Here is a 144179-nt window from a genome sequence, read left to right on the forward strand (position 1 = left end):
AGAGAGATGCTCCAGTCCCCTAATCATCTTTGCAGCCCTCCGCTGGATTTGCTCCAATAGTGCCCCATCCCTCTTGTGCCGGGGAGCCCAGAACTGGACGCAGTACTCCAGATGTGGCTTCATCAGGGCTGAGAAGAGGGGGAGGATCACCTCCCTCAACCTGCTGGCAACACTCCTCCTAATGCACCCCAGGATACCACTGGCCTTCCTGGCCACAAGGGCACATTGCTGCCTCATGGTCACCTTGTTGTCCACCAGCACTCCCAGGTCCTTCTCCGCAGAGCTGCTTTCCAGCAGGTCAACCCCCAGCCTGTCCTGGTGCATGGGGTTATTCCTCCCCAGGTGCAGGACCCTGCACTTGCCTTTGTTGAACTTCATGAGGTTCCTCTCCACCCACCTCTCCAGCCTGTCCAGGTCTCTGTGTGGCAGCACAGCCCTCTGGTGTATCGGCCACTCCTCCCACTTTTGTATCATCAGCAAACTTGCTGAGGGTGCACTCTGTCCCTTCATCCAGGTCACTGATGAAGAAGTTGAACAAGACTGGACCCAGTCCTGACCCCTGGGGGACACCGCTAGCTACAGGCCTCCAACTAGGCTTTGCCCCACTGATCACAAGCCTCGGAGCTCTGCCATTCAGCCAGTTCTCAATCCACCTCACTGTCCACTCATCTAACCCACACTTCCTGAGATTACCTATGAGGATGTTATGGGAGGCAGTGTCAAAAGCCTTGCTGAAGTCAAGGTAGACAACATCCACTGCTCTCCCCTCATCTACCCAGCCAGTCATTCCATCATAGAAGGCTATCAGGTTGGCTAAGCATGATTACCCCTTGGGGAAGCCATGCTGACTACTCCTGATCACCTTCATTTCCTCCACATGCTTAGAGATGGCCTCCAGGATGAGCTGTTCCATCACCTTTCCAGGGATGCAGGTGAGGCTGACTGGCCTGTAGTTTCCTGGGTCCTCTTGCTTCCCCTTTTTGAAGACCAGGGTGACATTGGCTTTCTTCCAGTGTTCAGGCACCTCTCGTGTTCTCCATGACCTTTCCAAGATGTTGGAGAGTGGCCTAGCAATAACATCTGCCAGCTCCCGCAGCACAGTGCCTCCCATCAGGGCCCACAGATCTGTGCGTGTCAAGTTTGCCTAAATGATCTCTAACCCAATCCTCCTTGACCAAGGGAAAGTCTTCCTTTCTCCAGACTTTCTCTCTTGCCTCCAGGATCTGGGATTCCTGAGGGCTGGCCTGAGCAGTAAAGACTGAAGCAAAGAAGGCATTCAGTAACTCTGCCTTCTCTGCATCCTTCGTCACCAGGGCACCCAACCCCATTCAGCAATGGGCCCACATTCTCTCTAGTCTTCCTCTTGCTACTGATGTATTTGAAGAAGCCCTTCTTGTTGTCCTTGACATCTCTCACCAGATTTAATTCCAAACAGGCCTTAGCCTTCCCTGTCGCATCCCTGCATACTCAGACGATGTCCCTAGATTCCTCCCAAGCGGCCCATCCCCCATTCCACATTCTGTGCACTTCCTCCTTCTGTTTGAGTTTTGCCAGGAGTTCCTTACTCATCCATACAGGTCTCCTACCTCCTTTGCTTGACTTCTTACTCATAGGGATGCACCGATCTAGAGCTTGGAGGAAGTGATGTTTGAATATTAACCAGCTCTCTTGAACACCCATTCCTTCTAGGGCCCTAATACATGGGATTCCTCCAAGTAGGTCCCTGGAGAGGCCAAAGTTTGCTCTCCTGAAGTCCAGGGTTGCGATCCTACTTAGTGCCCTGCTTCCTCCTCGCGGGATCCTCAACTCCACCATCTCATGGTCACTGCAGCCAAGGCTGCCCCCAACCTTCACATCTCCAACCAGTCCTTCTTTGTTTGTTAGTACGAGGTCCAGCAGCACACCTCTCCTCATTGGCTCCTCCACCACCTGTATCAAAAAGTTGTGCTCTGCAGGAACCTCCAGGACTGTTTGTGCCTAGCTGTGTTGTGTTTCCAGCAGATATCAGGGTGGCTGAAGTCCCCCATGAGAACCAGGGCCTGGGATCATGAGGCTACTTCCAGCTGTCTGTAGAAGGCCTCATCTATTTCTTCTTCCTAATCAAGTGGCCTGTAGTAAACACCCACAACAGCGTCACCCATGCTAGCCTGCCCTTTGATCCTTACCCAGAAGCTCTCGACTCGCTCTTCATCCACCCCTAGGCACAGCTCCATACATTCCAGTTGCTCTCTCACATAAAGAGCAACTCCACCACCTCGCTTTCCTGGCCTGTCTTTCCTAAAAAGCATGTAGCCATCCATGACAGCACTCCAGTCATGCGAGCTATCCCACCATGTCTCTGTAATGGCAATGAGATCATGGCCCTGCGATCGCACACAGATCTCTAGTTCTTCCTGTTTATTCCCCATGCTGCGTGCATTGGTGCACAGGCATTTCAGAGAGGCGATTGAGCATGCAGGTTTCCCAGGAGGAATACAAGAGGATCCTCTATAGTCATGTCCCATATGCACTTCCCCAGCTGCATGCATCCACTGGAGGCATCCCGACTTGAGTCGCCTTTTCCCATCTACCCTGTCTCTATAACTCTCCCCTTCCCCCACCTTTCCTAGTTTAAAGCCCTCCTTAGCAGGTTGGCCAACCTGTTGGCAAGACACACGCGCCCCGCTTAGTGAGGTGGATCCCATCTCTCCCCAGCAGCTGTCGATCTTCAAACAGGGTCCCATGGTTGTAGAAACCAAAACCCTGTTGCCAACACCAGTGGTGCAGCCAGTCATTAACTTGGAAAGTCTGTCTCCACCTCCTCCCATCCGTCCCCCTCCCTCGCAGGATTGAGGATAAATTGACCTGGGCTCCCAGACCCTTGACCACCATCCCCAGAGCTCTGAAATCCTGTTTGATGGTTTACCATTTGCTCTTGGTATCATTAGTGCCCACATGGAAGAGAAGCAGAGGGTAACAGTCTGATGAGTGGACAAGCCTTGGCAGTCTTCCTATGACATCTCATATGCGAGCCCCCGGCAGGCCACAAACCTCTCTAGACAAGAGGTCAGGTCGGCAGATAGGTGCCTCCGTCCCCTGCAGCAGGGAGTCCCCCACAACAATCACCTGCTGCCTCTTCCAGGTGTTCCCGCAAGGCACAGGGTCTGTTGTCCCAGTTGCTTCCCTTGCAGCCATGCCCAGCTCCTCCTCATCCTGGAGGACACTAAACCTGTTCTTCAGCTTCAGATCTTCAGGAGGAGTAGGAGCCTTTCTCCTCCTACAAGAAGTGACCAGTTTCCAGCCGCCTTCTACAGTGTTATGTACCATTTCACACGGCCCAGAGCCTTCTGGCAACTCCACTGCTGTGGGGGGTTGGGACTCTTGGAGCTGTACGATCTCCAAGAATACCCTGTCTATCTCCATCTCATCCTCTCAGATGCTACGCAGCCTACTGACTTCCTCCCGTAACGCCCTTACCTGACGACACAACTCATCAGCACCACAGCTCCTGCAGGAGAGCTGACTGCCAGCTCAGGCCTCCCGGAGAGGCCCCAAGCACTCCCTGCAGCCCGAGACCTGGAGAGCTGCATCAGCTGTCAGAGGGTCTGTCTGGGTCCAAGCCTCTGACACAGCCGATGCAGAGACTCCAACAGCTGCTGGGGAATGTGCTCTGCGGCGTCATGACCATACCTGAGGAAGCGTACACTGCTGGGATTGGAAACGAAGGTGCCTTCTTGCACCCTTCTGCGTGAACTGCTGTATCTGTTTGCTGCGCTCTAGGCCTGGCTCTTCTATAGGCCTGGCTCTTCTATAGGCCTCTCCCCAGCACTGACTCCCAGGGTGCTTGACCCGCCCTAATCAAGGGTCAGCTGGAACAAAGGCCCCAACTCCCCCTGGTCAGGGGCAACCAGGAGAGCTCATCAGCTACTCCTAGCTAGAGCTTTTCCCAGAAGAAGTCAAGGCCTCCTGCAGTTGTCCTTGCCTAGCTTCCCCTTTCCTGTTCACAGCAATCACCTTCTAGTTCCTTGGTGGTCCCCAGAAAGCCCCCACAACTTCCAATAAGGTCCTCAAAAGTTCTAGGCAGAGCACAGACACTGCTGTGCAAACTGCTGCATCTGTTCACTGCCTCTGTTAGCTGCGCTCTGTAACTAAACAGACTGTACAGTCTTACTGTGAAACTGATGCTGTGCGTGCTTGGAGAAAAAAAAAGTAGAAAAAAAGAGGAGTTTGATTTATAGTCACCAGGGAGCAACCTCTTCCACTGTGGGAACCTGGTGTTTCAGGAGGCAACAGGAGCTTCTGCTGTAATTCATGGTATATCTGACATAAGAAATATAAGAACACATTTTATTTTCTTTCAACAGTGTTGTTCACTGTTGTGACTGCACTGGTGAAAAATAAGCAAACTCACCTTTACGAGGTGAGCATGCACATTTACATGAAAAAGATAAGGTCTTACTGGCAACCTTTCAGTCAGCAAAAGAGTTTATCTGAAAATGCAGTTGATGGTGTGCTCCATGTGGAAACACACAGCTGGATTTTTAGAGCATTAGTGTAATAATGTTTTAGTAAATAATTTTTATGTAGTTCTTTCTTTGCAGTAGTATTGAATCAGCATAATATATTGCAACATCAACCTGAATAGCTGACTGAATAGCTTTTGCTATCACAATTTTCACTTGTTTTACAAGCAAAGAAGTCTATGTGGGCTATCTTTACAAGTGTCTGTGCTACAAAGTTTATCCCATACTCTTTTTACAAGCAGCACCTTATGCTGTCCCATACAACACTATAAAATATCTTTTGAGCAAGTGTGAAAGCAAGAATGACAGTTAAATCTGAGAAAATTAGATTTCTGCTGAAAAAAAGATTCACTTTTATCACTTAGAACTTTTGCAAGCTATCTGTTTTTTAAAGTCAAATGATTTTTCCAGCTTTCTATTCTGAAGTCACAGGATGTAAAAAATGTCAGCATTTATACAGATGCTAATTACTCCTAAAAGTATTCAAAAGTATCTATAACAATTATGATTTTAAAAGCTTGTGCTATTAAGGACATTTAAATTGCATAATTGCATTTTCAGCTATGCTAGCGTCTGTGAAAGGACTGAATCAAAAATAAATCAATCTCTGGGTGGTTAATTTCTGGTGCAAGTTTAGCACCACAGGATCAACAGAACCTTTGGCAGAAACTTCAGTGATTCTGCAGGGAAGTAAAGGGAGCTTCATATGGTAAGAACTGGGATTCTCTATTAAATAATTCTGCCTTCAGGTCTGTTAATTACGCACAGAAATGAGAACTGGGCATTTAACCTAAGGGGTGAAACAATGCAAAGTTCAGCACTGAATACAAAAGATAGTGCATGAAATATAGCCTTAGTCTAACAGAGTCAAAATAAGAACTAGACTATACCCCATGAATTTTCTTAGCCACTCTGTGATCCTAAACTATAGCCAAGAAGCATTAAGCCTAAAAAAAATACAGGAAAATATGCATGGTTTTTAACTATCCAGATTTTACTTTCTGGTTGTGTGAGCTAAGGATAAAAATCCTAAGAAACTGTTCTCTCTACAGAAGCTTTATTTTCCATATATTTGTGTCCAGTATTCATCCTGCCAGGTTAATCTCTTTCCTTGGTATCACTGCAATGCCCAGTGCCTCCCATGACACCAGCCTCTTCTGGCTAGAATGGGGGGCAGTGGGTCAAGAGGCAGCGTGTGCCTTGGCCAACTTGGCAGTGGACCTGCTGTGCTGACTGCCCAGCTTGTCATCAGCTCTGAGCTTTCAGCGAGCCAGTCAGAACAGGTAGTAGCTGAGCTCCCTGTGCCTTCACTTACTCACAGTACGGGTAGTTTCTCTCCTCCTAGAAGTCAAGTTTCAGAAAATTTACAAGACATCAAGTCATTGGGATTTCTAGCTTTCCATCCAGTGTGACTGAAGCTGGCCAGAAGATACAGCAGTTATCAGAGGAGGGACTGAGAAAATATGGATAAATACAGATAACATGAATGCATTAATGCTTCTTCCATAGTAAACTGTTTTAAAAAGGCTCAGGACATCCTCTCATGAAAGAAAATCAAACCACTGAAGAGACAGTTTCTTTAGCAAGAAAAAAAAAAGTCAGGGAGCATTCTACAGTAAAATCTTACATGACAGAAAACCATAACAAAGGGACAGTCCCTGCTCAGAATCATGGAATGCTAAAGCATCCAGTTCCCAGGTATTTACAACTATAGCTCCTTGTGCATTACAGTCAGACTGAAAAAAAACATGTGACTGAAGGGGAAAAAAAATGAAAAAGAAGAGGAAGACTTTGAATCCTTGAAAAGGACATCCTTGAATGATTGAACTGAATAATTAAAACCTTGAAAGAACCCTTGAATAACCTTAAATTATATTAAGGAAAAATTAAATACATAATAGGAAATTTTGATGCAACACAAGCCTTTAGCTTTGTAAAATGAAGTGCAACTTTTTCTCCCAAAATTGACTGTATTTCCTCCATAAAGAATGTTTTACAATTCTTCAAGGAAAAAATATAAACTGAGTTTAATTTCATTCTGAAATGTAGTACCTTAACTGGTAGATCTATGTCCCGGATGCCCCATTTGCCACTTCTCTGCACAACACTGGTCCTAGAGGTGCACTTTGGTACAGTGTCAGTTAATGGACACTGAGTTTTTCCCAGAGATCACAGATTTTCCCTTGGCAGAGTCTTCTGGCACATTAAAGATACTCTGCTGCTTTCTCAAATGCCTGCTAGCTCTTATTTTCACTGACATTGAGGCTATCCCTGACAAAGATGGTCACTGCTCCATTCCCCCTGCTTCCGCAATCATTCCCTGCCTCCTTCAGTGCAGGGGCCTGGCTTCAGGCCTTACTGGCCATTTCTGGTCTACAGCTCTTACCCACTGGAAACAGAAGAAAGACAGAGGCCACTCTGAAATAAGGCAATTATTTGTGAACTTCTCTGAAGTTTTCACATGCCACTTCCTGCAGCCAGTATTTGACAAAGATCTTTAATTGCTCTTTGCACCCAAGGATTAAGAAGTGCCATGCAGGACATCTCAGGCATGCACAGAAATAGAGGCAAAACAGAAGAGATGGAGATGTGCTTCAAATCCTTTCACTGACCTGTTTAAAATTTTGTATTAGCAGTATCAACTGGCTCTCTCTACTTCTGTACAGCAACATGAAGCAGCAAGGACACACCAGTGAATCTGGCTACTGAAAGAGAAGAAAGAGTTCGAGCGCTTGTTTCTTACCATTAGCAATCACACACAGCAACATTCTCTTTGGTGTTTTAAATGATACTTAGAAAGGGAATTCCATTTGTTAAATTAAATGTCCAGCTATAAACTACACTCAGCTGAAACAGTGTACACATCAGTCAGATGGTAAATTGCACTGAAGAGGAATTGAAATTATTGTTTTTTTAAAAAAAAAAAAGTCTTCCAAACACTAGAAACTGAGCTAGGACAATCAAACATGGCAAGAGAGGCACAGATAAATCATCTGAAAGTTGTTAGTTTTGTCTTGCAGAAATAACGGAAAGGGAAGAGAAGGGGGAAAGAGAAACAGAGAAGCAGAACTGGGAGACGCTATCCACAGAAATCACTTCTTTCTGGAAATATGAACAATGATATGCTGATATATATATCACAGCATATAATTGTAAACATCCAGCCCTGGCACAGCAGATTTAACAAAGTCCCTTCTGTGCTCTACCTGGTCAGCTCACTTCCAGCATTGTGTATCTCTTTTCAGCTTCAACTTCGGTATAAATTACCTGAGGTTATAACAGTTGATTTTTGAGACTATCAGAGCATCCAATCCTACTTATGATATGTATATCATTGATACACCAATTATACTTCCTTTAGCTCCAGTGTAACACATTTCTGTGTGCAGAGAACATAGGATAAATCTGAGGATGTTTTCGGGAAAAGGTTGTCTTTGCTTGTCTCATTAGCACCATACCTATGATACAGCAGCAGCTGTCTGTGTGATGAGGACACCTCTGATGACTCTGGAATGGGACACCACCCATACATTAGGGATCAAACAAGGTGACTTGCTGCTCTTCTGTGTGGCTGTGCTCCAGAACAGCAAGTAAAAAAATGAGCCAAAACTGTGAAAATGTGGTAAGCAGAGTCCTGATTGCTAATAAGTTTTAGAAGTTTACAAGTTTAAAATAGGGACGGGGGGAGGGGGGGAAGAACAGAAAGGAGAAAGCTAGAAAAGCTTTGTCATTAGAATGGGAACAGCTAACAACAGAGGTCCACGATACAGTATTAAAGCAAGGCAAAATGTGGTTTAAGAGAAGAAGGTGCTCCACCAGTGCTCATTGCTGTCTGGGCTGTATCAGTCTTTCATGCCTTTTGGTAGCTAAAACCTGTGTGTGTGGATTGCTCTAGCATGGGGGGAGCACGGACCAGGATGGGGAAGCAATTTTAAACAAATGCTCTAATACTTTTAAAACTCATCGATTTACTAATAGCTCCCTCTGCTGGGTGCTGGATGGCAAGCTGTGCCAGGTCTCCAAACCAGGTAGAGGAACCTGCAGCAGAGGAGGAAAAAGAATTAATTCAGGAATGCAGTTCCTCTCCTGTGATGCAGCTGTGCCTAGGTAGTGCACCTCTTGGCAAAGCAGCCAGTCCATCCTTTCAAAAGACAGAACTTTGCTACTTCACTTTGGCCTGATACGCCAGAGTAAGTTTAACTCTTGTCTCTACCCTTCCTGTGGTCTGCATACCCCATGCCAGCAGCAGAGAAGAGCTAACCTGTGCTGTCCTAAGGGGAGGAGTCCCAAGCTGCCACTTGGTGAAAGGGAGAAGAGAGTCGAGAGCTCAGGTGCTCACCCCCATGCCAACAGGGCTGAAGAGACAACAAGAGCACCACGTCAGGGAGCTACTAAGGAGAGCACAGGCAGCAGGTCTGAAGTGAGCAGAGAGGAAAAAACAGGCACAGCAGAGGTGGCAATCTCATAAAAGATCAGGTTCTTACCAGCAATTAGTCACTTTGCAACAGGACCTAAAGGCTGCAGCTAAGGTAAGGAGCCCATCACACGGATAGCTGAAAATATTCTGCTGTCCCTCTGCCAGCAGTGACAGGTTGCAAAGCACTGCAGGTGAGAGGCAGCATTAAGCCCAGGCTTTCCCCTGGGGTTCAGCTCCATCTTCATGCTGAGTGATCTAAGTACTTGCTGCTCCAAAAAGTGGAGGCCCAGTCTCTCCCTTTCCCTGCTTAGCACTAGCTCCTCCAACCAGCTAACCCAACAGAAAACTAACCTCAGCCTTACTTACCCTCAAACATGCATGCTTGAACCTTTTCCTGTTTCATCCAAGATAGTTTTTCGGTCTAAGAAGATAGGAACACTCCACACAAATGACGCCTCATATATTGTTGGAGCATCACAGCTACCACTACCATGGTGGTATATTGTGGAATTAAACAAAACAACAAAAAAAAACAAAAAAAAAAATATCAAGGCTTGCTAATGTAAACATTAAAACATTAGGAAATGCCAGAATAAAAACTGTCTGAGCAATCCTAATTCTTCCCCCTATGCACACACACTCTGCTCCTAATGAGTGTGCATGAAAAGGTCACTAATTACATATTCAGGTACCATTTTAACCTAGTTTTTTCAGAAAGTGAGGAATGCACAATGCTAGTAGGTCTGCCTGTTCCCTCCACTGTGCCTCTTACCTTTATATCTATTAGCCAGTTTTAACAAAATTTGACAGAAGGGCAGCCTCCTCAAAAACAGCGAATGTCCTACAGTTTTCATGAAAACCTATGGCTGAAGAGAAAGCAAGAACTTATTAGCATCCAAGTAGGCAAAAGCTGCGGTATCAGCAGAAAGCAGATAATCCATGCAGCAGGGGGTATTACAAATGCCCCAACTGTGAGGAGGGGTTGCAACTTACTCAATACCAGTCCAACTAACCCCAAGGTGCACCCATAGGATATGTGGGTTCTGTAGCTCAGAACAGCTTATTCCCTGTGTCCTTCCGTGCACAGCATGGAAACAGCAGCCTTTCACTCCATGACTGTCTCCAGCAGTAAAAAGACCTCTACAGCCTCAACCAAGTGCAAGAACAGGCCACCTCAGTGTTCAGAAAAAAAGTAGACATATCAGGAGATATATCTAAGCTGGGAACTCATGACAGAACTCCAATGCAAAAGGGCAGCATACAGGAGGTGGAAGTGGGGACAGGCTGCAAAGGAGGAATTTAGAAACATTGTTTGGGCATGCAGGCATGGTGTTAGGAAAGCCAAAGCTCAACTGGAGCACGCTGAGCATAACAAAAGCTTCTCCTGCTATGTTAGTAGTAAATGGCTGAATTAGGAAAATGTGGGACTGTTACTGAATGGAGTGGGTGATTTAGCAACAGTGGACACAGATAAGGCTGAGGAACTCAGTGACTTCTTTGTCTTAGTCTTCACCAACATGGTCTCCCGGGCCTCAGTGCCTCAGTTCAAAGAGGAGAAGGATCACCATCAGTGGATGAAGACTGAGTCAGGAATCACAGACAGGCTATGTCCAAGGATGCCAAGAGAACTGGGCAATGCCATAGCAAGGCCACTTTCTATCATCTTTGAAAAACCATGCAGATTGGAGGAGATCCCTGACAACTGGAGGCAAGCATTGCATACCTATTTAAAAGTGCCTCAAAGACAGCCCAGGGAACTGCAGGCTGGCCAGCTTGACGTCAATACCTTGGAAAATCATGGAGCAAGTCCTCTTGGATCGCATTTCTGGGCACATGAAGGAGAAAAAGGCAACTGGGAATAGTCAGCATGATTCACAAATCATGCCTGACAAACCTGATTGCCTCCTTTGATAAAATGACAGAACTTGTGGATGGGGGGAGAGCAGTGGACATTATTTACCATGAGTTTATCAAGGCTTTCAACACTCTCCAACAGTACTCTTGTATCCAAGTTAGGACATCATAATTTTGATGGGTGGACAACTGGACAGGTAAAATACTGGTTGGATCGGCTCAGAGAGTCATAGTTAATGGGTCATACTCTACATGGAGGCCACTAACAAGAACAGTACCATGGGATCTACCCCAGGACCTGTCCTGTTTAGCATCTTTATCAATGACCTGGAGGAGAGAAGGGAGTACTTGCTCATCAAGTGTGCAAGTGACATCAAAGTGAGGGGAACAGCTGATATACCTGAGGGCAGGGCTACCATTCAGAGGGACCTTGATAAGATGGAGAAATGGGTCAACAGGAACCTCACGAAATTCAGCAAAGACAAATGCAAAGGCCTGCACCTGAAAAGGAAGAACCTCTTGCAATGGTACAGGCTGAGGACCAGCTCTGCTCTAAAGGCCACAGCAGGGTCTTGGTAGACAGCAAGACATGCTTGGTAGCCATGAGGCAGCAGAGTGCTCTGGCAGCAGAGAAGGCCAGCAGCATCCTGGGCTGTATGAACAGGAGCACAGACAGTAGCTGAGGGAAGGGATTATCCCTCTCTACTCATTAGACTACATCTAGAGTACTCCATCCAGCTTTGCACCCCTCTCAGTCCAGAAAGACACTGAAAAATTGGAGTGAGTTCAGCAGAGGGCCACCAGGATTGTCAGGAGCCAGAGCATTTGCCCAAGAGGAGAGGCTGAGGGAACAGAGCTTGTTCAGCCTGGAAAGAGGAGGACATAAGAGGACGTTTCAAAGCCTACAAGGTCATCAAGATGGAGTCACACTCCTCACACTGGTGCACAGTGGGAAGCAAGGGGAACAAGAGGAAATAAGAGTGGCTCAGACCAGATATAAAGAGAAACTTTTCCCCATGGGAAAGGTCTAGCAATAGAACTGGTTGCTTAGAGAGACTGTGCAGTCTCCATCCTTGGAAGTTTTCAAGACTAGACTGAGCACTGAGCAACTTGGCCTGACCTCACAGCTGACCCTGCTTCAAGCAGGAGGTTGGACTAGAGACCTCCTGAGGTCTGAATTTCAGATTGAAATACCAATCTGAATTATTCTGCAATTCCTACCATAAGTGTGCACTGCTGGAAAGCTGCTTTGGCTGCAGCATCCACTCCCAACACCTGTCAGTCATCTCACACCCACTTTTCAAGCAAGGTACAGAGGCTTTAACAGCAAGCATTCTCCATTTTCGAGAACCTGCTTTCACATACCCACTGTGTCCATGTTTCCCTCTGACAGAAAACAAAAGTTTTTGTCTGGTTCAGTGCACATCAGATATGCTCACACATACACAAAACAAGAAACTGCTTAACTGAGAAGCACCTATGACAACTGTTTTAAACTGCCAGTTCCTGAAAACAAAGGCCAGGATTACAAAGGGTACAAGATGTGCTGGGATGGGGGAAGAAGGGTGACACTGGGAAGCAGGAAGCTGATGGGGATGTACCAAGCAGGGGATGTCAAGCACCAAGAAGGGCTGAGAAAGTGCAGGCAGATGGGGCAGTTGTTCAACATTGATCCTACCACTGTCCTTGCCGTGCTGCCAGTGACATCCAGCAGCACCCTCCTCACAAGAGAGGTGAAGCAGAGCAGAGAAAAAGAGTGGCACAGAACTGTCAAGTGCTCTCAGCTCCCCTGCAGCCCCTGCCTAGGAGAGAGGGAAGAACAAGCACAATATATCTAGGAGAAGGATGAGGGGAAAAAACCCACAAGTTTCCTCCTAAATTTAAGCGACTTGCACAGATCCATCCAGTTATTCTGACTGAAACAGCAGACCAGTTCTCTCCTGCAGCAGTCATATCTTTCCTTTTGCAGCCTCATTTGCCACATACTTTCTGAGGTCTGCACCCAGACATCACCTGAGGTGACAGAGGCCTCACAAACAGCATCTATTTCACTTCCCAGCTCCAGCTCACTGCTGGACCTATTCTCCCTATTTCCATGCACTGATTAAGGTGGAAAACAGTGCATGATGTGATCTTGACATTAAAGATAATGCAGAAAGGGACTGATTCTTGTGCAGCCTTGATTCTGGCCTGTCCTATAAATACGTGCATTTCCAGCTTGCAGGCTTTTCATATATTTTTCTAACAAAATGGATGGTGGTGAGCAGGAACAGTAAAAGCATTCCACATGGGATCCTGGTTTCTGTCAGCAGTATTCAGACTTCTGTGATAATAACACAGACATCTGAGCTGAAAAAGGAACAGAGCCGTGGGTAGATCAGGTGGTTCAAGTCTTAGAGAAATTCGTTTTCACACAAAGCCTGCCTGCCTGCCCATAGGATAAGAATGGGGAGAGGAGGGAATTCTGGTTTTCCTGCTGAGCTCTGAGTCTTTCTGCTGTCCCTTAAGCCTGGACCTGCCTCTCGGAATTGATGTACAGTTTTCCCCCATATGCCAGTCTTGGTACTAAGAGAACAGGGCAGTTACTCGTGCTCACAACCCAGATGCAGCTGTGCACCAACATACATCATACACATGGCCGTTTTGTTTTGCATGCAGCTCATAAGCCAGGCAAACCTGCTCAAGCATTTGTAGGGATGGCAACAGACCAATCATTAATACCAGCTTGACAGTCCCCTCCCCATTATCAAGTTTCAAGCCCCAATTCCAATTGATGAAGGCTGAAAGATACAACCTAACAACTAGGCAAGCTTGAGCACTAGCATGAACAAACCCATGTTTCTCTCCAGCCTACTTCTGAGCAGCAACAAGCTCCATTTTTGGAGCTTTGAAGCTGTTTCCTCTTCACACACACATAAGAACTATGTTGAGGCATGGAAAACATCAGCCAAAATCATTCACGAGAGAACACTTCCATGCAGGATAACCCTCCCAATCTATTCCCTCTCCCCAGGGCCTTTCTTAATGACCACCGTGCTCTGCTTTTGGTTGACTGTGGTGAGGAAAGGGGCAGGGACAAGGATCAGAGGGGTTGAGTGAGGGGTGACATGGGGAGCAGAGCCATCTGTGATCCCTTGCCCCCAGGCCTGGCTGTCCTGGGGCTGAGCAGCACTCGTGTGGGAGGGTGACCGAGGTTGGTGAGGGGCAGACATCCAGGCAGTCTCAATGTCAAACCAAATTAATGTCAAACCAACCTGAAGTCACAGGCCCTGTTTAGGAGTGGAGGACTTTCACTTTGCACTCTTGCAAAATGCGCAGCCTTTTCCCCTTGGTGAGTTGTGGACGAGGAGATGATTACTGCTAGCATGGGTGCCTCTGTATTATGGGGAGAGGATACCGCTATCTGCAGCATAATCAGTATAAACACATGATCAAACAGTACCACGCATGGCTGACAGAGCCCTATGGGTCCTACGTCCTCCTTTTCTCCTCCCCTAGTCCTGTTTCTGCTCAGCAAGCAATCCCCATCCGACCCGACAGGTCCCACGGGGCTCTGCCCCCCGCAGCACAGCACCCCAAACCACCACGGCTGCTGCCACCAGCACGGGCCTGAAGGCGACTCTTAAGGTGGAGCTATAGACGAGCGTTACTATGACCGTCGCTTTTCTTCACGACGCACGGGGCGAGCGAGGCGCTGCCGTCCCGGGGCCGCGGGCCGCTCGCTGCCGTCGCGCGGAACGGGGCGGGGGCGGCTCCCGGGCCGGGCTGTGCCGTGCCGGGGTGGCGGGGCCGGACCGGGGCGGGCGGGAGGCGGTGGCTCGGCCGGGGCCGCCCCGGGGAGGGCGCAGCGAGGCCGGGCCGAGCCGAGCCGAGCCGCGGCGGGATGGAGGGGGGCGAGGCGGCCAGCCTGCTGGGGGAACGCAGCCTGGGCCGGCTGCCCCAGTTCAAGACCTACCGGCGGCGCTGGTTCCTGCTGGCCGTGGTGTGCCTGCTCAACTGCTCCAACGCCATGGTGAGTGCGGACGCCCCGCGCTGCCGGGGGGTGGCGGGCGGCGGCGTCCCCCTGCCCGGGCGCTGCTGTCCGGGCGGCCCCGCTGACCGCCCCGCTTTGCGAGCCCGGAGAAGCGCCGCCGCCGCCGCGGGCGCGCGGGGTGCCGGGGCTGCCGCGAGCAAACCCCGCTCCAGCTCCTGCCGGAGGCAGCCGGGCCGCCCTCGGCGCTCTGCCCCGGCGCCCCGACCCTCAGCCGCATGCGCCCCCTCCTCCGCGGCGCCCCGGCGCCGCAGCCTCCCCCGCGGCCCCGGGCACACGGCGTGCGGGGACGGGAAGGGAGGGATCCGTGCCTTATCCCGGAAGCGAACGGAGAAGAGCGCAGCGGGAAGTACTGGAGCCCGGGGGAAATCGCTGCGGAGACCCGCATGCAGTCCCCGGGAAGCACAGGGAGTGCTCTGCGCCCGCGAGGGTCATGTCGCCCGCTCCTAACAACGGGAACGTGCTGCTGAAACTCTGCTCGGGCAGAGGAGCAGGCGTCAGCTCTTCGATACTGCTGAGCCGTGCCAGCAAATCTGCCCGTCCGGAAAGAGAAGCAAGCAGATCACCTGATAGGGTCTGCTGCAGGTGCAGGATAGCGCAGGCGTGGTTTCACACTAAACCTGCTGGGGTGTGAACTTGCAATTGCTTACAGGTACTTTATTCTGAAAGCCCTGAAAAGCAGGTACAGGAGACCAGACCCCACCTGTTGAAGAGACTGAAAACAAGCTCAATAATTAAACAAAGTAAACACATGGAATTTCTCTTTACCAAGTGCTATCGAGCAAGATGCAAGCCCAAATCTTTGCTCCTCAAATCACTGAGAGCACTGTTGATAATTATCAGGCTGATTCAGAATTATTCATGTGCTTGAGGATTACCATGTTGTGAATGCAGGCAGTCTGACAGCCAAGATCAGGCATTGGAACATGCAAACATGTATATGCTGGGAAAGAAGACTAGGTATTCCTTGAAGCAAGGGATGCTGGAACAGAGAAATGGATAATACAGTGAGAAGCAGATAATACACTGAAATGCCAAAAAAACTAATGTGCCATCTCTTGTGGTAAATCTGTGTATCCTTTAAGACCGTAATATGGTATCACCCAGAAAAGTAACGTGAAACCCGATTGCTTACTTAGAGTTAAACTAGCACAGCACAAGAATATGTTTAACAGGAAAAATACACCACAGTTAGTTTAAATCCATATCCATTCTAGGAGAAGTCTACAATGATAGCATGGGTGAAGGAAGCTGTATAGTGTTTTTCCAGGCTGTTTTGACAGACTTGGACTTCACTCAAAACTTAGCAGTGAAACTGGATAGTTATTTTAAAAGGTCCTTTCCACATATCTGCAAGTGTCCTGGATCTTTTTGCTGATAACTTTGTAACCCTGAAAGATTGTAGTGTTGTCTGGTTGGTCTCTTGCCAACTTCCTGACTCCATCCACAGTGCAAGAGAAATATTCTCCCGTGATAAGAACTTATGCCAGAACTTCAGCACTTCAAAACTGGGTATTTAATGTCCTAGGGCGTTTCAAAGACCAGTGCAAATGACTAGAACTGCAAGTATGTTGACATATAAAGTTATCCTCAAATGTGTCCTGACGTTAGTGCTTTTCCTAAGTGCTCCTGATGAAAACTACATCAAAATGGAGGGAGCTGTTGAAAGGCCCTGAAATCAATAGAGCTTGCAGACATGGTTGCTCTTAAGAGTCCTAGATGGAAAGACTGATTTACCACTTCTGTGGTATGAAAAGTGCTTTGCAAGTAAAGATGTGCCCTCAGTTCCTGTGCAGATGTTGCAGGCAATACTTTATGTTCTCTGTGTTGTGTGCCGAGATACCTGCAAAATTCAGCTTGCCAAGGACATGTGATTTTTGAGTTGTCTTACTTGGAGGAAACAGGTCACCTCCTTAGCCTCATGTGGTAGACCAAACTTCCAGGACTATGCCTGGTCCAAGAATTTGTTCATATTCCCCAATTTTACCCATGCAGTTTTCTGTATAGTGGCCTTCAGTGTCACAAAAAGTGGCAGATAACAATACTACCTTGCCCTGAGAGAGAAAGAGGGACTGTCACTGTGAGAAAGACAACATAGGAGCAACTTACCTGTAAGGAAGGACACTCAGTCATGCAGCAAGGGCAGGCTAAGAAATGTTTCCTCAACCTGTCTTGGAGCTGTGATTGAGCCAAACCAGCCCAGACCATGTGGTGGCAAAAGAGGCACTCTTCCCTGCTTCCTTCTGCTCCACATCTTATGTGGAATCCTCTCGTTAACCAGTAAGCACAGCAGAGTGGATAAGGTACAAAGAAGGCTTTTACAGTAAAGATAAATAGTGCCTTGCCTAAATCTCTGTTAATGACCTGAGCTTAGAAGCCTCTGTATCTCTCATCTATACAAAGCAGGTACTAGCTTGCCAGGTATTGGCTGTCATTTCCTAGGTACTGCTATTCTGGAAGTTCCTAGCTCCAATGTAGTGCAAGAAATCCTTGCATTAACTTAAAAAGGCCTTGAGCAGGCGCCAGTATGCACATGCACTTTGCTTCCAGCCTGGAGCCCTGGGCTGGGAGGCTGCTCTGACCACAGCTGAGCTGAGTTAGATGATTGCTCCCCAGCTGTCTCTTGCCACCACTCCCTGTGAGGGGTGACATAATGATACATGTAGCTGCTCCCCAGGTCTGTTTTGTTCAAGCTGATGCTGTCGGTTTTGTCAAACTGGTCCTGTGGGATTTTCTAACCTGAAGACTTAATGTTTAGGAGCATTCAGGGTGTGCTGACAGCTGGAAACAACTGCATTCCCTGTTAGTTTGGATCAGCCATAGTGGTGAACTGCTGAGGCAAGTACCTCCTTCCTCTTTACCTCTTCCTGGCTAAGCTCAAAGGGTGGAAACTCTGCATGTTACAGAGGGAACTTTGTCTTGCCCAAGCACTGGGGATATAGAGATGCACTGGAGAGTGAATCACAAAGTGTTTCCTGCTCTGATCTGTGCTTGTCATTGTGAGCAAGCAGGAGAGGAGGAGGGGAGCAGAGGGTTGGAACTGGTTCCACACTTGGCCAGGCGGTTCCTGGACCTGGGTGCTGACTCACCCAGCGTGGAGGACTTCCACCACCACTTAGTATACCTGGGAGAGGAAGGGAAGCCTGCACAAGTGGAGACTGGCATGCTCCAAGGCAGGGTGTGCACGCTTCTTGCCCACATGTGTCTGCTTCAGCAGTGTCCCTGGAGATATGCATGGATGCACAGCTGTGCCTGGCTGCTGGATCCTCCTGGTCTTCCAGAGAGCTGTAGAAGTTAAAAGTGACATCCAGGCATGGATCTGACTTTTCTGGAGATCTTGCCTCTGTCCTTCCTTGCTGGGCTGCTTCATCAGCATGGGGGCCTCCCGTTGAGGCAGGATGCTGTTTGCTTCCAATGTGTATGGCCCTTTGGTGATCAATGAACTTGGACATGGGAAATTTGATGTAGGAGAGATTGTCCTCCCACTTCACAGCCTGCTCTTAGGGGAAGAGAAGTCCTGTGTGTCTCAGAGAAACATCTCACATCACCTTCAACCCTGCCACATCCCTGTGTCCCAGTGCAGGGGAGAGAGCAAGGTGGGATTGGGAGAGCTGCTGCAGGCAGTGCCTAACTGGGAACAGCTGAGCTGTGCCTGTGCCTATTGTAAAGCAGAAGGTCCCGTTTTGTACAAGTCATCCTTTTGACTTCTCCTTTCCAAGTTTGTACTGAAAAGGTATCACAGAGGCATTACCACATTGTGCATGACAATACAGTATGCCAGGCCATAGACACCACTCCATATGGCAGCCTGTGCTGGCTGTCACCACTATTAACTTGACAAAATGGCTTAATTTCCACCCTAATTATGTGTGTTTGCCCTTCTGCAAATCATTTTGTTTTTCACTTCTAAAATCCTGATTTGTTGATGAGGAGCACAGAAGTCGGTTCACAGTTTGCCAGGCATGAGAGAGAACATTTTTGCACTGCTTCTGACAGGGCTGTGCCTGCCTATGCATTTGAAGGATCAACATACCTTTACTGCTCCTTGAGCTCTGGAAATCCCAGGGCTGTGTTTATTAATGCTGCTTTCTGCAGCTCACACCTGTTGCCTCCAAGGGGCAGTCTACATGTCCTTTTTGCTACCACAACAGGAAGAGAAATGGTGTCTCATAGCCAAGCAGTGACCTGCTGCAGAAATGGGACGGAGAGCAAAATTTGGGCTCCCTTGGATTGGGTGGAGAGAAACTGGATCCTGCAGGTGAGCTGGTACCTGGGAAGTCTGTGTGTGAATGAAGATGGCAATAGGGAAGAAGAACTGAACCTGGAGAAGCATTACGTGCTGCACAGGCACGTGACAAGAAGATGGAGGGGAAATGAATGAGAGCAGGAGGAAAAATAGAAGATTTGGGAAAATACTGGGCTGAAGATGGCTGGATCCATGTCTGAAAATCACTTGAGGGGTTAGAAGAGGATTGGGAAGAGCAGCAGAGAGAAGCTTAAAAGTGGGGACAGAATGAGAATATCTGTAAAGTACAAGCTATAAGCATAGGAGTTACTTCTGCCTGAGTGCACCTGCAATTAGTGGTGAAGGAACCATGCCGGAGAGGAAAGATCAAAATACCAACTAGAAGAATGTCAAAACAAAGGGAAGGAGAACTCAAAGTGGAGCCAGTGCCCATCCAACATTGGTAGTAGTCAGATGGTTTGAGTTTCAGTTGACTTTCTTTCCACAGTGGTCCCATGTACTCCATTGACAATGGAGTGGTGGAAAACACTTCTGTCCCTTTCCTCTAGTGATGGGACACAGCTATGCAGGCAGCCAGCCATGTGCTGAAAGCAACGGGAGCTGCAGGTCTGCTCCAGTGCTAGCCAGAACAGGATCTCATATTTCCAGGGGAATTTGTGTACTCTTTGTCTCTTGCTGTTACCTGTGTGTAGAGCACAAGGTTTTGTAGTGAAGACTGCTGAGGTGTGACTTGCTGCCCAAACTGGCATGCAGTGTCAGGACAGTCACATCGATCGCAGTGCAACTGTGCCTGGTAGTGCTGCAGTGATGTTCACTGCTGTGTGTGGTAGTCTCCCTCCCCTCTTTGTAGAAAAGGCAAAGGCCTTTGCTGTGAACTGCATACCAAAACCTGTGCACAGTAGAGCCCTGGAGCACTGTCCCTTCTTGCAGGGACAGTGGTGCCTCTGGGGCGTTCATAGGTGAGATAGATCAGATCTCATGCTGCCCAGGAAGAGCTGCCTTGGTGCTTGTGCTCTCTCAGACACACCTGAGCCTCAGAAATCACAGCGAGATGAAGATACTTTGAAGGTTTAGCTGGGGAGAGGAGAAAGGTGTAGGAACTACTATTCCTGCATTTGGATAAGAGATGGTTTATGTTATTACAGCTATTTCAACATTGTGCTAGATGCATATCTGAAGGGAGGGGAAAATCTGTCACAAGTGCTGGAGGATCGAATGCTATGGACTCCAAATGAGTGACAGTGACAAATGATGTTGGATTGTACCACAGCTGAAGTTGTAATTTTGGAACAAATCATGCAAAAACTGAGAGTTGGTGCTGGGAAGTGAATTTTGCCAATCAGAGTATTCTAGGGTTGGGCTCCCAACCCCATTGATTTTGATGTTTAAAGACATGAGTCCCTGTGCTTGTTTGGCCATGCTCAGGCTTCTCTGTAAATGACTTGATCTAACTATGCCAAAGCCCAGGGAGTGGACTCCTCCTATCTTTCAGCCTCATCCACGCCAACTCATTAAGTGGCCCCAGCTGTGTTCTGCCATTTGGGACTGCTCAGACGGTTGCTGAGCCATCAAGATGTGGGGCTGTGAGCTGGATGCCTTAGAAGCCACAGGGACAAGGCATTTCTGATCTGCAGGGTGCCAAACTAGGAATTTCAGTAAGGTTTGATAACATAGTCTGGCTAATTGCAGGGACAGCTGTCTGGTAAGGCTTAGAAGGGGCAGAAATCATAGTCAGTGAGTGGAAATTTCTTGTCACCACTACCAGGCAGGAAGAGACATTGGCAAGGGGAGAACTTTCTCACGTCTGCTTGCTGGGAGATCTGTTGAGCTGGCTTCAAAGGACCTGCTTAAGCACCACCTTGATGCTTTCTGCACTGCACACTGAGGCTCTAGGTCTGTGTGCCTAGGCAGCAATGGAGCTGAGTGCAGCTTGAACGGAACGAAGAGGCACCTTCCCACAAAGTGAAGGGGGCTTCAGAAGGGACTGAACAAGTGTGTAGACACCCCTACAAGGGCAGAGGTGTCTGTCTCTTCCTCCTTCTTTTATCTGCCCCAAGGGCAACCAACTCTTGGGTACTAGTACCCTGTAACTCAAGACATCATCTCTCCTCCAGCATCTGTCAGAGTGGTCCACGGTGGAGAGACTGAACACTGTTTTTTGGTGTGGCAGAGTTGACTTAAGGCAATGGCCTGTGGGGAATGGAGGAGAGAGAAACCTCTCTCAGTCTTCATTCTGCATCTTTAAAGTCACAGGCCTCAGGCTTCACCAGGAGGGAATCTTCACACTGTTCCACGTGAGGGGACATGTAGCAGAGCAGTGCCGTGTGAGTACCAGCCTCAGCAGTGCGGGATTTCAGAAGCAACGTGAAGGATAAAGGCTCTGCCACCCAGCAGAAGAGCTTGCACACTGCTGTGGATGGAGCCATTTTGCCTGTGGAAACCAAAAGCAGAAGGTGGCAGACTTACTTGCTTAGCCTGGCAATTTCCCTCTTTTGACGAAAACACCACAATGCCATATCTCTGTTGCAGGGACATTTGGTGGCCGCTTCCACCGCATGGTGAGTCAGCTGCACCCTGAGCTCCATTGCCCAGTTCTTTCTTACACAGTTAGAGCAAAACATTGCAAACAGCCTCTGCCTGCATGGAGGTAGAAACACACTTTTTCTCTCCAGACACTCAGAAACTCAGACTGCTATTCTGAAGAAAAGTCTTGAGCGTCAAAAGGCTGAAACTTCCCACCATCTACGCTCACAAACACACACACACACACACACACACACACACACACACACACACTAGAATTGGACAGAGATATAAGGCCACCCAGATACTTGATTTTTAGCAAGTAATGGTTTTACTAGTTCTAATGCTGAAGCACTTGATTCCAGCTCATCTTGATATATACAGCCACTGAATATAAAATGCTGTACTCTGACTTGTGGAAACATTCTCTCAGTGTTTGTTCTAGCAGTACTACATAGCTAAGCATCTTTTATGGAGGAAGAGGATAAGACAGATGTTTGCTGTGTTTACAGGGGACAGAAATGTATCAAGTTCTGAAGCTGGCTTATCAAATGCATCACTTTAATTACACTGTTTCCTGGTACAGTGTTTCTTCACACTCACGTGTTGGGGAAGCAGTGAGGAACTGCAAATGACTGTGGTTGGAAACACACAGCAGAGTTCTGTCTAGCAGCAGTTTAGCATCCAATAATCAAAGCAATGCTCATGCCTTAGTGGCAATTGTGACATTTAAATTCCCATCACAGTTTGATGGAACTCAGTCCTGAAAAGAAAAAAGAGTTGGCAAAATTGCTTCCTGAGACAAGATGGTAGCACCACACCAGTAGCATATATAATTTCAAGTATTTTTTTACTAGTTCATTTCATTAGGAGTCTGCTGCTTGTTTCCCAGTGATCTGGAGTATCCTCCTTGTTGTCTAACTCTGAGAGCACAATTGCTGTCAGCCCCCAGAGTCTTCATCTACCTGATTGCCAAAGCTGCGTAAACACCAAACCACCCCTCGCCAGAGCTTTGCCCAGTCCCGCAGAGGTGTGTCCGAGCCCAGCACAACAATGGCAGGCGAACTTCTGTGGTGAATAAAGAGGATCTGGCATCTCAGTGCCTTGCAGAAATGCAGGCAGGGCTGATGCTAGGGGGCTGTACTGAATTCTCACGTGTAGATCATTCCCTGTACACAGCAAAGGTGCTATTTCCATCTCTTTTGCCTGTGTGTATGTGTGTGCATGCACACACTGATACTACATTCAGAGCATGTCTGCCACTCCCATTCATTTCCTTATCACATCCCCAATAAGAGAAAAGCTTAGACAGTGATTTGCATGTAGTACTGTCAGACAGTGATGCTAACACGGGAGAAAGCCCCAATTCTCCTTGTGCTTCTATTTAATTTGGTAGCTTTTATGGTCTCTGGCATATAAGAAATAAATAAGAACATTGGAAATAACCAGTAGCAGAGTGTGGGGACTCACCTTCCCCTGAGGCTACTCTAGTTCTTTCTGTTTTTCATTAATGCTGCAGCTGATGTCCTCTGCAAAATGCAGTGAACAGGAAGCTTGTGTTGGCTGAGAGGGGTGCTAGAAAGGAGACAGCTGCCGGACTTCTATCCACAAAATTTATCATCTCAAGCTTTCAGCACCTGCAAGATCACCTTACAAGAGTGGAGAAGTTTATGTCAAGTGAAATATTTTTTGTTCATGATTAACTGAATGCAGCTTGTAAATTGAGTTAACTTTGAAGAATTTATAATTTGGTTGTTGCCAAATTCTGGTTAAAATGGCTTAATTTTTGAATTTTAACATTATTGAAATCAGTTCTCAAGTTAGACCAGTCTTTTTGAAAAGCATCAAAGAGGGCATATTTACAAAGAATGCACAGAAGCCTCCCTAAATCTGGGGTAACACCCTCATTTCTTTCTTGTGGGCATGATCTCAGGACATGATTTCAGCATCAAAGCAGGCCTTATCTGTCCCAGAAGGAACCAGAAGCAGAGAGTAACTCTGAAACCAGTGCCTGAAACAACATTTAGGGAAATAATTTCAGATATAGAACTGGAACAGATGGACATTATTAATGTACCTCTTGTGTTTCCCTATCACATGTTCTGAAGAGGGTATTGAATAATGCAAATCTGTAGGCCCTCTCCTAACTGTTGAGTGTGCGTAGGACAGCACTGAATCAATATGGTGTGTGGCAAATGTGAATATCTGTCTTGGTTGACACATGGCAAAATCGTTCTTACAAGGCCACATCTGGGGTTACTAACATAGCCATGAACACCAGACTGAGTTTAAGGGACTACTACCTGCAGACAGGAAATGGTGGCCTCTGTATTGTTTATGCTAACATAGAAGGATTGCTTGGGGTTTGCAACAGGTAAGTAAGTGCATCTGGGGCCTGTGCATCCAGGTGGGGGACAGAGAAAGGCGCTGACCTCTACTTTGCGCAGCTCCTAGCAGCAGGAGATTGGGGATGAGGCTGTGAAATGGATGGAGGGCTCAGGGTCAAGGCAATGATGAGATCAGGGGTAAAATAGCACTATCATGAGTAACGGCAGATACCAAATGTTTGAGTTTTGATTGCCATCCTTAACATCCTAATTTCAAGAAGAGACTAAAACAGTGCTACTATTTTGAGCCCCTTCACAATGCAATTGAACAGTCTGAGGGGATGCTGAATTTCTGCTTTGGTGGAGGTGTTCATGCTTACCCTCTTCGCTTTCTGTTCTGCAGCTGTGGCTGACATTTGCTCCTGTGGCTGATAAGACAGCTTCCTACTTCCACATTTCCCTGGAGACAGTCAACTGGCTCTCACTCGTGTACCTTCTCATCTCAATCCCATTTGGGTTGGTGGCAACGTGGGTCCTCGACAGCGTGGGCCTCAGATGGGCTGTGAGTTGAACTGATTTGTTACCCTAATGGCCTTTCACCCAGAGACAGCAGTGGTGATGTCTCCACATATTTAGCTGCACAAAGCACTAATATGCATACTGTGAGTGGGAGTCTTGCCAGACGCTGCAGAGTGGGTTGAAAGCTGTGCTCTGATTTGGCAATAACTGTAACCTCAACTGTGAGATGGGGGAATAGTGGGAAAAGATAGAATACACATTGAAAGACATAATTAAGGTTTTCTCAAGGCAGCATAAGACTTTTGCTTATGACAATGCATGATGAGAATCCCACTGCCTTGCCTCACTTCTAGGCTGACTTACTGTGTCAGAGCCCTTTGAAAGGGCATGCCAGAGCAGATAGTCAGCACACTCACACTGCTTTTAGTAACACTTCATGTATACTCTATTATGGCTCAGTATTTTCAAAGCAGTTGACTCCTCAATGAAAGATTTTATGGATTTATTCCCTGTGTGACTTCTGTGACTCACAAGTCTTTAAATTTCTCACCACTGTAGTTCAGCTGCCCCTGGCACCAAAGACCTCTCTGCCACTGTTGAACTTTTAAGATAGTTGCCTACCAGTGGTAAAAATAAGTGTTGCTTTTTTCTGTGGTACTAAGATAATGAACCTTTTTGACCTTAAAGGAGGTAGCCTTCTAGTGGGATAGAAGAACATTAACAGCATCTGTGCACTAAAGGACTCATTTCCGTGATCTTTGGATGGTCACAGCAAGATATGGATGATGGTGCAAACTTGAAAACAGAGTGAAACACATGGACTTTGAATTTCTCAAAGATTCCACGACAGTATCTGCTGTCTCACATAAGCTCTATCCTGGTGGAGTTGTCTAAGAATGTCCCTGAACTTTTAAAGTTATGACAGTGGCTTGCAGTACCTGCAGAAGTTCTGTCTGTTGAGTTTTATGATAAGATCATCTTTTTTTTTTTTTTTCCAGTGAGGCCGCAACTTGTTGAGCTTAGCCAGACCCCAAGCTCACTCACAGTGTGATTAACAGAGCTTCTGCTCTCTGATCTGCTGATCAGAGAGCGTACTTCACCTGTGTAAAAGCCAAACACATCAGACAGGAGTCCTGAAAAGACTATGTAAGGTGAAAGATAACAGCAGAAGCAAACAAGTATTTCAGGAAAGGCAAAAAAAGGTTTAGGTAACAGGATGAACCAGCTGCCCAAGCCAAGTTTCCCCACACTCACCATCTCTTGCTGCTTCCTTGGAGCCTTTAGGAGGCTCGTGTTACCCTTCCTCCCTGATGGGCATGTGGCTTAACCAGGGCTGGGGCGGGATGTACATGTGGGAGAGACCCAGAAGGATGGTGGGAGAGCTGAGCCCAGCTTGGGATTCACCTGACTGTGACCAAATGCCAGAGTGCCTCAAGCTGCCAGCTGGAATGAAATATGCTGGGAGAAGTCAAAGCCACTTAAAACAGGGTAGCTCTACAGTCAGGGTGGGTTCATAAGCTTGCTTGAGAGGTGCCTGTCACAGCCTTCCTATTACTCTGCAGAGCGGACCAAATATCCTCTGGTGCTGCCTCTGCCCCTTTCCACACCGAGGTCCTGAGACAGGCACAGCCAGGCTGCAGGCTGGTCAGGGTCAGGGCACCAGGGACAGCCTTCTTGCTTGGGGAGCGGGGGGAGAAAGCACACACAGCCCACAGCCCAAAGAGGTGGGGACAGTCTGCAGGGAACTTTCCATGCTGCAATTACCAACACTCCAGTGTCTCCCATAGTGCATCTGAGATCCTGCTCATGCTACCCTATTGCATTAAGCTTTGCCCTTCAGACTGCAGCACAAAACCTCTGGCTGTTTCTGCTTGCTCCAGGTGACCCTGAGTGCATGGCTGAACATGACAGGTAGCATCATCCGGATGTTCAGCGTCCTGAAGTTCCTGAGTCTGGGCTTTCAGAGTTACTGGTACCTGTTTGTTGGACAATGCCTCTGTGCACTGGCACAGCCCCTTGTCATCTTTTCACCAACAAAACTGGCAGCACTATGGTTCCCGGATCACCAGAGAGCAACAGCAAACATGGTCGCGTCGATGTGTAAGTTATAGCTGCAAAGTAATGTCTCTGCCTCCCAGAACCTGATATCATTTGTTTCCTTTTGGGGACAGCAGGCAGAGGAAACGCTCTGTACCACAGCCAACTCACCCTGCAAGTATAGCTCTGCCCAAGAGCCTCAGAGCTGCATACAATAAATGGGTGCCTTTATGGCCCCACAAGAAAAGCAGAGATTTTCATGTTGGGAAGCAAGAAGGAGGACTTGGCCACATCCAGTTGCAAAGTTCAGTGGGCACCACTGAAAATAGTCTGGCCCAATCCTCTTGACACCCCCTATTTAGATATTTGTATACCCTAGTAAGATCCCCTCCCAGTCTTCTCTTTTCCAGGCTAAACAGGCCCAGCTCTCTCAGCCTTTTCTCATAAGAGGCATGCTCCAGTCCCCTAATCATCTTAGGAGCCCTTTGCTGGGCTCTCCCCAGGAGCTCCATGTCTCTCTTGTATTGGGGAGCCCAGAAGTGCCCACAGTATGCCAGATGCGGCCTCACCAGGGCAGAGGAGAAGGGGAGGATTAGATCCCTCGACCTGCTGGCAATGCTTCTCCTGACGCAACCCAGGATACCACTGGCCACCTTGGCCACAAGGGCACATTGCTGGCTCACAGCCAACTTGGTGTCCCCCAGCACTCCTAGGTCCTTCTCTGCAGAGCTGCTTTCCAGCAGGTCAACCCCCAGCCTGCACTGGTGCCTGGGGTTATTCCTCCCTAGGTGCAGGACCCTGCCCTTCCCTCTGTTGAATTTGATGAGGTTCCCCTCTGCCCATCTCTCCAGCCTGAGAAAGAGGTCCATCAGAATGACAGCACAGCCTGCTGGTGTATCAGACACTCCTCCCACTTTTGTAGCATCAGCAAACTGGCTGAGGGTGCACTCTCTGCCTTCATCCAGGTCACTGATGACTAAGTTGAACAATACCGCACCCAACATTGGCCCCTTGGGGACACCGCTAGCTACAGGCCTCCAACTAGTCTCTGCGCCGATGATCACAGCCCTCTGAGCTCTGCCATTCAGCCAGTTCTCAATCCACCTCACTGTCCACTCATCCAGCCCACACTTCCTGAGCTAGTCTATGAGGATGTTATGGGAGTCAGTGTCAAAAGCCTTGCTGAAGTCAAGGGAGAGAACATCCACTGCTCTCCCCTCATCTACCCAGCCAGTCATTCCATCATAGAAGGCTATCAGATTGGTTAAGCATGATTTCCCCTTGGGGAAGCCATGCTGACTACTCCTGATCACCTTCTTTTCCTCCACATGCTTAGAGATGGCCTCCAGAATGAGCTGTTCCATCACCTTTCCAGGGATGGAGGTGAGGCTGACTGACCTGTAGTTCCCTGGGTCCTCCTTCTGGCCCTTTTTGAAGACTGGAGTGACATTTGATTTCTTCCAGTCCTCAGGCTCCTCTCCTGTTCTCCATGACCTTTCAAAGAAGATGGAGAGTGGCCTAGCAGTGACGTCTGCCAGCTCCCTCAGCACTCGTGGGTGCATCCCATCCAGGCCCATAGATTTGTGGGTGTCAATTTGTCTAAATGATCCCTAACCCAATCCTCCTTGACCAAGGGAAAGTCTTCCTTTCTCCAGACTTTCTCCCAGGTCTCCAGGTCTGGGATTCCTGAGGGCTGGCCTGAGCAGTAAAGACTGAAGCAAAGAGGCATTCAGTATCTTGGCCTTCTCTGTATCCTTCGTCACCAGGGCCCCTGCCCCATTCAGGAGCTGGCCCACATTTTCCCTAGTCTTCTTTTTGTTGTGGATGCATTTAAAGAAGCCCTTCTTGCTGTCCTTGACATCCCTTGCCAGACTCAACTCCAAATGGGGCTAGGAAGGCCAAGGCCTATCCCTGCCTACTCGGACAATGTCCCTAGATTCTCCCCAAGCGGCCTGTCCCTGCTTCCACCTTCTGCACACTTCTTTCTTCTGTCCAAGTTTTGCCAGGAGCTCCTTGCTTATCCATACAGGTCTCCTGCCTGACTTCTTGCTCATTGGGATGCACCCTTCTTGAGCTTGGAAGAGGTGATGCTTGAATATCAGCCTGCTTTCTTGGATCTCTCTTCCTTCTAGGGCCCTATCCCATGGCATTCTTCCAGGCAGGTCCCTGGAGAGGCCAAAGTTTGCTCTCCTGAAGTCCAGGGTTGCGATCCTGCTTAGTGCCCTGCTTCCTCTTCGCGGGATCCTCAACTCCACCATCTCGTGGTCACTGCAGCCAAGGCTGCCCCCAACCTTCACATCTCCAACCAGTCCTTCTTTGTTTGTTAGTACGAGGTCCAGCAGCACACCTCTCCTCATTGGCTCCTCCACCACCTGTGTCAAAAAGTTATCATCAATGCTCTGCATGAACCTCTGGGACTGTTTGTGCCTAGCTGTGTTGTCTTTCCAGCAGATATCAGGGTGGCTGAAGTCCCCCGTGAGAACCAGGGCCTGGGATCGTGAGGCTACTTCCAGCTGTCTGTAGAAGGCCTCATCTATTTCTTCTTCCTAATCAGGTGGCCTGTAGTAAACACCCACAACAGTGTCACCCATGCTAGCCTGCCCTTTGATCCTTACCCAGAAGCTCTCGACTCGCTCTTCATCCACCCCTAGGCACAGCTCCATACATTCCAGTTGCTCTCTCACATAAAGAGCAACTCCACCACCTCGCCTTCCTGGCCTGTCTTTCCTAAAAAGCATGTAGCCATCCATGACAGCACTCCAGTCATGCAAGCTATCCCACCACGTCTCTGTAATTGAAAGAGATCATGGCCCTGTGACTGCACACAGATCTCTAATTCTTCCTGTTTATTCCCCATGCTGTGTGCATTGGTATACAGGCATTTCAGAGAGGTGATCGAGCATGCATATTTCCCAGGAGGGGTGCAAGAGGATCCTCCATAGCCATGTCCTGTATGCACTTCCCTGGCTGCATGCTGGAGGCATCCCAGCTTGAGCTGTGTTTTGCTGACTGTCTCTGTAACTCTCCCCTTCCCCCACCTTTCCTAGTTTAAAGCCCTCCTTAGCAGGTTGGCCAACCTGTTGGCAGACACACATGCCCCACTTAGTGAGGTGGATCCCATCTCTCCCCATCAGTTGTCAATCTTCAAACAGGGTCCCATGGTTGTAGAAACCAAAACCCTGTTGCCAACACCAGTGGCGCAGCCAGTTGTTAACTTGGAAAATTTGTCTACTCCTCCGTCATGGCTGCCAAATCCTATAACCTGACAGAATTGAGGCTGCTGCGGCTCTGTGACCCCATGTTCAGCCAGCAGCAAGGCTGAGCGTGCATGGTCAACAGGTATGCATGCACATGTACACACAATATACTGGCCACACAGATCGACACAGAAAGAAAACACAGCATTCAGTGAGGAACAATATGAATGGCCCAATCCTGTTCATCCCCTCAGGCTGATGAGGATGGAAGTCTGCTAGTAGAATATATACACGTATATACATGTATAATATATATCCCCCCATAAATGGCCTTACACCCCCAGTCTGCCAGTACCCTGGATCCCCAGTTGCTCTCACCTGGGCATGTGAACCCCCAAGGCCCACAGCCCCACTCCGGCTGCTGATACTGAGATGCCCTCACACAGACACACTGACATGAATCTTCCCAGGAGCTGGTCCAGGCCTAGGGTCTCCCCAGCAAGTGACTCACGGGCCCTTGGTCTCTCAAGTGTCTGTTCCCCAGACCTGAGATCTCTCCGGTAGCTGGCTCACAAACCTGTTATCCTACTCAGTGGCTAGTCCTGCTAGAAGTGAACTACACATGTATTCACACACACAGAGGCTGCAAGATCCCTGGGGAAACACACATACTCCAGTCTCTGCAGGTGCTGGCACCACAGAAAATATGGTGGGCCCTTGTGACCCATGGTCCCCACCCCAGTAGCTGGCACTGAGACCTCCATGCACACACGAACACACATGATAGAGAGCCTCTCATCCATGAAAACAGTCAGAAATACAGTTTGATAAGACCAGACAGACTGTAAAGCTCAGGTGCAAGGCATGGTATGCAACTTGTTTGTGTTTGACCAGCCAGCCCCCTTTATCTCCTTTTCTTTCTATTTTCCCATACTTTTTTTCCCCCAATTTACCTTCATTTGTCAGAGGATGGGCTCTAAGTGAGCCAGCACTGCATATTACTGCCTGCAGCCAAAAGAGGTGGCTTGTGCAACGTCAGCTCAGCAGTGCTCTTCAGCAATCAAAACAGCAAGTCAGGATTGGGAAAGGAGCAGAAAGCAAAAGGGACTATTGCCACAACTCTGTGCATTAATCTCAGCCACCTACATCTCAGATGCTGTGTGCTTTTCAGGTCTCTGCTCTGAGAAAGCAGATCATAGGCTGAGAAAGAGCTCAGAAAGATGAAGATCAAGGTCTGGGAGGGCTCCTGTATGAGGAGCAGCTGGAGATCCCCCACTTGAGCTGTCTAGAAAGGAGATGAGCTGGGGGAATATGACAGAAGTCTACACAATCCCAGGGAGCCTGGAGAGCAGAAGAGGGATCTACTGTTCACTCATTTCCAGGACAAGAGCTAGGGTCCACCTGGCAGAGCTGGCAGGAGCCAGGCTCAAGCAAACAAAAGAGGAGGTTCTTCACACAGCAGGTGACAGACACAGGGGCTTGTGTTGTGTTTACTGACTGCTGGAGCCTGGGCAGGTTTGCAGAAAACAAACCCACTAAGATTGCTCAGTGCAACAGGGCTACCCATGCAGAAACCACATCTGAATCAGGAAGTCTTTCAGCTAAAATGCCTGGAAACTGGGAGACTGTGAAGGGGATGCACCAGATGTGCTTGCTCTGATCTTACTCTTGGCTCATTTGGGCCTTACTACAGACAGGATACTGCACTCAACAGACCTGTTTCCTCCCTCCACGTAATATTTTTCCCCAGAAGCCAGAACAAGTCTCTTCTTCCTTTCTCTGAGGATCTGGGAAGTGGCCCAGAAACTGGGCTGGCCCACTGGCTACAGCAGGCAAGTCCCACGTTACCTACACCATATGGATATCAGCACCTGTCCCCAACAACAGCTGTTGGCTGCTTTCCCTCCACACTGCCTTGGAGTTGTGTGGGAAGGGATGGGCTGGGAGGAAAGGCCAGTCTAGGAGCATTCCCACACCCCTTTCCAATCTCGCTGCAAGCCCAGAGCAGGGGTGCTGTTATTTTGCAAGAACAGATTTATGATGACGGGGTGAATCACTTCTCCTTTTTGCACTGTGGGGCAGACCTGATTGCTCACCTGCTTTCCCAGGCCTGTAGTAAACCTTTACCTTCCCCACTGGAGAAGGAGCTCTGTCATCGGCATGCTGCAGAGCAAATACTACCAGAGAACTCAGGAGGTGCCAATGGGGGCCACCAGGCACTGGGATCCTTCACTGCTAATGCAGAATGTCTTAAAGAAGGTTTCTGAATCTGGAAAAACAGAACGGAGAAGGAAAGAACATGTGCTTCAAGTCTGTAGGCAACTTAGTCTTGCTTTTTAAATGAGATAGAGCAGCCAAACAGCATTAGATTGATCTAGTGATCTTGGCCCTTCAGCCTTATAGCAGGAATAAATAGATCAATTAACTATGGGGAAGACAGAGTAAAACTGAAGAGCAAGGGATAGTGGAAACTTGAGACCTGAAGTTATTTACTCTATGATGCATTGAGGTATCAGAGTGAGGACCAAATGGACTGTGATTATCATCTGCTGTGATGCCTTTATACTGCCTTTCTGAGGGCTTTCATTATTAATGTCTGGTCACACCCATAGCTGTCTGCTATACAAGATCAAGACATGATTTTAAAATGATTGTAAACATTGCTCAGAAGGATAATTTGCCATGGCCCCAGTGATTTGCTCCAGTAGTTAATTACCTCTCTGGCTAATGTCTACATGTTACTTCTCATCTGGATGCTCCTCATCCCCCAGCCATTTAGACTTGTTGCACCTGTTTGTCAGGCAGTTACAGATGGAGTCACCTCCTCTCTCCTTTGGTTGTCTAGACTGAATTGCTCCAGCCCAGTCCTTTCACAGGCACATTGCCCTTTATCTCTTCCCACACGCCTCCATGTCTGCCTGCTGCTCTCATCTTGCTCCAGTTTGTCAACATCCATCTCTTGTGTTGACACCAGAGCAACACTTGCCATTACAGGACTGCCTGTGTCTGTGCAGTATGCAGAAGCGGGCCCTGCAGCCTCCTGTCAGTATCCCCACAGCTCCCATTAGTGTTTAGCTCCCCTCTGTTTGTGTGCTGCTCAGCACAGAGGCCTTTACTTATCCCACTGAGCAGTTGATATCACTATGACTCAGCTGTGCCCTTCAGTATATATCATCCCTTCAGTCCTCCCATCACTTGTAGAGACTGACACAGAAGCAGCACAGGGCCAACATCTTATCCCCTGGGAAGTCCATGAGAAATTCTCCTATGTGAGGAGAGGAAACACTTGTCTGAATCCACTGCAGCAGCTCATGCTTCATCTGCTGGCTTCTGGGCTTGCTGTGGTCTGTCAGCCAGTGTGTCACTTCAAGCACTCTGCAGCATTTTAGTGCATCAATGTCATGCACGAAACGCACAGTCCCATCACAGACTCGTGCAAGCTAATCCCCCAGGACCCCTGGCCCGTAGCTTGCTGTTGATTAACTCCAGTGACCTCCTTTTCATTCTTTCTTAGTCTAGGCCCAAATCATTACATTTCTGAAGAACAGAATGAGGCTGAAATGCTCTAATTACTCAGTCTGATTTCATCTTTTTAAATTTAGCCCAATGCTCACATTTTTCCAATCTTCAGAAACAGCTTCTATACACAGATATTTCATGAAAACACCTCTGACACAGAGTACTTTTCAGCCAGTCCCCTAGGATGCCCTGATGCATTTTAACCACGTGCAAAAGCTTTAAACCATCTCTTTGGAAACTGTTGTTTAACTGTACTCTCTGTTTAAGATGCTTTAGGAGCAGAGAGCATTTCATTAGTATCACATTACATGACTTACTGCTTTCCCAAATACAGATCAGAAATGCTGTGATTGCAGCTGAGTTGACTACAGCATCATTAATGATGCCTCCAGTAACAGTCCAGTGCTGATTCCAGGTTTTGTTCCCTCATGTGTGCCTCAGCCCTGTATTCTTCTGATGGCTTTCCTTTGTTACATCATTTTCCCCATATATCCTAACTTCGAACACACATTTGCTGTTTGTTTGCTGTTTGTTACATATTACAGCTTCATTCACTTTCTGTTAGGGACAGGTGATTGCCAGTCAGGCTAGCCTTCTTTCTCAACTGGGGGATGGTAGCTTTCAGCAGTTTATATTCTCTGCTTTGGCTGGAATTGTCCCCTTTTGGCTTGGAGTTGGTTCTGACTTAGCAGAGGTGTTCTTCTGCAAGCTGGCCATATATGAAGCTGCTGGTTTCCAGTCAGTGACCCACTCTGTCCAGAGAAGCTCTAGCCCATTTTCCATGAAAGATGCAACACTTTTTACCATCAGGGAAAACAGGCATATGCAACTATGCTGCCTCTCCATCTGCACTCCCAAGGAACTCTTAGCTGGAATGGCCTCTAGGCTCGGAGTTGCCCAACAGCTCCAAGTGTCGGAAGTTTGTGTGTGTACAGAGTGGGACAGTCTGATCTGAGATAGGCCCTGTGAAAACAGAGGCCAAGAGCTCTCAGGCATTTTCTGTAAATTAGCAGCCTGCTACTGAAGCCAGACCCACATGAAAAGCCCTAATGGTTCAGTAGACCTGCAGTGCACCCCCACTACCTGCTGTGTCTGCCTGGCCCACTGCTGAGCAGTTAGCAGTCTGCCCCAAGCCAGGTGCAGCACACAGTGCCTCATAGCCAGCTGGTTATTGGAGGATGCAAAGGGAGCTGGCAGTAGGGGAGTAATTTGGGAAATATGGGGAAGAGTAGGGAGACTTGGGGTTTTGTAGTGGAAAAGAAAGAAGAGGAGAGACAGGACATATGTATTAGTAGAAAATCATCTTTGCTCGTTTAACTGTTTGCACAACATCTCATTAAAGTTAGAAAATATTCCCCTACAGTTTTGGACATTCCCAAGCAGAGTCAGAGAGTGGTGTTCCACACAGTACTCAGCTCCAGCCCCACAGGCTGGATTTACTGAGCAAATGTTTTGGCTTGCAAGCTGTCAGGAATGACCTAGTGTGAGTTCAGAGAGGTGTCATAGGGATTTCCTACTTTTCATGCCCATGTGGCATAAAAGGCCAATAGTATCATGGGCAGCATTAGGAAGAGTGTTGCTGCAGACCACACCTGGAGCACTGTTTTCAGTTCTGGGCTCTCCAGTGAAGAAGTACACAGACATACTGGAGCAAGTCCAGTGAAGAGCCGCTAAGATGATGAAGGGTTTGCAACATCCAACATATGAGGAGAGGCTAGCAGAGCTGAAGGAAACTGGAGAAGGCTCAGGGGGGATCTTACTGATAAATATAAATATCTGATGTGAAGGTGTAGAGAAGTTGGAGCCAGACTCATCTCAGCAGTATCCAGTGACAGGACAAGAGGCAATGGGCACATACTGAAATACAGGAAATTCTATTTAGACATAAGAAAAAGCTTTTTAACTGAGAGAGTGGCTGAAGACTGGAACAGGTTGCCCAGAGATGTTGTGGAACCTCTACCCTTGGAGTTATTCAAAACCCAACTGGACACAACCCTGAGCAACCTGCTGTAATAGACCCTTCTTTGAGCAGGGAGGTTGGACTAGATCATCTCCAGAAGTGCTTGCCAGCCTCAACAAATCTATGATTTGGTGAATCTCTGTGCACTTCTCCCTTGGGCAGAACTGTCTGTGCTCCACAGAGAATGTTTCTGTAGTTCAGCATAGTACCTCAGTTATGGTGGCTGAGCTCTGTCATGTCTTGCACTCCATTAGTATCCTCCTGCTGAGTGCAAATGGAAAGGTGCTCATGCTGACATGCTGCAGCTGGCATGTGCATGCATTGCCCTGGGTGGCTGATCTTCTGAAAATGTGAAACAGCTGTGGTACATGGCTTCAAGCCCATATACCATGTCACAGCAGTAACATGGATTCTCATTATTTTGAAAGGGATGTTTTGCTGTATTTTTTGTTCTAGAATAAATATAAGTTCACAGAACCACCAAATGATGGGATGTTTGTTACTCATGAGAATGAAATTGCTAAACACATCATATGGATATGGCTGAAAGTGACCAGGCAATTTTCCTTGACACCTATCACTTTGTTTCCCACCGGTCCTGGTCAGAGTCTCAACAAGCACACTATTTGAGGGGGAAGGTTAGGATGGACCAGTTGTGGTTTGGTTCTTTCTCCTGAACTGCAAGTTGCTTATGGGATGCTGTTTTTCTGCTTACTGTGAACAACTCTTTCAGCTGCTTTTTGTTTTAATGCTGGCTGTCTGTGACTCTGGATAACCACATTGCAGGAATGTGTAAAATGAATGAGGAAACTGCTGTGCCAGGGAAGCAGGCATGGGATGTTAAACTGAGAGGAAGGCTGAGGAGATGTCACGTGAGGGCATCCCGGTGTGTTCAGCAGCATGCCAGCTAATGATGGGGTACCCTCTCTTCTAGTTCCAGGTTCAAGTGGGAATCTGAGGTTGCCTAGGGAAAGTGCCTCTGTTTGTAACTGCAATATGACATCAGAACAGATGGCTTGGATAGGTCCATCTTCATTTTGTCCCTTCAGCTTGGTGTTTACAGGAGCAGCCTTGTGAAAATGGGGACAGCATAGATCATAGATGAAAACCAGCTTCTGTTATGGGTGTTAGGGGCCATAGGAAAATGGATTTCTGAGATGGACATCATGGTAGCGGGGAAACATATGCGGCAACAGCAAGACCTCTTAGTTGAATTTTGCAAGTGTTCCCCTCCTGGTTTCTCCACGCATATGCCTTGCTCTGTCCTTACTTATTGCTGCTCTGCTGCACCCTACAACACTGGTGCTGACTGGCAGAAGGGGTGGACACATGATTCTGACTGCTCATATGAAAACAAGTGTCCTTTTTTATTCTCTTCCAGCCAATCCCTTGGGTATTCTCATAGCAAATGTGCTGTCACCTGCACTAGTTCCAGAAGGAAAGCACATTCCACTGATGGTAAATGAAAACTAGTTTAATCAGGCAGCTGGGCTGTTTGGGGTCCTGCTGCTTTATATATTTGCAGGCAGTGGAGTTGGAAAGACTGGTAACATATCTTTGCTTGTGTTGTACAGCTGGGTGTTTATGCCATCCCAGCAGTAACAGCCTGTGCTCTAGCAACCGTTGGGATTCATGAGAAGGTTCCTCCAACACCTCCTTCTGCCAGTGCCACTAACTCCACCTCCCAGCCATTCCTCACAGGGCTCAAAATGGTAAGTTCCATAGCGCAGAGAGAAACCATCACTGCAGTGAGGGTTGTTCTGGGGAATCTGACAACAAAGCATGCTCTGAACCCTGCCCTGTGGAGGGTCATGACAGGGTTAAACTGGTGGAAAGTTGCAAGTAGCAAGCAACAGGAGCCTTAGACAAACGTACTCAAGGACACCAATGCAGCTGGAAATGATACATCTTGAGAAAGTACAGATAAACTAGCAGAAGCCAGTGGGAACCAAGGTTAAGGGCAAGACAGCTTTTCTAAACAAGTAGCAAGGTACAAAGCATGATCGCTGCGTGTGTGATCGGTGTAATGATTGGCTACCTGTGACATAATCTGCATGATGATTGGCTTAGCAAAGTGTATCTGTGAAACCACTGAAGCAGCTAACTTCTTAGTATAAATATGCTTAGAAACACACAATAAATGTCTCAGGACACACAACCTCCCGAGTCCGTGCCATCATTCGCTACACTGCCCCACCAAACCTGCCATGGAAAGCCCCTGAAGGAGATCCAGGTCTCTTCCTTCCTCAGGGAGTTAGCATCTGCTCACAGCAGAGGTGGGGCAGATGCTGTCTGGCTATTTAGTTATGGACTGGCTGCTGTTCAGTTGGCGCAGACAGATAAACCTGGACTCCTCCAAGAGGACCGCAACCCTGAGCCTTCTGAGCAGACCATATGCAGGTAGCAAGGCACATGGCAAAATGAAGAGTAGAATTTAAGGGTACTGTGGAGTCCCCTCTGCCCTACACAGTACCTATTTTTGCTTGCCCTCTGGCTGGCCTTAAAATCCCCCCTGACAGCAGAAAGCTAAATTCCTCTAATGCTCATGGGATTGCCCTCTTCACCTTTCTAACTGAGGAGTCAGAGACACTGACCTTCAAAACCACTGTCTCAGCTGGGCCTTTCTTTCCCCTCCACTTCTTTTAAATGATGTGGTAACTTCTTTTTCTAGCTCCTGAGAAACAAGTCATACATCATCCTGGCTGTGTGTTTTGGAGGAGGAATTGGGATGTTCACTTGCTTTTCAGCTCTACTGGAACAGATTCTCTGCGAAAAAGGATATTCAAACGTGAGTCTGTCTGTCTCCTTCCTTCCCCACTTCCCACGTGATCTATGATAGTCAAAATGTTTTTCAGTGATTAAGGACTCAGAGCAAAATGAAGGCAGGTGAATACCCTGCACTGTCTATCTCTCATTTCCTGATAATGTCTACTGTATGTTAAGCAGCACATTAATCCAGAGCACAGTCAAGCTTTTAGTATAATAGATGATCAGCATTTTCATTACTGTCCTTGGCCAGGCCCCCATTTGCAAATGAAATGCCCTGTCTTCCTAGACACTACTGAGGGAAGAGTGTTGGGGTTCCTTCTAAGTCACTGCAGAGCACTGCTGCCTGTGCAGCCCTCTGATCCCTACCCCAGAGGGGAAGAAGGCCTAGACAGGTCCTGGAGTGAGCAGGCAGCTGGAGGCAGGCTGATGCAATTACCTTTCTTCTCTGCATAGTCTAAAACAAGGACATGGTAGCAGAGATCGCAGGTGCTGTGGCAGCTCTGTTTCCTCAAGCATCCTTCCCTCCCATGGCACTGGCTAGGTGCTGCATTCAGGGTTGAGCACAGGGTGTTCGCAGCCGGTTCCACCTGCTCTCTCCCTGCCTTTGCAGGGACTGCCCCAGTTCCTGCGCTTCCCCTCCAACAGGCAGCGCTCCTGACCTGCTGCTTGTATCCCCATGGAAGACCTCTTAAAACACCTCTCCAGTTGTTGCACCTGCACATCTACCTACCTGCTCTCTGTTCCTCTCCCTCTCGATTTCCTACAACCATGTGATAGCCCACTCAGTGCCATAAACTGTGGCCATGCAGCCTGGTCACATTGACTCAGTCTGCTGGCTTTTCACCAGTAACCTTCCAAGCTTCCCAGCCTTGCTTCTGGTGCACTGCAGTGCTTTTGTCTGCATGTGACTGGCCTGTCCCAGCCCTGCAGCAGAGCCCACAGGAGCTATTCCAGACACCCTTTCCATCTACTCTGCCCCTGAAACTCCCAAAAATGTTTACCCAAACTTGTTAAAGCCTCCCTGCTTTCAGGCTTGGTGTCTGATTTTGACTGCTTCTCAAGGAGCTGAAGGGGGAGAACAAGCAAAGACAGACAGTCACAGCAGGCAGTAGAGCACAGGTCCTATCCTTGCTGCCACCCACTGCCTCTCTGCTCAGACCTCCCTGCCCCAGCCTGGCTGTGCAGTGTCTGGTATAACAATCTTTGGGCAACCAGCCTTGTGGTTGGCAGTCAGCCAGTACAGGTTCCTTGTAAAATAAGAGCCCAGAGCATGGTTATAAACAGAAGATCCCCAAAGAGTTTTATTTGTTACCATAGCAAGTGTGGACAAGGTACCTGGTCCTGCTGGAGGAACCAAGAGCTCCCGTACATGTGGAATGAAGCGTTCAATGCCAGGGAACTGCTGCTGCCCCACACCCCAGCTCCCTGGTCAGATATGCAGAAACTCATTATCCACTGAGACCTTGGGATTGCTGTGACCCTGTTGTCCACATGCCCCTGAAGCAGCAGTCATCCTAGGGCAAGTTATTTGCTACTCTGAGCCCAGTAGAGGCGTTTGCTATTGCAAAGGGCAGGGGAATCTGTCCTGCCTCATTAAATGACTTACTGGAAGCAGGCAGATGGGTCAGTGACATTAAAACCTCTTGCCTTCCAGCTTTAGCTGCTCAGTCACTTGTTCTTCTGCCCTGCAGGTATTTGCTGGCCTGAATGGTGCACTATTCACCACATGTGGTTTGCTGGGTGCCTTCCTACTAGGACTGTATGTTGACCGAACAAGGAGGTTTATAGAGTCCACCAAGATCTGTTTCTGTCTGAGTGCATTCGCTAGCATCGTGTTTGCAGTGGTGAGTTCTCCCTTGCATTACATCATATCTGTGGGCCTACTTCTGTTGCCATCTGATAAATCGTCAACTCAAAACAAGGTCAATTGATGTTGTGGTATTTATTAAGCCACCTGTTCTGCTTTGGGAATATCTTCATACCCATGGGGCTGGAGTGCAGGTACTGCACGCAAACCCAGTCACTGCCAATGGGAGCCATCACCCAGCAGGAAACTGAGCACGAGGCATGGGGCTCCTGGACCTGCAGAGGGCCCAGGCTGATGCAGGCATCTGTTTCCCCAACAGACTTGTGCTGTGCATTTCTACTGCTTGTTGAAAGACCCAGACTACCTTATAACACAGGTGTGATTACTCCTTCTACTGGGCCAAGATCCCAATGATGTTAGCTCCACTTTGAAGAGACAGATGAATGTTATGCCTTGCTCAGTGTGGAAGGGGATGCCTGATGCAGACCTCACATTCCTTTCCTCAGTGCTCTGGCATTTTGGATGCTTTGGATACAGGTCAGCATGCCTGGACTCAGGTAGAGCACAGAGTAGACATCAGGCTGAGTCAGGAGCAACAAGCAAACCCTTCCCTTCCCTTCCCTTCCCTTCCCTTCCCTTCCCTTCCCTTCCCTGCCTCCTTGCGCTCCCCCAACCACCGCTGCATGCAGGGAGGGCTAAAACACAGGGCTGGAGACACGAGGAGAAAGGCAACCCCTTCTTCCTCCAGGCCTCTTCTGCAAGATTCAGGATGGCCTTGCCTGACAGGGCTGCCCACTAGAGCCACACCTTGGGGACTCTTGGGAAACAGGGACACACAGCCAACACATGGCCGACTCGTTGTCCGCCATGGGGGCAAAGGGCTTGCTTGGCCCCCTGCTCCCGAGCGGGCACGTTTTCCAAAGCCTTGCAGTTGTGTCTGGGGGCTGGCGGAGACTGGCCCTCACCACCTGCCTGCCTCTGGGGGCAGCAGTCATTCTGGGGCTGAGAAGGCAAGGAGAGCAGTGGGGCACGGCTGCTAGAAGCGCCGTGTCCGCCCCCACCGAGGTCAGGAGCGGGCAATGGCCTGCTGGGTGCTGTCCTCCCATTTGCAGGCTCAGCGCTGGCAAAGGCGGGTGCACATCCTGCTGCGGGCAGTGCGGCCGTGGGGGCCACGGGGACAGGATAGCACTGTTAGCACGTCCCTCCTCAGGTGGGGGGCACTTCCCCTGCACCGCTAAGTATTTCTACTCCTGTAAGGATGTATTTCCCGTGCTCGCTTTAGCGAGGGAACAAAACCTACTTGCCAAGTTTCCCCCTGTAGTTTACCGCCCCCGAGACTGACACACTGCTGTCCTCTTGTCTGAGCAAAATGGCATGAGTCTACGAGTTGTTTTGCCACAGCTTTTGCCACAGGTCACCCTCTCCTTGCAGCCTCTTGAAACAAATCCTAACCCCCAGGGTGTCCCAGCCATGCGCGTAACCATTGACCTGGCCATTCTGCCTCACAGTTTTGTAATGCATTTATTCTAGACCAGTGATCGGCCATGTGACTACTCCACTTCGCCTCAGGGGGGTTTTTCCCCACACACCTCTACCATTCACTTGCCAATTCTTTTTCACCCCGCTCTCTAGCCACTGGGTGCCTCCGGCCCGCACAGCATATGAGTCCCTATAGACACAAGGGGCTCCTTGCTCCAGGGCCAGTTCCACCGCTCTGAGCTCTGCCGGATGGGCCGAGCCATCCGTCTCCTCCGGGAAAGCTTCTCTGGTCTCCACCGCCAAAGCTGCAGCTTTGCCTCTCCCCTCTTCCCCCAGTCGTTCTGCACTCCCGTCTGTGAACTGTACCCCTGCTTTTGTCTCACCGTCCCAGGGTGGGCCATCAGTTCTCGGGAAGGAGGGCAGCTGGGAGTACTCCACAGGCATCCCAGTTCGCTCTACACTCTCCAATAATTTCTTTCCTTTACCTGTACACATAAAGTTTTCCATGTGTTTGGCTACTTCCTTGCCATTCAGCAGTGTAGCTGGGACAGGCCTTCTGCAGCTATGTCAGGACAGAGACCTAGTGTTCCTCTGTGGGAATGTAATACAGAGGGTAATGAAGGAGACACCAACCCTATGGCAGCAGGAATGACCCCCTTGGCTTTACTAGCATTGGCTGGACAAGGCCATGCTCCTTCCTGCAGAGCTGAGGATGAGGCTGTTTTAGGAACCGAACTAATCACCAGAGTTTGTGGATGATTTGGGTGTTTTTTTTTCCCCCCCCCAATAATACCCTGGTGTTGCAAAAGTGAGTCTGACAGTGTTGATACATGATAAAGAATAGTTTTCAGCCTAGACTAAGCTGCAGCAACCTGGTGAATTCTCGTATGTAATCTACTCCAAATGCCACTTTAGACACATTAGCTTGTATCAGGAGGAACGTGTGTGTTTCACTTCATACCGGAGATCAGCTGAGTGGATTTCTGGTAAGTTGCTGACCAGGGAATCAAGTCACAGTAATAGGACCACATCCTTGTTTTCCAGATAATTCTGCTGATCTCTCTCCCCTTGCTTAAACTCAACAGATAAATCTCCTGTAGCCATTTGCTGACTCTAGAGGCTCAGGTAAAAGAGGTCCTTCAATAAAAGCATGAGGAAGGTACTGGTGAGAACAGTGAACCTCTGGGACTTCCCTCTGGTGATGGTGAAATACAGGTTCAAACAGAGACTTTCTGTGCAGCAGTGCTGATACTGAGACTTTGGCACTGTTTCTCTGCCTGCAGGCATCTCGGTTCAGACACCAGGCCATAACCCTGGCCATAGCCAGCTCGCTGTTTGGGTTCTTCGGTTTTGCCATCTACCCCGTTGCCATGGAGCTGGCTGTGGAGTGCTCCTACCCCGTGGGAGAGGGCACATCTACAGGCCTGATTTTTGTTGCAAGGTAAGCAGGCAAGTTAAACCTATCTGACAGTTGAGCTTGGGTAGTGACAGTGGTGTGGCTGCAAATAAAGCAGAGCATGGATGTTGGTGCTAGCCATGCTGCTGAGTTTCTTCTGTCTGGCACGCATGGACGTGAGCATGGCAAGGGGGGAGCTGTCCATCCGTAGGTTTTGCCTTAAACAAAAGGAAGACAGCTGATGGCCATCCATCCTGATGTGAGCTGTAGAGCTGATGAACTTCCACTAGAGTTTAAAGCAAGGAAGAGTATGTGGGTCTCGTGCAAGAAGGGCAAGAAGACAGCTGAAGTTCTCCCTTCCTTGGCACAAAGCAGGGAGATAAACCTGCTCAGCATCACCTATGTCCAAAGCAAGCGTGAGCTGTGCACCCAAGAGTGGTGCCCCTTTCCATGGCAGCACAGGGACCTGTCAGGCCTCAGGGCCCCCGTGGGCAAGATGGGGCTCATCACTCTCAGGGCAGCTGGTCCACACCAGACACGGCAGTGACAGTCCTTTCCATGCTCAGCTTACGTGCCTTGGGCTGGCACTGAGCTGCAGCAGGGACAACACCTTGGAGCTCTGAGCAATGATGTGCATGGCCCAGCACCACATGTGCGCATCTGGGGGTTCAGCAGCAGCAATGAACAGCTGTCAGAGAGGGGCATTGGACACCTGCCCTTGAGGGCTGTTGTCTCCCACTGGTTGTCGAGTTTATTGTTGCTTGGCAGCCAGCTGTGAAGGAGGAGGAGGCTGAAGTCATGGCCTGGCTTTTCCCCTGCAGTGAGAGAGTATTTCCAGTCTTTGTCCAGTGACTAAGTCTCAGCTCACTGGCAGCTGTGGTTCAACAGCTGTCCACCTCTGGTGGAAGTACGCAGTGGCCCTGCCATGCTGGCCATGTGTCTGAGGGCGTGCTGAAAGGCCGGCCTGCCCACCCTGTGAGGCAGGGCTGGTTACTGAGGGCCTGGGTCAGAGGCAGCTGGCAATAGTTTGCTCCGCTAGAAGGACCCTGCTCCAGACAGGGGCTTCACTTCCTCCCCACTGGGGCAGCCTGGCTGCCCTGGCAGGACTGGTGAATCAGGCAGGAGCAGTAACTGCATGACAGCTTCTCCCCACAGCCAGGTCCAAGGCGTGATTTTAATGATTCTGCTACAAGCCCTCACTGTGCGGGTTTCTGAGGACCCATCCTCCACCTGTGCCCTCGACCAAGACGGAGCCCTGGACTGGACCGGTAAATACCTCCCTGGGAAATCACACCAGACACTCAGTTGCACCCCATGTGCCCCCCACAAGCCCTCCCACGTTTCGCTGTCAGGAAGCCTGCAGGACTGATTCCTGCTGTAGCCTGTCTTTTAGCCACCTTTCCCAACCTGATGGTGCACTCTCTGCTGCTGCAGCTAAAACAGGGCTGCAAAACAGCAACTGAGATGAACTAGGGCACAAAAGTGTGTTTGCATTGTAGGTAAACCCTGGCCTTGATCTTTCAGCTGGTTCATGTTCATGTAACAGTGACACCAAGCCCTGTGGACACACTATAATGTAGAGGCTGGCAAACACCTTTTCTAAAAATCCTCTTCAGCTGAGCAGAAGATCTCAAGACCTAGCTCCAATAGCTGGCAGGGAACTACAATTGCCAAGAACTTCACAATAACTGCCCCCCACCCCCACCCCCCTGAAAATTTGACTGCTTCATGTTTGAAACTCTGCAACTGCCCATCTTGTCAGATTAGAGCTGGATCTCATCATTGGGTACCTGTCGCTACTCAATTTATGATCTGATACAGTCAGGAACATCTGTGGAGAAAGGCAGGGAAGTGTTTTTTTGAGACAATGCTGGAATGAGAGCACAACTACTTCCAAGCCATCATGTATAGCCTTTTTGCATTTACTTTTTTTGCATCAAAAATGTTCTTAGGGCACAAACCTTTCTTAGATTAAAACTTTTCCTTCAGGGACCTTTGCTACACTTCGCTCTCTGGTGACCTTGTAGCAAGGAACATCGCAGGTGTGGACCTGGTCTCTTACAAAGCCCAAGTGTTTTGATTAAGTCTTCCTTGTAGCTTTCATTACCGCACCCCCAGCACACCCCCAACTCCCCCACCCCCACCCCAACACACACACACACACACACACACACACACACACACACAGAGTTGTGCACCAGTGTAAGACCTCCAACCTGTGGGACCAAGCAGGACAGGAATTGTGGAAATGTTCCACGCTCCATTCAAGCCCTCTTCCTATGGGCTTGGTGTGTGAGAGAAAGTTTGGCTCTTAACAAACCGCTGTTGCCCCACTGTGAGCTGCACACCTGCCTTGGGGACACCCTTTGGGAGGAGATCACTGAGACTGTGCAGCTTCTGGGGAGCTGACCTCCAGACCTCTGCACCTCTGGGGAGTCATGGATTCACCCTCTAAAAGTTTATCTTTCTTGCAGTCTCAACGCTGGTGCTGGCTGGGCTCTGCAGTGCCATGGCTTGCTTCTACGTCATCTTCTTCAACACTGACTACAAGCGGCTCCATGCCGAGACAAACAGTGGCACTTTGGTCAATGCAGAAGACAGGGCAGCAGCAACTGTTCCTGAAGCCTAACCGGGCTGAAAAGGGCACACCAAGGGCTGATTATGGACGGACTCAGGTCTGTGGGCAGGGGCTGTGACTGTGAGTGTTCACCTGAAACACTGGAATGTTTGGGTCCTGTTGCACAACAAGCAGCCTGGATTTCACAAGAAAAGGGCTAGAGCAGAGCTACTGGGGTGCCCTGTCCGAGCTTCCCCAACTCTTGCATTTATTTCTGAGGCTGTGGTGGAGGGTACAGGGTGGTTGTGCTGCCAGAAAAGTCAGAGGGGATTGGACAACTACAGAGGTACAGCAGTTATTTTCTGCTGTCTTGATTCAAGCTAAAGGAAAGTTGCAGAGGAGAGGAGCATAATATTTCAGCTGTTTTTTCGTTTTCATGTGCTTGGACCAGGGGTGAAGCTTTCAGAGGGGTGGAAGCCATGCCTATCACAAAGCTGTCAGAAAATTAGCTTGCAAGTACTGTGGTTCTTGTATAGCACGACACTCTTCCCCCCTCTAACCTGGAGCTAATTGTGCCTCTTCCTCGGCTAAAGGGTGGTAGGAGCTAGAGCATCTTTCTGTTGCAGGAGAGAGGCATAGGCATGTTATCTGTAGTATGAGTCTGTTACAGTGAGCACATTGTCCTCTCCTACAAACGGGAAAAGGAAAGCTCTGCCTGCAGGGCTGACCATAAAAAAAGAAATCAGTAAGCAGAGGATGCTAAATGTGGCAGCCTTCCTTGCCATTTTTAGTCCCTTGCCAAATGTCGAGACATTCACGATCAATTTATTTTGCCTTGTGCTCCTGTTGTCTCACCATCTCTCCTGCTACTCCAGTAGTTCAAATTTTCCACGGGAGGATGAACCTGCCACTGTAAGATCAGGGCTGTGTACCCTCCGCAGACCAAGACTTGTGCTCTTCTACAGGGGAACACTGAGAGGGCAGCTTACTTTCTGGAAAATGACACAGCAGTGCCTTGGGGGGAAGGGGGCAAGCAAACAGGCAAAGGTGACCACATAAAGAGTGCAGGGAGTCTTCACAAGTTTCTGCAAAGGATATGAGTGGTTTTGAGGAAGGTCAAGTAAGGAGCAACACCACACAGGCATCTTCCAGTTCTCCCTGCAATTGACAGCTGTTCTTCAGTGTTTGAAGAGATGGGTAGATGCACAAAAGATCCCCTTTGGAGTTCAGTTACCATAACGATTGCAAAGGGTACAAGTGAGCTTTTCTGCATTTTACAAACAGCAATACTTGCACTGCAATCCACTGTCCTGCTTCCTTATTCAAGCCGAGGTATACAGCCTGAGCACTTGTACTCCTATGGCATTTCCGTGCCAGAAGAAATAAGATAGGCAGGGCTGGGTGAGGCTTTGTATCATGCAGTTTGCAAGGAGATCTCAGCACTTTTGTTAATCAAGGGAAATTGTTGCAAATTTGAGCTCTGAAGATTAAGTGACTCACTTTCTCTGGTCTAGCTAGAGCACTACCCAAAGTGAAGGATGCACTTTTCCTGGGGAACACTGTAAAGAGGAGCGCTCCCACCACCTGGTGTCTCTTTCCCATCTGTGACTGGAAAGCTCTCCCTCCAGAAGACACCTAGCTGCATCTTCCTACAGAAGGAGCCTGCTAGTTCCTACAGCTGCAGCCCTGCTGTCACCAGTGATCACTAATTTCTACCAAAAGGAGCAGGAAGGAAGATGAGTTCAAACAAAATGAACTTGGACATGTCAGAGGAGTTGGATTTGCTGTCTTTTGCAAAACTAACTTGTCAGTTCTGCAACCCTGCACCTAATGTACTGAACAGATTAACACCAAATTTACCTGTCACTCCTGAGTCCTACTGTACTGGGAAGAAAGAAGCACTTGGTGCTTGATGATTTTATATATTTACAGACACTCATGGTTTTTTTAATAAAGGGCAGTTTAAGGAAAGACTCAACTCTTTGCACTGTGTGAATCTTAAAAGAGTATTTTAGAGATGCAAGGGTGCATCAGGTCAGCTATGCAGCACAAGCCAAAGGTCACAACGTTCTCCTTGTGTTAAGTGGTACCCAAAATAATGAAGGTGAGTGGTATTTCAGATAGCTCAAAAGGCTATAGGTTTCACCAGCGTTAGCTCTGTTTTGAAGGACACATTTCTAGGCTCAGGGAGTGAGGAAGCACACTGCTAGTAAGTGCCTCCAAAATTGACTAATTTCCGATTAGAAAGTCTGCCTTGCCCCAACTAAGGCACTCTCATCTTTATCTAAGCATTTGGAAGAAGAGATATGAAAGGGGAGATTTTCCTTCAGCCAGCACATCAGACATACAGGTGTGTGAGGAGCTGCCAAGCGGATGGAGCTCTCGAGAGAGGCCGGCTGGAGCTGAAGGGCCTTGACGTCCTGGTGGCATGCAGGGAGGGAGTGGCCTGTCCACCAGCAGCTGGGAAGAGTCTGCAGCTGGGGCTGGGGGGCCGAGGGGCTCTGCTCCCCCAACAGCACAGCTTCCCCAAGGCAGAGGGCGGTCTTGCGTGGGCGCAACTCACAGGCTGGCCTCCTGAGCTGCTCTACGGGACTTTGGCTGCCCACCCACTCCCACCAGCAAGCCTGCCAAGAAGAAGGGAAGCAGTCGAAAGGCACTGCTCTGCTGAGCTTCCCCTGGCTGTCCTGCGCTCCTGTGGGCTCCCGCGGTGCAGGCAGCTCGGGGGGCCTAAGGCAGCAGCCCTTGGCCCTGAATGGGAGCCCTTGCATGCTCACTGCTTCTCCTTGCCTTCCCTGGCTTGCCCAGTGCTCTTGCTGCCCATGGCCCTTGCTTGTCCCTGGCCAAGGGAGGCAGCACTTCCTAGCTGCTCTGCCTCGGTGCCTTCTACTTGCACCAGGTAAACAGACTGCACATTCCCATGCACAATGCCAGCAATCCTGCAGATGTGGCAGAGATGGGGGCTGTTGCGCAGCTTGGGGAGCCTCTCTGGCGGCTCGAGTGTCCATCTTTCGACCGCGAGGACATGGTGCGGCACTCTCTCCCAGTGGAAGATACGGGAGGAGGTGTCAGGGCTGCGAGGGAGCAGAGAGAGCCACAGGGTCCTGCAGGCACCCAGCGGCACGGCTGCTGAGAGCTGCCCTGGGCACAGCCCAGAGCCCAGGAGCCATCAATTCCCTGAGCGATGCAGGCAGCCTGGTCTGGCATTGCCCTGCCTGCTGGCTACAAAGCTCGCCCCAGCTGGGCGGGCATGTGTTGCCAGGGGTGTTTGGCTGGGGTGGGAGGAGGGCTATGAGAGAGCAGCAAGGGGCTTTCCTCAGGGGAAAGTGCCAGTGCGGGGCCAGCGCAGCTCGGCACGGCCGGCTCCCTTGGCAGGGCTCAGCAGGGCCTAGGAGGCTGCGCAGTGGCGCTTGGCACCCGAGCTCTGGCCAAGGCAGCTCTTGCCTGTGTCTAACGCCGCAGGCAGCCTGAAGTGCCTGAGCAGCCGTGGGCAGCCGTGGGCAGAGGGCCAGGAGGCTGATGGAGGGCAGTCCCCATGCCATGAACTCAACAGCAGCGCTCACCCATCCGATGCAGCCACCTTCCTCCTGCAGTGCCTGCTCGGCTCCAGCGTCTGGTAGTGAGAACACAGACGGGGAGCTGCCGGGCACGGAGCAAGCATGCGCGGCGCATGCCTCTTATTGTCAGGGAACACCCAGGGCAGAGCCCTGGCTGCGCAGCCTGACCTCGGGGCATGCGCCATCCTGCCGAGGTGGCGAGGAGGTGCAGCCTGGCAGGCGCCATGCACCATGGGGGCACGAGCAGCCCCACTGTGACTGCGGTGCAGGGGCACGAAGCACCTGGGGCTTCCCAGAGACGTGGGGTGGGGGGTGCTGAGGGGCCATGTGGGCTCATCCCCCGCCAGGCCATGGCAATTGCTGTGGAAATGTATGTGTGCCTGTGCACACATATGGAACACACGTGTATACACACACAAACGTATCACAAAGCTACAAAACATTAGCACTATTACTGTCCACAACGCTGCTAGACACTCTGAGCATCCCACAGAACTTGGGAATGAGTCACAGTGACTCCAAGACAATGTCACAAAGGCCAAGGGTCACAAGACAAACACCTGCCTTGGAAAATACACCTGGCAGCAGATTGAAAGTCTTGGGCAGGGACTTCATAGGTCTGAATTCTGGGCTGTAACTGGAACACAAGCCACATTCACTTCCAGGACAATGCTGGCCAAGGTACCAACCACCGGCTCCTTCAGGGGTTGATTTCTTTCATTCTCTTTCCCTGTTTAGGGCAAGCTAAACCCTGCTGACCAGCCCAGTGATGGCAGAATGCTACCGGAGTTGCTTTGGTGAACTGTACACCTTTTCCTCGGTCAGATCAGAGCAAGCCCCAGAGCACGTCACTTCTGCCTGCGGCAACTTGTTTTGCCAATGCAAACCAAAGCCAGATCCAACCAAACTAAAGAAACAAGGAAAAAAACAAGAATCACCTCAAAGCACCCCCTCCCCCCAAAAAACACCATGTGAAAACACTCTGGGGAGAGGTGTTAAACCCATGAGAAGACAGCTTCCTGGCACTGCAGTTCCTACAAGCAGACATGCCTTTGGAAACCCTTGCTGTGTTCCTGACTGGTGATGCTTTCTCTTAAGGCATTGAAAAGTACATCCACTCCAGGGCTCAGGAGAGTTGGCCCATCTCCTCGAAGCACTCGTTGCCCACCCAAATCACAGGGGGAGGGTTGGGCAAGGGGGGGGTGTCCCCAAGGCAAAACACCTTGTCTGAAACCAAAGGATCCTCGGAAGCCCCCTGCTGCAGTCCAAGATGCTGCACACCTTTGCAGGAGAATCAAACCAAAGAGTTTTGCACCTCTGCACTTCTCTGGGCCCAGGGCTCACCAGCTCTTCTGCCCACAGGCTTACAACACCCACAGCGGGCTGTTCCCTGGTCCTCTCCTCCCAGGATCTGCTCTGGGCCCCGACCCACAGGCTGGCCAGTGGGCCTCTTGCCCCTTCACCAGCAGAGCCCCACCTGGGTGAGCTGCTCCTGCCCCAGCCCCATGTCCTTGCCAGCCCTCACCTCCTTTCACGCACCCGCTGAGAGCGGGGAGCTCAGCCCCCAGCACTCCAGGCACAGCCCTGCTCACCTCCATGGGGGCAGCCCACGAGCTGGCACGCTCTTGCCCCACTTGCTCAGACACATCTTGCCCCTGCCCAGCAGGCCCCTCGCACTCCCTACCCAGCGCCCGCCACCCACCACCCCCAGCGAGGCACCCACGCCTCAGAGGCCTTCTCTCTGGGCATGCACAGAGCACACTCGACCACACCAAGGTGGGCACCAAGGACATTTTATTCAGCGTTCACCCGGCAGGCTCTGGGTGGCCGAGGCCGACAGAGCCGCAGGGCTGGGGGATGGCTGTCAGAAGGGCAGCAGCCCCTCACTCCACAGGCTCAGCATCTCTCCCAGCAAGTACGCCAGGCGGGCGTAGATCTGCTCGGGTAGCAGCCACAGCAGCAGCCGGTAGAGCAGCTCCTGGTCGTGCTGGGAGGCGTAGAGCACCACAGCGCCCAGCACAAAGCCGACAACCAGCTCCAGGCAGACAAAGAGCACACAGAGTCTCCTGAGGGACAACGGAGGGATGGGAGATGAGGCAGGGCCGATGCATCCCAACCCTCTCCCGCCCCGCACCCACCGCTGGGCTGCAGGGACCCCGTCCGGGAACCCCACCATCTGCCCCCCAGACACTGCTCGTCACTCCCTCATGGAGGGTTGCAAAAGAGCCACCACAAGCCCAGAAAGAAGAAAGCCCAGAGCAAGGAATACACTCCCGGCGCGTCTTTCCCAGCTGCAAAGCCCACAGACAGCGAGCAGGACACCCCAGCACAGGCCAGCTCGCTGCACAACAGCCCACACATGGGCCCCAGGGCACAGGGGACTCGAGGACAACTCACTGCAGCCACGTAGCGATGCCGCATCTCTTCGCCAGCTCCTCCCTCTCCTGCAGGTCAACACCGAGCGGGGACACTTGTGGGGCCTGCACGGGGCTGCACGGTGCCCCTCTCCCCAGCAAGACCCCGCCAGCCATGGCAGGCCTTGGCGCTGCCTCTCCCCCTTACCAGCTGGGCTTCCACCAGCTCTGGCAGCACAGAGCCCTCCACCTCAGGCTTCTGCTCCATCTGCTGCTTGCTGCAGGCAACAGGGCTTGCTTGGACCAGTACTGGCTTCCATGGCCATTGAGACAACCCATAGCAGCATACTACAACCCCTCACCAGGGACCGGGGTCTCCTATCGCGCCACATGCTGCACACAACCCCCATGCCCTCCCCGGGGCTGGCACTGGCATCTGCTGTGACTCCAGGAGTGGCACAGAGCCCCCGCGTAGCTCTGTGCACAGAGGTGTGCCTGGGCCCCACTCACTAAGCATTTTCCAGCTCCAGCTCCTCCACTTCCTCTCGAAGCTGCCATATTGCAGCACGCAGCACCTGGGAGAGGGAAGGCTCATGCTCCATGCGCCTGCTACAGCCTCCTGCAAAGCACCCGGCCAGTGGGCACCCACCGCCCTCTGCCCTTGCCCCCTTGGCACTACCTTCACCCGCTCCTCCTGCTCACGCAGCTGCTCCTTCAGCTGGGCCGAGCGCCCTTTTGCCTGCAAAACACAGGACACACAATGCAGGGAGCAGAGGTGGCAGCGGGGCAGCCCCCTCCCCATCCAGCCCCAGGGCTGTGTCCCCTCGCAGCTCCCCTGCTCCAGGGCACAAGCAGGGCTGGCAACGGACAAGGCCAGCCAAAGGTAAATCACGGACGCTGGCCCCTGCGGCAAACAATCTACCCAGACCCACTGCTGGCCAAGCCTGTGGGGTTCACGGACCCCAGCGCTAGCACCCTGCCATGCACACTGCCAGCACAGCTCTCCCTCTGCCCTGTACCTCGTCCAGCTCCTGCAGCCTCATGCCTCTCTCCTCCTTGGCTGCCTGCAAGCGCTCCTGCAGGAGAGGAAAGCAGAGGAGAGGAGGAGAGGAAGAAAAGCACCCAGTAGGGAACAGTGTTTCTCCCTTGAGATCTCCTGGCAGCAGGTCCCAGGCTCTGTGCCCTGCTGCCTGTCCTCAGCCCCCAGCTCCCACTGTGGTGCTGCCCCTCACATGCGGCTCCCCTCGGGTATCCAGCTCTGCAGGCACCAGGGAGAAGGCAGAGGACCCCAGCCCAGCTCACCTCCAGCTGCGGCAGCAGCTCCTCCAGGCCCTGGAGCTCCTGGCGGCTGCTGCAGCCCCGCTGGGTGAGGGCACAGTTCTCCCTGCGCAGCTCCTGGGCAGCGCCCTGCAGCTCCTGCTTCTCCTCCTGCTGCGTGGGGAAGGTGCAGAGCAGGGCTTCAGAGCAGGGCAGCGATGGCCCCCAGTGGGGCTGCAGCAAGGGCAGCCCCAGCCCTGTGCACCACCAGCACTCCACACCTACCAGGCACCACAGCAGCTCCCTGCAACAGCCCCTCTCCTGCTGCCTTTGCTCCAGGTGCTCCCGCAGCCTGCTGAGCTCAGCCAGCAGCCCTTCCGGCTCCTCGGCCACCTTCCTGCACCTCTGCAGCCTGCAGCAAAGGGGCGCCATCAGATTTGCCCTGCACAGGCCCTCCCACCAGCCTCCCCTTCCTCCATCATCCTTCACGCCGCAGCCTCCCCAGCCTCCTGCGTCCCTGTGCCCAGCAGCATCGGGATCACCCCACCTGGCCGCCTGCTCTGTCAGGCGGGCGTTTGAGCCCTGCAGTGCCTCATGTTCCTTCTCCAGCATCTCCAGGAGATTCATGAGCTCCCACCTCTCTGCCCTCACACGCTGCAGGGCCAGCTTCAAATCGGCCGCCTCCATGGCTTGGGCTGCGCGCTGGGAGCCAGCACAGCGTGAGTGGGGACAGCCCATGTGCTCGCCCATGCAGGGACGCTCACACGGTCACTGCCCTCCCTGGCACACACACACACACACACACGCAGGTACATTCACACACATGTACTTGTATGTACCGGAAATGATGCCCTTGTGGACAGGGGTTATGAACATCCCGTGGCTACGAACAGGCACCCTGCTCCCACGCAGTCGTGCCACGGGTGTTTCTGCGGACACAGCTACAGCCCTCACCCATGGGCAGGCGTGCTCCGGCTGTGGCACTGGCAGCTCCCCGAGCCCCACCGCCCCCAGCCCACGGCCCTTCCCGTGCCAGACGTGCCCCACGCAGCTCACCTCCGCTCTGCAAGCGCGCCCCGCGGGAGCCCGGCCGCCTCCGCCAGGCAGGGCAAGAGGAGCCACTGGCAGCGGCGGCTCTGGTGATGGGCACCGAGAGCTGCTCCCAGCCCCAGAGCACGAGCCCAGCACCCGCCGCAGCACCTTGCTCGCTCAACCCCCCATGCCTCACACACATGCTTGGCAGGAGCCTGGGTGCAAGGCAGCTGGGCGAGACTCTGCAGCCGCCTGGGCAAAGGCAGCGGTGCCGCACAGTCACAGTAGCTCAGGGCCGTTGCCAAAAGCTGTCACAAAGGGCCTGTGTGAGCACTGGCCTGGGGGCGCCCTGTGTCCCTGGGCAGGCACCCGCCTCCTTCTGCTCCCCCAACCACCGCTGCATGCAGGGAGGGCTAAAACACAGGGCTGGAGACACGAGGAGAAAGGCAACCCCTTCTTCCTCCAGGCCTCTTCTGCAAGATTCAGGATGGCCTTGCCTGACAGGGCTGCCCACTAGAGCCACACCTTGGGGACTCTTGGGAAACAGGGACACACAGCCAACACATGGCCGACTCGTTGTCCGCCATGGGGGCAAAGGGCTTGCTTGGCCCCCTGCTCCCGAGCGGGCACGTTTTCCAAAGCCTTGCAGTTGTGTCTGGGGGCTGGCGGAGACTGGCCCTCACCACCTGCCTGCCTCTGGGGGCAGCAGTCATTCTGGGGCTGAGAAGGCAAGGAGAGCAGTGGGGCACGGCTGCTAGAAGCGCCGTGTCCGCCCCCACCGAGGTCAGGAGCGGGCAATGGCCTGCTGGGTGCTGTCCTCCCATTTGCAGGCTCAGCGCTGGCAAAGGCGGGTGCACATCCTGCTGCGGGCAGTGCGGCCGTGGGGGCCACGGGGACAGGATAGCACTGTTAGCACGTCCCTCCTCAGGTGGGGGGCACTTCCCCTGCACCGCTAAGTATTTCTACTCCTGTAAGGATGTATTTCCCGTGCTCGCTTTAGCGAGGGAACAAAACCTACTTGCCAAGTTTCCCCCTGTAGTTTACCGCCCCCGAGACTGACACACTGCTGTCCTCTTGTCTGAGCAAAATGGCATGAGTCTACGAGTTGTTTTGCCACAGCTTTTGCCACAGGTCACCCTCTCCTTGCAGCCTCTTGAAACAAATCCTAACCCCCAGGGTGTCCCAGCCATGCGCGTAACCATTGACCTGGCCATTCTGCCTCACAGTTTTGTAATGCATTTATTCTAGACCAGTGATCGGCCATGTGACTACTCCACTTCGCCTCAGGGGGGTTTTTCCCCACACACCTCTACCATTCACTTGCCAATTCTTTTTCACCCCGCTCTCTAGCCACTGGGTGCCTCCGGCCCGCACAGCATATGAGTCCCTATAGACACAAGGGGCTCCTTGCTCCAGGGCCAGTTCCACCGCTCTGAGCTCTGCCGGATGGGCCGAGCCATCCGTCTCCTCCGGGAAAGCTGCTCTGGTCTCCATCGCCAAAGCTGCAGCTTTGTCTCTCCCCTCTTCCATGTGTTTGGCTGCTTCTTTGCCATTCACCAATGTAGACCAGAAGCCCGATCCCAAACTCAAAGCCCCAAACCCATAAATGCTAACCCTCTCCCTGTAACCCCCTGACAGAACAACTGCTGTGCCACAAATCCTTGCTCCGAGTTAATCTCAGAGGTAAAATGATTTCTTCAGGTTTATGTCTGACGGATCCTGTTTTCCCATATGGTCACTTTAGCCATGAGATGTGTATTGAGGAAGGAATTTTCCCCAGATCTTACTGACAGATTTCACTTTTTTTTCTATGTTTCACAGCCCAACCACAAAACGCAGCATTAACTGCATTAGTCAGAGTATGTAGGTCTGGTTATTCAGGGAGCAGAGAACTTCAGGGAGGAGTTGACTTGACTTTTGTACCTCCTAAACACTTTGAATACATACTCAGTTGCATGGGGATCTCCGTTAGTGAGCTCCCATGACACAACAAAATCCAACAAAAAAACATGCCACACAGAACAACAGGTCTCCCCTGCCATAACTGTGAGCATTAACATAAAGAGCTTCATCAAAGCCAAAACTGCCACTATGGTCTTGGAAGGAAAGGACCTTACAGGCACCCAGCTGTTCCCTCTGTACAGAGCTCCACCCAGTTCAAGCAGTATCATCCCACCAGAGGTCTGCAAACATCTTTCTACTGGACAGATTATTGCCCTGTGGAATTCTGCTGGCAAACAGGGTAATAGGCAGCCTCTAAAACACACTTCAGACAAAATTAACTGGCTTAGTTAAAACAGCTGATGAGCAAACTCGACTGATTCTGCCTGAAGCTCATAAGCCCTCCACTAAAACATGAGGCATGGGGCATATTCAACTGGCCCAGGCAGGAGCCGGAAAAGGATGTCTATCCATTGTCTAAAAAAATACGGAGTGATAATTAAAGCATCTTGACGGTGTTCTAAAATGAAATAAGATTTTTTTTTTATTGTTATTATTTAAAAAGGAAGGAGAGGAAATATTCTTTAATAAGGAAAGAAATGTTCCTGGCTGCAGAAGCTTTGGTTTGCGCCTACAGATCCAGAACCTCCCCTCACGCCAGCCAGAAGAGCCATGGTAGAACTGAAGGACCATTTTGTACAATTACTGAAAACATGCAATCCAAGTTTAAAAGAACCCCAAACAAAAGCTGCTCGGGACACACTGACGTGTTAACTCCATAACACAAAAGATGCCAAAGAAAGTTCACAAATCGCATAAGAATTACCCCGTAAAGTATTTGAAAGTTAGTATACCGGAAAAATGGAACGATCTGTTGCTCCTACTCTAACGCCTTTTCCCACACCCTTAGCTATCGAAGCGAACTACATTCCAACTCCAGCAGCTCTGTGGCAAGCCCCTTTTCTTTTGCATAGTACATTTCTTTGCTATCCCCTTCACGGACAGAAGTCTACCTCCTCTCCTCGCTGCCCTTGGCAGGTCCACTATACAAACCCCTACCCATCCACTTGGTGGTAACCCACAGAGAAATTCACACATTTCTTTTTTCTCTCCCCTTCGCCCCAGTTTCATTTCTTGAAGGCAATTAGCAGTTCACTTTGTGGACCTGGAGTCCACAGATGGAGCATATAAAACAGGCGGGTCTCTACCTTTACAGCTATAGCCTGAGCTCTGCCTTTAGAAACTAGATAGAATTAGGATATTGGTACAATTCTTTATTTTCTAATTCTTATTTATTGAACATAGCATCAAATAGACAAGAACTGGGAAATTGGTATAGCGCTTCTCTATGCTAAAAAGGTACTGTCCTCCACAGTCCAAATTGGCAGAAGACCTACGTCAGATTCCTCAACAAGGAAAAAGACGACGGTCATCTGTGTGGCTTCATTTATAAGTATGAGTAACGCACGAGAGCCTTTTGTTCTCCAGAATGATGCATTATAAGGAAAAACGTCAAGCTTGTTTTCCAAGTGCCTTAGGGATGTGCTTCACCAAAGAAAATGCCTGAAAGAAGTCGCATACTCAGAAGAGAGACTTCAAAAGAAATACCTCACACCTAGGCAAGCAGACTCACAGAGCTGTGCCAAAATACTTCACTGAACGGTGAAGCACTTTCAAAAGTACTGACTCTGACTTTCACAGACCACACTTTGGAAAGCTGTATTGAAAGCTACGCCACGGCTATTTCTTGTCAACAGTTTTATTCATTACGTTCCTCTTTTTCATCTCTATTTTTAGGTCAGGTTTAGCCAAATGACCCTATTACCCTTCTTGTGATGCAGCTCCCCTGATCTGGCTGCGCCAGAAGGGGCGGCTGCTTGTCTCTACAGCAACACTCTGTTACTATTCGGAAAAGCAACACAGGCCCCCCATTCCCAGGGAAGCTGACTGCGGGTATTCGTCCTCTTCTTAGACTTGTCCCCATGGGATGAACCCTCAGCCTTTTCAAGGATGAGGCAATTCTGCACATAAGGTTCGGGTATACATGACAATAAGAAAGTTTAAGGGACAGAAAAGAACGACACTTACTAACATTGGAACAAACGCTTCCCAACAAGGGGGTTGTGCATGGACATGAGCAGAGAGGCTCTAGCAGAGACACAAGCAGCAGCTGGTTTTGAGTGGCGGAAGGCACGGTCACAAACTTCTGTCACCACTAGCAATTTGCAGCTCTGCCGGCACCTCCGGCTCTGGAAAACGGAAGTCAAATGAATACATTCAGCACTTGCTATACACTGTTGCTCATTCCAGAATGACTGGAAAGGCACAGTGATTGATGCAGTAGAACGTGAGATAGCAAACGAGCCGTGTTGAGAATGTGACTGACCGAGCAGCTGAATGCCGGCAACGTGTGCATACAACAACTAAAAGGTGGGCTTGAAAGAAAAAGGAAACAACTGGTCCTCCTCCAAGAATGTCCTATGCATTTGTGTACTTTCAAAAAAGGACTTCATGATTGTTATGGATTAAAGACCCGTGAAAGGGAGAGAAAGGTAAGCAGTCTCCAATTCCACCAAATTTAAAAGGAACACTGATCCAGCTGGGATGCAAAATGCTGTTTTGTTTAGTTTGGAGAGTTTTCAGTCATTCCTACCAGCTCTTTGGTTTGCAAAATTCTTTGAGATGAAGTCACAAGGCTTTGTATGACTCTCTGCTTCCTGGAAGACTACTTGACACTCTTAGGTCAACCAGAACTTTCTCGTTGGTTGCATATACGAACAATGGCTACAAAATGGAAGTGGCTAGTGTTCTGTCACTTCATTTTGAAATGTTTACAAGGCACAGTGAATTATGGAGAGCTTTCTGGTAATGCACAGACTGACCCTGGTGTTTTCTGTTACATAAACACATTTCACCATTGCTTTACACGCCTCCCATTAGTTACATGTTTTGGAGAGATAGCATTCCTTGGAAAAGGATCTTATACGAATAGGGTTACCTTCGGCGCTAGTCACGTGCTTATGTTTATGGCTCTCTTTGGACACTTATTCGGCGTTGAAGCCTCTAGATGGAAGGGAACTGGGCAAGAGTTCCTGGAGTCAGAGCAGCAGTCTGTGGTTCAGTGGAAAGAGTAAAACAGGCAGAAAAGCTTTTTTTTTTTTTTAATTTATTACTGAGGATTATTTCTGTTATTATTAACAGAATTATTACTGAAGAATATTTCTGTGGATTGGCAGCAAACACAAAGTGCTGGAGCTGGACTCTACAGTCTGGGCAATAGCTGTTTCCCAAACACTGCTCTACAGTGTTTGACTTGCACTCCCCCTCTCACCAGTTACATGCCTTCTGGGGAACACAGCCAATCCTGACAGTACCTTTTAACGTGTCCTTACGGATCCTTTTGGAAAAAGGTGGGTAGGAATGCTCATGCACACGTGACTGGAACCTTTCCTTTCTCCCAAAGGTTTCTCTGTGCCCCATCAGGCAGCTCAGCTGACACGATGCTGAGAATCTTCGACAAAAACTGATGAGGCATTCCTGGATATTCCTGTGGATAGAAGGGTAAGATGTTTCTCGTAACTGCTGCAGTGCTGAAGAAAGTTCCTCACAGTGCAGAATCTTCAAGAAAACTGTGAAGGAGTCGAAGGGCTTGTCTGAAGGGAATTGCAAGGTAATCTCTTCTAACGGAACTGCGACGGGAAAGGAAGTCCCTGCGTTGCAGAGTTCCTGCTCTTCCTCTCCGAATGCTGAGGAAGAAAGATCCCTGCATGAGCTGCCAAAGAGCCATTCACTAAGTGGTGTTACTAGTTTAGGCAATGACTCTAGAAAGTGGACTAAAACTTGCCAGGTCCAAGCTGTTAAAGCTTCCGAGATTTTCTTTTCGAAAAAAAGGGATTGCTAGAAACAGTGAGTAGTCTGTTTTTCCATCCAGAATTGCTCACCTATGATGGACTCAGTGTTCAGGAGTGCTTTCATGCGCCTCGTTCAGGGGGAATACCGAGAAAACACACAGCACAAAATGGGCCCTAGCACTTTGCGCCTTTATCCCATTAGAATTGTCACAACGGAGCGGGTAGGTTAGAACGGGTCAAATGAGGAAAAGTTTCCTGAGACAATACTCCGTCAGAGTGTCCAAAAGCCTGTTTTTGTGAGGGTGGGTGGGGCTCCTTGTCAAATGCAGGTTATGCAGATAACTCAAAGCAAGCCTATTTAACATCTAACCTGTGGTTTTGCAAACAGCTGTTCTCTTCTCCAGATAGTATCTTCTTACCTATACCCTTCAGTATTTGAACTGCAGATGCTCAGAGCTTTGCCACGAGTCCCTGAAGAAACAATCTTAGAAGCCCTCACAACCTGCCCGATGAACACAGGAAATAAGGGAAAATGAAGAGGCTCTGGTTAAAATAACATCTTACACGGGTTTACCTATCCACTACGACTATGTCACGGAAAAATTTAAATCAGTAGAGAGAGTTCCTACTGCCGTGACCAGCCCTCCGGTGCGGGGCAAGCACCGCCCACTCGCGCGCCGAAGCGGAAGGAGCGCTGACTCTCCCAGCATGGCGTCCATGCTATTACCCCCTCCCCCTCCCCCGCACGCACGCACGCACGCATGCACGTACAAATAACGCGCCGACCTTCTTCCCATCATGAACGGTTAGTTCCCTCCTCTTTCCGGGAAGAGCTGCGACGGTGATTGGCCGCTCAGCTGGCCGGGCCGGATGTGGGCTGGCCGGCCGGGGTATTTGAAAACTAACGGCCGTGGTGTGATCTCTCCTGAGGAGTGAGGTCTGCGCGGTGCCGGGCGGGCGCGGCAGCGGCGCGGGTAAGAGCCTCCTCTCGCCTGCGGGGTGGGCGTCCGGGGCCAGGGGGCTGCCGAGGGCCGAGCGCCAGCCGTCCCGCCCCGGGTTCGGTGTTCCTCGCCGCGGGGCGCCTCTGTGGCACCCGCCGCCCGTGCCCCGACGGGGCTGGCGCTGCGGGCGGAGGGGCCGGGCGGCCTCTTGCGGGTTTTCCCGCAGGCGGATTCCCAGGGGAAGCAGGACGACCGCTCAGTGCCTCTCGGCAGGCAGCTACCCGCGCACCAGGTCCCGGGAGCTGGTGTGGCCCCTGCCCCCGGCGCGGATGAGAACCTGGAACCGGCCTGGTTGCGGCTGGGGCCTCTTTCAAGAGCAGTAGTCGCAGCGACGTGCTTTTTGCGCCGCGACCTCCCGTCTGGGTACGGCCCCCAAGATGGAGTGGACCGTAGTAGTGCTGAAAGGTCGCCTTTTCCTTTGGCCACTGTGTTAGCGAGGACTATGCATAGGTATAACATCACCACTACAGTGAAAACAGTTACCCAGCCTTGCAGCTAACTTCTAGCACTGCACCCTTAAAAGGGACTTATATTTTACATCCTTAGCCTCAGGGCGTTCAGCAGTACTCATCTAGTGAGTTTACAGAAAGATATCTAGCATTTGATTATGAAAGCAGGTGACTGCTATGCTGGAGCTGCAGCACATTCTTTCCAAGCCTATTAGTATGTCTAGCATAGACAAACATGGACACCAGTTACACTTTCTGATTGCAGGTGCTTAGAAGAACTGCAGATCTTTGCCAGTCTCAGAATGGCTGCAGGTGACTATGAGGAAATTCTCAAGTATTATAAACTATATGAAACGATTGGAACAGGTAAGCTTAATCTGTGAATGAAAACAGATGCAATTGATCTTTCTTGATTCTTTAAGTATTTATCTGAATTTAGACTATCTTATTTTAAAATCTATGGATCTGGTGTCAATTGTAGATTTTTTTGGAGCAGAACTCTGAAATTGTAGTTGGAAGCTGATAAAATTGATGACTTCTTCCCATAATGAAGACGCAGCAAATCTTATATGCCACATGTTCTAATGTAACTGAGAGATTATAAGGAAGAAAGTGTGTGGTTGCATTGATCTCTAAATGTCCCTTCTGGAATTTCAGGTGGATTTGCAAAGGTTAAACTTGCACAACATTGTCTTACTGGTGAAAAGGTTGCAATAAAAATCATGGACAAACTAGCTCTAGGGGTAAGTCAAGAGATGCATAAAAGTTGGTAATGTTGTCTGTTTATCTTATGGAGTTCTCAACAATGCAGGCTGCTGCCTGCTCCTTGGCCCTGAAGGACATAAATCTTGTGCCCTGTCTTGGAGAGGACAACATTCTCTGGCTGGAAAACTGATTAATCAAAAACTATTGTACTAATTTGACCAAAATAGTAATGAAAATGCTAGTTGTTTTAGATCCACTTCTTCAGGTTTTGCTGATGAGTGTGCCAGAATTCTGGAGGAGTAATACCAAAGCTGTTGCTGAGTTGAATTTGAGAAGTTGACTTATGCTGTCATTTATATGCAGTGAATTTTTTTCCATGATAGTTTGCTTACTATGATGCACAGTAGTCAGTTATATAAAAGTAGTCAGTTTCATGAATCTTGTTGTCTCCTAGGATGACTTGCCTCGTGTTAAAATAGAAATTGATGCCATGAAGAGCTTAAGTCACCAACATGTTTGCCAGCTGTATCATGTGATAGAGACATCCAAGAAAATATTCATGGTCTTAGAAGTAAGAATTGTTACTGATGTTTCTGCCATGGTTAAGGTTACTATTCTTAGCTTTAGCAGTAGATGATGATAAAGTTCAAATTAAAGTATTCTAAACATTCTATCTCAATGCATGTGTTCAGGATTCATTAATTTAAAAACAAAGCTGATAATCTGTCATGTATTCTATCTTGTAACAACTGCTATTGTATGTTCACAGTAATTAAAATAGTATTATTCTTAACTTACCCTTCAATTATTTTAAAATGACATCAGGAAGGACTTCAGGACCCTAAATATACCAAATTTTGTCATCTCGCAGCTGATCTATAATGATGTCTGACACTTGCCTGAAATTTTATAATTGATACTTTTAAGCTTGTTTGGTCTGCCACAGAGGTGACATATGGCACATTTGAGAACCTTTGGGCATTACAGTAATAAGGCAAAGAAAGTGAAACAGTATGCTCTAGTTGCTGGCCAGTGTCTTCTCTGCATTCACTGTTACTTATGTCTCATTAATAGATTAAATATATTCTCAAGTACTTTTCCCTGTCTTCATGTAGTATTGTCCTGGAGGAGAGCTGTTTGATTACATCATTTCTAAGGACCACCTTTCAGAAGAGGAAGCTCGTGTATTTTTTCGGCAGATTGTCTCAGCAATTGCTTATGTTCACAGTCAGGGGTATGCCCACAGGGATCTCAAACCAGTAAGCCTGAATAGTAGTCAAATATTTATAACAAATAATGAATATGGACTTTTATTTCCATGTTAGTAGCTGAAGTAAGCTATACCTTTTTCATTATCTTGTGCATAGAAGGCCTTTTTCTATAACTTCTGAAAATACATTATTTCTACTTGCTACTACTACACTCCTCAGCAGAGCTGAATGCAGCTGTATCTGAAGAATGATCTTCCTCCAAAAGAGCAGTAGAACCACACGGGCCAGATGAGAATGAAACAGGGATATGGACTTAACTTTGATTTCAGTTAGGCATTTTTATTATCTTCTGTGTTCCAGTTTGTACCTTGAGAAACCTTTATGGTACCTGTCTGTTCAAACTGTCCTGTTTTCATGCCCCAAGAAAAAAAGCCACTGATAGTTTGAATGAATGGTGCCTATAAAGAGGGTGTAAGCTGAGACACATCCCATTGTCCCCTTCCTGTGTCTTTTTTGTCATTTCAGCATAGGGATAGTGAATGGAAGACTTGAGTCTGTTTCTCCATGAGTTGATTAAACTTTGTATTTTTAGTGATGCTTATTTCTTACTGAAAAAAGCAAATTCTTACTGTACAAGCAGTTTACCAGATGACTTATGAAATTTTTATCTCCAAAGAACTTCCCCACAGAGAATCATTATTTGTACCTTTGGAGGTAGTGGGCTTTTAGCCAAAGAGCAATTTTGGAGCAGCTGAAAGCAACTTGTAGAGGCTTCTACTTTAACTTTCTGCTCAAAGCAGGGTCAGACCAAGTTGCTCAGGGCTTTATCTAGTCAGTCTGAAGATGGAGGCTGCATGATCTTTCCAGGCAGCCTGTTCAGTCCTTCATTGTCCTCATAAGGAAAAAAGCTTTTCCTTATATCTGGTCTGAATGTCTTTGTTTCTGCTTATGCCTGCTGTCTGTCATTCTGCCACCAAGCATGGCTGTGAAGAGCCTGGCTCTGTCTTCATGCCCTCCTTGTAGATGCATTAAAAGGCTGCTATGAGGTTTGTTTCCTGCCCCACCACCCCCTTCAAGTCTTTTCTTCTCTGGCTGAACATCATCCTCTCAGTTCCCTCTCATGGAGCAAGTGCTCCAGCCCCCAAGCAGCTTCAGGGCCAACCACTGAATTTGCTTCAGTTTGATATCTATCCTGTACTGCAGGGCCCAAAACTGGATGCAGTATTCTAGATGTGGTCCAAGTGCTGAACAGAGTTAAAGTAACTTCCCTCAATCTGTTGACTGTGCTTCTTTTAATGCGACCCATGATACTGTTGGCCACCTTTTCTGCCAGAGCACGCTTCTGGCTTATGTTCAGCTTGCTGTCTACTAAGACCTCCCAAGTTCTTTTCAGTAGATTTGAACTTTTATTCCCCATCTGAAATATGGTGTATATACTCATTAGCAGGCAATCTGAATCTCCAAAGGAGAGTTTCAGGTAGATTCTAGCTGCTAATGGCAAGAAAAAATTAAGGTGAAAGACAATGTGGTTCCTTGGAGAATTATGTGAAAAGCATTCATTACCACTTTCTTTTCCATCAGGAAAATTTGCTGATTGATGATGAACATAATTTGAAGCTGACAGACTTTGGACTTTGTGCAAAGCCAAAGGTAGAAGTATGAGTTGTTTTCACAGAATAGAACTAAGTCAAATACTATACACATGTAAAAGATGCATATTTGATTTCAGAGTGCAATGCAATGACTTAAGCCCCTATGTTCAAGCTGTTTGCATGGTTGTCATGCAATTGGTTTTTACTTGGTAGGGCTTTAACTGCATGTGTGACTATGAGCAAACTTAAACATCACTTTCTCCTCTTACATCTCATCTTTTATTATACTCTAACACTGAGATTATCCTACAGTATGTATAATAATCCTTAATATAAATTTTAAGTTGGTGTGCACATTCTCTCATAACTTTAAACTGTCTTTAAACTGTCTTTGTTCAAAAGATTTGTACATATGTGGAGACTGTGGATACAAGTAAATAAATAGCTTTTGCGGGTGACACTTATAGATATCCTGGTTCCATATGCTTGAATCGAATTGTTTCCTGAGTTTAAAATTGATTTCTATGAGCCTTTTTCCCTTTGGTAAACTTAACATGTGAATTGGGTGCTTCTAAGAAGCAATTTAATGGAAAGAAGGTCTTACTGATCCAAAGACAGTTGCTTTTTCCCAAAACTGTTTCTTTACCTGCAAGATACTCTAATAGGTTGTTAAGACTAAAGTAGCATCTGCTAAGTGATATAATATCCAATTTCCAGCTGTCTAGAATGAAGCCCAGGCAAAGTAATATGGTAATAGTTTCTTCACGAAGCTATTTCATTAAATATTGTTACAGATAGCCAGCTGGCCTCATGCCCAGTAGCTGCTGGATCACTTTCTCCCAAGTTTCATATGTATATTCCCTTCACAATATTGAAGGGAAGTACTTTTGTTAGATGAAGAGCTGAAGACGACTATTACTTTCTGAAGGTAATAAATGAATGAGCAGTTCGGGAACTGAATGTTTATAGGATGTTCACTGTACTGAACAATTTTCACTTAGTGAAGTCATAGATTATAGCAAAACAAAAGAGGAGGTCAATGTAGATGCATGGCAGAGGAAAATGAAGCCTCCATGGTCTCTAATGCCTCATTGTTAGAGGCTTTAACACAGTTTAAGTCTAATGCTTCTGTGTGATTCAGTTTTCTGTGGTGTTCTAGGGTGGCCTTGATTATCATCTTAACACATGCTGTGGAAGTCCAGCTTATGCAGCACCAGAGCTAATTCAAGGCAAAGCATATATAGGCTCAGAGGTATGTAGCACAGTGTTGCTTTTTTTTTTTTTAATAACCCTGAAGTTCTTAAGGTCATGAGCTTCAGATGCACACACTTGACTTCCCTCTCAAATATTCCTGTATAACATTGCCTAGGTAGTTTTGAGAAGCTAGCCTTAAAAGTCATAGACCAGAATAACACATATTGCACTCTACTAGTCACAGGTCATGCTGTTGGCTAGTTCCTTGTGATGAGTTTGCTTTCATTTTTGCAAGAAAAATCCTTGTAGATTGAAAGTAATGCAGCAATTTCTTTCCCTATCAAAATTTGAAAAGCCTGCTTCTGATGACCTGAGGAGAGAACATTGGTTTTAGCAGTGCTCTAGCTTGAGTGGAAGGAAAATTGAATTCAGATTGTATGCTTGCACTAGGAATGTAAGATTTCTGTCCAGAAGGAAGAAGACTACTTCTCATTAGTTGTACGTGGACTTTGTCAAAGCTGGACAATATGATCTATCACTAAGCCATATCACTTTTATTTTTTTAGGCAGATATTTGGAGCATGGGAGTACTGCTGTATGCTCTACTGTGTGGCTTTCTCCCCTTTGATGATGAAAATGTCATGGCTGTCTATAAGAAGATAATGGTATGTGCTGATTTACTAGAAAGTACTAGGAACACACATGCTAAGCACTAATAGAGGTCTCTGATTTTTGTAATGGCAGAGCCTGTTCAACTATGCCCTGGAACAAATATGCATATCCACTGACTTTTGTTCCTTTTCCTATCAATATTTGTGAATTTCACTCTTGTCTTTTGCTGGCCTTTACAGTACTCTAGTTTGCTCCTGTAGAATGACAGCAAATAGAATTTAGGGAAAAGTATTTTCTTGCCAATGGGTTGAATTTTTGTATTTGGTCCTGTATCCAACTTCTCCCTTTGCTGCCCCTAGTACAATTGCATATTAAGTCATTTGGTTTACCAGAAATAAAGTTCTTAAGTCAGAAGAGCTGATATTTAAGAATAGCAAAATTTTACATCTGCTATTATGCTTTCTTCCTCCAGAATGAAGAGGAAATGCACTAAACACTCTAAAATAGCTTCAGCAAAAAAAGACTAGTAGTAAATCTTAGATTTCAATAATTGGTTCTGTTTCTGTGTAAATTTTCCTGATGTAGCTAAGCTTCTGCTGTTCCACATTGAATAGACACCTCTAGCAACCACTTCTAGCCTGCCTGAAAATTCCTGTCGCTACAGCCTTCAGTAAGTGGATGAGATGAACGGTAGCTCTGTTGCCTGAGAGCTTTGGCTTCCTCTACCCCTTTTTGTTTCTCTAACCTGGAGTCTACTAAAATGTAGAGGAGAATCCTTAAGAGTACTCAAGGACTACTTTAGGAGGAAGCAACTGACAGGTCATCTACGCAGGCTGTGTTTTTGGAGTGCAAATAATCTGAGCTCAATAAAACGCATGATTTGTTCACCAGATAATGTAGTTTTTTAGACGAAACTGGAGTGGACTTGAATACCTTGATAGATCTATAGGAAGCTTAGTCTGAGTTGTTGCAGAAGACTTAAAAGAAAGCAGAGACTAACTGACCCAAAGAGATCTTGTGAAGATGTTGGTACCCAGATAACTCAGCATTAAAATGATATCACTTTCTTACTTGCATAATGCTTATTAACAGGCACTTGCAATTCCTCAGTAAAATGTCTATAAAGGGGAGTAGAATAAGTCATCAGTCAGAGCTGAACTACTTTCCCTCTCTACTTATGAACTGTGATGTCATCCATTACAAGATCAGTACACATTAAAGACTTGTCCGCGTGTATATGCATGTTCTCGCAGAACTGCAGAAGATCCTTTATGCTAAAAAGTATGCCAAGATGCAGAACCTGGTAAATGATGTTATTGCTTAAAGTATTTATTTTCATAAAGATTTGTCAGTAGTGGAAATATAAGAACTAAGAGCTTGTATGGAGAACTGTGGTTTTAAGAGCATCAATGATGATTATTCCTGTGTCGCATAATCTTTGTTTATTATATGCAAGGGCTAGGAGTTGAGTTGTTTGGACTGACTGAACATTGATTAGTGAAACTTGTTTAAGTGAACTGAGATTAATAAGCTTTAAAACCTCTTTGAGTGCAGTAGAAAACTGGTAATTGTAATTATGGATTTTAAGATTCAGGCTTACTACTTCCACTCAGAATTTATTTTAATTTTATGTGATTGTGAACTGAAAATTGATTCAAATTAGGACACTTATACATTGTTGTGGAATTTAATTTCACACATTATAGATCCAGAAATTTATTGTAATCTCAACTCAGAGCTATTGTTCCAAATCAGTGTAATACAGTCTGCAGCTTGGATCTAATTAGGATCATATCACTCACATGCAATATGTTTCTTTCCGTGGAATGCTCTAAATCTCTTCATTTGGGTATTCTTGAGTAAATACCTTTACTTTTTGAGTGAATAATCAAGCATCTGTTGCAGTTTCTCTAAGAAAAACTTATTTATGGTGATTTTCTGAATCCGCTAGGTATTGTGAACTTTTTACTTTCCAGCATTGCTCTCAGTCATTTAGGTGCTAGTTTTGTTTTCCCTTCGCTCATGTTCCATAGCAATATATTAAAAGCAGAACAGATAACTGTAGCTTCTTGGATGAGCATAGAGGTGGTGTATGTTGCCCAACTTTGCTTAGTCTGAGAATAAAGCTGCAGTGTGGAACTGTGTACTATTTCTAAATAGCTCATCAGGAGTATCTACAAAGACATCATTTAAATTCTTTAACCTGTGATGTCAAAGCAATACATATTCTACTTAGATATATAAATGTAAATATAATACCACCCAATTTGTTATTGAGGCAATTGTCTGCAGAAATGAAACTTTCATGATAAATTGTTGTTTCATGATAGCTGTTCATTGATTTCTTTCCATTTTTACCAAGAAGTAAATGATCCTTCCTGGTGAACACAGGTCTTTTCATAGCTACTGTTGTCCTACCTCAAGTACAAAAGTGGTTCTCAGTATTTAATTAATTAAAGCTGCCAAAAGAATAACACATCATTTGATTAAAAGAAACTCACCTTTTTAGGCCTGTAAATATTTTCCTCTCCCTAGTATAAGTTTGAAAGATGTAATCTGTTCATAGTAAGAATAGCTAAATCTTGAGGCTGCTTCATTTTTAGTATCTGAAAAATAGTGGTTTGAATGAACCTTCAGATTTCAAAGTACTAATACTGTATCAACAATTCATGCTCCAACTTGTTTGTGCTTCTAAAATTAAATATCAAGTTTATATGATAAAACAATTTTATAGTTAGAGGAGGTTAGCTACAAAAGTGGGTTGAGATGGAAATGTCACGCAAGCTAAGTATCTGAAACTCGCTTAAAAATGCACCTGACAAAAGCAAATATAGTATTTTCCTTACTAATATAACTTTTTCTCAATTTTAACCTTAACCTAATATTAAACTTATTCAGGTGGTTCTTATAGCTAAGTTTTAATGTGCCCATTGTTCTTCCTTTTTTGACTGAAGATGGATGTCAGTCATCCAAATAACATAATTCAGTTTGAGCTAACTGTTCAAAGTTTGTTCTAAACCCACTTTTCTCTGCAGAGAGGAAAATACTATGTTCCAAAGTGGCTGTCTGCTAGCAGTACACTACTACTTCACCAAATGCTGCAGGTAATCCTGTTTTAACAGATATAGCTTCTATTCAAGTAAGTCCATAAAATGCTATTGCATAGCTCAAAATATTACATTGACAAAATACTTAAAATATTCAGTTTATAAACAAGTTTAGTTCTTCCAGGTCTTTGAAGAAAAGATTGACATTGCCTTCTGCTGAAAATTCTGTGGTAAGAATTATTGCTGTATGAAAATAGTGTAAAGAGCCATTTGTCTTCAAACAGCCTGCATTCAGGAGTTGGTAATTTTGCTATATAACTAAGAACTAACCTTTTTATAGATGAAGCGTAATGTACCAAATATGCTACAGTTAATCAATGTAACCAGTGCTGAACGTTCCTGGAATGTTTATCATCAAGTATAGGTTCTGTAACTGCTCTTCGATTTGATCTTGGTTCTGTAACCACTCAGGTATTTGACCTTCCTTTTGGCAAAGTTATGGAACACTAATTTCTATCTGGGCTTTTGTCAACCCACAGATTTGGGGCAAAAATCAAGTTGTATTCTCTGTTCCTCTGTGCTTTAAGTAACAACTTAATTCTTACTTGCCCACTAGGTGGACCCAAAGAAGCGGATTACAGTTAAACATCTGTTAAGTCATCCTTGGCTTATGCAGGGTTATTCTGATCCTGTTCAGTGGCAAAGCAAGTACCCAGTAAGTACATTTGCCAAATTAATGTCACAATATTTTATGTAAGCATTACTGGCTTACTAATACCCTCATGTGGTGATGTGATGACTGTTCTCCAAAGATGAGCTTTGGGATAGTTGTGGTTGCTTCTTTAACTCTTCTTGCTGTTGAAATGTTTATTTGAGGTTACTTGCTCTTCTCTCTAGTGGAGGAATTTCAAAGTGTTTTCATTGTATTCTGCAACTGCTGCTTAATTTGAAAAGTAACTGACTTTTCATCATAATGTGAAGTATTTCCGTATATGAATGACAGGTAATTCTCTAATATTGCTAGGTCAATACTTCGTTAAAGGTGCAAAATACAAATATTCTTCAGAGCATGTCACACAGTTATGGTTTGTCCTATATCTAGTCCTTCTAGAGAATAGCTAGTTTGGATAAACTTCAAGCTCATTGAAAGTAATGTTTGTCATCTCTCTCTCTCACTTGTTTTACTTAAGTGAGAGGCTAGGGCAATATGAAAAAAATTCAAGCTGTCAGTAGTAGGTGCTAAAGAGAAGAATTTGAGTATTTGCACCCAGTGCCCACCTTGGGCCATTGGGTGTCACTGTTTCTCTGTATAAAGAACTGCTTTACTGTATGTGCAGCATGGTATCAGTGCTAACTGGCTCTTTTCAAAATGTATATATCTGATAACTTTGAGTATTTCAGCAGAGATGAAAGTGCAGCATTCTAGTAAAACTCATCCGCTTCCTCATTTAAATTTGGGACCTCTTAGTCAGAAGGAGCCAAACTGAAGTTGCAGAAGTTGTATGACTTTCTTTATGCTCCCTACAATATCTAGACATGTTAACTGCTTAAAATGCAAGGTCTAAAATAGTTGATTCTTGACTCAGCCCAGTGGGTTTCATGACAATGTCATGGTCAGATATAGATATAGAAGACAACTTGTAAAGTCTCATGCTTCAATACATATCATGTTCTTGCAGCTGGGACACCTTGATGAAGATTGCATAACAGAGCTGTCTGTGTTTCATAAACAGAGCAGGGAAAGTATATCGGAGTTAATATCAGAGGTAAGAATTATGTCAGTGGAACTAATTAGTCTGTTAATACAGTAAATTTAATGCTCACTTATTCATAAATATAATGCTTTCCAGATGTAAAGAGCCCCTGCAGAGCTTTAGAATCTAACTGTAGGTTATAACTACAGTTCTGAAGTTCAAATTTATTTTTTCTTTCTCCTTTAATTGTACTCGTGGTTTTACCTAAATCTTACTTTTGTTTCCCACAATGTTAAAATTCTTGTGATTCTCTTAAAGTCAAAAGATACTTGCAGAAATCCATAGCTGAACAACAGATGTCATATGCTGGGTTAACTCTTTGCATTATAACAGTCAATAAGCAAGAGGAAAAACATCAGAGCTTCACTCAGAATAAAAATACTTTGGGGGGAATTCTTATTTGCAATCTAAAGAATCTGTTTAGTCAGTCTTGAATACAAATAATATAAGGTGAACTGATTACTTCTGCATTAGTTGTACAAATGTTAGTAATGGCCATCCTAGCTATTTGTAACAGACTTAATGCATGATGTGTACTCTAGCTTTAAGCTGAAAGTGAATTTTCTCCCTTGAAATTGAATTTCAATTTCTTTCTACACAATAGCAGTGAAGTAGTTTTTCACTTTGGAAAAAGTGATAGGTTTTCCATCTAGCTTTAGTAGAATCAAACTTTTAAAAATGTCTGTAATACTGCAAGTGGATCATTTGTGGACTTAATGCTACTTGTTTTTCAGTTACAGAAAATAATTTGAATCTACCTACAAGTCCAGGGCGGGGAGGGGGGGAGGAATCTTTGTTTTATCCAAAATAAGTTTGAATTTGTTGAACTTTACTGGAGGACTTCAAATCCTCTATAATTAAAGTCTAACTGTAGTATGTTGCAAAACTGTCAAGCATCATACCTGTTTTCCTCATGCAAGTTGAGTTGCATAAGATCATGCAAAAAGTTGGTGCCATCTGGAAAAAAAATCTTGATGTCTGGTTGAAGTTTTGACCGCGCTGAACTGTTCTTGTTAGGAATAGGAGTTTTGCCGTTCACCTCAATTGAGAAAGTTTCTGGCTCTAGCGTTAGTTCTCATTATAATTGTATCATGCACTAATTTTCAAGCAGGAACAAGCGTAGTCTGTTTCTTGATCTTCCATGCACAGTGTAAATCAACTGAAATCTGAAACTACACTTAGGTGATCAAACATAAGAAATGCAGAAACTGAAGTCCAAACTTGCTTTGTACTTACTTTTCCAAACATAGATTTACTGTTTTTGTTTTGTTTATTTGTTTGTTTTAGTGGAAATATGACCAAATGTCAGCAACATATCTCTTGCTTCAATCCAGGAAGGCTCGTGGCAAGTGCATTCACCTTTGGCTTCCATCTCTAACAGGGCATGCCAGTACAACACAATTGGCAGGCCTGGTGGTAAGTTTTAGAAATCAACAGGTTAAAATACTGTTTGAAAAGCTTCTCTGCGTTAACCAAGCTCTGCCTGGGGAAACAGACTGGTTCACTAAACATCAGTAAGAGAGAATATGTGCAGTCAGCCAAAGTCTTGGTCATTAAACAGTTCAGTCTTCTCACTAGTATGTTTTAGCAAGCTGGGCAAGTATTACAAATTGACATCATTGGGATAACTGGCTGGAAGGATGTAGTGCATTATAACTGACTACCATACAGAATCTCCCCTTGGTTATTCATGGAAATAGATTAAAATTACCTATTGTCTGGGCCTCATGAACAGTCCAGGTGATCCTCCTTTATGCCGTCTCTGTTCTCCCTGCAGAAATGCTTTTAGGCAAACTGTCACTTTTCTGTGTTTGTCTAAATACTTTTGTATGCTGCTACTTGCATTTGGCATGGCTTAGTAAGGAAGGTCTTCCAAAACATACTGGCTTGTTGTTTGGGTAACCTACTTTTAAATGAAATGGACACTACATTAGCTGATAGTCAAAGGGAAGAGACTCATTCCTTCTTATCTGTTCTCTTTTGGAACATTTGAAAACATGCTGTTCAACTTGAGTGAAGGAAACATTCCTGAAGGTTTTTCTGAACCACTGGCTTCATGCATGTAATTAGGTCTTACGGTAAATTGTTCTTGTGCTTTGATAGCAAAGCGCAAACAGGGCACTTCAGAGCTTGCCTAAAGTTACTAAGCTGCTTGTAATATGTTATATATTATAATATATAATATAGCTATATATGATATATAGCACACATATATAATATATATAGCACATATAGCTATATGTGATGTCAGTGATAGTCATCTATATTTGTCAAACTCCTCGGAAGCATTCAATAAAGAAATTGCCATAATTCTAAATCATTCCCTCATGAACTGTAAACTTCAGTGCAAAATTTTTGACCAGCTATCTGAATGTGCTATTCTCAATGATATGCAATCAAAATAAATACTTTCATAACAGTCTTATTCAACTGCATGTAAATCACTTCAGGTCACTTACTAAAACTGCTCTGAAGTATAAATCAGAACTCTAGGATTGCCAGTACTGTATAAAAGAGCATAAATCATAAATGTTACTAAATATGTATAATATTCTGGTCTTCTAAACTTAGATAATTTTAACATGGAGCTTCTCTAGGTTCAGTGGAACTAATGCGGTGAAGTTATTTCATCTTTACTGGTGAAATGGTGTCCCAGCTTAATTAGATCAGGCACAACGCTACCATTAACATGCAATATGCTTTGACAGATGATTGGATAATCATGTCTACACAATGCAACAACACATTAGTCCCAATACAGTGCTCAGAACACAGCTTGCTTGCCTCTAAGTGAATATCTACTGAATCTGCTGGAATGTCGAACCAGCAAAGTTCTCTAGCTAGCACTGGTTTAGTGTCTAGAAAAAGGAACTAGTAGAACTTCTAGCAAGTTTGACAGTTGGATGACACAGCCTTACACACAATTATTTCAAGCATTTTGAAGTGCAAGGATATTCCAAAAAATTAACCACTGCATGAACTTCTTGAACATAGTAGCCAAGATATCCTATTCAGGCATTCATAGTGCAATGGAACAAGATTTGAACTACAAAGGGCAATGGCAGTAGTTAACAGGTGTCTGATAAGGACTTTATAGTAAATCATTGTAGTGCCTCTGGTAGCATGCTGGAAAACTTTTTCTGCATTTTGATAGTATTGAAATATCTGATCATTGTAATATCTTGATCACAGGCCAAGATACTCCTAACTGCAGACTGACCATATGATAGCTTCCTAAAATGGCATTCTTTTCAGCTGAGGACTAATAAGTTAATTGTATGCAATTTCAGGGAAGTGGTACAAAACAAGTCCTTGAGAAGAGTTTCCTGAAATCAACAAAAGGTTGTTAGAAACTGAGGATACTGTAATATTGTGATTCTGATTGTATATGGAATGAAAACTAAGCTCAAATATCTCTACTATTTGTGATATTATAGTCTCTACCTGTGACATCTGTGTCCTGTAATCTGTCTGTAACTTTGCCTCCTCCCCAGAATTGGAATGATATTTTCTATTTCATCACTTCTAAGTAGTGGGAAGAAGGGTGAGCTGTGGCGGCTTGGTCTTCTGCCTCCTCCTTTTCCATCCTCTATAATTTGGAGTCATCTTTTCCCTTCCCAGTGTAATGCTGGAGAAGAGTTTCAACATAGAAAGAGTTGGCAGGATCTGTTTGGTCTGGGAAGGGGTTATAGAGAGCCAAATATCCCTGCTCAACTACCCATGTGGTATTATCTATAGACAAATGCAGCCCCTCTCTTCATGAAAGAATCTTACTGGTTAGAATTCTTGACTAAAGTTGTGAATCCTATTGTTTACTAACAAACTTATTTTACTGGGCTTGCCATTATATGAAGGCTTCTGAATGCCAGTTCAGGTATTGTTACAGATTCCATAATCATATGTTCTGATGTAATGTGTTTGCCTTTATCCAGCCCTCTTTCAGGCTTTACTGCATTATTTTCTTGGGTTCTTTGCAGTTTACATGGCTTTGGTTAAAAGAGCTTGTGGTCTGAATGAAATAAAAGGCAGGTACTTTTGCAAGTTGCTTCTCTTCTTGACACAGATCATGAAAGATGATTCTTTGAGAATAATTTCACATCTGCTCTTGATATAAATGACAACATCACAATGACAATATTAAAATTTTGTTACAAAGCTTAGTTGACTGGCATGGGAACTTCCGTTAGCTGTTACCTATAATTAGGAACTTGGAAAGAAATAAGACTTGACGAAATTTTTCTAATCTTCCTCTTAAAACTGCACTCGAATCTCAGCCATGTCTTTTTTCAGTCTGAAAAGAACATGACATACAAAGATGTGCTAAACAGCAGTGAAGTGCCGTATGCATTTGGATCCATGGAATTTTCTGATTCAGCTTCGCTGTCTGAAGAATCTCCATCTGAGGAATTAAATCTAAATATTCCAAGAACAAAGCAGGTGTTTGCAGAACTAATCCTACTTTTAAAAAGTTACTGTTCTTATTTCAAAGATCTTGTATTCTCATTATACATAATGTTTATTGTATACATAAATGTGTGGTTCTATACAGGACTTTGCCCAAGGGAGTAAACTGAGTAAAGAAGCTTTTTAGATGTCATAGCTGAACATAAATTGTAGCTTCCCTCTAGCTGTAGGTCATGATTCATTTGATGTGAACCTGGACACTTGGTTTGCCTAACAGCGTGTAAGGAGTGAGAATGGGGCCAAGAGGATTTTAGAACTCACTGGAAAGCATGAGGCATGATAAAACAAGATCTCAGAGCTAGACTAGAGCTGGACAAGGCTATAAAGGTAACGGGAAGAAGTTTAACTTCTTTGTAATAGATGAGAAATTCCAGCGAAGCAATTCAAATTATACAGTTAGACCAAATGCAAATTCTTAGATAAGTTTAGATGAGTTGGTGGGAAATAGTCTTAAATATGGAAGCTGAAAAATTTAGAACAGATAAAGAAATGGCAAGTGAATTAGCAAGATGTTTTTTATCAAGTGGTAGGGAGAATCAGAGGTATTGAAGTTCGTTTTTTAACTATATCCCTGTATTGTGTAATATAAGCATTGCATCTGATCTGCTTAAATTTTAGAATTTCCTTGTCCACAGCATCCCTGAATGTGATCAGAATACAGCATAATAAGCCTTTTTTGTTACATCTTTTGTAGCATTCAGAGCATGATGCTGAACTGGATGATATAGAATTCACACTGTCAACTCCAGTGACAAGAAAAGCGGCATTGAAGAAGCATGAAAACAAAGAGAATGTTGCTACAGAATCTGCTGTAAAAAATGAAATGCCCTTTGCACTTCCTGCTCCAAAGACTCCTTTTGCAAGGAGTGTGAATGAGAAGCAAGCACAGCCCATACCCTTTCAGGCACTAGCCCTCAAAGGTACCTCATATAACAAATACTTGTAGCATGTGTGCAGGTTAGGAATTTTGTAACTTAAAATATCCAGCACTTAATAGTTATGTTTCCAGCACATGTTGTTTTGTCCAAGAACACACGTTCACCAGTCTGCTGCTTCTGTTGCTTCTGATAAGGTGCTGCAAGAAGCTTAACCGTGCATCAGGGCATGCTACTTCAGTGTTAATTACAGAAGTCATTGCTTCTTAGTGTCACATGTGCAGGCCTTTCAGTGCACTATAACATGGAACCAAGTGCTATGCTTCTAAAACTCACTTGTGTCAGTTTTCCTTTGTTCCATAAAGATTTAGAACAAAATTTCCTGTATGCTTTTTTGCTTTCCTTTGTTATTATGTTGAATGAAAATATAGGGATGCTCTTATTCAGGGTAGCATCTACTGCTTCTTGCTTGGATTTCTTACAGTAGCATATCAGCATTTTCACCATAACAGGCCAAAGTAACAGTGAAAATACTTCTGTTAACAGTGTATAAATCTTACTGTTACTTGTGATGAACCACAGACATTTGTCTAAATTGTGTCAATTCTTCTGATGAGCTACCAAAGACTTCCGTCCTCACAGTCTCTAGTCTGTTCTTGACGATTGGTCCTGTACATACATTACTCTTCCCTTTACCCTTTAGCGTAAAAACTTTGTTGATAATGTAAGGGCTAACTCTTTCCTGTTTCAGATGATAGGGGAAATAGTTCAGAAACAGCAGGTCTTTGCAGACTGATTTAAGTTATAAATGATTCTGTCCATACCTATGTTCAGTCATAATATCCTTTGTAAAATACTGAAGGAAGAAGAGCACTACAACAGCTAGATCTTTATACTGATTTGATTTTTGTCTTAAAATTGTACATGGTAACTTGTGAACAGTTTGTCTCCATGTTAAGGTTAAAAAGCAAAAACAGATACTTTTTCTAAAAACTGAATGTAGGAAAAAAGTTCTAGCTCACTTAGATATTTTTCTGAGGATTAAACAAATGAAAGCTAACACTGAAAGGTCTTTCATTTGGGAAAGGTAGTAGTAAAACTTTGAGAGAAAATGGTGCAAACACATAGGGAAAATTTTGAGGTCATCGTGTGGGGCTAGATGAAATTCTGTAGTGAGCTGGAATTCAAGCTGAAGATGTCAAAGTGTGAATAGAGCTTTTTAGGCTGTTTTTTAATGTGCTGTATTAAAAATGGCTATATAATTCACACCCTTTGTATAAAGGATGCCTCCATATAAATGACTTGGTGCAGAATGCTAATATTTGACACAGTGAATTGCTCAATATTTATCCTGGCACCAGTGGCAAAGCAGTTCCAATCCTCTCCCCTTCCAAATTTCTAATGCTGACCTGTATTGATTGCTGTGAGGTTTGACTTGTAGAACCCTGGGGAAATCACTTTGAATTTTTCTTTGTATAATAGAGGAAGTCTTGTGATTATATAAAAACCTATTTTCTCATTCTAAAGATACAGAACAGAGGCAGAAAAGGGGGGCTGGTTTTAAGAACAAATTACTAGTCATGAGATACTTGCTAAAAGAAAGTCCTTCACTGTAGAAACATACCTGCTTTGACTTGGATTCTTTCTTTCAGAGATCCAGTTCACTACAGTCACCCCAGTTAAGAAACCCACAAATTCGGCAAATACAGATGAATCGACAACAGCTGACATTCTTCCTGAAAGAAGGTAAAAGTCCAGTTACTTATGCACATTTCTAGTTGGAACAGGACTCCTTAATCCATGTACAGACTAGGAAGCCGTGGCACAACAGCAAACTACTTGCTGGCCCTTGTCTTGGTAAAAAACTTCTAAAAGCTTTTTCTACGTTCACTAGAACACTGAAGGTAGAGGGAAGCTCAAGAATTAACATAACTGAATTATCTTCAGAATATATTTGTTTTCCATAATTACAAATTTCTTCTTGTTACAGTTCCTCAGAGAGCTGCAGTTTTTATACACAACTTTGGGTTTAAATCTCAAATGCCTTTTGAAGAGAAACTCTCATAACACACTGTGCTTGCTTTGGTTTTATTCATTCTGCTTGGTCTGGTAATCTTTTAGTGATGTATCTGAAATAAATAAGTAAAACCTGAACACTGAGAAAAAACAACTAATTTGTTCATGTAACAGGTGTCACTCAGTAGAATTAGATCTCAACCTAGCTCATGTGGATAGCAGCCAAAAGAAGAGAAGAGCCAAAATGTTTGGAAGTCTTGAAAGAGGACTAGATAAAGTGATCACAATGCTCACGCCAAGCAAAAAGAAACGATGCAGCACAGACGGTCCAAGGAAACTGAAGGTATGGTTGCTAGAAAAGGCTTTGATATTTTTTGTATCCAGTCCAGTTCATTATTAGTCCCTTAAGTAGCCATTGACAGGCCAGTTGCTCATGTGCAGAAATGCCCATAGGAATACTGCGGTGAACATAACAGTTTAGCATTGCATTAATAACTTGTAGTACCAAATTGAGAAGTCCAGAAGATGAATATTAGTTTTGCTGAACAGGCATCAGACAACATTGGCATACTGCTAGATTTTTGCGTGTAGTAAATAGAATTGCAGGACTAAAAAGCAGCTAGTGTACTTTGAGAGTTATGCAGGAATGAACTTCTACTTGAATCTGTAGATAACAAGTTTGGAAAGCGAGTGATTAACCTGAAGGAGGTCAGACTTTTACTGAGGCCTAAACAATTCTATAGACGTAAGTGATGTATATCTTCAGCTGTGGAGCTGCAGCTATTAGGATGCCTACTTGATGGTAAGAGCTGTCTATCAGTAAGACGACCATTTTGTGTTGCAGCCTGTGTAAATGCAGTTGACCCACTGTATTCCAGTTGAAGCTTTTCCAAATGGCATTTGTCAGAAGCAAGGTGGCAGTCTTACAAGTTTAGGACATGTTGGGCTACAAGCCTGACCAACTTGTCTGACAGGAGTCTAAACAGCACTAGGAAATCAGGAACTTGAGCAGCAGGGAAAAAAGCTAAATCTGCAGTCTCTAAAAGCTCATCTTTGTGCATCAGTTTCCCATGTCCACAGTATATGCAAAATAGAGTAGGGGCACTGGAATAAAGTGGTGGAAGACAGAACTACTGTGCAGTGTGAAATGAAATTCTAGAAGGGGTTTACATGCTTTTTAGGCTGAGCAGGGACATGTAGAGAACCAAATGTTTTCTCTCCTTTGCATCTCAACCTATGTTCATTTCTCAATCTTTTTTATAATCCTGTCTTTGCAGGTCTGCTTCTGTGTCTTTCAGAAGCTAAATGAATATTTGCTAGCTATTAAACAGCTGGCATAGCCTTTCTCCTTTTACATATGGGTGTCTGAAAGATGTTCAGGATGTCCTTTATTAGACAAATTTTATATGCATTATTAACCAACATTGGGTAAAATTTATAGTATTAAGTTACCTTTTTGCTTTGAGTATTGTAATGCTTTAGGATTAGAAAAGCCTCGAACTGTGCCTGTAACAGAAGTGCAGTCTCAGCTGAGCAACATATTATAGCCAGTTTCCCCACTACGGAGAATGCAGTAGGGTGCTTTAAGTCATATGTCTGTCTTCCATAATCCTGTCAAGGAATCCTCCCCTGGCTAGATACAAGGCTTTTAATCTGTGTGCTGCCCTAGACTATCACTGCTACTTCAGATTTTATACTGGATTAGATTTTGTACATACTTTAATATTAATTGTCCAGAAGTTGTTTCTTCATCATTCCTGCCTCTACTACAATGTCTTAATGATGATAATACTGGAAATTTGAAGCATTTGTCACTATGGTTAGGTCTTCTAAAGCTTTGTGTTTGAAAACTTCCCATATTGTCTTTAGTCTTAGGAAAAAACATACATTCTTCTAGTCTCTCTTCTTCCCCTCCCCCCTCCCCCTTTTTTTAATGAGCTGTTTACTTTTAGGCACACTGTAACGTTACCACAACTCAGCTACTGAATCCAGACCAGGTGTTGAATGAAATAATCACTGTCCTTCCAATGAAAAATGTAGAATATGTTCAGAAGGGGTAAGTGTAAAGTCTGGTGACTTAAGCTTGTATTTGTCTAAATAGTCAGTACCCCAGTCCTTGATAAAGCAAAGTATTTAAACTTACCTTCTCTGTGCCGCATTGCTTTCTGTAAAAAGATTCTATTCTACATAGAGAACACAAAGTGGAAATGTGTGCAATAAAAATTATCCGAACAATGAAAGACAAATGAAATGTTAAATGAACTCTGCTAGAGCTCCTTGACTGGCAGACATTAACTAGTAATAGCAAGGTAGTTCTTAGAGACTGATGTGAATTTTGTCTATCCCTTGTGAAATCATAAATGCAAGTGGTTTGTTAGGATACAGTAACACAGCCAAACAGGACAACTTTGTGATATGATGCAGATGCCTATGACCCTAACTCTGAGCAGTTAAACAGTGACTTAGCAAGAAAGAAAACTTCAAAACCTGCACAGAATTCACACCATTATATAAGCCTGTGTTAATTTGTAGGGTTTACTAAATGGACTAAGGTACTGAGACTGGGTTTGATTCCTACTTCTGATCAAAGCTTAATGTCTGTCTTCCTAATTTTTCAATGCATGAAAAATTGTCATGCCTTAAACTCATATGCACCTTCTAAAGTTCTTGAATTTTCTAAGTGATAGATATTGTAAAAGATTAGTATGTATTTCAACTTTTGATACATTTCCAAGCTCAAAACCTGTAAAGATACTTAACTACTCAGAAGTACCTCTCTTCATTGTAGTAATTTAAATTTCAGGATCAGTTTTTCCACTCTGCACACAGGCAAAAATTGAACTATAGCCAGGCTCTTATCACAGGCCTCTCTGCAGAGAGGAGAGTGGTCTTGTGTAGTAAAAATACAAGATTATCTCCTTGCCCTCAAGTTCTGTGAGAGTCAGGGTCTATGGCTGGCAGTAGTTCTTATGGCTGGGAAACCCTTTGGTATTATGTGTTTGGGCATAGAGATAATATTCTGGGGCTGAAGTATCCGAAGTTCTGTGTTCACTGCATTCTCAGTTGGCATGACAATTTTTGGACAACATTGTGATATGATGCAGATGCCTATGACCCTAACTCTGAGCAGTTAAATAGTGATTCAGCAAGTGTATGCCAGTGCGGTTCTTTACGTAAAGTGCTTTCATACTCTATCCATTCAAACTTTTTGCAAAGAAAATATGAAACAATTCAATGATTATTCTATTTCTCCTTACTTTTTCCATATAGTTATACCCTGAAATGTCAAACACGGTCAGATTTTGGCAAAGTTACTATGGAGTTTGACTTAGAAGTGTGCCAGCTTGGTAAATCTGAAGTAGTGGGTATCAGGAGACAACGGCTTAAAGGTGATGCTTGGGTCTACAAGAGACTAGTGGAAGACATTTTATCTAGCTGCAAAGTGTGACTTGCTGATGCATGTGCTGAGAAGGCAGAAATTTTGTACTGCCTAAGACATTTGAGGTTTTAATCATAACATCATTTAAAAAAACCTGTTCAGAAAAATTCTTTGTCACATTCACAGCTATATTAGAAAACAAACCTGTAATTCTGCCTTTTTAATCACCTGTCTTTGTATACATGCTTTCTGTATGTTTTTGTTTTCTTTTTCTTTGAGAAATTTGTATCTCTTTAAAATAAAATTCTGTAAACTAGTCTCCCCTCTTATTTTTCACGTGTGCAGATAAGGGTAACAGTGATCTTATGCTCAAACTTATTTTGATATGTCTTCAGGTATCAAGTACATGTTGTTCAGAAACTCATTTGCATAATTCTCCTCCTGTCTTTGCCTTAAGTAAGATTTATTGAGATCATTAACTCTGGTGACCACAGATGTGACTTAAACTATATGCTCAATACATTGTACAAAATAGGACTGTCTTCAATAAATGTTAAGTCAACAATAGTAGGATTTAAACTATCAACCCATATAAAACATTACTGTAATTCATTACTGAGCCTTCTGATGGTTAACAACTGTGTGTACTTTCTGATGCTCTTGTATTAACTGACCATGAGAATGTTATATTAAGAATTCTAGCACCTTTGAACTGCCTTGAATGAAGAAGCTATCTATAACTGGCACTGTCTACAAGCAGTTCAGAGAGAGGTCATTAACAGAATTGAGAGCAAAATTTTAGCTCTGTTACTGGATATGACTTACAAATTTCCCTTTTAGTTCTGCATAAAGTTTTGTCTGAGTTGAATGGAGTGTTAGAATATCCTCCTTTTAAAAAAATAAAAAAAGTACCTGTCTCAAGTATTCCATGTTGGCTATCCTGTAGCAGAGCTTATGACCTTAGCCTGATTAAATAATGTACCTGAGCAGGAGTACCACAACCACACTAGTATAAATCCAAGCAGCAGCAGTGAGAAGGCAGGTCTGTTGAAGTCTTCTCTATACAAACACAACACAAAGAAAACATCCAGCTACTGTGGTTAATGACAGTGTGCTGCAGATTTTTTTCTTAAGATGTATATAAAAGGAATTGTGGTGTATGTTATTGGTCCTTAACTAAAGATTGGGTTCACCTCTCCAGGAGCTGAGTATTCATGGAAGCTTCTGGCTAGGGGTCGTGAGATGAAGGTGCTGATTAAACAGTCCACTTATTATGCATATCTCTTAATGCAGCAAGGTAGAAGGAGTTGCTTGTCAAACCGGTTACTGTCAAAGGTAGAAGTGTCTAACACTTTTTTCCAATGCCATGTTTTCTGTGTGCTGCTCTTCACATAGGTAATGAATGCGGGGCACCTGGATTTCAGGAAAGGGTGGAAGTGTTGATAAAGAAAAACACCTTCACTGTGTGTAGTTTACCATTTACAGGTGGTACTTGACAGGAACATGAAATCAAAGTTAGTGTTTGAAAAAAGCATGCCTACTGCCCATTGTTTTAGCAAATTAGTGTTTAAATGTAAACAACACTTAAATACTTTCTGTACTTGGTAACTCTTAACTGCAACATTAGACTCTTGGTTGGATTTTAAGTGTTGAAATTTGAGTCTGCTAAATATCAGTTGGAAATCAGATGAAAATACAACCATGGGGTATAGTTGATATTTTTGGAGTATTGCAGTATTGTGCTAGCTGTGTTTTGTGTGTGTGTTTTGGGATTTTGTTTGTGTTTTGCTTACAAACTGTCTACCCAAGAATATGGCTTCCGCCTGGATCTCATCTGAACTGAAACAAGGCTAGCAAATGGGAGGAGTGATTGAATGAGGTATGTTGATAACATAGTATAGCTAATGAATAGCGTAATATGTGTCTTAGACACCAACCCCAACTGAGTGCAAGGTAGAAGTGACTGAACTGAAATATTTGCTTACTTTTATATTCATGGTGTATTAATTTTACTCTCAGGAATTAGTACCAAAGTATCCCGTGCTTAGAAGCACATTCTATGTCAATTTCTACATTCTTGCTAAGAGTGACAAGGTTGATGTTATGAAAGGACAAACAGTAAGATGCCTGGTTCTTTCTTTAATTTTAAAATAAAAACAAAAGGGAGATGACTATTGCAAGTTGTCTTACATGTTCTGGTGTGTGAAGTAATGAAGTTCTTCACAGGCTACAGTAGTGATTTTTTTGGGCTAATATCCCTTGCTGTAAATATATGACATCTGGTGATAATCACCAGAATGGACAAGAAGCAAGATTCCTTTGTGCTTTTTTTTGAAACTAAAGTAGTTCTATGCTGCCAGAAATGTTTCTTTTTACTGAGTTTGCTGAAGATGTGAAGCTGATTCAGCTGACCTTAGGTGGATTTCTGAGCAGGACAAAAGGGTTAATAAATAAAGGAAATGTATGAATAACCAGCAGTATGGTTTGCGAGCCAAGCTTACAGAAGCCTTTGTACATAGGAACACAGGGCCAGAAGGGATGTTCTGCCTCCCAGAGTTCTGAGTACTTACTCTTGAAGGCAATCAGACTGTTTAAAGTTGTACTTGTCAGAGTTTGTCTTGAAATCAGTTAAGTTTTCTGGTATACTGCATCTGATGAGGCTGTCCTAACTGAATTCCTGTGGCTAGGAACCTCTTTTTAGGTCTAAATTTAATTCATGGTCATTGTACGTAAATGTGTTCTAGTCATTATTGTCAAGCCTAAGTTGTACCTCTCCATGATGCTACTATTTCTCCAAGTTGTCTTTATGAGTATAATCACAACTATTCAACATTTGTTTTGTGGGACTGAATAAGCCAAGCTCTTATGGCTTTCTGCTGTCTCTCCATTTCATCATCCTGGTATCTAGCACTGCCCTAGCTGATTTGAGTTCATCTTCCTTGGAAGTAGGTAGCCAAAATGGTCCCTATTCATGTATTTCCAGTATTCCAGCTGAGGGCTCATAAATACTTCATAAATAGCAAATATTTTGCTCTTCTGCTACAACTATTTACCCTAATACTTTGTGCTATGGATATTCATGTTCTTTCCACTGCACAAGTTCTCAATCCATTCTTTCTATTCCTTTCCATTCACTTCTAACTTAGTGCTATCAGCAAATTTCATTAGCACACTACAGTTCGTATCTGGGCCACTAATAAAGGTATTTAACAAAAATAGTCCCTGATCAATTATTGAAAACATGAGAACCTTTCCCCACTCCAAAAGATCACCTTTCAGTTCTTTGACTCCCTTATCTTTGTAATTCATGAAGTAATCCCTATCCTTCCCAGTTTAATCTATTTCCTACAGGTTGCAATATCAAATGCCCTCTGGAAGTACAAATTGGTTGTGCTGTGTCTTTAGAGAAAGAGCTTTCAAAGAAGGACTGGTGAGCAACTTTGGCATTTTGTCAAAGCTGTATTTCATTTTAATTTTATTCTGAGGAATAGATAGGAGAGGATCCTTCCTGCTTTAGCCACACAGCCCATCTGTTTACATGTTTAAATCTTCTTTCTACTGAAGCTTGATGGAAATACTTCCTGTGCAATAACTTTTAAGTAGGAGTTTTCAGAAAGGTATCTTTTCTAAAAAATATTCTCACATTGTTTTACTTCTCCCTGCCCCTTTCCCTCAGAACTTGTCTGACTGGATGATTTTGCAGAAAGGCAAGCAGGTGATCAGTTAGGATGCCAGTGTAATAAGAAACTGACAAATTTGAAGTGGCCTATTTCTGTAATTTGAAGATGGAATTAATATGGAGAAAAAGTGAAATCAAAAGAGGTTAAAATGTTAAAGCTAAATACGTTAATGATTGAGTCTAGAGTGAGAGCTGCTTTAAAAACAACACAAACACATAGTACAAACTTGTTTTCCCAAATTTGGTCAGGGCTGAGACTACTAGACTAATTATCTGCCATTTGTTTTATTTAACTAGAGTCAATATATTAGCCTAAGGGAATTACTGTGCTGATATCTGTAATTTATGAAAATAGTGAAGAGTTTAAAAAACAAACAGAAAGTTTATCAAATGTCTAGAAAACATCCCAGATAACAAGCGCAGTTACCTCATCATAAAATATTTGAGAGTAGTTGCCAAATCCTAAAGCTTTAATCCTTGGGTTCTTGAGATCTTAAACAGTAAAGTGGCTTTACCAAGAGGTTTGCAAAATAATGTTCTATCCTCAAAGCTTGTTTCACACCTGGAAGATGTTTTTTTGCAACTTCAAAATACTTGCATACATTCTTAGATTCATTCTGCCCTCTGTCACACACTACATATTGCACTTTCATACAGAAAAGTGCAATATTTATGTATTTACTAGAGTGAGTCCGATGAAGGGCTACTAAGACAAAGAACTGGAGTATCCCTCATCCAAGGAGAGGCTGAGAAGCTGTGACTCTTCAGCCTGAGGAAGAGAAGGTTCATGCAGGATTTGATGAAAGTATATGAATGTTTGATGGAGGGAGTAAAGAAAACAGGGCCAAACTCTTCTCAGCAGCACCCTGTGACAGGGTGAGAGGCAATGCATACAAGTTAGAAGCAAAGGGAATTCTCTTTGAACAAAAGAAAACACTTTTTCCACAGTAAGGGTGGTCAAGCACAAGAACAGTATACTAGAGAGGTTGTGGCATCTCCACCCTTGGAGATATTCAAACCTCAACTGAAGATGGTTCTGGGCAACCTGCTCCAGCTGGCCCTCCTCTGAACAGGGCAGGTGGACCAAGTAATCTCCACAGGTCTCTTTCAACCTCAATGATTTTGTGATTCTATGAAATCCAAAGTACAGTTCTGGTGAGTAAAGCAGGTGTAAGTTACTACCTTGATATTTATTAAAATTGACTGACTTCCAGGACAGAAGCATTTTACTCCAGGATCTTAAGCCCTTTCTCAAGTACAGAAACCATCCAGTTCCACATTAAGACTAGTTTTGTAATAGTGTATTAGTATTTTTCATTTGGTCAGATCTGTGTGTTTAACTAGATTTGAATAAACTGACTCAGTAAAAAATTCTGTTTATTTCTGGAAGCATTTTCTGCAGTGGTTAAAGCCTTGACTAATCCAATTTTGCATAAATCAGGGCTATTGGATAGACCATATCAACTTATTCTGTATTATGTATGGGAAGAAGGAGAGGAGATTGTACAGTAAGAAAATATTAACATAGTGTGTGAACAACATATGCAGCATCATTTTACACAGGAGTTTATCAAGTTAAAAAAAATACATCATGCAGACATTTATTTTTGTCAGTCAGATCTGACAAAATGATGTAGAATCAGACACCCTGTGAACTCTTTCCTTGGTTTAATATTAGGGCTGTGCTTCATTAGAGAATGTAGAATAATTCATTGTCATTTTTGTTTTTATCATATTAGTTTTTTGGCAGAAAATTTATTCAGTCTCCAATATACAGTTATTTATGTGCTACAGACTAGCTTCTTTGCATTCCCTAGAGAAAGCTCCATTAAAACTCTTAATGTGACACCACATATTTTTAGTAGACTAGAAAATAGTTACAATTTTAATTTAAATTGAAATGACTATGTAATGTCTGGACAAATCATTCTGAGATCCCTAGAGCTCTTAATTGTAATTCTCCATTGTTTCTATGCATAAATTTTCTTTTCAAGTGCTTGTTCTGAAATACTTACTAATTTCTTTAATGTCCTATAGTCACTTATTTAATAATTTTTTATGGTTAACAACTTTATGATTAAAGTTTAATGTTAAATATAAATGGTAGAAACAATAAGCCCATTCAAGTGTTGGGAAAATAAAGTGTGTTTATATTTTAAGATGAGTTTAATTTAAGGAACTTCTTTTTCTTTTTGTGTAAGGAGAGGAAAGAAAAGCAATCTTACTGAGAGTAATGCACAAATTTCATTGTGTTACCATAGCAGAAGGAATAATGGATGCTATAACAAGCAGCTTTTCTTTGGTTGCCAACTGCATGTAGTAAAAAAACATGAAATGGGTGAAATTTTCTAACAACCCCCACAAAAAGCAAACATCTGCTTAGTTTCTTGTCTTATCCACATTCTGATCTCATTTGTAATAAATCTCAAGTATTGTAAGCTATTACTGACATGTTGTTCGTTACTGTCCATTTGCTCGATGCCATAGCTTCTCCTGCTTTGCTGATCCTTTGTTTTATGAGAGTGCTTCCCAATCCCCTTCAGCCATAGTAATCTGGACTCCCATATCTAAATCATTCCAGCTTACCTGGTTGATCTGGCTGATATCATGTAGCAAGATCCATATGGGCTGAGCTTACCCCCCCGCAGGGAAAGTGAAAAACAACAGGATGGTCTTGTGCCAGTTTAATAGGATCTAGAAGACTGTGCCTATTAACAGCCTAAGATTTCAAAGGAGAGGCTGCCTGTCGCAGAATCACAGAACAGTCAAAGTTGGAAGGGACCTCTGGAGATCATCTAGTCCAACCCCCCCTGCTCAAGCAGGGTCACCTAGAGCGTGTTGCACAGGATCACGTCCAGGTGGCTTTTGAATATCTCCAGAGAAGGAGACTCCACCACCTCTCTGGGCAGCCTGTTCCACTGCTCTGTCACCCCCACAGTGAAGAAGTTTTTCCTCATGTTCAGACGGAACTGTCTGTGTTTCAGTTTGTGCCCGTTGCCTCACATCCTGTCGCTGGGCACCACTGAAAAGAGTCCGGTCCCATCCTCTTGATACCCTCCCTTCAGATATTTATACACTTTGGTAAGATTCTCCCCTCAGTCTTTTCTTCTCCAGGCTGAACAGTCCCAGCTCTCTCAGCGTTTCCTCAGATGAGAGTTGCTCCAGTTCCTTCATCTCAGTAGCCCTTCTCTGGACTCGCCCCAGGAGCTCCATGTCTCTCTTGTATTGGGGAGCCCAGAAGTGCCCACAGTACGCCAGATGCGGCCTCACCAGGGCAGATGTGGGCAGATGTGTCGATGTGTAAGTTATAGCTGCAAAGTAATGTCTCTGCCTCCCAGAACCTGATATCATTTGTTTCCTTTTGGGGACAGCAGGCAGAGGAAACGCTCTGTACCACAGCCAACTCACCCTGCAAGTATAGCTCTGCCCAAGAGCCTCAGAGCTGCATACAATAAATGGGTGCCTTTATGGCCCCACAAGAAAAGCAGAGATTTTCATGTTGGGAAGCAAGAAGGAGGACTTGGCCACATCCAGTTGCAAAGTTCAGTGGGCACCACTGAAAATAGTCTGGCCCAATCCTCTTGACACCCCCTATTTAGATATTTGTATACCCTAGTAAGATCCCCTCCCAGTCTTCTCTTTTCCAGGCTAAACAGGCCCAGCTCTCTCAGCCTTTTCTCATAAGAGGCATGCTCCAGTCCCCTAATCATCTTAGGAGCCCTTTGCTGGGCTCTCCCCAGGAGCTCCATGTCTCTCTTGTATTGGGGAGCCCAGAAGTGCCCACAGTATGCCAGATGCGGCCTCACCAGGGCAGAGGAGAAGGGGAGGATTAGATCCCTCGACCTGCTGGCAATGCTTCTCCTAACGCAACCCAGGATACCACTGGCCACCTTGGCCACAAGGGCACATTGCTGGCTCACAGCCAACTTGGTGTCCCCCAGCACTCCTAGGTCCTTCTCTGCAGAGCTGCTTTCCAGCAGGTCAACCCCCAGCCTGCACTGGTGCCTGGGGTTATTCCTCCCTAGGTGCAGGACCCTGCCCTTCCCTCTGTTGAATTTGATGAGGTTCCCCTCTGCCCATCTCTCCAGCCTGAGAAAGAGGTCCATCAGAATGACAGCACAGCCTGCTGGTGTCTCAGCCACTCCTCCCACTTTTGTAGCATCAGCAAACTGGCTGAGGGTGCACTCTCTGCCTTCATCCAGGTCACTGATGACTAAGTTGAACAATACCGCACCCAACATTGGCCCCTTGGGGACACCACTAGCTACAGGCCTCCAGCTAGGCTTTGCGCCACTGATCCCTGATCAGAATCAGGTTTAATTTTAGGATTTGGATTGTTTATAACTAAAGACATGTTCAGTTTACACCTACATAATAACAAAATTAAAGTAGAAAATAATAAAATGCTACTATATTAGTGTGCTCAGTTTTAGACATGCTTCTGATAAACAAGTCATGAAAGATGATTGTCTTATACGTCTGAATAGAAAAGGAAAATTGTACCAAAACAGGGCCCAATGGGAATATCAGTAGGATCTGATCTGCTGTTGCACAGAAATCAAATGAATAGCCATTACATCTGATCTTCTGTGAAGCGCCCTAAGCTCAAGACAGCAGAATGTGCTTTGCTCATGAGCCTGGTCCAGGACACAAGATCCTGTGCAGAGTAGTAACCCTGGAACACAGCTGCTGATTCTCCAGGCAGCCTGTGGAAACACTGCTCCCAGCCCTGTGCTTGTCAACACATCTTTCCTACATCTGAAATAATTGCCATGTGAATTCGTATGAGAGAAGTTATTTCAGAAGAGCTCCATGTGTCGGGGACATGCTCTCTGGGTTGAGAGTAGGTTATTCTGGATCCCATTTTTAAAGTGGATATCATTAATTTGGGGGGAAAAAGGGCATTTTATTTTGGAGTAAAGATGGGCACTTAGTCTCTAGTTTTGTGTGTAAGAGGGCATAATTGGTTACTCTTACCCAAGTACTCCCTAGGCAGGGCAGTAAAAGAAAGCTTATGCATTGGGGATGGGAGAGTGGTTCTTCCCTCTCACTCAAGGGCTGATGGGCATTTTAGGAGAGGCAGGAGGAAAAGGAAGTGATCTGCAGTTTAGATCAGGTTCCTACTCTTCTGTTTTGTGAATGAAATAAGCTACTTTCTCCTCTCAACTGCTGCAAGCTCAGACTTGGGAGGTAAAAGCTTGTGCTGCATTTACATCCCCTTCTGGGGAAATCGTGGGTGATAGTGTCCCTATAGCTACCTGGAGAGAATGAAGTGTGAAGCAGGCCTGGGGCTGGGCTGAGAAGAATTAGCATCTGGGGTTGGGAATGAGGGCCCTGTAGTTTAATGAATTGAACCTTAGAGCAGGGAGATTGGAAGGAGTCAGCTGGGGACAGCATTTCACACAAACTTCATGCATGTGATTTTTCTGTGTGCTTAAAATCTGTGTGTTTTAATTGCAAGGTGTTTCTGGACGTGTAGTTTAGAGGGCTGGGGAAGAAAGTGCAAGCTCAACCTTCGGTACAATTTATTTTGTTGTTCCTAAATCCTGAATTCTTGGCCCTAATGCTGTGAACTCATAGCTAACTAGTCATACAAATCGTGTGCCTGTCCTGTGCAGGCTGCACTCTAGCAGAGCTGTGAAGTACTGGCTTGAATATAAGGTTTAGGCATATGATTAACCTTGAGCTCAGAAGCATCATTAGTGAGGTTGTGGATGGTGACAGTGGCAGGGAAGATTGCCTGTGTGCTGGTTGGTTTGGCTCAGTGCAGGGTGGAGAGGGACTAAGCTGTGAGGAATACAGTGGTGAGCTGGGTTGCAGATCATTGGGCTCCTTTGCCATCTCAAAATCCTGGCTAATGCTTGTAGTCATTCTTTGGCAGGGATTTTCTGTGCACCTTATGTGGACAAAGCATGTCTTCCCTGGGTAGGAGCAAATCCGTGAGACTGATCTGAGTGTTTGGTTTGCTGGTTTCCCTTTCCCCATAAAAAGCCAGCCAGAGGAGCTACTGCAAACCATTCTGCTCTGACTTTGCTTTCAGGGTCATGGGAGATGTTTTGTTTAACCTGAAGTGAAATGCACATCTTGACTCTCAAGCAGATCTCTCTCAGAAAGGAGCTGACTAAGTTGCAGGGGAGTAGAAATAATTTCAATATACCCAGCAGAAGATTTTGAAAAAGTTCATTCAAATCATCCTGCTATGTAAAAGAACCCACCTCCCCCCCCCACCAAGAGGACCCATTCCAGGCCCTAGACTCACTCTCTCTATTCTTTCCCTGACAGCTCCAGAGCCTCTCATGTCAACTCTGGTGTTTGCCAGGTTTTGTGCAGAGTTCTTTCAGTCTGCAGCCTGACACAAAACTATATGCTTTCCCGCCACCAAACACACATGTTATTCTGCTGCCACGTTAGCAATTTGAAACATCTCATGGAGGAGTCTGACAAGTGCCAGGACCCAGAAACGGTATGCATCAGCTCAGCGCAAATTCTTTTACATGCAGGCAGCTAGACCTGGCAGAGGAGATTGCGGTAATCTCTTTGGACTACAGAGGTGAAGGGCAAGTCCTGCGCTTGTAAATGCCTCTGATGCTTCTGTGGTATGTTAGAGGCTGTTGCATAATGGACCCCATAAGATGTTTTCGTGGTCTTCTGTGTTGCTTTGAAGTCTTGCTTTCCTGTGTGTGTTTTTTTTTTAATGCTCTGTGATTTTGCAATTTTGACCAGATTTTCAGCTATACAGTCAACTTGTCCTTTTCATTTGTTTGGGTTTCTCTTCTGTTTCTTTAAGCAGTTTGTAAACTTGAGGATTCATGGGGTATTCCTGTCCCCTTGTTGTGTTTCTGAGTTGGAGATCAGCTCACCTGAAAGTGAGGTGTCTGAAGCCCATGAACTATAAATCATTATTTGGTTGGAGAATATTTACAGAAAACCATAATAAAGTGATTGCCCTCTTGTTATGCTCTTCCTCAGCCATCCTGTGGTCACAGTCAGAAGGGCTGGAAGAACCTGCATGGCTTTTCTTGTTTTTCTGCTTTGTTGGGGAAAATCTAACAATGAATTCTAATGACTTTTCATGCATATAGTTTACTTAGCAATGGTCTTAGGGAGAAAGCTAATTTCTTTTTAAAAAGAGAAACTCAACAGCTTTTATAAGTCCCATGCAAAGTGTAACAAGAGTGGTAAGTGGGTTCTTGGTGTATCAAATGGCATTGATTAAACTTGATACCAGAGACTGTGGAAGGTAAATTAATTAAATTTATTAAGTAGGGCTCAGGTGGTCATAGGCAGGTCACAATGATCTCTGGCTTGCTGCTGGCATGCCAAGGTTTATTAAAATGATAAAGTTACAAAAGCAGAAGATCCTGCTTACTATGCACAGAACAGAAAGGAAGAAAAAAAGGTTAATCAACAAATCATAATCATATAAATGAGCACAAGCTCATCCTGAAAAGCAATTACTTCTCTGGGCAATTTCATTCAACAATAGTAGGCTGTGGTCTTGAATCATGTTTCTAGTAGAGACACAATTAGCACCAAGATGGCCTCATTATGTCCTATCAAATGTAAACAAAATACAAGAAAATCACCAAACAGGAGGTATTTGCAAGGGATTTTTTTATTAATACATTTTATGTTAATTTAATCTTGGAATGGATCTTTAAGGGTATGCCTTGTAAATAATTAGTAAAACTCTATTTAACAATACTGTGCCAAACATTTTCCCCAAAGGATGCTAAGCAATATGCTGTGTTTTCTGCATTGTGCTATCTGAATATTACTTTGGCTGCAGCTTCTCTAACCCAAGATTTTAGCCCTGTGCTAGATGGAGTCAGCTGGAATTTTGTCACATTTGATATTATGACGGCTTTGTATTTTTCCTAAGATTTTACATTTTCGACAGTAGAAAATTGGTATCTCCATGTGCACTGTTTATGTCCTGGCTGGCCAGAACTTGCTGCCTATGATAGTCCATGAAACCACCTCCATGGTGCTCAGAGAGCTTGAACCCAGACAAACATGATTAGTAGTATTTAGTATTAGTACCAAACAGGCAACACCAATGTGTTGCTTGGATGACACTCTCTGTGAAAGGACCTTTTGAGCTTGTTGCTGTATGTCTTGTGGATCTGACAGTGGCTCTGCTCACACAATAGCCACATACACTGGCTTATGAGAAACAAGCCACTAATGTGACTTTGGCCATCATTTGTAGAGCAGGAGATTCATACCATCTTCATACCATCTTTCTCACACCACATCTCTCTCACCTCTGCATTTCCTTTAATGTTTGCAAGCTTGCTTGCATCACAAAGATGATTAGGGGACTGGAACATCTCTCTTATGAGGAAAGACTGAGCGAGCTGGGCCTGTTTAGCTTGGAGGAGGCTGAGAGGAGATCTTATCAATGTGTACAAGTATCTGAAGGGAGGGTGTCAAGAGGATGGGACCAGACTCTTTTCAGTGGTGCCCAGTGACAGGACGCGAGGCAACGGGCACAAACTGAAACACAGACAGTTCCGTCTGAACATGAGGAAAAACTTCTTCACTGTGAGGGTGACAGAGCACTGGAACAGGTTGCCCAGAGAGGTGGTGGAGTCTCCTTCTCTGGAGATATTCAAAACGCGCCTGGATACAATCCTGTGCAATGTACTCTAGGTGACCCTGCTTGAGCAGGGGGGTTGAACTAGATGATCTCCAGAGGTCCCTTCCAACCTCAACCATTCTGTGATTCTGTGATTCTGTGATCCTGGTACTGCCATCCTTGGTGCGTTTCTGTAGGAAAGTACTCAGTGCTATCAGGCACTGGTATGCATCTCTACTTATGTGCATTTGGGCCAAAGTTACCTGTAGCTGTTCTTTAAGTTTGTACAGCAGCTGATGCTCAAGCCCAGCTTGTGTCTTGCATCCAAGCTAACCTTTAATAATAGAACATCTGTTTTTTCAAAGACTGTTTTTAACATATTCAAGCAGTCCACAGCTTTTAATGCCTGGTGTTCTTGAGCCTCACAGTGCTGTGTGGACCAGTGGCTCCCTGGGAGCCAGGGGCCTGTAGTCAGCAGGGCAGGGCCTTGCAGCCAGGGCCCACCCCACCACCGTGTGAGGGCGCAGAGCAGGCCGAGGGGCAGCCCCAGCTCCAGGCCTCGGTACCTCCGTGGGGATGGGGATGGGCCAAGGATGGGCCAGGCAGTCAGCCTGCGGGTGAGAGCCCAGGGCAGCAGAGCCCTTTCAGGTCACTAAAGAACCATTTTCTCATTTGCTAAGGACAGCTTTGCCGGTGCACTCCACCCAAGCTAATCTCAACAGATGAAAATGCCTCCTAGCACTTTTGTATTACCAGCATATGTCACTTAGTTAGTTTCTACTAGATATCAGAGATGGGTCTAGTTACTGATTTTATTTGCTAAACACATAAAAGCTTCAGGTGGAAGGAATGATTCTGGAAAGACTGAAAATGAAACATTTTATAGCTGAACAAACACAAGCTGCTTGAAGGGAATCTGAGCAGAAGATTTAGGGAAAACTTCTGCTCTCTTTTTTATACAAACATCTCCCTAGTAGTGTGTGGTAGATCGTTTTTACGGGAACGCTTTTGAAAACACAGTAATGTCTACAGCTCTCCTCTTATTAGGAATTACAGATGTCTCAGGCACCGCTGTGTTGTTGTGGCCTGAGCACAACGAACAGTGGGTGTCTGATTGGGAACCAGTGCGTTTGTCATGTGCTGTCACAGTAGGTTGCCGAGATCACGTGTCATATGGTGTACCTAGGTGAGCGATGATAGAATACGTCTTTGACAGCAACGCTGTGTGTGGGGCTTGTGTGCTACTTTTTCCGTTTTCATGGCTGGCCTGAGCTGAAGGTCCAGCACAGTGCTAGGCAGCGGCAAACAGCCCAGCAACTGGCTCTGTATACGGTAACCACGTGTCTGCCAGCAACGTCAGAGCTTCTGTGCTTTATTGTCTCCCAGAATGTTATGATTCCGCTGGGGTGAAATGGGAAATAATTTTAAACAGGAATATTACAGGCCATATTCTGCCAGTCTTACCTTGGATAGCCTGAATCCCAGTGAGTGCATCCTTTCACCACAAGCGAAGCAGACAGGTTTTTAACACAGATAATAGAAAAATGACTTTGCTGCAAAAAAAAATTTTGTTTTTTTTTTTTTGTGTGTGTGTGAAAGTTTTTATCTTTTGGTTCTGGTGTGCACAGATCCCAGGGAAGAAGCCTGTCAGTGTCTTGGGAGCTGTTTTTGTTGAAAATGGATATTATTTTTTGCCAATTTTTCTGTTTCCTTTCAACTCACTAGCATCTGTGACATTTTAATAGACTAGCTTGTGGTGACTGAAATCGGGACACTAACTATAGATGCCATTGCTGAAAGAACAGTTCCCTATTTGATCGAAACTTCTGAGGAAAACAAAAATGTACTGCATGTTTGGCTTATGCAAACCAGCTGAGAAGACTCTGGCTCCTCCAGCTGACAGCTATTCTCAGTTACCACATCTGACCTCCCTGAGTGAAAGATGTGAAGTGTATCACAGAGCAAAAGCCAAGCACAGTGTACAGGCTACCTTCATAAGCCCTGATGCAGTTTAGCTCCCCTACTAGTAGGAGAAGGAAAGAAAATGTTTTCTATTTCATGTCATCTCACTCACTGGAGTAATGAATTCCAGCATTAAAAAGAAACCAAATTACTGCCAACCAATTTGAGACCTGAGTCAAGAAAGACTCTGTCTCTGCAATTTGCTTCACTGGGCTTTAGATCGGAGGCAGAAGAGGTTCAACACAAACCTGAGACACATCAAGAAAGAGGAAGCCATGTGTCCCAAAATAAATAAGTGCATGTTTATGCTGGCCTGCTTTTACCCATGTGTCACTGTCTGTGTCACCAGACATTTCCTGGTGTTGCAGGGCCAGAACAAAGTGAGTAATTTCTGCTCTCTGTTACAATAAAAAGCCTCTTTTCTCCCTGCAATAGGTAATTCTGGGCTTGGGCATGAGAGAAGAGGCAGAAAGACTCAGAGATGAAGGGAGACTTCTGGATATTGTTAGATTCTCTATTTTTCATTAGAAACATCTTAAGATGCTTAGTATAAGACTGCAGTTTCCAGTCCTTCCACTTTTGTTTCCTCCCCTGTCTTGAAACTTTAACCACAGCTATAATAAAGCTTACAGATTCTCTTTGCAAAGTCCCCTATGTGAGAAAGATGGTCTCTCCTAAGCCCTTCTCAGTTTTTATGTTAATATTTTTTTCAAGGAGAAAGCATTGTCAGTTTCGCCTTTCAGAATCACCACTGATGCAAATGAATAGCCACGGATCTCATGGTGTATGTTTTCTTCCCCTGGAAATGCATACGACAGCTTCTATCCTATACGGACAAGAGCACAAGACTCCACACACCTATTTAGTCATTTTAGGACCATAAATGTACATGATAATTTTCTGAATGTGGAGCCATCAGAGCTTCATTCTTAAGTTGGAGCTTTTTCAAGATCATGGCAATGTAAGGGCTACACGTCCGCTAGCAGCTGTGACACACAGAGGTCTTGTCAAGACCTCAGACCTGATAATGACCCTCATTTGATTCCTGACATCTCTGCTTAGATCATGGTTATCAGATTGGTCTTGCTCCATTCATCCCTATCCTATCAAGAATAAGAAGTCCATTACAGAGTTCACAGTCTACTGTTCTGCTCTAGGCTGTGCTGATCAGGTGCAAGGCTGCTTGGCAGGAAACCATGAACAGCCCTGAGCACATGCTTTGTCTTACCTTGTATAACCTTTTTTTCCTCTCTCCCAAATAAACAACTTATGACCACTTACTCTTTCCACACTGAGTTCTATTTTGCTGATTTAGCAACTTTATCTCATTATTTTGGCCTTAGTCAATGTCCCTGGTAAGCCACTGCTCCTTTTCAGTTTACTTTAACAAACATCACTGGAGAGAGTTCCTCAAGCTGTCCTTTCACTGTCTGGTACTTTCAAAGTCTGTCTGGTCATTTCTCCTGCTATTGCCTTGTTAATCTAGGCCCAGGCTGGAGTAAACCAATCACTTTTCCCCTTCCATTATCTGCAAAGTTCAGCAGTTTCTTGCAACATTACCTAGCTTAATGTCCAGCTAAGTCTGGCAATCTGCCACTGTGCTTTAATACTTCAGCCATCCTTTTAAGAAGGCAGATAGAATGACTTAGATTTTAGTTGGGATTTTCTGTGTTGAAAAACAAGTTCAGCAAATGCATTGCAGGGTTCTCATGCTTTTGTGCACTTGTACAATAGTCCTCAGTGGGGAATTCACAGGCTGTCCTCAAACTTGCAGAGGTAGGCATATGGCAACTCAGGCTGAATGTGAAAGGGGGCACATGGGAGAAAATTACAACATCCCAAAAAGGTAATGGTGATTTTTTGTGTGTGTTTCCCAACATACAGAAAATACATATTCTCTTTTCATTAACATTATTTTGATAATGAATAGTCTGTACTGTTCATGTTTTATACAACAAAATTTTCTGATGTGCTCCCCGTCAGCTAAAAAGCATTGGAGCTGCCAATGCTAGAGTTCCCACTAGTTTGTTATTCTGCCTCAAAGCAGAGATAAGTCACCCACAGAGCAGCTCTTAGAAGAGGACTCAAGAGAATGTGGGTTAGAGGATAAAACCAACATCCTATAGAGAGCTTTGGTGCTAGTCCAGATATATGCTACAATCAAGAAAGTCTTTCTCAGACCAGGTGGTAATGGTCACTTGACTATGTACTCTTGTCATTCGCGTAAACCTACCCATGGTGAAAAATGCTGGTTCAGCATTTCTGGGTTCTGATAGGGGATTGAACCTGATAAGGAGGGTCAGTCTGGGTGCATGGGAGATTTTTTATTTTTTTCTAGAGTTGTTGAGGTTGATTTGCCAGGCTCTTGCTAGGAGAATAGATCTCAGGTTGGATAAAGAAATTGAGCAAGTTGCTTTTAGCTGGAGCTCTGCTGAGGGACTAAATCAGGTATCACTGCAAACAATCTGCATCCCTCTTAGGACCCTCTCTGTTTCCAGTATTTCCGAGCTACCTCTGTTCTACCTGCCTCCCCAGTCTTTTATATCTCCAGACCAAAGGGAGCAGTGGCAATTGTCTCTTGCAATTGTCACTACACTCTCCCTCAGAAAAATGGAGCACGCTGAGCTCTCTGCGAGGGGAGGAAGAACCCAAACAAACAATGAACGTGTTGAGACTGAAGTGATTCTGTGGCTTTGTGGCTCTTTGGGATTCAGCTGCCATGCTGAGAGGCCTATTTGGTAGATCCTGTGCTAATTCTCCATGATGAAAAGCTGCCTGCCTCCAGGGAGCTACCTACAGCCTTCAGGAGTGGTCAGGTCTGGCACTTTTATCATGCACACTAAGAGAAGACATAATCAATTCCCCAGTTGGCACTTTACACTGAATACCCACTTTTTCAGTCTGATAGCAGGACTAAATTAGTTATTTAGCAACGAGACCCTAATTTAAAGTGAGCAAGTGCCCTGACAAGGATCATTGTTCAAGGCCGTCCCCCCTTTGCTTTCAGATGAGAGGCCCACAAATCCCTGGAAAGTGATAAATAGACAATTAGAAAATAGATATATTTTGTTAGATCTACAAAGCTCCCTGGTGCTGTCAGGCTCACAATAAAGGGGGCTCCAGTAAATTGGTGGGCAATGAAAGCCAGCTGTACGGTCATCACTCCTACAGACACAAAGCCATATGTGGCCATTTACAGGACATCCCTGAGAATAGATTGGGCCAATAAGACCAGAGGGAACTAAAAATACTTGACAAAGTTGGCTGCTCTTCATTTAACAAGAATAAAATATCTAATGGAGTGTAATGGAAGCTATCAATCACCCCCGTGTAAAGTACAGCTTTAATACTTTACTTTTAACTATTAATGCAAGTTTTTATGCCTCTGTAATAAGTCAGAAATGAGTATCTTCTGTGCGCGGCAAGATGATATTATGTTACTAGCAACAAATGATGTGTGCTCAACAGCAGTGGCATAAAACCTATCTAGACCTAAAAACCCGATGGGAGAACAAACCAAGAGAACTCTAAGCAAGAGCAACAACCCACACAAAGATAACAAGAGATCTACTAGCCCTGCTTAGAAAGTATCCCATTTAGTCTTGCCCAGAAATTGCTGTTTTTCATATTTAGTTATCAGGCTCTTTCTAAGCAGGGAGACTGGAGTAGGTGTCAGGGGAAGTTCTTCAATTATTTGGCTATTAAGGAAAAAAATATTTAAAGGGTTTCTCTTGGAAGCAAGAATTACAAAGTCCTAGTATGTACTCAATTCTGCACCAGTAGGATTTGACTGTAGAGCTTAACACCAGACCTGCACAAATTAACAGGGATTTTGAGAGTGAAATTTAGTGCTATGGCAAACAATTCATACGTCAACATTTTTGCCTTCGGGGCATTTGTAGAATATGCATAGCGCAATATAATAATCACAAGAATTGTAAGGAGTTACTTCTTAACATAGCAAATGTGCTCTGCAGGAGAATAGCCAACAAAATGCCAATTTTCATCAAAATAAAATCTGAAAATTTTGTGTTGTCTAATCACTGGTATGAAACAGGCCTTAAATCCCCATCTTTCATTTGTGTGCAAGAGGCAGTCAGACAAAGCTGCTACAGTGTGTGGAATCTGATATTTATTAACCAAGGAGTCATGACAGTGTCATGAGATAAATCCCCTCCAAAACACCTACTAGCAGGTCACAAAGCACTAGCAATATACATTAGTGTTAAGACTCTCATCTCCCCATAAAGTAGGAGACTTTGTAGTGCATTTAGAGATGGCATATGCTGCAAGGTAACTGTCTGCTCTCTCTTACCTATTTTTAGCTGCTCTCCCAGGACAAGAATCATAATTTATTTTGCAGATAACCAAATGTCACACTCTATGAGTACTTTGTTGTACAAAATGCAATACAGTAGCTGGAGAAAAGTGACCTTCCATAATGGAAGTGTCCTATAGAACTAATAGAAAATGATAACCAATAGGATTTACTAGATAATTATATCCCTGTTCTAGAACAGTTTTAAAAAGCCAAGGACATCTCTCTCTATAACATTGTACAGTTTGGGGTTGTTTGGTGTTGGCTTTTTTATTCTTTTAATTTTTTTAAAACAAAATTCACTTAATGTCTGGTCATTTCTAAGGAAATTCCACTTCAGTGTTATCATGGCTTTTAGTCTCAAGGGTTAAGCTTTTGACTCTGAACAACCAGGACATCCTTTGTGCAGGCACAGTGACTTATCATGAGCTTCCAAGATCTACACAGTCTTCGAAATCTAGTTGAAATGATCTTAAATTTATTACATTTTATTTTTATGGGAATTGCTGACCAGTAACAAGTACACACTTACTTACACATACCTACAGCCACAGACGAATCCCAATTTCATATCTGATCTGTCCTTATCGTAGGGTGTTACTCTGAAATGAAGCCTGTTTCATAATTTTTTGTGTTCAAATCCTCTCTGCTTGGCAATGTTTCAGAGCTAGAACATGAACCATTTCCTGATATCAGGAAATGTTAAAAAGGCATATCTTTTAAGCTGATATTTAGATGCTCAAGTGGTCTATGAAGCCCTTACCAGGACCTAGTGAACTTCAAAGAGAAGCTAAAAACTAAACAAGAGAAAGAAAGAAAGAAAGAAAGAGAGAAAGAAAGAGAGAAAGAAAGAGAGAAAGAAAGAGAGAAAGAAAGAAAGAAAAAGAAGACAGACAGACAATTAGGGGCCAGGAGAAGGATTTGGAAAGAATGTGTAAGTTGTACTGTCTTTTGGATTCTGGCACAGATACTGCTCCTAGCAGCAAGAGAAGAGCTCATTGCAAACCATTTGCAAAGAGAAAAATTCCTATTTCTGTCTTTCTGGCAAGTACTGGATTTCACAGTCATGCCTCATCAGTCTTTGGCCAATGCAAAGTTAGGAGATGTACTCAGAGAGGGTGTCTGGCTTCATGCAAACGTCTAGATGAGTGGTGTGAATGAACAGGTTCGTGCAAGCTTGTCAGCCCAGGCAGACAGTTTCCCACAACACTGAAGAGATAACCCACTAAGGGGGAAAGCTGAAATAAAAAGCAAAAGTAAGGAAAAATGCAAGATATAATATAAAACAAATAAGAGAAAAGCTAAGAAAGGGAAACTTAGGCATATGTGACTTTGGGACCCACACCCAAATTTGCCCAGTGCAAGAATAGCCAGGTGGCAGTTCATGAGGATAATGGCTCTGTCATTGTATTTACATCCCATTCTGTGTGCTAGCATATGGTTTGTTTCTCCCATGGCACATCCAAAATGTTTCATTTAACCTATAGCCTTTCTTTTTTTTCCTTCCTCCCATTGAAATGTGCAATTTATTCCCCTTATGCTTAGACTTTTGAAATGCAGTCCCTGGGATAGCCCTGTTCTTTCCAGTGTCTGCCTCTCCTGGCCACTTTCAGGGACTAGTTCCCAAGGGTGGAGCTGTAAATTCACTAACCAAGACTGGTGTCCCAGAGCCTTTCTCACTCTGCCGACCAGGTTCACTCAGCCACATAATTTTATCTGATGTTGGATTTCCAATAGGATCTTCTTTATTCTGGACTGCAGGGTAGGTAGAAAAGGAGCAGTATGTGTACAGATGACCTAACAGCACATTGTGGGATCCAGTTCTCCAGCTGTCTGAGTTCCAGCTATGCTCACCTCTAGGTGTAGTTTAATCAAATCTGTATACATTATACCAGGCATTTTCCTGTTGGTTATCATTGTTTAAAGTATATGTTTAATTGGTTAATCACTATATCCATAAGCTAAGCAGGTACTCAGGTTCCAGATGCCAGCACTCTCAGGTTCACTTCACATGCCCTATTTGGGAACTGCCTCATCTGCATCTCCTGCTCTGGAGGCACCATGAATGCCTTGTGTAGGCTGGCTTGTTAGTTATTACCTTGCTGCTTCCAAGTAATGATTTCAAGCTTCCAAGTCACTTTAGCTGTATAGTTACAGTAGGCTTCATACAGCATAAATATTCCTGGCATTGGGGAGAGTCAGAGCTCTGTCTGAAGTACTTCTTTCTCTAGATGAGGCATCACAATGGTGCCCTGACTGCAATCCTCATACCCCTCGCACAAGAGCTGCCAAGCTAAGCAGGACTCCCCAGCTTGGGCTGACTAGAGTTGGCTGCCAAGTGTTAAGAAATGAGAATAGGAGCCTGTCTGTCTCCTCAGATCATCATCCTGCTGATGTGCAGTCATTATGCACATGAAGGATGCTAATGAGGGAAAGGGGACCTCTGGGCTCTGCCAGTGCTGAGCAGACATTGGCATTTAAAGGATGACATCAAAATGTCAGTGATGATGTTTATAGCATTCATATTAATACTAACTAACAAGAAGGGCATATATAAATAGTTATAAAAATCATTACAAGAGATAAAGAGTTAGTGTGTTAATAGAAATACCAGCAGTAAAACCAGCGTGACAATGGAGAATGTAAGATAATTGAAATAAAAAAAAAGGCTATGCATCCTTGAGCTGGAGCTCAAGATGGGACTAGGAGGCTGGTGGATCCATCTGTTATGTTTACAGCTTGCCACAGTAGTTCAAACCACTGTGGAAAGAAATATCAGGTTCTTTGTGGACCCATGGATGGTGTGGAACACACTCTTGGGGTGAAGGGGAGCATTCCTGTGATTTACCCTGTGTGAGATTCATGTCATTGTGAAAGACTTTCATGAAGACAATGAGAATAGCTTGAAAGCAGGCCACATACTGTTCACTGCCATACCCTAAATGGAGTCTGTTTCTGGATTATATATAACTTGTTCTGACACCAAGAGGAAAGGAAGGAACATTCAGTGCACTGGTGTCCACATGATTTTCCCTAAAAAATTACTGATGCAGTTTAATCCTTTTCCTCTCTCTCATGGCTGGAACATGCTAGCTTCCGAGGCTGTATTTCTCTACATGTGGATTGCAGAAGTGTGGTCTGTTTTTGTCTGCATGAGAGCAGCTGAAGCAGTATGATTAACCAGAGCAGTAGAGAGGATGAGCCTTTAGTCTGCCCAAGTATCCCCACTTCACTGGAAAATCAAGCTTCTTGCATGTGCTCAGGTTAATGCTTCCAGGTCTCCACTGCTTTAGCTCAGAACAGCTTTGGCTGCTAAATCTCATTCTAATTTGCTGACTAAATTGTGCTAACCTCCCTAAGACCAGGTTTTTATCTTTGCTATGACCTATCCTATTTATAGTCCGACCCGGATCCCCCAGCTCAGCAGCATAGTGTCCATCCTTCTTCCAGTACTGAGCATATATACCTATCTCAGGAAGTGACTGTATGGGAGATGGGTCTGTATTAGCAAGAGACCAAGCATGGTGCCTTTACCACTGTGTGGAACAGCCAAGGAGCACGTGGCTCTAACTGGCTTTCTCTCCATCATGGCAGCTTGAGTTAAGCTGTCAAGGCATTTTGATTGAACCCAGTATCTAACTGAGCAATAAGACATGACAGTGATGAACAGGGATTACTGGATGCTTACGATAAGCTGCAAGACATTGGGCCAAAGTTTGTCATCTTGGTTACTGAGAAAGAGAAACTGTAAAAGAAAAAAAAAAAGCAAATGCATTTGTTGTAGCTGCCAGGCTTCAGCCTGCATAAGCCACCAAAAACTTGTGCTTGTTCCTGTGGGGGCATGACTGGGAGAGCTGCTGAAGTCTGAGGCAGTGCATTTAAGGGGGGGGGGGGGGAATCAGCTACCCTGAGTACAGACCTGTACCCGTATTAGGTACAGGACCTGAAAAAGTCTGTCTATTTTGGTCTTCCTGGCTAGAACGAACTCTTATTTCCACTATAAAATATTTTCCAGCTAGATAGCACAGCAAACCTGGACAACTCGTCCCAACTTTCCACTCCATCAGGTAAAGAAAGCCCATGGGCTGTGTGTCCTCTGGAGGCAATATCTGCAGAAGTGATGCTGTGGTCTTGACAATGAGCCCTTGAAAATTCCCTGTGGTCCGGGCAGAGCAACCTGCTGCCTTTATAATACTTGTTCCTTTTTTAGAGAAAGCAAAATAAAGTCCTGGGATTTGCTATGAATGCAGTTGTAGGGAGAGAACCATGGACTGTCCTCTCAGCTCCACAGTGCCTCTGGCAGAAGGCTTCTATATATCCATGAGAAATGGGGGATAGATCTTGGGACTGTTATCAGGAGCAGTCTTTTGCAGCTCCTGTCAGTAGCTGCTTGAACAAAAGTTTTTGTGGGTCCTGTTAAGTTACCTCTGCTTCTGTACAAGCACAGTCAGGAGAGGGTGTGCAGCAGGTACTTCAGATCTTCGCAGTGACACACAGCCTCTAAGAAGACTGAAGTCTGGTACATCTGACACTAGAAGAGCAAATTTGGCACTGTTTTCACAGTGAAACAGACACTGTCCCTACATAAAGTGCTAGGAAAGAAACAAGGAATTAAAACACATGGAGCTCCATCATTATCCAATTCTTATAGGGAACATAGCCCTTTATCTTAGGAAACCTTATTCTGGTTAAAAGCATCTTTCAACAGTGTTAGTGTTGGTCCTCTCTGTGGATTCATCCAAGCAACATGATGGCTTGGTGTAGTATGTTCCTGTGGAATATTACTCAAAATTGATCCATTTCACAGGACTGTAGGATAACTCAGGCTAAAAGGAACATCAGGAGATCTCTAGTTCAACCTCCTGTTCAAAGCAGGATGAGCTGCAACATGAGGCTGTCAGACCAGGTTGCTTAGGGCTTTATCCAGTCTGGTCTAGAAAACTGCCAAGGATGGAGACTGCACAAACTTTCTAGGCAAGCTGCCCCAATGTTTGACTATTCTCATGGAGAAGAAGGTTCTCCTTAAATTCTTGTTTCAATCTCTCTTCTTTCAAATGATGATTGTCTCTTTTCCTCCCACCATGCACCACTGTGAAGAGCCTAGCTCTTTCACACTGATAAGGTCCTCATGATTATTGGTAGACTACTGCTAAATCCTCCCAAAGCACTCTCTCTTCCATGCTCAGCAGGCCTAGTTCCCTCAGTCTTTCCTCATAAGCCTATTTCTGTGAAACACATTGCATTTAACAATTAGATAACTTATGATAGAAAAAAGTTTGATACTCACTAAGAAGGTTGGGTTTTGGCAGCTGTGTCTGTCACAACATAAGGTTGAAGGCCTTGACCAACCTCTAGATGACAAGGGTGTGCTTGTGTGAGATGTTGCTTTCTGTCTCCTAAAGTAGCAGCTAAAGCTGTTAGAGTTGCCTGCATTGGCTCCTCTTCATCAGTACATGAAAATTGCAGGCTGGCATTGCCTGTGAGGACTTTCTCATATGCTCTCCAGCCTGCCATAGCCTGTGTTTGATAAATTTCTGGATGTGCTGGAATGGAGAAAACTTTGGAGAGTCTGAGACATACCCATTTCATCATTTAGGAAACTTGCTAGAAGGACAAGTCCTTATGGAACTAATGATTTAATGTGGTTGAGATTTACTTTAATTGTATAGTGAATCACATTACCATACTAACTGCTTCATGTAGCTGGAGGTGATTACCAGTCCTTACCTTTAACCTGAGCCTGGCAGGTGAATTCCACAACTGATCTGTGGGCGCACAGTGCTGGTGTTCTTCCAGCGACTGGTCTGACAGCAGTCAATCAAACTGCCTTTCCTCTTCTCCATCCACACACTTCTTTTTCCCCTACTGAAGCAAGTAGGCTGTTGCTGTGCTATGATGTATATATAAGAAGCATTCTTTTGTGTGTGAAACAGAAAAGCTGCTGTAGTTGAAAGGCACTGGAGTATATTGGAAATCACTTCAAAAAGCTTCCCTAGCTCCCTGCATTATATATTTCACAAGCTGCTTCTGGTTGCCACGCCAAGTTACCTTGTGCTGTAATGGAAGGAAAGGGAGGAAAAAATATTTCAGATCTGTGAACCCTTTGCTGCTCTGTGATACAGGTCAACTACATGTGTCATGGAAGAAAAGAAGTGCACCTGGAGTTTAGTTCACAGGGTGTGCTTGATGTTGACTCCACATTTAATTACTTCCACAGAAGTCAAACTGCTAATGTGGGGCTGAATGACTCCCACGAGCAGTAAAGGAAACAAACCCTTTAACCCCTTGGTAACTTGCTTTAATCCAGCCTGGGATACTAGGCCCTAAAAGTTATTACTTACCATGTTAATCTGTGAGAGGAGTTAATGTCCCTAAATACGTTTGCTAGCAGACAGGTATCTATGAAATTAGCCTTTAGACATTATATGAATTCGTGTTGTCAGAACCTGGATATAATACTGTAACGCAGTAATACTAACCTGCATTATGATCCCAAAATAGAGCTTAAACTATGAAGTAAACTTTGGTCTTTGGTGCAGTTTTAGTTGCCTCCAGCTTACCCTACCTAAATATCAAACTCTTACTGGAAAAATTGTTAATAAGATGTGTTGGGGATCTGCTAAGCTTTTTTAGCAAAATTCAGAGGTAATCTGGATGTGGAATACTTATTTAATTTATATTTTATCAGCTTATAAGGGTGACTGTAGTACATTAAAGTGCCAATAAAAAAAAAAAAAACTCTGATAGTAGGTAAAAGAGAATTCTTTTGAAACAGTTATCAAAATATCACATGGTATACCTACAACTAGCTCCATAATAATTTAGTGATTTGATTTTGTAATAGATCTAATTTTTCTTCGAAAGACAATTATGGTATTCAAGATCAAGAGGATGTGATTGATTAGCTGAATGCCCTCTTAAAAATATTTGTAGATGGTTAACTTACTTATTCCACCATTTTTAATGGCTATTGTTGTAACCGATTGAAGCTGTTTACATTTACACTTTGTGAGAGACACTGTCTCATGAGGGCCAAGAGGAAGGTGCCATTAGCTCCTTCACATGTTGTTCATATTTATAATATTCACTGACTGTCTCGGTCAAGTCATGCTTTACATGGAGCAGCCCTCATAAAACTGGACTCTGCGTCCAAGTGCCCAGACCATTACAGCATGCAGCTTCCATTACCACTGATGATACTATGGGCTCCTAGGATCATGTAGGAGAAATCCAGATTCATTTTTTTAATGTGTTTTAAATTAAACATAAAGGAAAGAAATCAGGAGGTACCCAAACTGTGTCCAGTTTTTTCGTGTCTCAATGAAGGTTATAAATCAAAATGAGACATCTTCCATGATTATGTTTTCCATTTCTGCTATCTAGTGAAAATAATGACACATGGGAATTAATGAAAGAATTTATTTTTTTCCCCTGGAATTTACCTTGGTACCTCTGTGTACAATGATGCCTAGGAAATTATACAGTATATGTGAACAGACGTTAATTTTAAGGTTGAAATAACATTAGTGATGAATACTTATTCCTACTGCTCATCTTCACGATAACAAGTCAACCACAGGGCCCAGGGTGCAACAGAATCTGATCTCCCTGTAAATTTAAATTCATTCTAAGTTATGCACTTTTCACATGCATTCAGTGTGCAAAGTGGAAGTCTTTCTTCTGCACTATGAGGCAGCTGAGGCTGAGCTCTTCATTCTTCTCTTGGTGTAATTGATGAAGTAATTGAAATAATTGAATGACAGCCAGTCTTTGGCTTTCAGATTTTATCTGTAAATGTTTGAAGTAAAAACAGACAAAGGAAGATTACCAAGTGGTAGGAAGGAACTGGTGTTGCTCTGTGGGATCCATGCTGACTTTCTTTCCCAAATAAGGATCTGTCCTCCTCACATCTGTATCACACACAAATCATACCACAATCCATTACAAGCTAACCTTGTGAGGGGCATTTTGAGATCAAAATTGCATTAAATTCATGGGACTCATGGGTCTTTTGAGAGAAAAATAGTGTAACTTACAGTGCACTAAGCAAAGAAAATATACTCTGTCTGTTTCTGAAAAAAGAGCTGGAGCTTATAGGTTGTATTTGACCCTTTCGAGAGAATGCATTCCATTCTGATAAATCAGATCACAGGGAAACAAAGATATGCTGCCAACAAGATTAAAGTTGATGCACAGCCTATTAGCTGTGTATATTAACATGAGTCCAACTGCTCTTATTGGTGTCTTGCTAAGTAAAGGGGCTTGCAATTTCTGCTGCCAGAATACAAACAGGTAAAAAAAAACTGTTGTAGAGCAGCAGCAGGATTACCACTGGAAGAGACCCCCTTGTACCAAGCTCACAGTATAGAGGGAAGCACTGGAGATCCGGGAAAAGGGGCTACTGCTTCCTTTTTTTTTTTTCTTCCTCATAGCTATAGATAGGATCGAGGTATGTCAATGTGTACAGAAAGCCCAGCTTCCCTTGTTTCACAGATTACCACTCAATGCTTAGCTGTGCCTTTGGGCAACTCAGAGCCTTAGCTAGAAGCCTCCTTATAAGGGGACTGCAAAGTGAAAGGTCTTTGTAGAGAGAAGAAAATTCATGCATATAGCGTCCTAGCAGACAGCCAAATTTCTGCAATCAACATCTTATATCTGAGCACAAAGAATGTGACTTCTATTAGGGTAGCTTAGGAGGGGGAAGAAACAGAGGGATCTTCGCTCAAGGAAGGAGAGATCTCTCTAGCCAATGAGACTTCTTCTCTATCATTTTAAATTATTTGTTTTTTTATACAATCTAATACTGTTAATCAGACAAGCATTTCTGAGTCATTTACAAATGCATTATGAATATGCCAAACATTAGAACAGCTTGAATGTTTCTGGTGTATCACTGATACTGGTATGTTGGAAAATTTTCCTGAGCCCAGTACGAATTTAGAATTTGCCTCTGCAGGCAGCCCAGTGAAAACAAAAGCTAAAATCTTACAGTAATACTTTGCAGCAACTCTGCTTGTGCTTCTGCATTCATTAACTTTTTATCTTAAACAACAAAGGAAACTGTTTTTTATGATCCTTTCACATGGTAGTTGAGTCAAAAGCCACAGCAGCTAAACATCCTGGAGGATTTTTCATCGTCTAGCTGCACTCAGCCCTTCTCAGGTTGCCTCCCATTAGTTTTCCAAAGGCAAATCCAAGAAAATAATTAAAATTGTAATTTATTTATGCATCTTCTGTAGAGATATTGTAGATCTCACAATTGCTGTCTTCTAATTTATTCAGGCAGTGTCCTTCAGGAGCTGATTGCAAGTAGACGTATTAGCGTAGAAATCTGTCCCACAAGCAAAGTAAAGCAAACACTGCTATCATGGAATTATTAAGCTGTAGCCAAAACAGTATATCTAGAGGGCTAGGAGACCCTGTTGTTGGCTTCCTAAGCCCTGAAAAGCTAGCTGGCAACATGCATATCTGAAAAGTAGAAACAGCCAAGCTGGCTGATGACTTACAGCAAAGGAACAATTACACTTCGCTTAATCCTTTCAGCAAATGTGTAGCCCATGTTTTCAGCACCAGAATCCATTGTAACAGCAAGTGCATTATTGAATCACACTTCTTTTCCTAAGGCTCATCCTTTAACATGACAGGCCAGGAGATGGAACAAAGGTCCTTTTATTCAGTTTTTTGGTTGGAATGTCTGTTTTCTCAAAGAAGTGGCTATGTTTTTGCTTGAATATGTAATAGCTACCTCCACCTGTGTGACAGGCACCTCCCATGACTCTCTGGGACTACCTGACAACAGCAGAGCTGCAATTTTAATAGATTCCAAGTAGTTTTCTCAGAGAGAAGCCTTAAAAATTCCCCAAGGGGAGATCATCAAGCGGAATGGTCCCTGGTGCCAGATTTATTAGCAGGCAGGACGGGGAGGTTGATTAGCCTGCGTGGCTGAACAGACATGCTGTCAGACAGGCCTCTTAATCCAATCAGTTACCTGTCGGAGGGGGAACTGTCTTGAGTTTCCAAATGCAACACATCCACAGTGTGATATTCCACCACTCCTGCATGCCTGCCACTGTCAGGAATGCTTCCCCTGACCTAGAAAACTTGCAGTTAATGACCAAGGGTGTCTGAGAATAACTTTCCTTTAGAGAAGGGGGGAAGGTTGAAGGTGATGTTGTGAGCCTTTCTCCCCTAAAATGCACTGCTTAAAGTATATAGATCAGAACCTGCTCAGGCTGGCTGGGAACACATTGTATAAACACAATTAAATCTCTCTGAGTTATTCTGGCAATTTCTCCAAGCCTTTTCATCTAGGCAGAGACCTAACACTGCTCATGAATAGGTTGAACATAGCTTTAGTATATTTACATCTGCTAAACAAGCTGCTGACCTAGGTTGCCCCACCTGGGATCTGTTGAAGCTTTTTACAAAGACATTAGTCATATGAATTCTATTTTTCTGAAATTTTATACACCATGCTACCAAAAATAGCTGCCTAGATATCCAGAGTTTCTTAAAACTAGTAGAAAGTCTTTTTGATTTCAGTGACGACTAATCTGGGCTCTTACTAATAAAGATGATTAGAAAGCAACAGTTCTGCTTTTGGTACATGTTGAAATTTTAAAACTTTTTTTTTTTTTTTAGAAGAGGACAAACAGTGCTCTCACAATACCAGAACTGTGCAGGTAGCAGGTGCAATAGCCCTATGTTTCACTGACTGGCTGGAAATGTGAGATGTTCAAGACCCTTCTCTCCCTAAACTGGACAAAAGTTTTTTATTCTACAGTGTTTTTAACAAGGAAGAGGGGAGGTTGGAATTTCAAGTCAGTACTCAGCTTCTCCTCAAAACTAGAGAACTTTGAATGAAAGTTTTAAGGCAAAAAAACAATTCCAGAGGGAAACGTGTATAGCTAAGTCCTAAGCCCATCACTTTATTCCTCAAGGGGAAAAAGAATCCTCAGTTTTAATGGAGGCTCTGCCTACTTCAGACTTTCTAGAACAAAATAAAATTCTTTGCAAAATTCAGATGTTGATTTATCCAAATATCAGGATGGAGCTAAGTCTGGGAAAACCCAAATGGTGAGCAAGGCTGATTTGAAATAAAAACTCTTCAGGCTTGCAAGCCCAATGAGTAAGATTAATTAAAGTCATTAGAGGGTAAAAAATTATATATATAAAAATATATATCTCCAGCCTCTTATTGTTATGAGGCTTTCAAAACACATGCTGAAACATGAAATTTTAAAATGTCTGTGGCAGTAAGGGTTGCTACTTCAGATCTTTTCCTTCTTGGTCTACACAGTTCCTTCTTTGTCTTCTTCCAGATACAATGGTAGTTATATCAAAAACAGATGTCAAGAGAAAGATATTTAATTTTCAGATTTAAACCTTGAAAAGTCAAGAAACGCAAGATACAGAGCTGTCTGTGCCATATAAAAATAGAAGAAGCCACAGGAACAGTTTATAATGGAAAGCATTGAGTGACTTCCCTATACCTATGGTAATACCTTGTGCAGCAACAAAGTGTCTTTTAGAAATCTTCACAGTGTAGTGTGCTTAACCATGCAAATGTGAGAATCTCTGCTTTTTCACAGTTGGGAGAGAGAGTGAGGACAGCAGTGAGAAAGTTGTTGGTTTGCAGTGAAAGTGAGATACTGCTAAAAAGCATTCTGCTGGGATCTTTGTAAGAGGTACTGAAGTAAAGGGAGAACTTTAGTGGCAGGAACACTTACTGCTGCAGTATTCTGTACCTGAAATTAGTTTGCTTATTTTAGGGTTTTACTAGCTGCATTAGCTAAATCCACTTCATTCTAAAAAACAAGCCTTAGCAGTCTTTGGGGATGCAGTTTGCACCTTTTGTCACTGAGCAAGCCAGTGACAGATTCTCTGACCTATTATGACTGGTGCTTGGGAATACAGAAGGCCTCTCCCAGTGCAATAGTTCCTGCCTTCCAAGGGAATTACATTACACCCCCTTATTGCTTGCATATCCACTCCCCCTTCTCTTCTTCAACCTGCCACTTGGTCCCCATGGATGGTGAGCGCATGAGTTTGAGCCCTGAGGATGCTTTTCTTTACTGCGTACTCTATCTTCCTAGCTCCAGACCCCAGCTTTTGTAAGGGTTTCCCAGTGGTCTTTTTCCCAGATCAGGAAAGAGAAGCTTATTATGAGCTCCAGAAAACTGCAGTACTGCTGGTTGGACTCCCTAGCTTTCCACTGTCATTCACTGTCCACTCTCTCCATACTGCAGAGGCACAATATTAGACAATCTCAGCTGTGCTACTGGAAGTGAGATCTGGCATAGCAAAACACTTACACCTGACTAGAATCAGTGTAAGTGTGGGTGGTTAGTTTCTTCTGCTCAAATAACCTCAGAAAGGCATGCTAGATGTGGAGTCTGAAAGGTATTCATACTAACCTGTTTCTAAAGCCAGTGGTGAAACACTTTGGCAAAGGCAGATCACAGGTGTAGTGGGGATTTCAGAAATGCTAAGCTTTTGTAGATAAATGTTTGGAGGTGCATTCCTGCTAGTACCTGATGTAGGTATGATGGGGTATGCCTGCCCTGCTAGCTTTAAATACTCTGACTGAAGCTTGGACAGTCTAGAGCTATCAGGAGTAGGGCAGCCTGGGAGGGTTTACTGGTGTTTCAGTAATATATGAAAGGCTAAAGTATGCCAGGCCCATATAAGCACTGAGGCATGGCTTCCTCTGAGACAGAAACATGCACCAGTTGTCTATGATGGGGGTATATTAGGCACTGAATGCAATGACTACTACTCAGGTTGCAAAAGCACTCTGTTGCCCTCCATCACTGAAATATGGTTGATGGTTTTTGCTTGTTCATGACTCTCACAAACTGTTCACTGATGTTGCTATCTTCTTATGGCTCTCCTTGTCTCAAAGACCAGCCTGGGTGTCTACTTGGTGATAGATATGGCACAAGTTCCACCAGCAGTAGAAGCAATGAAAACTGCACTGCTCCTGCGAGGTTTTAAATGACATTGACCTCAGTCTCCTGTATGCCAGATAGCTCTGTGCGTCTGTCCTCCTCTCATAAGCTGGGGACGTGTTCAATAGCTGGCATGTGCCAGATGCTGCCATAAGCCAGGTTTGTCACGTGTAAATGATTTGCGCTGGTTAATGCACTCCTTAGTGATGCTGGCCTGGCGGGGAGAGGGTTAGAGGTGGGGAGTTTCTAAGGTGGTGCCTTACCCAGCTTCCCCCAGTAGATGGTACCGAAGAGTAAGAGAAGCCTGCTTGAAAGCTGAGGCAAGAGCAGGTTCCCCAGTTCCTGCCTGTGTTACCTCACCACGTGAAGGATGGGGGACCACGAGGTACATGAAGGCAAGCAGGTGAAACGCCAACCTTGGGAAGAAGGGAGAAGATCGTCCTGGGACTGACAAGGAAGAAAGAAAGCATCTCCCAGGAGGTGGTGGTTTCTCCATCCCTCTCTGAGGGAGCACACACAGGCGAGACTCCTACAGTGCCTGGCAGCAGGTGCTGATCCATCTGCACCAGCTTTGAGAAAACTGTTTGACTGGCAGAAATGTGTGCAATGCTGCATGTCTTATAATCAGTTCTGGAGTTTTCACATACTGTTTCTGCCCCCTCCCCAGAAATACTGGGCACACTAATTCTCTCAAGAAACAAAGAATGCAAGTGAAACAAAAAAGTGCAAGTATTTGAGAAATGGAAACTAACTGCCTCGTTTTAATATGTGAATATCATAGAATACCACTTAGAATCAGCTCTTAAGGAAAAAGTGTTTGGAAAAAAAATGTATCTTTAAATAACAAACAGCAAACTCGAGCAAAGTGAAATTAATTTGCAGTTGATCTGTGAATGAAAAGAAGCTAAATCTGACAATTTGAAAAGCTACAGCTAAAATATTTTAAGTGAGCAGAATAGTGAATGAACAAAAATAAAATTAGCTTTATTTTTTATATTTCTCTCTCATTTGCCCAACATGTCTGTTGAAAACTAGTTTTACCCTTTTATGTGTTAATGATGTTCTTCTGTGACCCGCCACTCAATAGATGCAAGTACCTTTCCAAAACATGGAGACTATTACCTGGGATTCCTGAAGTCATAGTTTCTAGTCTTGCTACAAGCTTTTGTGACCAGATTTTTTTTATTCTATTGTAAAAATCTGGATACTTATTTTGTTCTCTTGCCCCTTGTCTCTCTTGAGTATTTAAATAGGACTCTTGTAGGTGTAATTAGGGTAGACAGAGTATTTGATTTAACTGGGGCCAAAAGATAGCACTAGGGTATAAATTATATGGAATATAAACCTCTACCTAGAAAATAATTTACACATAGAGCAGAAGAAATAAAAAAGTTTTCCTTAGAATAAGTTCAAATAATATCCCAGCCTGCATCATCTTACACAATTTCTGTTCAATAATCCCAGCCTGAATGTGTGAACATGTTATTTTCCAAAAGACCAGAAGCCCAATATAAGCTGATAGAGTTTGCTCTGTTAATTGAAAATGATCAGACCCAATGTTTTGCTTCCTGGTCCTCTAAAGAAAAACTCAAATGTTTATATTTTAAGTGTATATAGGACTACTGCAAAATTAAATGGGATTAATTATTCTCTTCTCTCCATCTTCTAGAGAACCTGCCAGGAAAGTGCAGTGGTATTGCTTTTTATCTTTGTATTGGTCAGTCCCACCTTCTGATCAAGAAGAAAAATTTTAACATGACTGGACTAATATTTTCACTCATTCCAAAAAGATTGCTCTGTTTGAACTGTTCTTGAAAGCACCATCATGGGGCTGTTGCTAAGGTTTATGAAGCTATGCAGAATGCTAAACCTCAATATGGTAGTGCTGTGCACTCCAGGTCATCAGCGTGGAAGGAAATAAACACAGGTCCATGTGGACAGGACTCACAGATATTGACTGCTTATGGAATTCACGGGCACCCCATTGTCTCAGTTAGAGTAATTCTGTTGCAGCAGTTCTGAAGCACAGGGTTTTGAATCATCTCTCGTTGGAGCAACTAAGCTCAGAAACTTGCTGCATCTATTTCTACCCACAAGCAGGACTTGTGTGCCTGAAAGCTCTTTTTCATTTTTCTAACTGTGCTAGCTTTTACTCTGCCTACCACTTCTGCCCTGCTTAAATTATCTCAGCACTTTGCTGTAGCTTGCTCTGATGCAATAGGTACTTTCTGAGGACCAAACTGATGGAACAACTGATGTGATGCCACAGCCAGAGTCTGTCAATCCCACTAAGCAGCTGGGAACTCTCCTTGTGCACGACCAGAGGGAAAAGCAGAGTAACACACCAGGGGCTCTCCTTTATCCATGGATAAACCACAGAAGCAGCATGCTTGTGGCTGGAATCTAATCCAGATTAAGACTGGATGTGAATTCAAAACACAGCTGCTGCTTTTGAATGACTCTGTGTCGACTGCTCTTATTCCAAACGAAGAATGCAATGTTTCTGTCGAGCTCTAGAAGAGGGGTGTCCTTTATGATAATCATGCTGAGGGCAGACAAGCCTTCTTTCCCTCAATTTTCTGTTCTTGAGGCAAAGGCAGAAGTATGATTGACTGAGTGACCTTTCAAAACTACTTGCTTAGCCAGCCTGAATTTAAAAAAAAAAAATCTAATCAACAATTCTTTTGATGCAATTGTCCTTTCATTTTATTTAATAAGTCACTTTACCTCCCAGTTCAGTTTTTCATCAGATCTCTTACTGGATTTTTTTTTTTTTTTTAACACTGAACGTCACAAACTTAAAAATGTTAAATGCAGTTTATGAATATTTCGGTGTCAGCAAGAAAGGTATAAATTTTTACTTCCATTTTTTCTTCCATGTTATTAGTAAAATTCACCATTATAATAAAATTTACTACAGTAAAGTTTAATATTTGCAAGGATAAATTCTAATAAGATGCTAAAACACTGAAGTTCAAAATGTCATAACAGTTATAGACCATAAAGTCCCCAAACAACCTGCCCAATCCCCCCCAAATAGTGTTCATGCTGAAGAGTGAGAATCTGATGTCTGCAAATAGATGCAGTTACAACTGCTCCTGACATGGCGGGAATGCTTAATAAAAGTTGAAAGACAATCTCGTCCTTCCACATCCACAATGACATGGAAATAAGCTAAAGCAGTAATAGAAAGGAAGTGTGTAACAGTTAACAAAATATAAATAGAGTCGGCAGGGCCTGATTCAAAACTTAGGGTAGTTGTTAGAAGACTTGGCTTCAATTGTCTGGACCTTTATAATCATAGCCTAGACATCTGAAAATCATACATACTAGTTTGTGCTTTTCTGTTGCCCATGTTCTTCCTCTACTCTAATTAAGGTACTTAGAAATACCAATACTAGAAGACAATTAAGGAGGCATTATTTAGCTGTACAGAGGTGAGGCTGCCTGGACACTCATGGAAATTTTTTATGACATAGATGCATTATCTGTCTCCTGCATTAATTGCTGATCATCTTGTACCAGGCACCATTCTCCTCATTTTTTCTTTGCATTACCAGAATCTTTGCCAAATGAGGAAGGAGAGCGGTCTAAGACACAGATGCCCAAGAAACACTTTTAATTTTTTAAGATAACTATTCATCTGGTATTCTCTGTTTGTTTTCATGGAATTGTGTCATTTTTGGAATTAAGAACACCAACCTCTCAATTTCGAATGGACCAGAAATGTCTCCTCTTCCTTTGAAAAAAACCACCCCTCAAACCAAACAGAGAATAACACATTTTTAGTGGGGTGTTTTTTTTTTTTTTTTTGGTGACAGTACTTAATACAATTCTATTTGTAGGCATAGAGGAAGCAGATTAAGATGACAGACTTTCAAGAAACAAAAACCTCCACCGGATAAAAAGTAGTTCTCAAACTCTGTGAGCTGTACAGCAAAACATTCCAAAAATACAACACCCAACAAAACAAAACCCACTGCGCTCATGTACTCTGGTCTGAGCCACCCAGTGGCTTTGTTCATAGCAATAATTTAAGACCCAGTTCTGCTGCCCTTAATGTCAAGTTTAACACCTCCATGAACTTTGAATGGCAAGAAGCCTCACTGTGGGGTGTGAGAGCGCAACCACAGAAAGCCCACAGTATCATTCAATATAGGTTGGAAGGGTGGAATACACTCCCTGATGGTAGGTACATTGCAGGTTCAGTATGTGTGAGTACTTAATGCTGCTTCAGGGGATGTGGGTGGACAGACAACCTTATTTAGCAGTTCATATCTGTGCACTGTGTAGGATATCACATTTTGTATAGAAGAACACTCATTAGTGTTACTGCAGTAAGGAATTTTTCATAGGTTGTACCATGCAGTACGTACAAAGTACTACCCATTTCTTACTGTTACCTAGATTAGAGAGAAGTCTATTGAGTGTATTAGAGAACTTTGGTTTTGTTCAAATTGTATTCAGGATAAAAGAAATTGGAATGAAAATTCCATGCATTTTTCCATTAACTGTGAAGAGAAGAAGTAAGAAATCCAGATATGCTTAATATATATGATGTCCTGAAGTGATTCAGCTAAACATGGGGAGGTAATTCAAAAAAGGTCACTTAATCACAGTGCAGTGTTGTTATAGAGCAGTAGACTGTTATTTTTCAGGTTTTATATGATGTAAAAGTACAGGCTTCTTTACATAGCTCATAGGGGTTTTTTACACATAATTCACAAGCTATTATTTATGCATAAGAAGAACAGGCATAGAAAAAAAAGACTTTTGTAAGTTTTCCCTTTCTTTACAGAGCAACTCAAGCATCAAGGTAACCATTTCAGAAGATTTCTTATGTGAAACTATTTAAATAATACGTGCTGCAGACAATAGAACTGCAGTAAATTCTTCAGAACAGTGAAGTGTCTAGGAAGCCTAAATAACATCAAAAGTCAGTGGGTTTTTTTAATGTCCTTGGGCCATATTTTCAAAGCCAGCTAGGGGCAGAAATAGAAGTCTAACCACAGATGACAGGATATAGGCCTCAAAATGACACTGAAGGTCCAAGCAGAATTTTACAACAGTATGCAAAGCAATGAAGAAAATCTTAAAATGAGTGGTATGGATGGAGATGTTGCTGCCTACTGCTGTCATTGCATTCCATTAAAAAATGTCATAGAAGAGTAGTGAGTGGTTGTGTACTTACTTTAGGCAAGCACCCCAAACCTTTTCAAGTCTGTTCAGCTTCCAGTTCCAGTGCGATTTGCTTTTGTCTAAGAGATCTGTGCTGATCAGAAGTTTTCTGGAGTTTGATACAAGAGCAAGGGACCTGCGCTAGCAGGTTCTCCTCAGACTGACCAATTCTAGTGTCAAAACAAGGTGTGGTTTATTTTCCTTGAGGTAATCGTCAGGAGAAGCTGTTCTGATATAATTTGTATCTGTACCAGAACACTGTGCGCACTATAAATGTTGATACAGATAATACTGGTCTTGTCTTTTAAGAGAACACTTGTCCTCTGACGTCTACTGCAAGATTGTTAAAGCTATGTGAAGACTGGATGAAGACAGTCTCACCTTGTGCTAGTGTTTGGTCTAGGCTAGTTCTTTAAAGATCCTTAATCAAGAAAATTACATTACTCTTGGAAGAATATCTGTCTATCCATTGACTGAAAGCAGTCCAGGCCACTAGAAATCCCGCAATGAAAAGGCTTTCTGGAAGCCTCAACATGACAGTTTACACATGTGGGCACTTGAATATCTTTATAAATCTAATCCAAAGTGTTTAACTTCTGAAGACAGGTCTTGGGATGTTTTAAAACTTCATTCTGTATGCTTTTCTGGTAGAGTTGGGCGGGAACCTTTCAAGGATGTGGCTTCAGTTCCATGTAAAGAGATGAATGGTGATGCAGAGGTTGGTGAAAGCCCAAGGACAGATAAAACAGCAAGGTTCAATTACAAATCCACTTTGCAGAAATTTGGCTTCCAAGATTTTGTTCCTTAAATGGAGGCCGAACAAAGTGATTCTGGTATGCCAAAACAAGTTGGGTCCCTAGAGTCCAGAGACTAGTTAAAAAACATGGCATTATATGGGAAGAAACCAATCAGCTTTATATGCTTTCTTGATTTAAAAAGTCAGGTATAAATTGCATTGCTAACTCAGTTATCTAAAATATGGACTTCAGAGCCTGACTTCAGACACTAATTATTGGCCTTATATGTTTAAGTGCAGAGTGTAAACACTGTCATTTCATTTGGTGACTTCATAGGTATTCAACCAACTTGTATTTTTTCCCCCTCCAGAAGAGCTCTCCATAAAAGCAAGACCAGGAAGGAAAGACAAAAACAACTGGTGATACATTGGCCAATAACCTTCTCTGCAGTAGGTTCTGTCACCCAAGAGCAGACACAGGCATACAAATCTTCTGGAATATATAGCATTCATTTTGACCTTACAGCATCCAAAAATAAAAGCAATCAAGGTGATGACAAGATGTATCTATTGCCTCTCAGCCATCAGTACATTTGAGAGGTTGACCCTGAAGCAGGTGGAATGCTTCCATTATGAAGGATGAGAAGAGTGACAGCTCTCAAGAGATTCACTGGGAGCCGGCAGTTGTTCAACAAACTATGACTTCCCTGGAAAGGATTTGACAAGATCAGAGCACTCAGTAAATCTACAAAGTTTAAATTTCTCTTGACTTTCATTTGACCAGAAATACCTTGAGTGTTGTGGTGGAGAACAGGCAACAGCATGGAACAGCAAGAATAGGTTTTAAAGATGTGCTTCTGCTGTTCCTGATGGACACGTGGTAAGAAAGGAAAAGCAGTAGTTGATTCAAATTGCCCTACTGCAGGCGGCTGCTAATTTTTGCCTTGCCTTAACAGATGAATTCCGAAAGACCAAATTCAAGTCTGCCTTGAACAGGGCCTTTTATTACTAAGTCAGCAAAAGTTTGGGGTTACCATAACAGCCATAGCCTAATGCAGAACTGAGGCTGAGATCACAGAATCACAGAATACTTGAGGTTGGAAGGGACCTCTGGAGATCATCTAGTTCAACCCCCCTGCTCAAGCAGGGTCACCTAGAGCACTTTGTACAGGATCGCGTCCAGGCGCGTTTTGAATATCTCCAGAGAAGGAGACTCCACCACCTCTCTGGGCAACCTGTTCCAGTGCTCCGTCACCCTCACAGGGAAGAAGTTTTTCCTCATGTTCAGGTGGAAGTGTCTGTGTTTCAGTTTGTGCCCGTTGCCTCGCGTCCTGTCACTGGGCACCACTGAAAAGAGTCTGGTCCCATCCTCTTGACACCCTCCCTTCAGATACTTGTACACATTGATAAGATCCCCTCTCAGCCTTCTCTTCTCCAGGCTAAACAGGCCCAGCTCTCTCAGTCTTTCCTCATAAGAGAGTTGCTCCAGTCCCCTAATCATCTTTGCAGCCCTCCGCTGGATTTGCTCCAATAGTGCCCCATCCCTCTTGTACGGGGGAGCCCAGAACTGGACGCAGTACTCCAGATGTGGCCTCATCAGGGCTGAGTAGAGGGGGAGGATCACCTCCCTTGACCTGCTGGCAACACTCTTCCTGATGCACCCCAGGATACCATTGGCCTTCTTGGCCACAAGGGCACATTGCTGCCTCATGGTCACCTTGTTGTCCACCAGCACTCCCAAGTCCTTCTTGGCAGAGCTGCCTTCCAGCAGGTCAACCCCCAACCTGTACTGGTGCATGGGGTTATTCCTCCCCAGGTGCAGGATCCTGCACTTGCCTTTGTTGAACTTCAGGAGGTTCCTCTCTGCCCAACTCTCCAGCCTGTCCAAGTCTCTTTGAATGGCAGCACAGCCCTCTGGTGTATCAGCCAGTCCTCCCACTTTTGTAACATCAGCAAACTTGCTGAGGGTGCACTCTGTCTCATCATCCAGGTCATTGATGACTAAACTGAACAATACCGCACCCAACATTGGCCCCTGAGGGACACCGCTAGCTACAGGCCTCCAACTAGACTCTGCGCCACTGATCACAGCCCTCTGAGCTCTGCCATTCAGCCAGTTCTCAATCCACCTCACTGTCCACTCATCCAGCCCACACTTCCTGAGATTACTTTTGAAGATGTTCTGGGAGACAGTGTCGAAAGCCTTGCTGAAGTCGAGGCAGACAACATCCACTGCTCTCCCCTCATCTACCCAGCCAGTCATTCCCTCATAGAAGGCTATCACGTTGGCTAAGCATGATTTCCCCTTGGGGAAGCCATGCTGACTACTCCTGATCACCTTCATTTCCTCCACATGCTTGGAGATGGCCTCCAGGATGAGCTGCTCCATCACCTTTCCAGGGATGGAGGTGAGGCTGACTGGCCTGTAGTTTCCTGGGTCCTCCTTCTTGCCCCTTTTGAAGACCAGGGTGACATTGGCTTTCTTCCAGTGTTCAGGCACCTCTCGTGTTCTCCATGACCTTTCCAAGATGATGGACAGTGGCCTAGCAATAACATCCGCCAGCTCCCTCAGCACTCGTGGGTGCATCCCATCCAGGCCCACAGATCTGTGGGTGTCAGGTTTGCCTAAATGATCTCTACGCCGATCCTTTTTGACTAAGGGAAAGTCTTCCTTTCTCCAGACTTTCTCTCTTGCCTCCAGGGTCTGGTATTCCTGAGGGCTGGCCTGAGCAGTAAAGGCTGAAGCAAAGAAGGCATTCAGTAACTCTGCCTTCTCTGTATCCTTCGTCACCAGGGCACCCACCCCCAGTTCACCCTACTCTGGAACACAGGATAGTGTATGAAAAGCAGGAATGATAATAATAGCACTTCTTAGTTTTATCTTGCAGATGAACTCTCAGAATTATTATCTTTGGGGAAAAAAAAGAGCAAGTATAATTAACTGGGCTCCACTATGGAAATAATAACCTTTAGCTTTCTTCACTTAACTCTAATCCATTCAATCTACCTGTCTGAAATGCTTTGCAGTTTTACATCATGTGAACAAACACATGCCCTATGATAAACCATACTCCCCTTTACAATTACCAACAGCCAAGTTCAGCAAGGACCTCCCTGCCCCACTTCCAGGCCAGGTAAATCTGTTTCTCTCCAGCTGCTCCCAAGCCATCTAGCTTGAATTTTGCACAGAGAAGCATTTAGCCCTAAGTCACTGCACAGTAGAGAGATTTAAAATTTCCTTTCAGCAGACCTCCTATGTAAGATGGGTAAGAATCTCCATTAACAACTTGAATCATATCTTGTTGATCATATCTTTGTTAAAATCTTTTACTTTTTTGTCTTTCACATTAAAAGACAAATCCAATTTTATATTAATTACTGATAAAAAGATAATGATAGTTTATTGAAACCAACAGAAACCTGAGAGGACAAGTTAAGTGCTTTTTTAACCTTCTGCAAATTCTTCTCATCAACTATTGAGATGATTGGAGTGCTAGAGGGGAACTCCATTTTAAAATCAGTTTGAATTTGACTGCAAATTTCGTAATTTATTGGGGTGAGAAAGCCTGTGGATACTTTCTGATTCAGTCTGATGGGTGAAAAGGGTAGGATTCTGTACAAAGCATGGCACAGTGGAAAAGTGAAATTGTTTGGTATAGAATGCCAAAAAAAACAAGCAGAAGACATGTTTTCCAGTGTCATTATGCTTATAATGAATAAATAACTTATCAGAAAATCATCAAAACTTTAGCTGAAATGTTATGTGCTTCAGAATACCAGCGTTAGTGGCTTCTCTTGTTTTCTCTTATTCTGCAAAGTGTTCCAGCTTTTAGGAGTTCCATAGTGTTCACCTTTCTTTTTTTAGAGGGCACTACTCTTTTTTTTTATTAAAATTGATAAAACATTCAGAGAGTGAAAGAGTTTAAATATTGGAATTCCAAGAAAAAAATTGTTTCTTTATTTATAGCATTTACCAAGTCATACTGGGGACATTTTAGGGGATGCTTGAATGGTGATTAAAGTCTTCACTGCAAAGGGATAATTTGCACTACACATCTGATGTATAACAGGTTGAAAAAATGTATCGCTAAATTAAAACACTTGCTATCCAGCATGAAGAGAACAGTTCACTTTCAAGGGCATTTATTCAAGGTATCTTTAAAAAAGTAAACTTCATAAGTGATATAATGTAACCTTTCTTAATATTTCTCATACTTCCAGCTTTATCAGAATTATAATACAATTCCTGACTATTTAATGTTACTTAATGCTTTGTTGGAAAGGCCTAATTTCTGTGACCATCCACAATTTGCTACTGACTTTCCTGAGAGACTGAAGACTCTTACTACCCCTGTAAGAGCCAGACCCTATACGAATTTCAGTGGCTGTGAATCAGAGCTTAAATAGAGGTGAGCATAAAATTGGAAGAGTAACTCCAAAATCAGGAATTATGTTAACTATTGCCTCATTTGTCTTTTGAACTGGTAACTCTGCAGTTTTACCAGCCAGTGCCAAGAGCTTGAAGCATACTTAATACCCCCTCTCTAAGTCTTCTGGCATCATCTCTAAACACCTTTAATAAATGGAAAGAAATGGAAACATTCAGATAGTTATTTTTGGCAGCTTTCCATCATGACATCTGGAATAAAAAAGGTATCCTGACTGTGGGTCAAACAAAATCTTTCATTTCAGATATGAGCATTTTCCAAAGACTTTTTTTTTCTCTAAGCAAAGGAAATTTCAAAACAGAAGTAATTTCAAATAAAAAAATGGTTTTAATTAAAAAACATCAGAGGGACATCCTTATTTTTTCCATGGTGAAAAACATTACACAGCTCTTGTGTATAATAAAAACTGGGTGTTTTAGGAAAAGGACCCAAGACTTCTGGCATTCACAGTGTTGTACAATATGTATGATCTGCTTACCAATAATTTGCTAATGGAAATGCTCTTAAACAACAGCTGTCACTATTGTTAGTGGTGGTATGCTGTAGTAATACTTTAGAAGCCCCAAAGTGAACAAGATCTTATATGCTAATGTGTAGTACAAACCCAGAACACGTGAAGGTCCAGGTTCCCACGGCTTTATAACCTAAGAAATTACTTGTCAAACACTTCCCCTGCTGCCTGCTGTATTAGTGGAAAAACACTGGATTTAGTCAACTTCCATGCCCCTGCATTTGAGCAGATTCCAGGTACTGTCTCTCTCTGGCCTGTCAAGCCAAGATGTGGAGGGCAGTCCCTTCTCTAAAAATGGGATTTCTGTTCTGGGTACTCTCAGCCCAGTGCCACAATCCCCAGTTTCCCCTGATTAAGACTATCCTTCCTGAAAATTCAGTTTGTGATGGCAAGTGGAAGCTTTGCAGAATATGTACACAGATGTTGTATCCCTAGAGAAAGCATAATCCATGCAAGCCGATTAAAGGAAACAGAGCAAAAGCTGCATGCAAAACCATTTGTCTGCTTTCTTCATCACCTTGAGAACCTACTGTTTCCAGGATGTCTGTCTTAAGTTTTAAAAACTCCTTCTCTTTTTAAAGTCCTGTTTACACAGTTGCTGCTGCTGCACTTGCCATTCCATCCATAGGCACATAGACTGCTATTTTTTCACCTACTCCAGCCACTGCTGGATTTGCCACTTTGCACTGTGGTTTCTTCTTGTTCCTCCGGACAGTCCCAAACCTCTCCTGTTGTGCTGCTACAAGAGAGCATTCATTAGCAATGCTACGCTTTTACATCAAACAGAGGAAGCACCAGGGGAAAAGACAGATCTTTGTATGCTGTGTATAAAATGCTGTGCAGAGCTCACATGACTTGTGGAATTGTCTTGTAGAATTGCCCCCTCTTCCTCCTGGAAGTCAAGATGTCCTGTAGCTGTTGCAGACCAGTCTGTGCAATTTGTGACCTGATCGACTTACCAAATTCCTGATTCAGTATACATGAGCAAGTAGTTATATGCAGAGTTCATAAAGTCTATCAGAATTCATAGGCAGACTCCCCAAACTCTTGCAGTATTGTGATTTAAATGTGTTCTGAGGCTGTGGTGCTCAGCACATAGAAATTGTCTATATAATTAAAATATATCAAATATAACTTCACTAAAGTGCACATATGTGCAGAAAGCTTGCTGTGCATAGGTCGTCGCTTTTATGCACTAAAACACAGGGTTACACAGCAGCATTAATGAAATACTTTCCCAAATATATTCCATAGTTTTGTTCAGCAATATAAGCCCTCCACCCTACCTCCCAAATGTCAATGCTTCCAAGAGGAACAAAAAGTTGCTAAGCTAAATATCAGAACCAATTCATGATTTCTATTTAACATGAATACAAAATTATTTCTGTGAATCAAACCAAGAATTTCACTCTAGATATTTCTAAGTCTGGGTTTGTGCATGCAGATATAATGGAGAGTGAAAGGAAAAGTGGTGGATAGAAATGAGCCTGTGACTTTTTTTTTGGTGGTAATAACATGTTAAATTCTCTTAGAAATCTATCACTGAAAAATGCAAATATTTCGCTCTAAATCAAACCTTTTAGAGCTGCTCAGGTTCCTAAACCAAATGTTTTCAAACCTCTGTGAAGTTTTTCAGTAATTTCTAAACCTGAATAAGGCTCAAAAAATTATAGTGTAAAAAATCTAGTACCAGCTGAGCCAATGTTTTTAAACACACCCAAATCTGTTTGAGTTTTGTATTCTGTCCTTGAGAGTCCCTCAGCTGAACTTAGCAGAGAGCCTACACAAAGTTTGCTGACCACCAGCCTGGCTGAGGAGCTGTCATGAATAGCTGAGATATTATAAAATGGTGCCTTGCATTCTGTGGATTTTCTATTCATGTTCACAAGAAGGAAGGGATGGTTGAATGCAAGAAGGATGCTGCTACTGCCTCAGATCCTGGCACACTGGCACAGAAGTATCCAGGGATGGTGGTGATAAGCCTGCCAATGTTAATACCTGGGGCAGAGGCTGCAAGCCTGCATAACTTCTGGATCCCAGTAGATACTGTTATGCTTCAAAGGTGGACATGGGAGTTTCTAGGAAACCTCCAGGACACCACCCATCTGGGTCCTTGTCTGCAGTACAAATGTTTAACAATATAGCATGTGGGAAGCTGGTATTTCAATAGAAATGTGCATACAGAATAACTCCTTTGGATATAAAAATTTTGTTGCCACCAAAGATTGATATTTCAGTGTAGATAGATACAGGTAGAATGTGAAAACAACTGGGTTAGCTTAACTGCCTGCAGGGGCAGGAAGGAAAACCCTGGCCAGGCCACAGTGAGCTGGAGATACCTTGGGAATAGGAAGACAAGCACTGTTCCATCTAGAGGTATTGCATCTTCACAAGACATTCATCTGGCTCCACGGCTGGTGAAGGGAGGATGTTCTGTGCAGGAATTAAGGTTCTTGGCTGGGGAGATCAAATGCGTGTTTCAGCCTAAGGTTTCCCACGTGATCATAGGTGAGGCATGGAGGCTACCTCTGAGCTAGTAGCCTTATGGACATCTGAGATTGTCTTCTGCTCACATCCCGTATTAAGGCATGATCTCAACATGAACTACCTCTTTGGCCTCCACACCTCAGGTTCTGTGGAAGAGAAACTCCAGTGCACTTTGGGAATATGAAGTCACAGATTGCTACATCCCCACCTGGCCGGTGGTACCCCTTCACCATACAGCGTAGCTGCTCTGGCTGCTGTCTGTACAAGGGACATCATAAGGACTTTCCTTCCCGGTAAAGCTGTTTCAAGGAAAAAAACTTCAGATATCACAAGATTCCTCAATTTTCACAGCATATTTTAGCTATAGCACAGTTTCCTCTGAAACAGTGCTGATTTACACCAGTTGAGAACCTGTCCTAAGATGTTCATCTCAGTAATGTACCCTTTTAGCTCCTGATTTCTTGGATTTGTCACACATCTTTTAGATTAAAACATAATATTTTATCTTTGAATCATTAACTTTTGTCACTTTCTTATGCCCATTTGGATCTTTTTCTGCTCCAGACAACTCTGATTATAAATAGTTTAATAATACATGTCCTCCTTATTTTAGTGCTATCATTTTTATAACTGCAAATACGAATGTGCAGTAAGTTAACAGTGATGTTATAGACAGGCTAAAGTAATTAATGATTTTGCCTCACTTAATAGATTCAAGGGCACAGGAACATGTACAGGAATTCATACAGAAGGTTATAAAAACATGGCTGAGAGTCAGAAAAAAAGCAAATTTGTAGGTGTCCTGACTGGTACTGCCCAAATACTTTGGGGAAAGGGTGTGTATGTGTTTGTGTGTGTTGTCTCTATTGAAATGGAAAAACAAGATTTCCAAATACTATTTTGGGAACATCTCCCCTGTCTTCCAGGACCAGCAGATGGAAGATGTCTGTGCTGAGGAATGTCAGGCAGAGCCCAGCCCCTTTTGGGGGGGGGGGGGGAGGAGGGGCGGGAGGAGGAACAGATCTCTTTATTCAAGGTTCTTCTCACCCTTCTGAATGCACTGCCTTCTGCTCTGATTGTCTGTGGTTTGCAGAGAGGGGAGATGTGATGTTTAAGCTTTACAGACTGATTTTAAGGCCTTTTACTTATTTTAGCTTAAGAGGCAAGAAACAACCTAATTTTCTCAGCAGATCTGAGTGAACAGCCCAGAAGAGTCAGGCTCTTCTTGGTCACTTCTGCTCTTCACAGAATGGTTGAGGTTGGAAGGGACCTCTGGAGATCATCCAGTGCAACTCCCCTGCTCAAGCAGGGTCACCTAGAGCACTTTGCACAGGATTGCATCCAGGCGCGTTTTGAATATCTCCAGAGAAGGAGACTCCACCACCTCTCTGGGCAACCTGTTCCAGTGCTCCGTCACCCTCACAGGGAAGAAGTTTTTCCTCATGTTCAGGTGGAAGTGTCTGTGTTTCAGTTTGTGCCCGTTGCCTCGCATCCTGTCACTGGGCACCACTGAAAAGAGTCTGGTCCCATCCTCTTGACACCCTCCCTTCAGATACTTGTACACATTGATAAGATCTCCTCTCAGCCTTCTCTTCTCCAGGCTGAACAGGCCCAGCTCTCTCAGTCTTTCCTCATAAGAGAGTTGCTCCAGTCCCCTAATCATCTTTGCAGCCCTCCGCTGGATTTGCTCCAATAGTGCCCCATCCCTCTTGTACGGGGGAGCCCAGAACTGGACGCAGCACTCCAGATGTGGCCTCATCAGGGCTGAGTAGAGGGGGAGGATCACCTCCCTCGACCTGCTGGCAACACTCTTCCTGATGCACCCCAGGATACCACTGGCCTTCTTGGCCACAAGGGCACATTGCTGCCTCATACTTAACTTGGTGTCCACCAGCACTCCCAGGTCCTTCTCCGCAGAGCTGCTTTCCAGCAGGTCAACCCCCAACCTGTACTGGTGCATGGGGTTATTCCTCCCCAGGTGCAGGATCCTGCACTTGCCTTTGTTGAACTTCAGGAGGTTCCTCTCTGCCCAACTCTCCAGCCTGTCCAAGTCTCTTTGAATGGCAGCACAGCCCTCTGGTGTATCAGCCAGTCCTCCCACTTTTGTAACATCAGCAAACTTGCTGAGGGTGCACTCTGTCTCATCATCCAGGTCATTGATGACTAAACTGAACAATACCGCACCCAACATTGGCCCCTGAGGGACACCGCTAGCTACAGGCCTCCAACTAGACTCTGCGCCACTGATCACAGCCCTCTGAGCTCTGCCATTCAGCCAGTTCTCAATCCACCTCACTGTCCACTCATCCAGCCCACACTTCCTGAGCTTGTCTGTGAGGATGTTCTGGGAGACAGTGTCAAAAGCCTTGCTGAAGTCGAGGCAGACAACATCCACTGCTCTCCCCTCATCTACCCAGCCAGTCATTCCCTCATAGAAGGCTATCACGTTGGCTAAGCATGATTTCCCCTTGGGGAAGCCATGCTGACTACTCCTGATCACCTTCATTTCCTCCACATGCTTGGAGATGGCCTCCAGGATGAGCTGCTCCATCACCTTTCCAGGGATGGAGGTGAGGCTGACTGGCCTGTAGTTTCCTGGGTCCTCCTTCTTGCCCCTTTTGAAGACCAGGGTGACATTGGCTTTCTTCCAGTGTTCAGGCACCTCTCGTGTTCTCCATGACCTTTCCAAGATGATGGACAGTGGCCTAGCAATAACATCCGCCAGCTCCCGCAGCACTCGTGGGTGCATCCCATTCAGGCCCACAGATTTGTGGGTGTCAGGTTTGCCTAAATGATCTCTACGCCGATCCTTTTTGACTAAGGGAAAGTCTTCCTTTCTCCAGACTTTCTCTCTTGTCTCCAGGGTCTAGGATTCCTGAGGGCTGGCCTGAGCAGTAAAGGCTGAAGCAAAGAAGGCATTCAGTAACTCTGCCTTCTCTGCATCCTTTGTCACCAGGGAACCCACCCCATTCAGCAATGGGCCCACATTTTCCCTAGTCTTCCTTTTGCTACTGATGTATTTGAAGAAGCCCTTCTTGTTGTTCTTGACATCTCTCACCAGATTTAATTCCAAATGGGCCTTGGCCTTCCTTGTCTCACCCCTCTTAACCTGGTTTGACTTTTAGGAGGAAGCAGGCTGCCTCAGAGATGCACTGTGACCTCTGCAGATGTTGTTGTTGAAAACAGACAAGTAGTCAGTCTCGCAGTGCAATGACTACACACAGAGGCTAACTAGCTTGGCTGGCATTTCTTTTTAAGAATTTGCAGCTCAAGCCATTGCAAGTCCTGTCACTCAGAGCTTTGCAGGAAGGATCCTGCCATCAGTAGCCACCAGTATGTAGTGAGGATGATCCATGGCCTCTTCACCTCTGCTCCAGCAGAGGGAGATTTCTGGGGTCCTCACAGAAAGAAATGTCACAGCCTAACTTGTATTTCAGTTCTGAGATCATTCAGACCAGTCTTGTTAATGTACAAGCAAGTTTAGTATGTGAGGCATAAATGAACCTGCATACTGAATCCAGTGCACTTCTATTCAGAGGGAACTTGACAGGTTGGAGAAACGGGCAGACAGGAACCTCATGAAACTCAACAAAGGGAAGTGCAAAGTCCTGCACTTGGGGAGTAATAACCCCTTGCATAGGTACAGGCTAGGGGCCAATGAGCAGTTTTGCAGAGAAAGACCTGGGGGGTCTTTACGGACAGCTAGTTGAACATGAGCCAGCAATGAGGCCTCATAGCGAAGAGGACCAATGGCATCCTGGGCTGCATGAGGAAAAGCATTGCCAGCAGGGAGGTGATCCTTCCCTTCTACTCAGCCCTGGTGGGGGCACATCTGGAGTGCTGTGTCCAGTTCTGGGCTCCTCAGTACAAGAAAGACATGGACCTGCTGGAGTCAACCCAGTGAAGGACCATGAAGATGATGAAGGGGCTGGAGCATCTGTCATATGCAGAGAGGCTGAGAGAGCTGGGCCTGTTTAGCCTGGAGAAAAGAAGGAGCAGGGGCAATATTACCAGTGTTTATAAATATCTGATGGGAGGGTCTAAAGAGAACAAGGCCAGACTTTTCTCAGTGGTGTTCAATGACAGGATGAGAGGCAATGGGAACAAACTGAAACACAGGAAATCCCCTCTGAACATAAGAAAACACTTCTTCACTGTGAGGGTGATTAAACACTGGAAAGTGTTGTCCAGAGAATCTCCATCCTTGAGATTCCTTGTTGAGAAGTCTTCATCCCTGGAGATATTCAGAACTAGACAGGGACATGGTTCTGGACAATATGCTAAGCAGGGCGGGGTTGGACCAGATGATCTCCAGAGGGCCCTTCCAACACCAACTCTTCTGTGACTCTGTGGGAAAATTAAAGGAGAAGAGGACTGACATAAGAGGCTGCTCTGAGGCAAACCCTGTTGGCATGGTGGGTAAAGAAACTTGAACTAAGCTAGAAAGGTGTAGGGACAGAGACTTTAAACCAAGTGGTCTCCTCTTTGGGCTAGGGCTACTAGTACAGGATGAAGAGCAAAGACTGGAGCAGCTGCTATGGGGTAACTGGGCAATCTGGAGATTGTCCAGGTTGCAGCCAGAAGTAGCAGCTATCTAACCGGGAAATTCTCCACAAGGGCGGAGATCTCTCTTCTTGGAGGAGATGGCAGAGTCCCAGAAGCAGTTCAGCCTGCAGAGGTAAAAAATTGACATATCATAGTTCTAGGCTCTGCTGAGTCTTCACAGCAGACAGCTTCCAAAGTGGGGCAGGTTTAAGGGTTGTAGTGCCCAGTCTAGAAATTCATTGCCTTGATAGCCCCTTTCAGGCAGGAATGGAGAACTGGAATTCTCCAAAGGCAAGAGTCTTACCTGACTTTGATTTATTAATTCAGTCTTGGCATTCCCAAGGTTATCCTCAATCATGTTCCCTCTCTTCCTCTTCCTCTTTCTGCTCCTCCTCTACCTCCTCTACCTTCTCCTCCCCCACCTTCCTTCTTCTTCGTTCTCCTCTTCCTCCTTCTGCTCCACTCTCAGTTCTCCTTGTTTCAAACCCTGGACTCACTGGGAAGAATCAGGTCTCAGCAGTATTTTCCTGTAAAGCTGCTGTTGTTAACGCAAGAGCAAGAGCTAGTTACTGGATGCCCAAATTTCCACCATATTTCAGCTTGAAGGCCAAAATAGTCTTGCATCAAACTCTCTTGACTTTGATGGAGCAGAACACTGTCAGATGCAATAAAGCAACTAAGCAAAGTCCTCCAGAAAGAGAGCACACAGAGTGTAATTTCTGTGCTACTGCTTGACAGATGTAGAGCTAAACTACAGGCAAGGCAGAGCCGATTTATGCAGTATCAGAAACCTTGCCTTTGTTTGCTGATATAGTGGCTCTTAAACCACACAATATCATGTGGGGAGTAAAACCAGACTCAGCAACCAAGGAAGCAAGCTGCAAGTTGGAGCTGTTTGCCTTGGATTTAGATGGTGTGGCAGCTTTAGGTAGTTCATAAGGTTTAGAGGGAAAGTATTCTCTATTTCCTCTCAAGTAGCTCTTCCTCTCATTGACCAAAGTCTTAAGCTCACAGTTCTGGACTTCAACAATATATTGCCCCCCTAGAAGTTTTAGTGAAATGCTTTGACCCCTGCAAAGATCCAGTGGTCAAAGAGGTCAGCTATAATGGGAAGTGCAACCAGCAATTGTGCATTCACCTTAGACTGGTACAGGACTAGATACTGAGGTAAGTTGCAGAACAGTAGCTATTTGTCATGAAATCTGCAACAAATGGTGTAGCACATACCTTCCACATCATTTCCTAATAACCAGCCCCACTGCTTTTTGGGGTGGAGAGCTGTTGGTAGCATTAACACAGCTCCTGTCTCTGCTGCTCAGTGGCCCTGTGGAGGCAGCATCTGAGATTTCCATTAAAAAGCGTGACTGGAAAGATACTACCAGGCCAAGCAATGTGCCACAATAAATCCAAAGGCTCAGACTCCTTGGGCACACATGCTGTTCAGGCTTAGGAAACTGAGTTGTAATGATTAGAAGGAAGATCTAAAACAAGAGTAAGGCAAGAGCTGGGCTGAGCCTCTGAACTGAAACAAATTCCTTTTAGAAAGAACACACCCTTTTCCCAAGAGATGTTTCGGAGGGGAGGGGAGCTGGAAATGAAAAATACAATTTTGGCATTGTGAGACTGAAGTGTACCAATTTTAAGGTATATTTCTCTGTGGAAAATTAGAATTCCTCAGGTTTCCTCCCCACACTTCTTCCAAGCCAGTCCCCAGGTACAAAACTCAGCTATGGACATGGTCAGAAAACTAGTCACCAGCATGGGGGTTGATGCCAGTGATAATTAATGCCTAGTTCACCTCTCTAAATACAAATGCTTCTCTCAGATACTGTTTCTTCTAGGTAGCTCACTTTCTCCATCATTAATTTGGGGCTGGACTGGTTCAGAGCATGACTGAGCCTTGTCTAGAATTAAAGCCCCTACTCTCACCTCCTCCCTTCCTTGTCAGACTTTGTATGGTTAGTAGAAGACACTGTATGTATGTTTTTTGAGCTTCCTAGGAACATTTGTACAGAATCTAGGACAATGAGATAACCAAAACAGAGCTCTTTTGAAATACAGATATATGCTGCTGACTGAAATATTATTCTAAAGTAAAAGAATCACGGATAAAAAAAAGCCATACCCAGAGATAACAAAGGAATAGGTACAGGACAGACCTTTCCACTTACTCATTATGTGATTTGTCAGTGTTTGATTTTGCTTTGTAGGAACAACTTTTTCCTTTTTCTTTTTTTAAAATACATTTTTTTCTGTCTTTTTTTTCAGTCCACTCAGTGTAGAAGCAATAAGAATGCTATCAAGGATTACAGGCAGGTCACAGAGGGCAAATTACTTGCCAAAATAGTCTCACTGCAGGCTGTTATTGGTGTTATGTGCTAAGTTATGTGATAAGTCAAAGTTAGTGTTGCATAACATTCTCCCAGCATTTCTTGTAACTATTTTTGCAGGATATGGAATGATTCACTTTCTGCAATGTTACTGTTGTTTTATTTCTGCTGAAACTTTTGAAATATATGTGTTACCTCTGATACTTGGTCTCTGATTCCGGCTTCTTGTTCCCACCTTTTGCCCCAAACACACATCTACTTTGACTTGATTATATCCTATCGAGTTGTGACTAAATGCACTTCATTTCAAGTGGGTGTCTTGTTTATACTTGCTGAATTTATGACTCTTTAGATCTTTGACACTTCTAAAGTCTCTAAAATGGGTGAGATAATTTGACTGATAATTTAATGAGCCAATAGTCCTAAAAGTCTAGATCCTACAGAATGCTGCTTCAAAATCACTTGAGGCCCAAGAGACTTTCTAATGGATCTGTCCTTACCCACTTTGACTGTTGCTGAATTTCTTTTGAATCTGGTGAGATCTCTGGTGAGATCAAAGATTTAGGGCAGTAGTGTCTGAAAAGAACAAAAATATGGCAGCAATGGCAGGGGTTTTCTCTATAGGTTTCCAGCAGCCCTCTAGAAGTCTTAATAAAGGGGGGGGTCACATACTTTGGACTGTACTGGGTCATGTAATATTTAGTCTGTGTGTCCCACTTCCAGACATTCCCTCAAATTATCCAGAGTAATCATAACCCACAGAGAAGTGAGTGAGGGTGCCCTGTGCTGGGAGAGACGTCAGTGGATGAATGGCCACCTTGGACATGGAATAGGACTGATGCTGCCCTGTGAGGCCTCAGAGTGTGAGTGTGCACAGCCCATGACCATTAGCAGGGTGGCTGTGATTGACAGTTGGCATCAGATGCTGAAGATGGCCTCTCCTCATCCTGAGGATTTCTCCTGGCTCTGGGCTGAGAGAGCTTTTTATGTCACCTGGATTACCTTTTAGCTTCATGTGAGTTGTCAGCTGAAACCATGTAGAGAAGACCTCCCTGGTCTATTCTGTTCACCTGCCCTGGGAAATGCAATGGCAGAAGGTGTCTCCTTGCCCCTTTGCATCACCTGGGTAGCCCTGTTAGGCAGGAAAATGCAGGGGATGGTGGTCAGAGCCTGGACTCTGTCCAGAATGGGGTATGGTCTGCTACAAGTGCAGCTGGATACATTGAAAAGTCAAAATTAAATGCTGTGAGTGCTGGAGAATACCACAAGGTGTTTGGTAAGACCTTGCTGTGCATCTGCAAGCTAATTTATTCTGAATAAAAGTTGAGCTGGTGTCATGATGGCAGCCTTTGTGGTCTGGTTCTATAAAATGCAAGATATACTTGAAAGTTTTCTGCTGACAGCATTAGGACTCAGAGGTGTAAACAATGAGTGGGAAGCAGGCCCTGAGATATTTTCACTATTCAAATATAAAAATAGACCTTTTGTCATTTTTTTTGTTTTTATTTTTAATTAAGAAGATATTCTCAGCCACGTTTTGGCAGTTGAGACCTCCTAACCTTGACACACAGTCTGCTGATGACATCACTGTTGATAAAGTTGCTTTATTCACCCAATATGACAGCTTAGCCACATCTTTTATGTGAAGTATGGTATTCAAAGAGGATAAAAACAATCTGGAGATTGACTGTGTCATTGCCACAGACTTTCATTAATGAAAAATAAGAAGTGAGGAAATATTTCTGATATTTTCTGAGAAATCTTTCCCTGTGAGTATTGATTGCAGTCAAAGGCAACATGCTAAGCATATGTAGGCCCATGATATTAAAAATAATGTTTTGTTTGTTTTAGGTGCTATGATATCAAATGCATACAAAGTCTTTTTGCCTGTTTCTCCATCCACCCATTTCTCAGTTTTTCAAACAATGCAACCACCTTCCTCTGGCAGTGCTCCCCTTCCCTCAATGTGTACAAGAGGCAGATAAGACTGGTATGTGACCAGGGACACAGTGTGGCATCTGTATTCACCATTTTTACAATACCGCACTACTAATCCATTTTTACAGTTCAAGGGAATAAATGGAGAGGCAGAGCAACATCAAGCAAGGATTCAGAGTAAAGGACAAATGTAGCTGGCCAAAATGAACAATTATAGGAAACAAAGGCAAAATAACCACTAAAGATCTTTCATTGCAGCCAGCTAATTATCATGAGTTCTGGACTTAACTGTTCAGGCATAGAATTAAAAACCGTAATTATATTGTCACCTTTGTCTTTCAGCTCCCATTGCCCACAAATGAATCCATTTACTGTAACTGCTGCTGATGAGAAGAAATTGATGGCAGTCCCAGTGAGGTGGTGGAGAGGAGTTTAAAAAAAAAGAAAGTAAGAGACAACATTGTGATGGCTGCACAGCTGGGTGACAACTACATTCCAGGACATTATAAATTAAAAATACTTTTAATGAGACAAATATGGGCTTGATGGATTTCATGCTTTCTTTCCACTCCCTCCCCCCTTCCTGCTCTCACGCTGCCAACGATGTTGCCTTTTTAATTTTAAAGCAGGTCTCTTGTCACGTAATTCTCTTGCCTCTGCCACCAGGTCCACAAAGAGTCTGATTAGCACGCTGGTGAAATCTCCAGCTTGCTCAGACTTCAGAGGAGAGTTGGTGTTGCAGGAAAGCAGTGACTGTGCAAGACTCCTTAAAAAAAGCTAGCTGCTGACAGTGCAAAAGAGATGGCAAGGTATTGCTTGTGTGAGTAACTGTTCACTGGAGAAGAGGGTCTCTGCCTACCTTAAGTAGTTGCTGAAGGAGAAGATTTTGTGGATCAGAAATGTGGATATTGGATCCTGGCTGAGTTACACGCCTGGCAGCCATATTGTGTCGATACTCCCTCCTTGTGGCTAATGAAGCCACCTGGTATTCATCTGAAGTCTAAATATTTGGCTAATGAGTTTGTTCTTTAATAAATCTGTGCATTTTTTTTAAGCTCTCAAATTCGCATTCTGTAAGTACAAGAAATGAAACACGGGAGGCACCTAGGTGTCCCCCTGCCTCTTGACAGATGCTGTGAGAGGTCCTCCTGTTCCATCAGTTCATTATACATAAATTAAGTGAACTTATTATCTAAGTCATGGATGGTTCTGGTACTTAAACAGAGCTCACTGGTGCTTCCCCTTGCCAGAGATCTGGAGGCATAGGGCATACCTGAGGCAGAGCCACTTCCCATCAGGCAACGTGTTTTTAACATGTGTTGCCATGGTTACATGGAGTGAGTTAATGTGACGGAACTCAGAAGCAGAGCAGAGGGGGTTGTTTCAGACATAGTTTGTGAACATGGCTATGTCAGAGGCAGTGCACATTTACACTAGTTTATTACCTTCGTGTAGTGGCAAGGCTTCCAGCTGTGGGTTTGAAAGCTTTGGTTTCAAACTCTATTCCTGTTCCACTTCTGCAGAGCTATTGGGCTTCTTTTGTTGTTTTATTTTTTTACTGGCTACACATCTGCTTGCCACTGTCTAGTATTTGCAGGAGATCTTATGCATGCAGTAGGCATCCCCCAGCAATGGAACCAGAAATTAAGGGTTTGATGGCAGGGGAGGGATATTGAGGAAAGGGAGGATATGAGATGCTCTGGCTTCGGTTGCCTAGATTAAATAGCCAATAGTAATGTTTACATCCAATGTTAAAACGGTCTGATCAGTCCGCAGGGTAGCTTTTTACCAATTTTATTAACCAGTTATTAACTATTAACAAGTGTCATGTTTTGCAGAACACTCTGCTTTCTTTGATTATTTATGAATTTGGGTGTTTTTTTTTTTATATATAATTTTAATGTGGAAAATTACTCTCCTTTCTTTAAATGTTTACTATATCAGTTTCTTTCATTTTCTTCGATGGTGATACAAGCAGTCTGGATTTAACAGGTAGGCAGGCTGATCTACACTGTAAAGCTCCCTCTACACCACAAACACTCGTGTTTTATATGTTTTCTTCCTATGGTGGATACTGACAGTGGAGCCTAATCAAATCTAGCAAGTCACTACTGTGCAATATTTGTTGTCCTAAAGCCAAAAGACCAATTTCAGTCTGGTGGTGTAAGTAAATGAAGGTTTAGCATTGCTTCTGCTAACTCCTCACATTTACAAACTGGCTGCAGGTGATGATGAGTTCCTGTATCAGCAGAGTTTCTGGAAGTGTTGAGAAACATGCGGCAGAGCAAGCTATAAGTGAGGATTTCTGTTTTGCTGCAATTTTTTTTTATTCTTCATTCCAAAGAGCAAAATGCAAGCTATAACTTTGACAGGAAAGAAGCCCATTTGGAACCTAGGAAATGTTCAATAGCAACAGAACATTGCAATATACCACTATAAATGCTTTGACAGAACAAGGAAATCTAAACAAAATGAATGAAACTGAGGAAGTAATAACAAATGATTTTTATTTCATTGAATGCAGTAAGTCCAGTTGTTTCAGTTCAGCTCTCACGTATTGAAAAGTTTGTTTATAATGGACTATCTCTGTAATATATTTTGATGCTGCAACAACTGCATTTTCTGATGGAAAACTCCTTTCCAAATTCCTGAAACTTTTGGAAAACACCATTGCTTGTGTTTCCAAATCGAAGAAAAATGGTCAGATTCTTTAAAAATTGTTTGGATTGCAAACGTAATCCTCTAGAATAGCGATTCATAAGTGGAGGAATGCAGGAGGCAGCTCAGCGTAGTTCAGTTAAACAGGCTGTTACAAAGCCTTCTTTCAACTTTTCTATGTGCTAATGTTCCTCAGGCTCTTGGAAATTGTCCTTTTCTAGATCGTCTTTGTGTGCTGCTCTACTTTTTCTTTCATCTACTTGCTCCAGCCCAGACATGGAAGTCCCTGTCCCCCATTTGGTCTAATATCCAGTGGCTTCCCAGGCCTTGTCTCAATGCTTCTTGGCTCTGGCTGCTGGCTCCTGCTGTGAGATATTGCTGTATTTGATGTCAGAGATGTCAGAGATACAGCAGCTCCACAAGCCAGTAACAAAGAGAGAGGAATAGGGAGATATCAGAAAAAAGGAATGGGGTGAGATGAGGAAGAAGAAGCAAGGGGAGGTGGAAGGAGATCAGGGTGACTTGAGGAGGAGCGAAGTGAGCAGATCAGACTTAAAAGTAATGAGGGAGGAAACTGAATGGATCAGGAAATTGCTGGGGAATGAGGTTGCACTGAAGGACACAGCAGGTTGGCTGGTGGTATGACGAGGGTCTGAGATCACAGCTGATCCATAGCTTGAGCCTGCCTTCCTCTTTTTCTTCTCCACCTGTAGGACAGAATGGGTTTGCGTGAGTCCCAGTACTCTTGTTATTGAGTCAGGAAATGCAGAAACTTCTCAGGGCTTCTCTCTCCCTCTCACATTCAGTACCTGAAAGCAGCAACAACCAGCTTCCTCAGCTTTGGTAGTGTCCTGTGAGAGCAAAGAGCAGCTGTAGGAACAGAAGATCCTGAAGGAAAGGTCCATCCAAGAGATCTAAGAAATCAGCTGAATCTCCTCTGAGATCCTGCAGCTTCAAGATCCCAAACCCCCAGCAACACTGAAGTACAGACAGGAGAGTCTGTGCCTGTCAGGGTGGGAAGTGGAGCCTCCCAGGACAGTGAAGACTGAAGACTGTGACTTCTGACACCAGAAGGACAGCTCCTGCTGCACCTTAATATTTGCAATTACAAAACAGATTCAGTGCCTTCACAGCAGAAGAGAGGCTGGGAGCTCTGTCCAATGAAGCACCCAGGTTGGCTGAGCTTAAGCCCAGCAGCAGCCTCAGGAGGAAGTGGGAAGTGATAGCAGTGGGGGACTCCATGTTGTGAGGGAAGGAAGTCCCATCTGTCAGCCAGCTTCCCTTTCTAGGGGGTTTACTGCTTGCTGTGAGCTCAGATTCAGGATATTGTGGAAAGACTGCCAAGGCTTGTCCAGCTCTCAGACTATTGCTCACTTCTGCTACTCCCTGTAAGCACCAACAATTCTGCCAGGGGTGACCTGAAAAGTATCAAGCACGATTTTCTCCTCCATCATTTCAGTGAGGAGGGAGGGCTTGAGGAGGAGTGAACAGATCCTACAGGTGAACAGCTGGTTGCAGAGCCAGTGTGAACCGGTTTGAGGTGAGGTTGCACAGCCGGTGTGAGCTTTTGGTTTTTATGACCATGGGACCCACTTAGAGAATCGAGGTTTGCTTGGAAGAGGTAGGATCCACTTGGCTGAGTGTGGTGAAAGCTTCTTTGCTAGCGGGCTGGCCAGCCTGGTATGGAGAGCTTTAAACTAGGAACTGTGGGGGAAGGAGAGGATGAGTAGCAATCAAGTGAGGAAGTGGTGGACCAGGCTGGCAAACAAAAGCTGTGGGAGTGGTGTGAACAGCAGGATCTTGTAATCAACAAAGCAGAGCTGAAGGGGGGTCCATCCCAAGTGTATCCACATAAATATGGGAGTGCCTGCCAGACAGAATTATGGAGAAAGCTCTCATACCCTTTCTGGGAAATCAGCACAGCTGGGTGCCTCTTTCAAGTGCCTGTACACTGATGCATGCAGCATGGGGAACAAACAAGAGGGATTAGTGGTCTGTGTGGAGTTGTTGTCTTATGATCTCATTGGGGTCACAGAGGGATGATAACATAGCTCACACAGCTGCAGGGCTGTGATGGATGGATGCAGGAACTTTGGGAAAGACAGGTCAGGAGGCGAGAAGGAGTTGCCCTTGATGTGAGAGAGCAGCATGAATGCATGGAACTATGCCTTGGGACAGGCAATGAGCCAGTAGAGGTTATTGGTTAGGATTAGATGGTGGACCAATATGAGTGACATTATGATGGGTGTCTCCTACAAATTGCCTGATCAGAAAGAAGTAGGTGAGACCCTCAGATGACTGGAAGAAATCTCGTATTCACAGGCCCTAGTCCTCTTGGAATACTTCAACCACTCCTGTATCTGCTGGAGGGACAACACAACAGGACACAAGCAATCCAGCCAGTTTCTGGACTGCATTGATAGCAACTTCCTGACACATGGGATTGAGGAGCTGATGAAGGGAGTTGCTCTGCTGGACCTCATACTTACAAGCAGGGCTGGGTATGTAAAGGTTGGGGGGAGCCTTGGCTGCAGTGACCATGAGATGGTGGAGTTCAGAACCCTGATGGTAGGGGAAAAAAGAAAAAAGCAAGATAACAGCCTGGGACTTGAGGAGAGCAGACTCTGACCTATTCTGCTTGGAAGACTCCCATGGGAGACCATCCTGGAGAGAATAGGGTCCAGGAGAGCTGGCTGACTTTCAAGGATCACCTCCACCAAGCTCAAGAGTTCCAGAGAGCAGGAAAACAAGCAAAGGTGGCAGGGTACACACATGGATGAACAAGGAGTTCCTGACAAAACTGAACACAAAAAGGAATCATACAGGAGGTGGAAGCGGACAAACAACCTGGGAGGAGTATTAAGACACTGTCCTAGCATGCAGGGATGATGTTAGGAAAGCCAAAACCTACCTGGAGTTGAATTTGGCAAGGGACATGAATGGCAACAAGAAGGGCTTCTACAAATACATCAACATCAAGAGAAAGACTAGGGAAAATGCAGGCCTGCTGCTGAATGGGAATGGGGACCTGGTCACAAAGGGCACGGAGAAGGCTGACGTACTGAATGCCTTCTTTCCCTCAGTCTTTCCTGGTAAGACTGGCCTTCAGGAATAACAGGTCCCTGAAACCAGTGGGAAATCCAGGGCAAAGTAGATGTAACCTCAGTGAAGGAGAATCACCTTAGGGAATATTTAAAGAGACTTACATAAGTCCATGGGATGTGACGGGATGCACTCACAAGTCCTGAGGGAGCTGTCTTTGTGAGGCCACTCTCTATTATCTTTGCATGGTAATGGCAAATGTCACTCCTATCTTCAAGAAGGGCAAGAAGGAGGACTTGGGAAACTCCAAGCTCGTCAGTCTCACATGGCTCCTTGGGAAGGTGATGGAACAAATCATCCTGGAAGACATTTCCAAACATATGAAGGAAAAGACGGTGACTGGGAGTAGTTAGCATGGATTTATGAAGGGGAAATCATGCCTGACAAAACTGATTGATAGCTTTCTACAATAAGATGACTATCTTGGAAGATGAGGACAGAACACTGGATGTTGTTTATGTCAACTTCAGTAAGACTTTTGACACTCTTTCCCATAACATCCTCATAGACAAGCTGATGAAATATGGGCTAGATAAATTGACAGTGGGGTGGACTGAAAACTGCCTGAGCTGTTGGGGTCAAAGGGTTGTGAACAGTGACAGCAAGTCCAGCTGGAGACCAGTCACTAGGGGAGTACCCCAGGGGTCGATACTGGGGCCAATACAATTTAATATCTTCACTAATGACCTAGACGATGAGACACTGTACACACTCAGCAAGATTAGGAATGATACAAAACTGGGATGAGTGGTTTGTACACCAAATAGTTGTGCTACCATTCAGAGGGAACTCAGCCGGTTGGAGAAATGGGCCGAGAGGAACCTCATGAAGTTCAACAAAGGAAAATGCAGAGTCTTACACCTGGGAAGGAATAACCCCATACACCAGCACATAATCAAGGAGCATCTGTCATATGCAGAGAGGCTGAGAGAGCTGGGCCTGTTTAGCCTGGAGAAAAGAAGGAGCAGGGGCAATATTACCAGTGTTTATAAATATCTGATGGGAGGGTCTAAAGAGAACAAGGCCAGACTTTTCTCAGTGGTGTTCAATGACAGGATGAGAGGCAATGGGAACAAACTGAAACACAGGAAATCCCCTCTGAACATAAGAAAACACTTCTTCACTGTGAGGGTGATTAAACACTGGAAAGTGTTGTCCAGAGAATCTCCATCCTTGAGATTCCTTGTTGAGAAGTCTTCATCCCTGGAGATATTCAGAACTAGACAGGGACATGGTTCTGGACAATATGCTATAGCTGATCCTGTTTGAGCAGGGCGGGGTTGGACCAGATGATCTCCAGAGGGCCCTTCCAACACCAACTCTTCTGTGACTCTGTGGGAAAATTAAAGGAGAAGAGGACTGACATAAGAGGCTGCTCTGAGGCAAACCCTGTTGGCATGGTGGGTAAAGAAACTTGAACTAAGCTGGAAAGGTGTAGGGACAGAGACTTTAAACCAAGTGGTCTCCTCTTTGGGCTAGGGTTACTAGTATAGAGGCAGTTGGCAAAAATTAAAACACAGTAAGTTCCATTTAAATATAAGAAAGAACTTTTTCATGGTTGAACACTGGAACAGGATGCCCAGGGATATTGTGGAGCCTCCATCCTTGGAGATATTCAAACCTGAACAGGACATGGTCCTCAGCAACCTGCCATAGCTGACCCAGCTTGAGTAGGGAACTAGGTGATCCCCAGTGGTCCCTTCCAACCCCACATATTCTGTGATTTGTGATATTTCTGAGGAACAGCTGACTAACCTGATCTCTGTAGCCTACCTTCTGCTGCCTGCAGTGCCATAGGATGGGAACAGTATAAAGAATTCTCATAGGCTCCATCCTGCATGAGAGATGGCCAGTACTGACAGGAGACACACTTTCTCTTCTAGGGGCAGTTCTCTCCCCTGCACAGAGAGGGTCACTACTGATCAATTATAGACCTCAGCTTACTAATTACAGAGTCTTGTTCTACATTTGAATGTGTAGCAGCTCCTCTTTCTTTTTGATTATCTCTGTATAATTTAGAAATAGCTGAAGAGATCAGATGTGGAACAGTGCACATTATTAGTGCCAATATTTAAATTGCTCTCCTTGAAATATTTGGCTTTACTTATCTTCAACGTCCTTGCTTTAATCTTTTGCTGCCTTAAGATCAGATGCTGCAATTCCAACACATGATAAGTGGGTCCTTCCTGTGAGTGCAGGTGCACTCCAGTCTGTGAAGTTCATTTAGTTTAAATGTTACACTAGCTGGTCTGAAATGGATAGACAAAGTTTAGAAAGACAGTTTTGCTTCTCTGTGAAGATGATTTATAAGCATGTGCTGCCCTTTATCACATGCATTCTCACGATAGTTATGACAAAACCTGGTATGTAAATGAAACGCTGGGGCCAGTGCACACTTAAAAGGCATTTTATCTCACCAGTCTTTAGCTACCTAAAAACTTGGTCCCCAGGCAAAGCCAGTTGTTCCTGAACTGGATGTCTACTCTGTGGTCAGTGGCAAGAGACTGCTAGCTTCTGAGAGGGTGCATTCCATTCTGAGGCAGATGTTCACCTCAACCCTCCCTTAGATTAAGTCCCTAAATTTGGCAGCTATAGCATGAAGCAACAAATGAACCCAAGGGCCTTCTCTGCTCAGGGAGTTTATGTGCAGTAAACTAAAAAGGCAATTTTTAGCATGCCAGCCACTGCACGTCAATTCCCTGTGAGAATGAGTGTGACCACCTAATCAAGCGTGGAAGGCACTCGCAGTGCACAGTTGGCATGCATGTGATGAATTAGTGTAAAGCAGATAACAGCATTCATGTGAGATCTTGTTACACACTGATTTCCCTCTATAGACAGGTCCTTGTTCAACAGCACATTCAAATCCGCATCAATGTCCCAAATCAAAGTGCCATTAGTGTCAAAGGAGAAGACCTTTGTATTAAGTGATGTAGGATCATGTGGTAAGGTCATCAAAAAAATCAGTTAAGCTCTGAACATGGCTCTCTAGGACCTGCTAGTGTAGATATTTGGCTTATTTTTTCTGCAAAAGCATCTAAATTTGGACCATGTCTCACTAGGGATGCTCTTACTCTTCTCCTTCTTTCTGGCCAGCTGTATCACAGTTACATACCTAACATCTAGAAACAGCTGCCTGTGCCTGCTTCTAATCATTCCAATACTGGGGCGCTCCCGCTATGCACACAGCCTTTTTAAACAGAAGATATTACCTTGCATTTGCATTCTAGTTCTTGAAATATTCTTTACTGCTGAGACGCAAGACTTTCTCACTTTGCCTTTAAGTGAAAATTGAGGTTTTGTTTCATTCTTGTTTAGACATAGGAATT

General features: G+C 44.8%; 2 protein-coding genes across 5 annotated transcripts; both read left to right on the forward strand.

Moving 5' to 3' along the window:
* The first annotated feature begins 14644 nt into the window (after positions 1–14644).
* SLC49A3 (solute carrier family 49 member 3) lies at positions 14645–47117 on the forward strand. 2 transcript variants are annotated; one of them, XM_067315517.1, is made up of 11 exons: positions 14645–14785; positions 24303–24461; positions 26299–26518; positions 36513–36589; positions 36706–36843; positions 37803–37919; positions 39592–39744; positions 42470–42627; positions 43738–43850; positions 45057–45257; positions 46654–47117. In XM_067315517.1, exons 1-10 carry the CDS (start codon positions 14657–14659, stop codon positions 45209–45211), a joined length of 1419 nt encoding a protein of 472 aa, XP_067171618.1. In that variant the 5' UTR covers positions 14645–14656; the 3' UTR covers positions 45212–45257; positions 46654–47117. The 2 variants fall into 2 exon arrangements, with proteins under 2 accessions (XP_067171618.1, XP_067171619.1); XM_067315518.1 differs by having other exon boundaries at positions 46658–47117.
* Positions 47118–60035: 12918 nt separating this feature from the next.
* On the forward strand, positions 60036–81743 carry MELK (maternal embryonic leucine zipper kinase). Of its 3 annotated transcripts, XM_067315363.1 has the most exons (18): positions 60036–60102; positions 60844–60944; positions 61236–61321; positions 61738–61854; positions 62399–62542; positions 64076–64144; positions 65246–65338; positions 65847–65945; positions 68928–68996; positions 69556–69654; positions 70619–70705; positions 71981–72109; positions 74984–75130; positions 75852–76077; positions 77685–77778; positions 78223–78391; positions 80001–80104; positions 81319–81743. In XM_067315363.1, the coding sequence occupies exons 2-18, from the start codon at positions 60881–60883 to the stop codon at positions 81494–81496; spliced, it is 1974 nt and encodes a 657-aa protein (XP_067171464.1). In that variant the 5' UTR covers positions 60036–60102; positions 60844–60880; the 3' UTR covers positions 81497–81743. The 3 variants fall into 3 exon arrangements, with proteins under 3 accessions (XP_067171464.1, XP_067171467.1, XP_067171466.1); XM_067315366.1 differs by lacking the exon at positions 74984–75130; XM_067315365.1 differs by lacking the exon at positions 64076–64144.
* Positions 81744–144179: the final 62436 nt, after the last annotated feature.

This window comes from Apteryx mantelli, chromosome Z (assembly GCF_036417845.1).
Source record: "Apteryx mantelli isolate bAptMan1 chromosome Z, bAptMan1.hap1, whole genome shotgun sequence".
In the NCBI taxonomy this organism is placed as follows: domain Eukaryota; kingdom Metazoa; phylum Chordata; class Aves; order Apterygiformes; family Apterygidae; genus Apteryx; species Apteryx mantelli.

What these genes read in the sequence shown, in the direction of transcription:
- MELK (XM_067315363.1), top strand. Translation starts at nt 60,881, where the DNA reads ATGGCTGCAGGTGACTATGAGGAAATTCTCAAGTATTATAAACTATAT. An exon ending in ATATGAAACGATTGGAACAG is followed by an intron (nt 60,945 to 61,235) that starts GTAAGCTTAATC and finishes CTGGAATTTCAG; the next exon opens with GTGGATTTGCAAAGGTTAAA. An exon ending in TATCGGAGTTAATATCAGAG is followed by an intron (nt 70,706 to 71,980) that starts GTAAGAATTATG and finishes TGTTTGTTTTAG; the next exon opens with TGGAAATATGACCAAATGTC.
- SLC49A3 (XM_067315517.1), top strand. Translation starts at nt 14,657, where the DNA reads ATGGAGGGGGGCGAGGCGGCCAGCCTGCTGGGGGAACGCAGCCTGGGC. An exon ending in TCAACTGCTCCAACGCCATG is followed by an intron (nt 14,786 to 24,302) that starts GTGAGTGCGGAC and finishes TCTGTTCTGCAG; the next exon opens with CTGTGGCTGACATTTGCTCC. An exon ending in AAACATGGTCGCGTCGATGT is followed by an intron (nt 26,519 to 36,512) that starts GTAAGTTATAGC and finishes ATTCTCTTCCAG; the next exon opens with CCAATCCCTTGGGTATTCTC.